This window comes from Leptodactylus fuscus, chromosome 3 (assembly GCF_031893055.1).
Source record: "Leptodactylus fuscus isolate aLepFus1 chromosome 3, aLepFus1.hap2, whole genome shotgun sequence".
NCBI classification, from domain to species: Eukaryota; Metazoa; Chordata; class Amphibia; order Anura; family Leptodactylidae; genus Leptodactylus; species Leptodactylus fuscus.
In genome coordinates, this window is record NC_134267.1 from 81,120,213 (window position 1) to 81,254,411 (window position 134,199).

General features: G+C 43.0%; 1 protein-coding gene and 1 non-coding gene across 4 annotated transcripts; both read left to right on the forward strand.

Moving 5' to 3' along the window:
- Positions 1-39,311: 39,311 nt before the first annotated feature.
- On the forward strand, positions 39,312-121,553 carry AGPAT4 (1-acylglycerol-3-phosphate O-acyltransferase 4). 3 transcript variants are annotated; one of them, XM_075267852.1, is made up of 10 exons: positions 39,312-39,403; positions 50,167-50,254; positions 70,415-70,652; positions 93,000-93,169; positions 101,250-101,411; positions 102,727-102,880; positions 116,172-116,274; positions 117,474-117,549; positions 118,914-119,112; positions 121,229-121,553. In XM_075267852.1, the coding sequence occupies exons 3-10, from the start codon at positions 70,475-70,477 to the stop codon at positions 121,318-121,320; spliced, it is 1,134 nt and encodes a 377-aa protein (XP_075123953.1). In that variant the 5' UTR covers positions 39,312-39,403; positions 50,167-50,254; positions 70,415-70,474; the 3' UTR covers positions 121,321-121,553. The 3 variants fall into 3 exon arrangements, with proteins under 3 accessions (XP_075123953.1, XP_075123955.1, XP_075123954.1); XM_075267854.1 differs by lacking the exon at positions 50,167-50,254 and having other exon boundaries at positions 39,330-39,403; XM_075267853.1 differs by lacking the exons at positions 39,312-39,403; positions 50,167-50,254 and adding an exon at positions 58,402-58,431.
- On the forward strand, positions 55,850-56,039 carry LOC142198706 (U2 spliceosomal RNA). Its single transcript, XR_012715379.1, has one exon. It is a non-coding gene; the product is annotated as a U2 spliceosomal RNA (small nuclear RNA).
- Positions 121,554-134,199: the final 12,646 nt, after the last annotated feature.

Genomic DNA, 134,199 nt, shown 5'->3' on the forward strand with positions numbered 1-134,199 from the left:
GGCACAAGCATCGGGCCAGCAGTCAGTCCATTGGATGTCATTCCCGATGCTGAATTGATGACTGTTGCTGTCCCGATGCTGGTGCTGATAAGCTCTGCTGGCCCGATAACGGAATAGAACCAAAAAAATTGCAGTGAATCTCAATGTATTTTTTTCCACAGTGTTTTTCATTGAGCTTTTGTCCCCAGCACCCATTTCTGGAAATCCTGTACCTAATTAGTCTCAGCGATCATATGAGGTACAGGACTGCCAGCAAGGAGGCGCTGGCACGAGACTAAATGGACACTGGCGGCGGACAACGGAGTAAGGTTAATGCACTTTTTATTTATTTACTTTTATTTTACACCTCCCGCCCAACACATGAGTTTCTCCAATTCCTGGACAAATCTTTAAACGATTTATCCATCTTTGTAATATTGATGGTCTGTCCTTAGGGTAGGCCATCAATATTATATCTGTGATGATACAACAGCCAGGACCTCTGCAGATCAGCTCTTCCAGGACAGTGTGGCTACAGGTAATGGTAACATTTCTAGGAGCTGCGCTGTTCACTTTCCATACAGTGTGTAGCACTAGGTTTAGGTAGTGCGTTGTTGCACATCGTATGGTGGGTGAGCAGCATGGCTCCCGACATGTTATTATCTTTATCCACCCTGTCTTGGTATCGCTGGTCTGCCGGGGTCCTGATGATGGGCCCCTAGAAACAATTCCACTCGTGGGCCCTAGACACCCCAGTCCGACACTGACTGTGCTCCTATATATTTATAGCCCACTCATAGCTACAGTCCAGCCATATCTCATTTATCCTCACTATGACATATTGCTCATATTATCAATTCCTCCATCTTCTTAGTGAGAATTCTGGCATTAGTACCGTATTTTCCGGACTATAAGCCGCACATAAAAACCTACAATTTCCTCAGAAATCGTAAGTGTGGCTTATAGTCCGGTGCGGCTTATATATGGATGGAAGCGGCGGCAAAGACTGCGTGCCGCTTCCATACATACATAAAAGGCACCGTAAGGGTGCATTCACACTACCGAACGCCGGCGTGTATCACAGCCGTACACGCCGGCGTTACAGCAGGGCTGCCGGACACTTCCTATTCATTTCTATGGGAGCCGGCATGCGAGCACTCCCTATAGAAATGAATGGAAAAAAGCAGTCCATTCATTTCTATGGGGAGCTCTCGCATGCCTGCTCCCATAGAAATGAATAGGAAGTGTCCGGCAGCCCTGCTGTCACGCTGAAACAGAACGTGAAACTTACCCAGCGGTGCAGGGCGGGCGGGCGGGCATTCAGGCCTCCTCTACCTCCGATGTTCCGTCCTTCTCCTCCGGCGCTCGCTGATAATGGCCTGGGCGCATGCGCAATATCATAATGCTTCTACTGCGCATGTACCCTGGCCATTATCAGCTTGCGAGCGCCGGAGGAGGACGGAACATCGGAGGAAGAGGAGGCCTGAATGCCCGCCCACCCTGCACCGCTCGGTAAGTTTCACATTCTGTTTCAGGCTTTTATTTTAAAATGGGGGGGGGGGGGGTAGTTTAATCTAACGTTTACGGTTGGGCTCTATCAGCATGATTTTGCTGATAGAGCCCCTCCTCGCCTGCCGAGCGCTTCCAATAGAAGCGGCTGGCACGCGGGGGGTTAAGCGGCCGCTGGCAAAGTCTGCCTGCCGCCGCTTTCAATAAGATATAATGCGCACCGGACTGCGGCTTATAGTCCGGTGCGCCTTATATATGAACCGAGACGGACTATAAGGCGCTCATGGGCAATGCGGCTTATAGTCCAGTGCGCCTTATAGTCCGTAAAATACGGTAAACATGTATTTGCAGCATCCCAGAGTGCTACTGCTTTAAAGGGGTTTTCTAGGCAATTTTTTTGTCTGTTAGTGCTATTAGTGAGTTAATAAATGCATCCATATACCTTTAGCAGTATTTGGAGTGATTTCTGGATGTCTCTAGGAGCTCCTGGTATCTTCAGCATTTGTGTATATGTTTCAGCCTCCTGATATTTAACTTCCACACTAAGGCTGGTCTTACACGAACGTATTGAATGTACAGTCCGCAAGTTGCTGATCAGCAACATTAGTTGCTGATCAGCAACATAGACTCCACAGAGTTCTATGGGCGAGTCCGTGCAGGGCTGCAATTCACGGCCATTATGGACATGTCCTATAAATTGCGGACCACGGTTGCGGCCCGGCCACACCACGAATAAAATATCCGGTGGTATAAAAGGCCACGTTGAATATAATGTGTCCGCAAATGGTCCGTAATTGAAAACCCTCAATTGCGGACCATTTGCGAACTTACATTACGGCCGTGTAAGACCAGCCTAACCCCTCTCACCTCACTCCCAACCCGTCCCTTCCCTCCTTCCCTGTCTCTCTAGCTATCCCGCCCACTAGCTCTTCCCAACCTACTCAGCCCCAACTCCATTCCTCTCCCTTCCCTCTCTTCCTTCCTTCCAGACTTTTTCCTGCGAGGACAGCCCATCCTTCTTTTGTGACTGATTTCCAAGCGCTGTTCTGTGCTCTGCAGCCGATGTTCCACCTCTACCATGCGTGGGAGCTGCACAGTAGAAGTGGATTATTGGCTGCAGAGCAGCACTGGAATAAGCGTTGACAATCAGAAAAGAAGGAGGAGCCGTCCCGCAAGAAGAAGCCTAGAAGGAAAGTATGATGGAATGGATGGGGTGGGGGAAGAGTAGTAGAGTGATGTTTTGTTTACAGAAATGGATTGTCTCTGGATAACCAGCAAATGTCCCTGAGGTGGTCACATGATCACTCCAGGTATATGGTTAACTATACATTTTTGATCAATTATGTTATTTAGAAAGTATGCAGGGGGAGGGTATTTAGATTAGTGTAGGTATTTCCAGTTATCCCGGGCAACCCCTTTAAGTGTTTGCCTTTTGTGCCTCTGGGTTGTGTTGGTAGGTTCTATCCTCTATGTTCTTTGTCACGTATATATATTGTTTTGCAGCTTTCCCTTGTTATTCCCCCCCCCCCCAGTGTTTCAAAACTTTCCCTTGGTTCAGCCCTGGCCAATCACAGGCCACTGGGCGGGGTTATAGGAGACCTAGGTCTCCAGGGCAGCCATTGAAAAGTCAGTTCAGTAGTAGCAGCGATCCTGCACAGTTCATGCTGGACGGTGCAGTGGGGAGAACAACAGCACTGAGAATGGACCTCATGGCTAACCCTAACGCCTGTAGGAGGAGAGAGTACTTGCCCCAGGCTCATTTAGAGATAGCCCTTAGAAGACAGTTCAGCTGTCTGGACTATTGGATTCCCATACCTCCCAACTTTTGAAGAACTGAGAGAGGGACAAAATATGTGTTGCGCGTAGCGCGCCGCGGCAAATTTAGCCCCGCCCACTTTTGTGTTGACTCCGCCCACTCATTCATTTTTCATGTGCCCGCACACAGTATAATCCTCCTACAGTCACCCGTAAATTATATGTCCCCCCTCTATCTCTCCCCCAGTTTCATATACACCCTTCATCTGCCCCCAGTTTCATGTCCCTCTTCCATCTCTGCCCCCAGATTCAAGTCCCTCCATCTCTGCCCCCAGATTCATGTCCTCTCCATCTCTGCCCCCAGATTCATGTCCCCACATCTCTGCCCCCAGATTCATGTCCCACATCTCTGCCCTCAGATTCATGTCCCTCCATCTCTGCCCCCAGATTCATGTCCCCCATCTCTGCCCCCCAGATTCATGTCCCCCATCTCTGCCCTCAGATTCATGTCCTCTCCATCTCTGCCCCCAGATTCATGTCCCCACATCTCTGCCCCCAGATTCATGTCCCTCCATCTCTGCCCCCAGATTCATGTCCTCTCCATCTCTGCCCCAGATTCATGTCCCCACATCTCTGCCCCCAGATTCATGTCCCACATCTCTGCCCCCAGATTCATGTCCCTCCATCTCTGCCCCCAGATTCATGTCCCTCCATATCTGCCCCCAGATTCATGTCCCCACATCTCTGCCCCCAGATTCATGTCCCACATCTCTGCCCCCAGATTTATGTCCTCGCCATCTCTGCCCCCAGTGTCATGCCGTCCTCTCCATCTCTGCCCCCAGTGTCATGCCGTCCTCTCCTTCATCTGCCCCCAGATTCACGTTCCACCTCCACATTAAACTTACCTTCTCCTCCGCTCCCTCGCCGCTCTCTGCCCGCCTCTCTCACTGACACATGCGGCTGAAGGAAGGAGCTGACACAGGTCAGCTCCTCGCTTCGCCGCTGCCCGCCTCTCTCCCTGACACATGCGGCTGAAGCTGCTCGCGTGCTCGCTTCGCCGCTGCGTCTCTCTCTCGCTGACACATGCGGCTGAAGCGAGGAGCTGACCTGTGCCAGCTCCTCGCTTCGCCGCTGCCGCAGCACAGCACCTGGCATGTAAACAATACTGAAAGCTGCATGCTGTCAAAAACATCTGATCGGGGCACATGGTGGCTCAGTGGTTAGCAAGGCAGCCTTGCAGCGCTGGAGTCCTGGTGTTCAAATCCCGCCAAGGGCAAAAAAACCATCTGCAAGGAGTTTGTATGTTCTCCCCGTGTCTGCATGGATTTCCATCCCATATTCCAAAGACATACTGATCGGGAACAATGTACATTGTGAGCTCTATGTGGGGCTCACAATCTACATTAAAAAAAAAAACAAACATCTGATCTGCAGGGTCCTAAGAGATTAAAAGGATCAATTGTTTGAAGGTACTGTGGTGCTTTTTCGAGCACTGTGACACCTTTACTGTTAACATTTCACAGTATCTGTTTTATAATCACCATGCAATGTTATTACAGCCTGTAATAATGGTGCACGGCTGCTATAAAACAGATGATGTGTGATGTGAATAGTGAAGGGCCCCCACACAGTTTTATATTCTTCACAGTGTCCCCCACACAATACCATATGCTCCACAGTGGCCACCACATGGTATCATAGGCTCCACACAGTATTGTATGCTCTACTTTAGCCACTACCCAGTATCGTATGCTCCCCACTGTGGCCCCCACCCAGTTTAATATGCTCCACAGTGGTCCCCACCCAGTATAAAATCCTCCCAATAGCACCCCTAGAGCTGCTTCAGGTGAATCCCACGTTGATATTTTACTCTGGGAGCTATAATAAGTAAAGGCCCAGGGAAAGTGATTAAAAATAGCAAACACTTATACTCACCTTGTGTCATATCTACTGGGCATCCTCGTTCTGCCTGTCTCTCTTCAGCATCTTCTTTGGTCCTCTTCTGACTGCGACTGAGGTGATGTGCCCCAGACATCACTGCTGGAGCCAATGATTGGGCTCCAGTGGTCACATTGGGCTCGCTGACCTCAGTCACAGGCTGGAAGAACCCAAGAGAGGATGTCAGGAATCATCTGAAGCCTAGGAGAGGGGAGTATAAGTATGTTATTTTTAGTTATTTCTTGGGGATGGCATCTATTGGAAAGGGCCCCTTTCCATTAACAATATGTATAGTAGTCAGGGAACCAGGCTTTCCCCGACCGCTATCATGGTGGTCCAGGACCCTAGCCATCTCCAGCTGGCGTCCCTATACCCCTCTGGGTCCGGACATTATGCCACTGTCTTGCCCTGCACTCCTATTTCCCTTCTTACTGAAACACATTCATCAGGCTATCAGTAGTAGTGTCTTTCTACAGCAGTTTATTAGTGGGGTATTGACCCTTATGAATGGCAGGTGGAAACGAAAGTGCAAATACAATTTGTCTATTGGAAAATAAACCTCATTTTCCCATTCATTAAAAAATAAAACAACTTTTACATAGTTCCTCATATAAGCAGTGTGTGTATTAAAGTAAGACATTATTCCAACTTTTTATTGATAGATATAGCAGGTGCAGTATTAGCTTCTGAATTATAAGTGACCACTAAAATATATGGTGGTTTCTATGACTATCACCTCACCTATTAAAGGGATCCTATCATTAAAACACAATTTTCTGGTTGACACGTAGGAATAGCCTTAAGAAAGGCTATTCGTCTCCTACCTTTACTGTGAAAGCGGCCATTTTTATTGTAGCCCCGGGCATGCGCAGTCGGCTCTGCCTGAGGCCTACAAGTTTAACCGCCTGTGCCAGAAGAAGATGCGAGAAAAGGACATTCCTGAAGAAGATGGAGGCGACACTGGAGAGTTCTCTCGCAGCATTGGAGACGCCCCCAGTGCTGTTTGAGCGCTGGGGCCCGCCCCCCAGTACTGCGAGAGAACTCAACGATAACTGGGATTTCTACTGAACGGCGGCACGGACAAGACATCTAAAGGTAGGAGACGAATAGCTTTTCTTAAGGCTATTCCTACGTGTCAACCAGAAAAAATGTGTTTTAATGATAGGATCCCTTGAATTTCACCATAACTATTCTACATTTGTGATCTATTATTTTATATGAATGTTTATTGTGCATATAGGTAGCTACTAATGCGATAAAGATTGTGACTTTGCCTGTACTGCTGTAAAGCATCTCCTATTTAAATGCTGCGTTTCTGAAAAGTGGGGCCTCAGCCTTAGGCCTTCTGCGCACAAATGGCATGGATGTGGTTTTAACTGACCTATATATTAATAATGAATTTACAGGGCCATAAATGCAGACAAAGATAGGGCAGGAATAGGACAGATCTAGGACCAGCTTCATAATTTGTAGCTCTTCATTTTGCCCCGGACACAGCCTCACGCAGTGGCGGGGCCCTGGGCAATTGACTTTGGCGGGGCCCTACGTGCAGCGCGCCGCAGCAAATTAGGCCCCGCCCACTTTTATGTTGACTCCGCCCATTCTCATTAATTTTTCATGTGATTCCACACAGTATAATCCTCCTACAATCACCCGTAAATTATATGTCCCCCCCTCCATCTCTCCCCATTTTCATATACACCCTTCATCTACCCCTAGTTTCATGTCCCCCCCCTCTATCTCTGTCCCCAGTTTCATGCCATTCTCCCCCTTTATCTGCCCACAGTTTCATGTCCCCCCCGTCTCTGCCCCAGTGTCATGCCGTTCTCCCCCCTTCATCTGCCCCAGTGTCATGCTGTTCTCCCCCCTCTATCTGCCCCAGTGTCATGCCGTTCTCCCTCCGTTCATCTGCCCCAGCGTCATACTGTTCTCACACACACTCACCTTCCCTCGTTCCCCCGCAGCTCTCTCCCTCATACACATATTGTAGGCACGATGTGACATCATCACATCGCGACTACAAATGCCAAAGCTCAGCGTTAAAACAGGAGCTGAGCTGTGACACCTCCTGCTTTAAACGCCTATGTATTCAGCTCATCGGCGTCCGGCATCGGCATTCCCCCCTCCCCTTCATTTGCCCCCCAGTTTCATTGGGCCCCCTCCATCTTTGTCCCCAGTTTCATGCCATTCTCTCCCCACCCCTTTCATCTTCCCCAGTGTCAAACCGTTCCCCCCTCCCCTTCATTTGCCCCCCAGTTTCATGGGCCCCCTTCATTATGTTCCACCTTAATATTTAATACAAAACAAACACTTACACTCACCTTCTATCACTCACCTTCCATCATTCCCCCGACGCTCCTCTCTCCTCTCTCCCACTCCAGTCATATACGCGATTAAAGCAGGAGCTGTGACCTCAGCTCCTGCTTAGCTACGGCCCGGCTTGCGTGTGTAGGCGCGATGTGATGACGTCATCGCGCCTACACATGCAAGCCGGGCCGGAGCTTTAAAGCAGGAGCTGAGGTCACAGCTCCTGCTTTAATCGCGTACAGTGGCGTAACTAGGAATGGCGGGGCCCCGTGGCGAACTTTTGACATGGGGCCCCCCCCTTCCTGACCGACACCGAAGATCTCGACCGACTACCCCCCCCCCCCCTCCCCACACGCCGCATTCCTGCACGCTCAATTATGTCCCATAGTGGCTCCTGCACACAGTATTATACCCCATTGTGGCCCCTGCACACAGTATTATACCCCATTGTGGCCCCTGCACACAATATTACACCCCATTGTGGCCCCTGCACACGGGATTATGCCCCATAATGAACACCCACGAACAATTATTATACTCTGGGGTATTTTCAGACCCCAGAGTATAATAATCGGAGACCGAGGGGAGATACACACATAAAAAAAAAAAGTTACTTACCTGTCTCTGGCTCCGCTGCAGTCTTTGGTGGTGTTGGCCATCTTTAATAACACACTGATGTCACATGACATTTCATACCCTCCCTCCATCTGCCCCCAGTTTCATGCACCCCTCATCTCTACCCACATTTTCATGTCCTCTCCTCCATCTCTGCCCCTAGGTTACTGTTGCTCCTCACCACACATACATACACACTCACACACAGACAGACACTCTCCATCCTGCATCTCCCTCCCCCTCCCCTTCATTACCTCGCAGCAGATCTCTCCTCTTTCCAGGACTGTACGGGCTATAGACACGCCCACCCAGTCATGTGACGGATGACGTCACACAAGGTCCTTTCAGCTTTCCCCCGCTCTTAGCACAGTTAAAACAGTTTGTCTGTGATAACAGCGGGGGTAGCAGGGGGAGCTGTCGCCGGGCTCCTTATGTCACGGTGACAGGCAAGTGCCGGGGGGCCCCCAGAGGCTCTGCCGAGCAGACCAGGTCCATATTGTTAGGGGCGGGCCGCGGGGCCCCGCTAAGCGCGGGGCCCCGGGCGGTTGCCCGGCTCGCCCGGCCCTGGATCCGCCCCTGGCCTCACGAACAACGTCTGTGTATGGGCTCATTGAAATATAATAGTCCACAATTTTATCCACAACTGCGGATAAAAAGTCTGGTCATGTGCATTACAGCTTAGCAACTCCATGTGCCTCATAGTAAGAGCAGTTAACCCCATCATGTCCCTCACATTAACCCCTGTGTACTTCACATAAAAGTTACTGATATGTGAGAGACATGGAGGTAATAATTAAGCATCTTCATTACTAAGGTTCATTATTAGTACTTCTATACCTCACACATGTTAGTAACACTTAGGGCTCAAGCACACAGAGTTTTCGTGCGTGGATTCTGATTCCGCATCAGAATCCGCACACAAAAACTCTGTGTGTATGAGCTCTTATATGAGTCACACTGGTTAATGTGAGGCACATGATGAGGTTAACTGCTATTAATGCGAGGCACATGGAGTTACTAAAACTAAAATTAATAACCCCAAGTGCCTGACATTAATAAGATTAGAAACCCCAGCATGTACCTGGTGTTTATTACTTTCACTTTGCTCGGAGCGCTCCTCTTTGCAGGATGTAGATGGCAGGAGCTCAGCACTGTAGCAAGCAGGGTCCTTGTGCTGTACAATGGTTTCTTCACCCCTCTCATTGGTGGGCAAATAAGGCAGCCAGAGAAGGGGGAGATTCCTATACATTAGCGGTAGCAGAGCACTGAAGGGACACTCCCTCTTCATTTAATACCTGCAGGTCCCACGCTGTGCCAGCTAAATGCCACTCTTGGGTGCCAACCACTGGTCTAGTAATTAGATGGGAATCGATTTATGCACAACCCTTTTCTCAAAGAGTTGTGTATAAATCGATTCCCATCTAATTACTAGACTGTTGTAATTAATATAATCTAGCGATTTATTTTGCTTACTTTGATAGCTCCATCATATTCATTATAACTAATATAATACTTATAATGGTATATGGAACAGATTAATGGTAAATATACAGTATTCATAAAAACACAGCAAAATAAAAACTCCAATTCAATCCACGAGGACTCAAACAAAACTCCTCATTCAAACCACCACGCTTAACTACATAACAATTTTTGATTCAAATTCCCTTTTCTGGGACAAAGTTTAATCTGACAAATTCCCCCCAATTACTCCCACGTCTCTATTGTGAACAAATCATACGTGTCTTAATAATGATATGATTACAGAGAGTCTCAATTGTTGAATAGTCTGGTCCACATATATTTTCGGACATGTACATTGGGCTGCATAAATTAAACCTCTGATTGTCAACTAACTAGTTTATCGATTGAAATACTCGTAACCATCGTATTATGGGGGATTTCAACTACCCAGATATAAATTGTGGGTTAAAAATATAAAAAGGACTGGCGCCCGTATGTTGAAAAAAAGATAATGATCTATCAGTTGCAGCTCCTCCCGGGCACCATCTTTTACATTGATATGCTTTTATCTTGTGTGTACCATACATTTGTCCCGTACTATACAGATTTATACATTTCTACTTTGTGAAATAGATGCCATAACAACACCATTATCCATTTGAAGTGTTCCATTATGAATTTTCTGTTACATATTATGCATTTCAATATTTATTAGTACTATTATTATTATGTGTTGTTATTATTATTATATTGTATTACTTTTACTGTTACTGTTTTTAGTGGCCTGAAGAAGACACTTGACTAGCGTCGAAACGCGTAGCCTATCATTTTATCTTCTGTCATTGGAACCAATAAAGTGACATTACCGATTAACCCTTGGACTCACTCTTCACTCAGTAGCGCTCCCTCTAATCCCGGTTTTTACCCCATTTGTATTCCAGATATAAATTGGGAACAGAAACCCGCAGATCTTTTAATAATGACACAGCTGCACTGATTAGATAATAAGTTTTAATTGATGATTCATAGACTGTATTCCCTTGCGGGCAGCACCCTCCATCCCACTGTATCAGTTGGTCACTGTTAGTATTGTATTTGTTTTGTATATTGTATGTAAACCCTCAAATGTCCAGCATCATGGAATTAATGGTTCTATATAAATAATAATATAAATCATGGTCATTCTGTACCTTACAATGTCACATTTGAACTTTTGAGAAATTATTTAGTATGATTATTATACTGTTTATTATTTTCATATGAATGCATATTTATGCCTTTCGGTATGTTACATATCAATTGAAAGAAATGATTAGCGAGCGCACAGGTATATAGCTCACACACAACGATTAAACACACACTTGAAAAAGGTTCACAATGAACCAAAATGTCACTGTTCATGAAATAAACTATCCATGACTTCCATTGCTATATTGGAGAATTACTCATATGCTCATATTTATATATTGTCTAAACATGCAGATTTTGACTAGTTGCAAAATATTGTATTTTCTTGCTCGATTTTTGGTATTTAACTGCCATCTAGTGGTAGAATATTTTACTAAACGACAAAACAAAACCTGCAGTGTATATTGCCTATATTTGCCTATATACTCTCAGACTAGGTTTACATTACAGTTTCTTTTACTGAAGAACTACATGGTGTTATAATTGTAGTTATGAGAAACACAGTTCTACTGTGCTATCAAATCAGAGGTTTTTAAAAAGGATTATCCAGTTTATAAAAGAATGGGCTAAGTATCAGGATGCTGATACAAAACACTTCCTAACATACACTGAGTGGCCAAAAGTCATGGGAAGGTACCGGATGCGCTGTTAATAGTGGTTCGTCCCTACGCGAGCCCTGATAAGTGCAGCAAGATGACGAGGCATGGACTCCACAGTCTGCATTGCAGCCCACAATTGGTCCTGAGTAGTTGGCGCTGAGTCCATGGAGCGGACACTGGTATCCACAGCATCCCATAAATGCTCTATAAGGTTCTATAAGGCTATATGCTCTATAAGGATCCATGGCTACATGGGACATACACCACACTCTCACACGCCCATCGACTCTGTACAATTGAAACCATGATTTATAGACCATGCCACATGCCGCCACTGTTCCATGGTCCAATGACGATGGTCGCGGGCCCATGCCAGTCTTCGAGCTCTGTGTTGCGGCATCAGCAAAGGGACACGGGTCAGGCGTTCCCTTTGTGGTGCAGTTCTCGGTGTACAGTCCTGGTGGAAATGGGGTCTTGGTGCCCCACATTCAAATCAGCAGCAATTTGACCTACAGTAGACCATTGAGAGCCCTGTACAACTCTGCAGAGGTGACGTGACGCCTGTTCATCGAACAATCGTGGTCAACTGGTGCACCAGTTTACGTGGCTGTCAACATTATTTCTGCGATACTGCAGGTTCACCCAAGACACTGTTGACATCCGAAAACCAAATTCCCGGGTAATCTCCAAAATGCTATGCCCCATGCGTCTTGCACCAATTATCATCCCACGTTCAAAGTCACTTAACTCGCAACGTGCTGCCATGTTCACGAGACACCTGTCTGCATCAGACTGCTCAGATATCCCGGCGACACTAGTGCCATAGGCCGCATCGCGTCACACTGTTTGAGCGTCCAACACAATCGGCACCTGGACACGCCTTCCCATGACTTTTGGTCACTGAGTGTATGTCCTGTTTAAACTCAGCACAATCTGTCTATTTTTTTCAGATAATTAACCTCTGCTGTGAGGTTTCATTTACAAGCTCACTACCTCACTTGCGAGCAGTTTAGCCAGCAAATAAAACATCACTGCAACATATGATCTCCTTGCCCCTTGAAGCCATTCGTAGGAGTGATTTATTGCCTGTTCAGATATGCAAATGAGGTGCATGGACTGAAGAAGTGACACAAGACACACTGACAAAATACACCCTGTAGCAAGGAGGAAATTCGCATACCGGAAAAAGTGGAGAAGGGAGCGGTACACAGAATAAGAGCAAGAAGATGAAGCATGAGAAGTGTTTGTCCACAAATTTGCTACATGTAAATAACAGCGATACAATGAGCAGTAAGTAAAATAAAGCCATGCAAAGACTGCACATGTCAATAGTGAGCCATCCAGGTTATTACAAGTAAGAGAGTGGGGACACTAAAGAAGAGGCTGTGAATGGAGAGATGGCACATGCATGCTTCTTTGTTCACTTCTATGAAAGTTCTGAATACAAATGAACTCAATTTAATTACACAGTAAATTACAGTATTTACACAAATATATACATAGTATACACTTACTGTACAGACACACACACAAAGATACAGTGTTGGCCAAAAGTATTGGCACCCCTGCAATTCTGTCAGATAATACTCATTTTCTTCCAGAAAATGATTGCAAGCACAAATTATTTGGTATTATTATCTTCATTTAAGTTGTCTTCAAATGGAAAACCACAAAAAGAATTGTCAAAAAGCCAAATTAGATATAATTCCACACCAAATATAAAAAAGAGGGTGGACAAAAGTATTGGCACTGTTCGAAAAAAATCATGTGATGCTTCTCTAATTTGTGTAATTAACAGCACCTGTTACTTACTTGAGGCACCTAACAGGTGGTGGCAATAACTAAATCACAATTGCAGCCAGTTGAAATGGATTAAAGTTGACTCAACCTCTGTCCTGTGTCCTTGTGTGTACCACATTGAGCATGGAGAAAGAAAGAAGACCACAGAACTGTCTGAGGACTTGAGAAGAAAATTGTGAGGAAGCATGAGCAATCTCAAGGCTACAAGTCCATCTCCAAAGACCTGAATGTTCCTGTGTTTACCGTGCGCAGTGTCATCAAGAAGTTTAAAGCCCATGGCACTGTGGCTAACCTCCCTAGATGTGGACAGAAAAGAAAAATTGACGAGAGATTTCAACACAAGATTGTGCGGATGGTGGATAAAGAACCTTGACTAACATCCAAACAAGTTCAAGCTGCCCTGCAGTCCGAGGGTACAACAATGTCAACCCATACTATCCGTTGGCGTCTGAATGAAAAGGGACTGTATGGTAGGATACCCAGGAAGACCCCACTTCTTACCCAGAGACATAAAAAAGCCAGGCTGGAGTTTGCCAAAACTTACCTGAGAAAGCCAAAAACGTTTTGGAAGAATGTTCTCTGGTCAGATGAGACAAAATTTCAGCTTTTTGGGAAAAGGCATCAACATAGAGTTTACAGGGGAAAAAAAGAGGCCATCAAAGAAAAGACCACTGTCCCTACAGTCAAACATGGCGGAGGTTCCCTGATGTTTTGGGGTTGCTTTGCTACCTCTGGCACTGGACTGCTTGACCATGTGCATGGCATTATGAAGTCTGAAGACTACCAACAAATTTTGCAGCATAATGTAGGGCCCAGTGTGAGAAAACTGGGTCTCCCTCAGAGGTCATGGGTCTTCCAGCAGGACAATGACCCAAAACACACTTCAAAAAGCACTAGAAAATGGTTTGAGAGAAAGCACTGGAGACTTTTAAAGTGGCCAGCAATGAGTCCAGACCTGAATCCCATAGAACACCTGTGGAGAGATCTCAAAATGGCAGTTTGGAGAAGGCCCCCTTCAAATCTCAGGGACCTGGAGCAGTTTGCCAAAGAAGAATGGTCTAAAATTCCAGCAGAGCATTGTAAGAAACTCATTGATGGTTACCGGAAGCGGTTGTTTGCAGTTATTTTGTCTAAAGGTTGTGCTACCAAGTATTAGGCTGGGGGTGCCAATACTTTTGTCCAGCCCATTTTTGGAGTTTTGTGTAAAATGATCAATGATTTGACTTTTTTCCATTCTCTTTTGTGTTTTTTCATTGCAAGCAAAATAAATGAAGATATTAATACCAAAGAGTTTGTGCTTGCAATCATTTTCTGGAAGAAAATGAGTATTATCTGACAGAATTTTCACGGGTGCCAATACTTTTGGCCAACATTGTAGATACAAGCAATATGATTCAATTCCCATTGCAATTTAGGCCCGGTTCATATCTGTGTTTGTACCATTCCGTGCCCCTCTTTGCATGGAAAATGCGCAGAGAAAAGTCCTGCAAGCAGCACTTTTCTCTCTACATTTTTCATGCGGAAACCACACAGACCCCATTATAGTCTATGGGGTCCGCGGGTTTCCTTAAAGAGGACCTTTCATCAGATCAGGCACAGGCAGTTCTATATACTGCTGGAAAGCTGACAGTGCGCTGAATTCAGCGCACTGTTGGCTTTCCCGATCTGTGCCCGGTGTAAAGCGCTATCGGTCCCGGTACCGTAGCGCTTTACAGTCAGAAGGGCGTTTCTGACACTTAGCCAGGGACGCCCTTCTGCCCAGCAGCGCCTATCGCGCTGTGCTCTAAGACTGGGGAGGAACACCCCCTCCCCTCCTGATAATACTCGTCTATGGACGAGCAGAGGGAGGGGGCGTTCCTCCCCGCTTACACTCTACAGCGCGATATTCGCTGCTGGGCAGAAGGGGCGTCCCTGGCTAACTGTCAGAAACGCCCTTCTGACTTCTACCGGGACCGATAGCGCTTTACCCAGGGCACAGATCGGGAAAGCCGACAGTGCGCTGAATTCAGCGCACTGTCAGCTTTCCAGCAGTATATAAAACTGCATGTGCCCGATCTGATGAAAGGTCCTCTTTAAGTAACCACTTTTTTATGTGGATTAGGTTTCTCGCAAAGTACAATGCGATACAAACATTGATATAATCAAAATGATGAAAACCAGCCACCGCAGGCCACAGGAAATGGCCTGTAAACGAAAGAAGACAAAGAGGAAGACGAAAAAGTAGAAAACAAAGAGCACAGACAAACACGGAAACAGCTAAAGACAAGGACAAGATGACAAATGGAAACAGAAAAGGCAAAACAAGGGGAAAAGGGGAGACCAGGGAGGAAAGATAGGGCACGATCAGAGACCAGAAAAGAGGGGGGGGGAGAAGAGATGTCCTCTGACCCCACCTCAAGAAAAGGAAGAGGAAAAATCAGAAGACTCTTGAAACAAGACCCAAGGCCGCCAGAGGCCTACAAACCTGGAGGAATCTGGGGAATCCTCCGCGACCAGGGCCTCCATTCTCCGGATAAGGAGAAGCTCCTGCAGGAATTCAAGCAAAGAAGGCAGGGCAGTGCTTCGCCAGTGCCTAGGAATGACAGCTCTGGCGGCCGTGAGAAAATGCCCCAACAGGTCCTTCTTAATTTCGGAGAGCTTACCAGGGAGAAGCAACAGCAGAGCCAGCTGGGGAGAGACAACAGCCGAGCGGTCACACACTCTAGAGTACAGGGAGAAAACCGCGTCCCAGAAAGGCCGAAGGACGTCGCACTCCCACCAAATGTGGAGCATAGTACCCCTCGCAGCACCACAGCGTAAAAACCAGTCAGAAACAGAAGGGAATATCCTATGGAGGAGGTTGGGACACCTATACCAACGGGTCAGAATTTTAAAACTCCTTTCCTGCGCACTGTAAGGCAAAGCCAGTTTATGTGATAGCAAAAAGGACTTATCCCAATCAGCAGGCGACAGAAGATCAGAGTTCCACGAGAACACATAAGGGGGAAGCCCAGGCGTGGCATCACTGAGAAGTAAGTCATATAGGATGGAAAGCGCTCACGGAGGAGGATCAGAAACCGCGAGAATGGATTCAAGGGCGGACAAGGGAGAGGAGAGAAGGGGCAAAAGGGAGAACTTCCACAGGAACGATGAAAGTTGACTATACTCCAGCCAGGATAGACGGAAGTCAGGATGAGAGAGACACAGTTGCTCGAATGGAAGGAGGGGAGGGTCACCAGCCACCTGTCAGAGGCAAACCTCGTCACCCCTGTGCCAGCAGAGGAATCTGTCAATCGAACATCCTGGGGGGAACATAGGGTTATCAAAGAGAGGGCTCAGAGGGCCTGGGACATGAGCCAATCTTCCAGAAGAGCACACCAGATCCCATACTTTAAGAAAATGTTGAGAAAGGAGAGAGTGACCGGAGGACCTCGGATGGAAATGTGGCGGGAGCCAGGGTAGGGAAGAGATCGAGGGGGAGACCAAGTCGCCCTCAATAGAGACCCACTGTTTGTCGCCACCCCGGTAGCACCAGTCGAAGAGGCGAAGCAACACGTCCTTAAGAATTTTATAAGTAAAGATCTGATCCGAAACATGAAAGATGGTTTGGAATACACGTTCTGTTTTTAATTATGATTTATTACATATTATGAGACAAATTCACTGAGAATCTGTGAATTTACAACTACTTTTTAAAGTGGTCCCAAGTGGTGTTTTTACATTACCTTTGCCACCTTTCTCTAAGTGACTGAGTTGGGGGGGATAAATGACAAATGATTAGCATAGATTTCTGCTAAAGTAGACATTGCTAAAAGTTTAAGGCTAAGGTGCTAGGTTGCAGAAACGCACCTTTTATCTGTTGCAAAGCCCTGGAGTTCCTGATCAACAGGTAGAATTTCTAGTAGTAAGGAATGTGCTGCTGTATTGAGAGGCCAAACAGCAGAATAGAGAAGTCAGAATACTGCTGCCTGTGTAGTTTAGGAAAGTAATTACCATATATATTCGAGATCAAAATATAAGCCAACGCCCCTAATTTTACAACAAAAAACTGGGAAAACTTATTGACTCGTGTATAAACTGCAGCTCTTCAATTTGGCCTGGACACATAGCCGCAAAAGCGACAGCAGCTATGTGTACAGGCCCATTGAAATATAATAGTCCATAATTTTATCCACCATTGCAGATAAAAAGTCTAGTCATGTGCATTACAGCTTAGTAACTCCATGTGCCTCATAGTAATAGCAGTTAACCCCATCATGTCCCTCACAATAACCCCCTGTGTTACTGTTATAAGAGTTACTGATATGTGAGACATATGGTAATAATTAGGTATCTTTATAATTAAGGTCCTTTATTAGTACCCCATGTGTCTCACATATTAGTAACTCTAATATGGGGCACTCAGGGGTTAATATGAGGGACCTGATGGGGTTAATTGCTATTAATATGAGGCACCTGGAGTTACTGAAACAAAATTAATAACCCCAAAAGCCTGACATTTCTAGGAATAGTAACCCCAGCAGGTACCTGTGTGTTTTACTTTCACTTTATCCTAGCTTCCTCATCTCGATGCAGGGCAGCAGCAGGGGCCTCCCGGGCTTTCATCTCTCTTGCTAGAGAAGGGGGAGTGTCCTATATCATTACTGTAGCACTAAAGGACCTCCCTCTTTGTTTAATTTATGCAGGTCCTTGCAGGACCCTAACTCGAATATAAGCCGAGTCAGGCTTATACTTTTTCAGCATAAAAACTGTGCTGAAAAAGTCGGCTAATACTCGAGTATATACGATATGAAGGCTTTGTGTTCTAACCATGGACTTCTTGGAGTTGAAATGTCAATTGGTCTTACCATGGACCAGTTCTATTGACCAAAGATGGAAGCAGAAATATAGACGGACACTGCAAATGATGTACATGGTGTGTCAAAGAAAGATTTTGATCACCAATAGCCCACTTAACCTAGTGTGCATTGATTTCCTCTCCACGGAATCTGTTGAGCGCGGTGACTGACCATTTCACACATTTTGCCCAAGCCTACTCCACCAAAGATCAAAGGCCAGTCTCTGTGACTAAAACATTGTGGGAGAAGTTCTTTGCACACTATAGGGTGCCAACATGCATCCATACTGAATTAGGGAGATACTTTGAGAGCCAGTTGAATAGTGAACTATGAAATCTGTGGAATCAAGGAAACTATAACTAAACCTTTTCATCCACAAGGGGATCCTTAAACACAGAGGTTCAACCAAACACTTCTCAACATGTTGGACACCTTGGAACCCAAGCAGAAAGGATACTGGAGTTGACACAAAAGTAAGTCGATCTATTTATACAACTGCACCAAAAATGAGTCAACTGGATTCCCCTCCCCTCCACACACTTTCTTATATTTTGTAGGGAAGCCTGGCTACCACTGGACATTAGCTTTGGAAAATAAACTGACCAGTCGTCTGTGCGGAACTACTTGAAATGTGTGTTGAAGTTAAAAGGAAGAACTGAAAGAGTCCAAGAGCAAACTAGGAGTTGGGGTTATCATTCAACAGCTGCACTGATATGGAAAGCATCCGTAATCTTATGTGGTGGTAGAAAAGTTGCCTGGTGTTTCATCCTACAACACGAAGCCTCAGAAGCCCCATCAAGATTTATCACTACCAACATCTGTTGCCAGTAGGATAAAATATCTGTTTGCAACCCCCACAAGATAATGGAGTTCATCAAGCCCCAAAGCCTCCTATAAGAAGCTGCCAGTATCAACAAGTGGTAAGCCCAGTGGTTATCCCTGAATAATGATATATGGGGACCAGGCTACAGATAGGTTGACAACCCTTGTCATATCATGAACAATAGAGATTGATTGTTTGCTTGATTGGAACAGTCAAGAAGAATCAAGTCCAGAATACAGTATACTCTGTCTTCAGTCAGGGGAGAACTCAGAAAAAGCTAAGTCATTCACTTACGAAGTGACCATCATGGAGCCTGAGCCTCAAAGTCACAGGTATCAAGGACAGAAGGCGCAAGGCCAGAGCTAGCAAGGACAAAAGACACTAGACCACAAGTAACTGGACACAAACCAAAGGCTACGGGTAGGAGAAACAGAAGGCAAAGGCCAGGAGTAGCAGATATAGAAGATGAAGGCCATGGGTAGCAGGAAAAGAAGGCACCAGGCCACAAGTAGCAGAGATAGAAGCAAAAAAACCACAGGGAGGAGGGACAGAAACCACAAAGCCACAGGTAACAGGGACAGATAACAAGCCACAGGAAACAGATAACAGAAGCTAGGACATAAAGCAGACAGGGTAGACAAACTTCAACATCAGAAACAAAAGCAAATCAAAACATGCATGCAACTTAAATGCAGACAAGCAAACAGTGAGTAGAAGGAGAAAAAGTTTAGTATGTGAAAACACACATTCTTAAAGAGAGGGAAGCACAAACATACTTAGCCAGACAGCTAGGTCCACTGGGAAGGCAGTATGCCAATGAGCAAAGAGCATTAGCGCTACATTTGGTGTGAGGACACTTTCCCCAATGCTAAATACCTTCTCTGACATTACACTGCAAACTTGGCCAGTTCCTGCTATTGGTCCAATATGCTGCACCTGAAGTCCAGGGCATCTTCCAAAGTAAGAACCATTTAGGTATGACTAAACCCTTGTTTTATCCTATTTGCTTGCCTGCATTAAGTGGGCACTGTTGAAAGATCAACTTTTTTTTTTTTTAACTGCTGCTTGCAGTAGTACTATTGGCATAGGGTGGTGGAGCAGTAACTATGCATGAAGTAGAGAGGTGCCTCTGTTTATGATATTTGGCTGGCAGGTGACTGTTCAGCAAAAGTTGTGGTGAGCTGGCTGTATAGAGCATTTCCTTGTAATAAGAAAATGTTGACTCCCTTTTAGAAGAAGGAAATACACCCTGATGCGTTTCCCCTGCCTGTCTCCTTCTAAGGGTAAGTTCAAATGGCGGAAACCTTTTCCACCGTGTGGCTTTTGGCGCAGCTACCCACAATGGGATGCTGATACACTGCATCGGCATTCAGTCGTGGCATACCGCTCCTGATTAAGCCGAGATGAATGGCCACCTGACATGTGCCATCGTACCCCAACCAGCATTACATCTCCAGCACCAGTCCGTAACGGAGGGGTAAATCTCAGGACAGAGGGAACACTGTACCATCTAGAGAGGATCCTATAATTTGTTTCCTGAGCCTTGCAGGATATGGAGAAGTTATGGCAGGCCTGGAAAGCTGAGGACCACACGTCTGGCAGGAACGAGGCCCCCAGCTCCCTTTCCCAACTATGCGTAAACGTGGGGAGATCATTAGCAGGATCCTCCATGAGCATACCATAAATGAGAGAGACCGTGTGAGAGGGAGCACTAGGCGTGAGGCATAAGTGCTCAAAAGGTAATAATGACCTGTGGAGATTATTGGATGTCTTAAGGGTAGCGTAGAAATGTGTGAGTTGAGCATACTGCCAGTGAGCAGTAGCAGAGTGAGGATGGGAGAGCTGGGCAAGCAGCTCCAGACGCAGACAAAGGGAGGAAGCTGAGAGGACCACCTAGAACTTAAGGGTGGGCTGGCCTGCGGAATGAGAGAGAAAAGAGGAGCGAAGTACGGTCTGAGTCATAGGGCCGTCATAGTTACATAGGTACATAGTTACATAGTTGATGAGGTTGGATAAAGACATTGGTCCATCAAGTCCAACCGTCAATACAGAACAGCTTCCACACTGCGCCATAGTGACAACAAGAGCCAAGGGTCTGTCGCACGACGTAGGGGAGTATATGAGTCGAACTGTACAACCATAGGCGTTTGTGTAGCCATGCGAGGGCAGTGAGAGGAAGGGGGCTCAAAGACTCCTCCAGGGCAACCCAGAGCTTAGAGCATGCACGATGATGCCAGTCAAGGATACGTGTCACGACCGACGCCAGGAAATACTTAGAGCAGTCTGGCGCTGCCCGCCCCCTCTCCGTTTAGGCCACTTTTAGCAATCCACGGGTCTTTCGACACCCAGAAAAACTTGGTGAAGGCCTGTTTGACTGCAGAGAAAAAATGAGTAGGCAAAATAATGGGGATAGTTGGAAAGAGATATAGTAGACGGGGAAGGACATTCATTTTCAGTAAATTAATACGGCTTAGCTAGGAAAAACTCTTGGTATCCCAACGAGCCAAATCAGCCTGGAGGTTGCATAAGATCAGGAGGAAATTAAGGGAGTATGTGTTGGCTAAATTAGTGGGGAGCTGTACCCCTAGATATCACTCGCTGGGACCATGTGAAGGGGTATGCAGATCAGAGGCTACTAAGTAAAGGGGCAGGCAACGACACATTGAGAGCAGTACTTTTGGATAAATTAATCTTATAGTTACTGAAATAGGCATAGGTACCAATTTCACGAAGGAGGGAGGAAAGAAAGTGGCTGAGTAATAAAGAGCAAAACATCATCTGCAAATGGCGAAATCTTCAAATATAAGTCACGAACACGTAGGTAGTAAATATCCAGGTTATTCCTAATGGCCACCAACAAGTGCTCTATCACAGAAGCATATAGGAGCAGAGAAAAGGGCCAGCCCTGTCGGGTGCCATTACGAATGGTAAGGGGGAGGGAAAGCGAGCCATTCACCCGAATTTGCGCACAGGGGGAGTTATAGTGCGAACAAATGCGGGTGAGCATATTAGGACCAAGACCTATCTGCAACAGAGTGACCTCCAAGAACCTCCAGTCTACTCCAGGCCTTCTTTGCGTCCAGCGAGAGCAGCATCATAGGAATCCGAGATTGCTGAGCGCGGTGGATTGTGCAGAAGGCATTTAACGTATTATTCCGACGATTAGCTATTAGCTTCGCATCGGTGTTGATCAATGAGATTGGTCTGTAACTGGGGCAGAGTAAGGGGTCCTTACCCTCCTTAGGAATAACTGTGATGTGCGCATATAAAAAAGATGGGGGGAAGGGGGAGTCAAGGGAGATGGAGTTGAAGGACTTCAGTAGAAGAGGCGTTAATTCAGGTTGCAGGACCTTATAGAACTAAGCCGTGAAGCTGTCTGGGCCAGGGCTCTTGCCTCCGGTAAGGTGGAGATGCCGTTTTTTAACTCTTGGACCAAGAACGATGCCTCAAGGAAAAAGATATCTTCAGATACAAGCGAGGGAAGGGCCGTGTTGAGAGATAGAGAGTTTAAGATCAGCCAAGCATTGAGCATCCAACAACAACGGCTCGTTCAGCCTCCAGGTGTTAGAGCGGGGGCCAGCAGTAAGGAGGAGAACAGAGCAGGAGACAGAGGAAACAGAGGAATGATCAGAAAGGAAGGCCATATCGATTCTAGTCATCGTGACCTGAGAGAGGAGCACATGAGAGAGGAAGATGTAGTCAATCCTACTATAAGAATTGTGAGGATGAGAGAAGAAAGTAAAGTCCCTGTCAGCTGGGTGCCCGGTGACAGCCGCTACCGCTGCGGTTTTTTTCAATAGGCAGTTACGGGCCCTATTCACTTGCCGATCCTGGCTGGGCCGGGATCGGCAAGTGACACCGCGGGCCCCACAGAGGCTATCATTATAATGATAATAACCGGCGGATCGGGAGAGGTAATAAACATAAAAAACTGTTACTTACCTCTCCGCGATCCTGCCAGGCCTCCGTCCTACTGCTGTCTGACGTCTCTGACGTCACATGAACCCGGCATGCTTCCCGGGTCATGTGACGTCCGACGTCATTAACGAAGGACGCGAGAGGAGGACAGTACAGCACAGGAGCCGGGGAACAGGTAAGAAGCAACAGTGGGGTTTTTTTTAAATGTTTTTATTCCCGATTTAGTCTCCGATTATTATACTCTGGGGTCTGAAAAGACCCCAGAGTATAATAATTGTTTATGGGTGTCCACAGAGGGACACTATTGGGGTTAACACTGTGTGCAGGGGACACTATAGGGGTTAACACTGTGTGTACAGGGGACACTATAGGGGTTAACACTGTGTGTGCAGGGGACACTATAGGGGTTAACACTGTGTGTGCAGGGGACACTATAGGGGTTAACACTGTGTGTGTAGGGGACACTATAGGGGTTAACACTGTGTGTGCATGGGACACTATAGGGGTTAACACTGCGTGTGTAGGGGACACTATAGGGGTTAACACTGCGTGTGCAGGGGACACTATAGGGGTTAACACTGTGTGTGCAGGGGACACTATAGGGGTTAACACTGCGTGTGCAGGGGACACTATAGGGGTTAACACTGTGTGTGCAGGGGACACTATAGGGGTTAACACTGTGTGTGCAGGGGACACTATAGGGGTTAACACTGTGTGTGCAGGGGACACTATAGGGGTTAACACTGTGTGTGCAGGGGACACTATAGGGGTTAACACTGTGTGTGCAGGGGACACTATAGGGGTTAACACTGTGTGTGCAGGGGACACTATAGGGGTTAACACTGTGTGTGCAGGGGACACTATAGGGGTTAACACTGTGTGTGCAGGGGACACTATTGGGGTTAACACTGTGTGTGCAGGGGACACTATAGGGGTTAACACTGTGTGTGCAGGGGACACTATTGGGGTTAACACTGTGTGTGCAGGGGACACTATTGGGGTTAACACTGTGTGTGCAGGGGACACTATTGGGGTTAATACTGTGTGTGCAGGGGACACTATTGGGGTTAATACTGTGTGCAGGGGCAAGTAAGTAAGGGACATAATAGAGTGCGGAGGAGGGGGTCAGTCGAGGTCTTCGGCGTCAGTTGGGATGGGGGGGGGCCATGTCAAAAGTTCGCCACGGGGCCCCGCCATTCCTAGTTACGCCACTGTTTACATACTTTATTCAGCGAACTATAGGGAATCAGGGATCTACTTGTCGAGGTGTCCAACAGAGGGAGGTTCATATGGAGGTTAAAGTCGCCACATAAGATGAGCACAGAAAACAGAAGAAGACACAAATAATAGAGAAACAGAAGAAGGTGAATAGGACACCCCTAGAGGGTCTACAGGGAGGCAGCACAAGTTTCCAAGCAGTCTCACACAGTAGGACTCAAGCTACGTGGGGACGAGAAGAGCAGAGCACAAGTGAAGCTGAACAAATGGAAGGGGAGAGGAAGAATAAGGTTACAGAGTCCTTCCGACCCCAATGAGTAGAGAAATACAGAAAGACAGAAATATGGCAGGGTGTACAACAATCAATGCAAACAAATAAAAATAAATTTGAATGGGCATAACTAGGTCAAGCACAAGCTAACATAGCGAGGAAAACTAGAAAGTCCAATAGAAAGAGGTCATCTGACAGAAGACCGTCATGCAGGAGGTTCTCAGTCAGGAGCATCTCGTCATCTGCAGTGGGGCCTTTGGGAGCGTGGGGGGCTGACATCACAGCATCCCGCAGCGGCCACCGGAAGCCGAGGAGGGCCCGAGCGATCAGGATCTGAGAGGAGCAGTTCCCACTCAGGAAGCTGGAGAGGCGGGAGGCCCAATGATTGAAGAAAGTCTGGTAGCTCCTCTGGGAAGGATAGTGATAACATACACTCCTTCATGCGCACCTGGAGTGCGAATGGGAAGCCCCAGCGATAAGGAATCTCACATTCCTGGAGCAAAGTAAGGAGTGGTTTCAAGATGGCCCTCTGATGAGGCCACCTGGAGAGATCTGGGAAAATAGATATAGAGGCACCATCAAAGTCTATGGTGTTGCGGTCTCTGTCCTTGAGCTTAATCTCTTTCTTGATAGTGTAAAAATGGATTCTACAAATAACATCTCGAGGTTTGGCCAGATCAGCACTGCGGGGGCGAAGGGCACGGTGCACGGTCCATTTCAATGCAAGTCTTTGGAGGACGGCTCAGCAGGGTATTGAAAATGCCAGTAAGAGTGGGCACCAAGTCAGCAGTCTGTGTAGCTTTGGTTCTCCATGTCGTCCATATGTGAGACAAGCCTACGATAGTGAGAAGTATGAGTCACGGACTCCTGATGTAGAGTAAGAAGCGAGGTTGTTGTCGTGGTCTGAAACTGTTCTAAGGAGGTTACTCTGTGCTGCAGATCAGAAATGTCTTGTGTCAGGCCACAAGAAAATGGCCGCTTACAATACTGTGTAAGCGGCCATTTTCTCGTGGCCTGTGGGCATGCGCAGTCTTCTCTGCCTAAGGCCCGCGGCCTAGAAGTTACAAGCCACTGCCGGAAGAAGAGGATGAAGAGGACACTGCTGACAAAGATGGAGGCGGTGCTGGAGAGAGTTCTCTCACAACATTGGGGATGCCCCCAGTGCTGCGAGAGAACTCATTTGCATACCGACAAGAACAGGGATTCCTATGGAACAGCGGCATGGAGAAGACAACGAAAGCTACGAGAAGCCTTTTGTTAAGGCTATTCCAACGTGTTGGTTAGAAAAAAAAGGGTTAGTATGATCCCTTTAACAAAAAAGTGTGAATCAACTGAAAATCTGTCTTATATTCTAGGTTCTTGTAAGTAGCCACCTTTTGCTTTTATTACTGCTTTGCACCCTCTTGATGAGCTTCAAGAGTTAGTCACCGGAAATGGTTTTCACTTCACAGATGTGCCCTGTCAGGTTTAATTTGGGATATGGGATTTCTTGCCTTATAAATGAGGTTGGGACCATCAGCTGAGTTGTGCAGAAGTCAGGTGGATACACAGCTGATAGTCCTACTGAATAGACTGATAGAATTTGTATTATGACAAGAAAAAAGCAGCTAAGTAAAGAAAAACGAGTGGCCATCATTACTTTAAGAAATTGAGGTCAGTCAGTCCCAAAAATTGAGAAAACTTTGAAAGTGTCCCCAATTGCAGTTGCAAAAACCATCAAGCGCTACAAAGAAACTGGCTCACATGAGGACCGCCCCAGGAAAGGAAGACCAAGAGTCACCTCTTCTGCGGAGGATAAGTTCTTCCGAGTCACCAGCCTCAGAAATCGCAGGTTAACAGCAGCTCAGATTAGAGATCAAGTCAATGCCACACAGAGTTCTAGCAACAAACACATTTCTACAACAACTGTTAAGAGGAGACTTTGTGCAGCAGGCCTTCATGGTAAAATAGCTGCTAGAAAACCACTGCTAAGAACAGGCAACAAGCAGAAGAGACTTGTTTGGGCTAAAGAACACAAGGAATGGACATTAGACCAGTGGAAATCTGTTCTTTGGCCTGAAGAGTCCAAATTTGAGATCTTTGGTTCCAACCACCGTGTCTTTGTGCGACGCAGAAAAGGTGAACGCATCGACTCTACATGCCTGGTTCCCAACATGAAGCATGGAGGAGGAGGTGTGATGGTGTTTTGCTGGTGACACTGTTGGGGATTTATTCAAAATTGAAGGCATACTGAACCAGCATGGCTACCACAGCATCTTGCAGCGGTATGCTATTCCATTTGGTTTGCGTTTAGTTGGACCATCATTTATTTTTCAACAGGACAATGATCCCAAACATACCTCCAGGCTGTGTAAGGGTTATTTGACAAAAGAAGGAGAGTGATGGGGTGCTACGTCAGATGACCTGGCCTCCACAGTCACCAGACCTGAACCCAATCAAGATGGTTTGAGGTGAGCTGGACCGCAGAATGAAGGCAAAAGACAAGTGCTAAGCATCTCTGAGAACTCCTTCAAGACTGTAAGAAGACCATTTCAGGTGACTACCTCTTGAAGCTCATTAAGAGAATGCTAAGAGTGTGTAAAGCAGTAATCAAAGCAAAAGGTGACTACTTTGAAGAACCTAGAATATAACACAGATTTTCAGTTGTTTCACACTTTTTTGTTAAGTATATAATTCCACATGTGTTAATTCATAGTTTTGATGCCTTCAGTGTGAATCTACAATTTTCATAGTCATGAAAATACAGAAAACTCTTTGAATGAGGAGTGTACAAAATTTTGGTCTGTGGTGTATATATATATATATATATATATATATATATATACAGTATATATATATATATATATATATATATACATATATATATATATATATATATATATATATGCACACACACACGAGGGGCCATCCAAAAGCAATGATAATCGGTTATTTCTAGTGCACACAAGAATAAAAATAAAATGTCCTCTACTCACTTAGGTACCCACTAGTTCAGGAAAAAAAATCACTTAAATAGGCCACAATTCCCGGGAGCTACATTCATTTGAATACGAACTGCCGAGGAGTGAACATCAAAATGGAAAAAAACGAAATCAGAGCTGTCATCAAATACCTCTGCTTGAAAAAAATGTGTACCAAAGACATACACAGCGACTTGGTGGAAACAATAGGGGACTCTTCTCCTCCATACTCTACAGTTGCACACTGGGCCAAGGAGTTTAAGCTGGGAAGAACATCGACGGAAGATGAACATCGTGAAGGACGCCCATCCATGTTCCTCACTGAAGATAACGTGAAAAGAGTTGAAGAGGTTGTATTGGCAGATCGAAGAGTGTGGCATGTAGCTGAGGTCACAGGGATCTCATATGGCAGTATTCAAAGAATCCTTGCGAACAAATTTCATATGAGAAAGGTCTCCACGTGTTGGGTGCCGAGAATGCTAACCGAAGAGCAAAAGAAGAAACGAGTCGACATTTCAAGAGCAAATCTCGAAAAGTTCCAAGCAGACCAGGAGAATTTTTTGTCACGTTTTGTGACCATGGACGAGACCTGGATCCACCACTTTGATCCCGAAGCTAAACAACAATCGATGACAAGAAAACGAGCCAACGAACCGACGCCAAAGAAATTCAAAGTGTCAAGCTCAGCACGGAAGGTTATGGCGTCCGTTTTTTGGGACGCTGAAGGAATTATTATGGTGGACTATTTGGAGAAGGGAGCCACTATTACAGGCTCCTACTAGGCAGAACAAATAAGAAGATTGTGGGAGGCTATCAAGGAGAAAAAGCGCGGCAAACTGCGGGCTGGAGTGCTGTTTCACCAAGACAACGCGCCGGGTCACAAAGCTGCAGTTGCCGTGGCTGCCGTCCAAGAAGCGGGCTTTGAACTGGTGGAACACCCCCCCTATTTGCCAGATCTAGCCCCAGTGACTTCTTTCTCTTTCCTCGGCTCAAGTAACACCTCCGGGGGAAGAAATTTGACGACGATAGCGACGTGATAACTGCTGTTGGGGATTTTTTTGAGGGTCAAGATCAAGAATTCTAAATATATATATATATATATATATATATATATATATATATATATATAATTTTTTTTATTTATTTCCTGGTTAGTATTGCAATATGCTGCTGTGAAATATATCTAGATGTTCTTAATAGCTGTGGATTCTTAATAATTGACTATAATTCTTGATGTTATTTATCCAGTTTTTAGCCATTGTGTGCCTTCAAGTATTTTCAGTGTGATGACACGATCCTTCCTTCTCAATGTCATATGTGGATGTTTATTCCATAGACTTTAAATATCCAAAAGTAATGATAATCAATAATAAACACAATGAATATAGTAAAAATAATACTATATAAACTCCATTAATATACATATTAATGGAGTGATAGCAACAGCTGAATTAGAAGCACTAGACCATTACTATAATGTTTAGAGTTTAAGCTGTGATATCTAAAATTAAAATTTTGATGGAGATTTTGTGTCACACAGGAGCAGGCAAGGGATGTGATTCTAAGCTCAGACACTGGCTGGCTGTGATGTGACAGATACACAGTAGGGTTGAGCCAATCTTGAGATTTCAGGATCGTTTTTAAAATCCGATTCCCGATCATTTTCCATCCGAACCAATCCTAATGCAAGTCAATGGGATTTTCTAATGATCGAAAATTGGATTTTAAAAATGAAGGCTTCAATTTTTGGACTCCAAGGTGTGTAGTAACTAAAAAATCCGCCGGTTACTTATTCCCCCTCTGCTGTCCGCTTACCTGGCTTACCCGCCTCCATAGTGAATCACTCACGTCTCCCCACCCACACTCTCCTAAGCCACAACAAGCCCCACCTACTCCCAGCATCAGTAACACTAGCCTAGAGAGGTGGGGGCGCACAAGACACTCTGCCAGCGAGTGAATGAGAGACAGAGAACAACAGCCAGAGTTCTGTGCAGGTAAGTTACAGTTAAGTTGCAGGAAAGGGTTGAGTGATCGGGATCGGAATTCCGTTCCTGATCTTTTTTAGGAGGGATTGGAACCCGATCGTGATCCTGAAATTTACTCGATCGTTGATCGGTATCCGATCCCGATCGCTCAACCCTAGTACACAGCTTTTCATCACATGACCATGAGCTATATGAAAAAGTACATTGGGAACATCCCCTTTAACCACTTCAGGCCTGAGCTATTTTACCTGGTTCAGGACCAGATATTTTATACATGTATGTTGAGTTGTCAGTGGTAAGGTTAGAACCTATTATATGGGTGTGATATTTGCTTACTTTCGTATATGTTTTATTTTCTATGTTGTGCCCCACCAAGTCAGAGGGGATCCACGTCATGGCAGGTCCCATAACTGCCTTCTCTAGATATGCTGTGTCTGTAGTTATAGTCAGATGTATAGTTCAACTCATGCAAGTAGATCTGGAACTAACTATGGGGATACTAGAAGGTCACCACCTCTCAGAGGGGACACAATATAAGTAGTAGTCCAAAGGTCTGTGGCAAGTGTTCAAGGTGGGGCAGCTCAGGTTCACCTGTATAATAAACTTTGACCTTTCAGACTTTTATTGGGTGCATCAGTCCAGAAAATGAATGGACATAAGAAATAATCAAGTCATGTGACAGAATTACTTTGACTGCAACAGTGACTAGCATCAGGAATATGGCCCCATGAACAGAAGTTCACACTGATTTCACTAAGACTTTTATGGCAAAAAAACATTTTCTGCAGGGGCCAGCAGCATATTAACCCCAACAGGAAAATAGCACCGCAGAAACTTTGACATTGCTGGAAGTTACAGCTGGGTTTCACAAATCCCAGACCATTAAAATTCTTTAAAACCCTTTGCAAGACAATTCTGAAACATTTCAAAGAACTAAAATTTTTCCAGTTGGCACGAGATTAAAAGGTGCAGCCAGGTATCCATGTCACAAGTTCTTCAATCCTGGATCAAGCAGAAGTCCTGAACAGAGAGAAAGTTCATCATTTTACAGAAAATTTGGAAAGCTTTATAACCCCCCCCCCCCCCTCCAAAAAAAACAACCCACACTCTTTAGGGATGATCCAACATTCTCACCATGCAGTTGGATGGCGAGCTGCCATTTTTCTACAGCTTATATTAGGCTGCATTTTTTGGTCAGGAATCTGCCTCAAAATCCTGACCATGTAGTCCTATGTAATTTTTTTTTTCTGCTAGCAGATTCTCCACTAGCAGAGAAAATCAACTAGTGTATTTTCCTCTAGCAGAAAAATCCGCTAGTGGAAAAAATAATGAATATGTTCATTCTTCAGACGGATTCCGCCTCAGGAAATCAATACAAGTCAATGGGAGGCGGAAAAACTAGCATTTTTGGGGGGGAGGGGGGGGGGGAACGCCAGGCGGATTTTCCATCTCCGATTGACTTGCATTGATTTTTTTCAGGCGGAAATGCCTGAAAAACGCCTCAATAAACGCCTCATGAATTTTCCTGAAGTTGATTTTTCCTGACCAAAAAACACCATGCAGGCTTACTCTACATTAGAACTAGACTCATTTCTATTATGGTATTATAGTGACAAAAACTAACACAATTTTTAGGGGACATGGGGCAAAGACTAGTTAAACCAGAACATTAGGGAGAAAAATGGCACTTTATTTGGTGCTGAATTTTCAGCGTTGAAAAAAAAATGTCTCCAATTGACTTCAATGGCTGCCACCAGCTTTTTTTTTTTTTTTTTTTTACACTAGCTGAACTTGGGAGGCTTTTTTCCAGTGTGGAAAATTCCGCTAGTGGGAAAAAAAAGCTAGCAGAAAGCCATTGAAGTTAATTATAGGCTTTTTTTTCAGTGCTGAAAATTCAGCGCCAAATAAAGCGCCATTTTCCTCTGTGTGAATGGACTCTTACTCTGTAGGTTTGGTGAAGAAATAAATGCAGTGCATCAATTCCAAGTTTGTTCTTTTTGTGTCTAGCTGAGGCCCCATGTTGCGGAAACGCAGCTTTTTTTTTTTTGCAGATTTTTAAGCCAAAGTCAGGAGTGGATTGAACAGAAGGTAGAAGTATAAGGCTCCGTTCCCACGGAGTAACGCGCTGCACATTCAGACACGTATACACGTGTCAGAGTGTGAGCACTCAAAACAGATCCCATTCACTTCAATGTGTGCCGACTCACGGGCGCTAAACATTGAAATCAATGGGTTAAAAAGCCTCCCATGGATTTCAATGTGTAGCGCCTGTAAGCCGGCACACATTGAAGTGAATGGGATCTGTTTTGCGCGCTCACACTCTGACACATGTATACGTGTCTGAATGCGTGGTGCGTTACTCCGTGGGAATGGAGCATAAGTATTTCCTAAATATTTCTCTTTCCTTTTGTAGCCATCCTTGGCTTTGGCTCTAAAAACCGCAACAAAATCTGCCACAAAAAAAAGCTGCGTTTCCGCAATGTGCGGCCTCAGCTTTAAATACACAACATTACAAAAATATCTACTCCAATATCAATGCAACAAGTCATGCTCCAGCAGCCTATACCTATCTAGCTTGGACTAGGGATGGGCCAATGGCCTCACCATGCAGTTGTATGATATGTATGCAGTTTAGGACTAGGCAGACACATTCTCAGAGAATTAACCTTTAAATACTATCATGGTGTCTATCATGCACATATCATTATGACAGACACCATGATAGTACTTAAAGGGGTTGTTCCATCACAAGGATCCTATCTATACTGCTTGTTAATGTGGATGTAAGACTTTTCCTAAATACACTGCTTCAGCAAAACTGCTTTGTTTGTCCACTATCTTACTTTATTCAATTCATTGTTGGTACAGCCCTTGACTTATCTGCTCGAAAGTCAAGTGATGTATCTGCCTGCTCTCAGGGGGGAGGGAGGAGGAGCTAAGTGCACGGGAGCAAGCCTGTGTTTCTAGCTATTCCTGTGTCTACACCACCTGACCTACCTCCCTGCTCTCAGATAGGGGAGAGGAGCTGCTTGCATTTCTGGACTTGTCTTCTGTTCTCCCATTTATCAGGTTAGCTAATTCAATTGTGTTCATTATGGCAGAGACAGGCAGTATTGTGCATATTGTGTTGTTTGAGGACGTTTGAGGACCTTTGATGACATCACAGTCCCTTCAGCCGCCCCATAGGATCACGATAGGGCGGAGCTACATGCTAATTTGGGGGTGGAGCTAAATGTATGAAACCCCGCCCACCAAATGATGCAAGAAACCAGGAAGAAAGAAGATTTTACAGCAGTGAAGACTGGTGAGTATGCGATGTGGGAATACCCCTTTAAGGGTTAAAACAATAAACCACCAAACTATCACAGTAAGGGCTCGTTCACATCTGCGTTGCCCTCTCAGTTGTGCAGGTTTCCGTTTCCTGCATAAAACAGGGCAGGAGACGGAAACCTGCAGGAGTCTCTCTCACCCATTCATTTCAATGGGTGAGAGAGATGTCCGGCCGTGAGCGGCGGTGAGCGTTTTGTGCTCTCCGCCGCGAAACCGAGTTTTATAATCCGGACACAGAGTCGGACATGCAGTACTCTGTGTCCGGATTTAAAAATCCGGTTTCGCGGCGGAGAGCGCAAAACGCTCACCGCCGCTCACGGCCGGACCCGGTCTGTGCTTTGCGTCTTCTGGCATGCAGAAGACGGAAAGCACAGAACGGAAAGAAGAACGCAGGTGTGAACCTAGCATAAGGGTGTGTTCACACATCAGTATGCCATCCGTCCGTTTGACACTTCAAAACGGACTGATACACATACTGAGTGCAAACTGACACCTTTTTATGCTGAAAGCAAACGTTCTCCGTCCCCTAGAGGACAGATAAGGGGATTAAAAGTAGCAATTGTAAACAAAGTAGAGATAAGCAGATATAATAAATGTCCTTATGTCCTCCTTATCTCTACTCTGTTTACAATTGCTACTTTTAATCCCCTTATATGTCCTCTAGGGGAGCTTTCAGCATAAAAAGGTGTCAGTTTGCACTCAGTATGTGCATCAGTCCGTTTTGAAGTGTCAAACTGAATTCAAACGGACTGATGGCATACTGATGTGTGAACATAGCATAACAAGGACAAAAACAGCCATGACTACCCGACTACAGTTTTTATTGGTCTAGGCATATTAATGCCATTAGGGCTAAAGAAAAGCAGTTTCCATCAGAGCACTCTCCAACAGGCAATGCAAAGTGTACTAAGAGCAAGTAAATGAGGGAAAACCTACCATAGAAATCCCGCCAGTCTCCAAACTTGCCACCATTCTCCGGCACACCTGTCCTCCATGTGCTACAATAGAAGTATTTAAGGATTCCAAATTAGTATCACAAATTAGTATCACAAAAATAGTGAAAATCACAGCCAACATAAGCAAAAAATATGAAAAAATAACATATATACCAAAAATGATACACAAGAACAACTTCCCAATCAGAAGCCTGATGAAGCGACTCGCAAGTAAAAAAGTTCCAGCACCAAAAAATTTTCTTGTCAGAAGAAATGCAGTATATTAAAACATAACTTTTAATTAGAAAATACATAAATAAATAATGAAAAACATCAAAAAAAATGCCAAATGGAAAGAAAAAAAAAAACCCAACCCACAAAAGTTGACAAAAAATATGCACAATAACATACTACATACTGGATCTAAATAGGCTATTTAGATCCAGTATGTAGTTTATTTTTGTGCATATTTTTTGTCAATTTGTATTTTTTTTTATTTCTTTCCCTTTTCAATTTTTTGGTGCTGGAACTTTTTTCTTGCAAGTTCTTCCAAATTAGTTGGTCACGTCCCCCTCTCCCCTCACAAATAACCTTTCAATGTTGAGTGCAAACATTGAAAAGAGTCATTAGGCTAAGCTATACGGCAACATTAAAAGCCATTCATATCAGGGCATTGGTGCGGTAATTAAACTGTGTGGGACATTGGGGAATAATATTAAAGAGGTTTATCCACCTTTGTAATATTGATGGCCTCTCCTTAGAATAGGCTATTAATATTATATCCCATTGAAGTCTATGGGACAGTGCTGCAGTATCTAAACCCGCCACTACCCATTATGTGGCAGGTAAGCAGCAAAGCTCTTGGCATATTAACCTGGAATCTGTAGTGCTCCTTGTTGTACCCCCAAGACCCCCCCCCCCCCCCGATTGTAATATGGATGGATTATCCTATGGATGATAGCCTTTCATTTTTTTAAGATGTCGGATGACTCACAAGTCTTACAGCCATTTTCCATTTTTTCAAAAAACTTCCAATACCAACAATTCTGAAGGGAATTTTATAGGCGTGTATATTAGAAACCCCCATAAACCACCACAAGCTGTGCCCCTCAAAGTATCCAAAACAGCAGTTAGGACGTTTGTTGAACTTTGAAATGTTTCACAGGAATTAAAGAAAAATTGAGGTTCAATAATAGGTGGATCATCTGCTAGTGATGTCTGGTCAGACCTGATGGATCGATCTGCAAAGAAGAGCAGGAGCCGTGCAGGGACCGAGGATGGGGAAGTGTTACTGGTTTAGTTTTTATCTATATGTCACAACTACAGTGCAAAACATTACTACTTGCCTGGAGGCCACTGTGGAGCTTGACAACTTGTCTGGGGGCCACTGGCAAAATTACTATTTGCCTGGGGGCTCTGGCACTATTTACTTGGGGTGCACTAGGGGGTGATATATACTATGGGAGGGAATAAAAAGAGGGCTATATACAGTGGGGGCATAAAAAGGGGGTCGTATACTGTGGAACGGTCATAGACTATGGGGGGGTCATATACTGTGTAGGAGTCAAAAAGGGAGACCATATACTATGTGGGGGCCAAAAAAATTGGAAAAACTGAGTGGGGGTCATAAAAAGGTAATAAAAAAGGGTCATGTACAGTGGGGGCCAAAATCAAGAGTCATATACTGTGAGTGATCACAAAAGTGGGTCATATACTATGGAGTCAATATATAGTGTGGGTGCCAAAAAAAGGGGGTCATATACTGTGTGGGAGTAAAAAAAAAAGGGTTTCACATACTGAAGGGGTAAGGGGGGGGGCAAAAATGGTGGTTAAATACTGTAGGGGCCATAAATAAGGGGTTATACACTGTAAGGGAGCAAAAAAAGAAAGACAATATACTGTTTGAGGGCCACAAAAAAAGGTATAATACGGGAGTCATATATTATGGGGGCAAAAAACAGGGGTCATACACTATGGGGGGGCAAAAAGGGGGTCATATACTGTTTAGGAGCCAGCAAAAGTGGGACCATATACTATGTGTGGCCAAATAATGAAATTATACTGTATACTGTGGAGGGCCAAAATGGGGGTCATATATGGGGCGAGTATAAAAAAGGGTTCGTATACTTTGGGAGGACATAAAAAAGGGGTCAACAACAAGACTTAGACGAGCCATAAATATTGGGGATCATATACACCAGGGGAGCCATATACTGAGTGGGACCAAAAAATGTAAACAGGCCGGACAACAGAAACAGGGGCCTGCTGAAAATACAAATAGGTGACGTGGCGGGGACTGACAAAACTGTGCTCTGAGTGCAGTGAGTATGTTTTTTGTTTTTCCCCATCCCCTCATATAAAAAAAAAAGAGTTATCCAGGAAATCCCCTTTAAACATAGAATCTGGAACAAGAAACGGTTAATACAGTTTGCTACACTCTGATCTACTCTGGTACACACCGGTCCGGTCCAGATAGCTTGCATCTCTTCTTGGATACTAGTTCATCAATGTTTGAGGGCAAGGCTCTGAGCTAAGAAAATCTTTAGGACTGATTAAAGGTGTTTATTAGTGAGATGACTCCTACGTGGTGTTCCCATCTTATAAATAGTAGCTCCCCCTTATAATAGCTGCCTAATATATAATAATCCACATTTAAAATAATTCCCCGTTATAAAAAATAGTGCCCCCTCATATTTAACAGTTTTTCAAACAAAGTATAATGATCCACCGTGGCCCCACACAGTATAATAGACTCCCCAGAGTCTCCTACAGAATATAATACTCCTTAGTGGTCTCACACAGTATAATATGCCCCACAAAGTATAAAAGACTTTCCTCTGTGCCTCCCCCAGTATAATGCTCCACAATGGCACCACACAGTATAATATGCTCCCTACAGTGCCACGCAGTATAATTCTCTGCAGTGGCCCCACAAAGTATTATATACTCCTGAGAAACTCTAAACAATATAATATGCTCCACAGTTGTCCCAAACAATATAATATGCTCCCCAGAACACCCCCTAGTCTAATGCCCTTCAATCCCCCCTCTCCCGTATAATGTTCCATAGTGGCCAACCCAATATAATATGCTCTTCAAAGGGCCCCCCCCCCAGTATAATCAAGTTCAATGCTATTATTATACTCTGGGGGCCTACCAAACAGCTTTGTGCTAATAGCCTACACCACTGTATACTCATCCCCTATAGTTCTGTGCATGCTCCAATAGCTCAACGGTAGCTTCATGTCCAGAATTGAAGCAGGACTCTTGAGCTCCCCACCCCACACAGAATAATGCTCCACATGGTATATAATGCTCCACATTGCCCTCCACAGTATATAAAATGCTCCCCTGAGCCACCTATAGAGGTATATAACGCTCCACACAGTATAATACGCTCCCCGGAGCCCCAATACAGTATTATGCTACACAGTGGCCCCACACAGTATAATATGCTCTACAGAGGGACCCCTAGTATAATACTCCACAATGGCCCCACACATTAATGCGGTTCACCCATTCATTTCAGTGCTATTATTATACCCTGGGGTTTCTTCAGACCCCAGAGTATAATAATCGGAGACCCAGCGGAGGTGAGGGAAAATAAACAGTTATACTCACCTTTCCTTACCTCTCCTAGGCATCTTCAAGTTGCTCTGCTGTCTCCTCTGGCTTCCTTCTCATGGTTGCATCTGACGTCACGCGTTCCATTCACAGGCCTCAGTGGTAACATGCAGTACCTGCAAAGTGGATGGGATTCTGGCTAATCCCATCCACACATTGCAGAAAAATGTCTGCAGTGGAAATGCTATAATTTCAAAAATTGTCACGTTTTTGGTAAATAGCATGTCAGTTATACCTATAGAAACGCTAGCAGTTTCCGTATAGATATAATAGGGACAGAAAGTCGCTGAGGAAAACCCTGCAGAGTTTCTGTGACAAACGCTGTGAAAAAACCATGATGCGTTTAAACCACAGTCTTTTCCGCAGCGTTTTTTGGCTGTGGCTTGCTACTCAGAGTCTTACCCTAAGGCAGGGGCCCCATGTTGCGAAAACACTGCGTTTTACAGTACCTGCAAAGTCAATAGGATTCTGGCTAATCCTATCCACACATTGCAGAATAAAAATCTCATCATGTCAATTATACCTGTGGAAACACTGGTGTTTTCAGTATAGGTATAATAGGGACAAAAAGTCAACAGAGGAAAACTGCAAACAAAAAAACAAAAAAAAACCCTTGATGCTTTTCCGTGTTTTTTTTCTGTTTCACTACGTGGGGCCTTAGCCTAAAAGCAGAATTTTGTTTCTTCCAGTTCTGGTGATTTTATTAAGATAACTGCATGCAGGTATAGGCCTTAGGGTGAGTTCACACTGAGTATACGCCAGCTTATTCTGAACGTAAAACACGTTCAGAATCAGCGGCGTATAAAGCAGTTCCCATTCATTTCTATGGAAGCCGGCATACGAGCGTTCCCCATAGAAATGAATGGGCTGCTTTTTTCACTACGAGCACTCCCATTGAAGTGAATGGGAAGTGCTCGGGTGTACGCTCCGGCATGAGCAGAGCTAGCTGTACACGCCAGCACATCCCATTCACTTCAATGGGAGTGCTCGTAGTGAAAAAAGCAGCCCATTCATTTCTATGGGGAGCGCTCGTATGCCGGCTCCCATAGAAATGAATGGGAACTGCTTTATACGCTGCTGATTCTAAACGTGTTTTACGTTCAGAATAAGCTGGCGTATACTCAGTGTGAACTCACCCTTAGGGGGCATTCACACTTGCGACTGGTGTCCGCCCTGTGCCTCGCTGCCGGGTTTCCATCCTCAGCCCAGAGAAACTGGACCGAGGATGGCTTCCTGGCAGTCAGCTTTAAAACCCATTCATTTGAATGGGTTTATAAAGGTGTCCACTTGCGGCCTCTCTTGCGGGAAACCGTTTGTTTCAGCCAGACACAAAGTCGTGCATTTCCGACTTTGAAACAAACAGTTTTCCCATGGAGAGGCTGCAGGTGGACACTGACGGTCACCTTTAAAAATGCATTTGAGTGAATGGGTTTTAAAGCTGACTGCCGGGAAGCCGTCCTTGGTCCAGTTTCTCTGGGCTGAGGACGGAAACCCGGAAAAGAGGCACAGAGCGGACACTAGGCGCAAGTGTGAACACCCCCTTAGTGATATGAATGAACTCTGCACATGTTGAACTTATTTTTAGGAGGTTTGGTTCATATCACTTATTTTTTGGTTTCCATTTTTAGCAGCTAATATCCATTTCCATTTTTTCTTTATAAAACACACTATAAATCAAAAATTGCATGAAGGTGCCTGTTTGTACAGAGTGGTGACATTTAGAAATGCTGTAGGCATTTCAGCAAATATATAGGTATGGGGGGAGGGGTCGTATGTTTTTTAATGTTGCAAATGAGATTTTATTTGTCCATTTCAAAACCCCTTGCAGCGAAAGGCTTTTATGACCTGTGGTTACAATGCAAACTAATGCAAGTTTGTTTTGGGGGAAAAATCTAGAATTTTTGCACGGTTATGTGTAAAATAATTGACCTAGAATGAAAGTCAGCTGACAGTGAGTACATGAAAAGCGATGTGTCTGTCACTTTGTATTGTACTGCAGGCTCATATAGAGTGACAGCTGAAGAATCTTACACTCCCTGCATGAGCAGTCACATAACTGGAAGATAGAACAGTATAGGAGGACTCAGATCAAGACGATGGGATATTACTTGAGAGGTGTTACAAGACACGTGTGATCAGAGAGAGACAAGACATAGCCAGGACTTGTAGCTTTAAAGGGAAGTGCCATGAGGTGGAGAGACACGTCAGATGGGGACCATTCTTGCTTTTTTTGCTAATACCACCCCATGGGCGGGCTTTGGCTTTCTTCCCTGACTGGCTTATAAGCAAGAGCCCATTGTAAAGTAGTTGTAGTAAGTGGGGTGTTTTGGTGCCGTCAGCGCTCATGTCCAGCTGTGGAATACACGAGGTATGTGCTCCTCCATCCTAGCCATGTCGTGTGCGGGGCTCAGGCTGCGGCCGCTCCTCCATCTGGTGACTGCTGCTCAGTGTGTGCCGGAGACAGTCACACCTCAGCCTGGCAGACATTGTAGGACACTGAGGGGATTACTGCCGTGCACGCCCTTCCCTCGCCTACTTTGAATGACTAGCGGGGAACTTTCCTGCCGTGCAGCTTAGTGAGGCTGGTCGCCCTGTCAGGCTGCTGTGAGGAGGCGCCTTGTGGCTGTGCCGCTCTCTCCAGCAAGTTGTTCTGCTGCTCTCCAGCAATCCAGGCCGCCTTTGTGGAGAGCATCATCACCCTCTCGTCCCATCATCTCCATGGTAACCAGGGAACTGTCCTGGGTATCTAGCCCTAGAATCCCATGTAATAGGGAGGGACAACATGGAGGACGCGGCAGACTGTTGCTCCTGTGCTCTTATTCTGTAGGGACGTGCTGCTGTTGTTCTAGTTCAGTGTGTGACATAATACAGTATATGGCGGGGGGGCCATGTCTATGTGGTAGTGAGGGGGACATGTAGTCACTCCACATGCAGGAGCAGGGCTGGCTCTGGCGCTCGCTGTGTAACGTCCATGTGTAATGACAAGGATTTGAATCCCCGTCCATGAGGATTTGGCGATACCTCTGGAGCTCCCTGATGTCTGTGCTCTCATGCGCCCCCTACTGTCAGTCCTCCTCAGTGTGGCTTCTATTTCCACGTGATACTTGGTTGTACATTTCATAGTTGAGCTCCTCTTTGCTTGTCATTGCTGGTAGCTAGATGTGGGCATTGGTGTTTGTAAGGCTTATATCACACATTGCAGAAACGCAGCAGAGAAGAACACTCCGCTTCACAGTCTTACCAAAGAGAATTGCTGTTGTACATGTGACATAATCCAAGATGTTATGTTTACATGCAAAAATGCCTTTTTTTTTCTCTAGATGTATTTGAGGAGAAAGAGAACTCCAAAACACAGCCATAAAGCAGTAAAAACACGCGGTTTTGGGATTGCAACTTTTTATTTAGCTTTGTCTTGCTTTCTCCTAAGGTTAAGTAAGGTCACTTGTTGCAGAAACGTATTGTTTTTTCTGCGTTTTTTGTGTCAAAGTCAGGAGTGGATTGAAAAGGAATAGAAGTATAAGGCTAAGTCCCCACGGCCGGAACTGCCGCGCTAAAGTGTGGACTGCGGCGTTAACGCATTGCGGTTCTTCCCGCAGCGATTTGAATAGAAAGTTCGCCGAGTTTTTTTTCCGCGGACTTTCTTTTACAATTATATCTACGGGAGAGCCGGCGGCGTTTCCGTAGATATAATTGACATGCTGCGATTTTCTTAAAAACACAACGGTTTGGAAAATCGCAGCATGTCCGCGCTGTGATTTTTTTTTTTCCCGCAAAGTGGGCATGGGATTCGCATGAATCCCATCCCCTTTGCAATTACTGTAAAACGCCACAATTTTTCCTGTGGCGTTTCCGCCTCTGCCAAATCGCGGTGTTTCTGGCCCGTTGGGCCCCGGCCGTTTCCCTTCTGTGAAATCCACTCTTGACTATGGCTCAATAAAGTCAGCAAAATCTGCAACAACCCTGAAGAGTTTGCCCAGCATAGTAGGATTAGTGATTTAGGGCTACTTCACACTGAGTTCAGTACGTACACTTTAGGATGTGGATGCCGCGACGCCATGCCAGTGCGGTGCATTGGCATCCCGTTGCGGCATTCCGTTCCGGATTGGGCCAAAATGAATGGGTCGGAGCCTCGTGGCAAGATAGGGTAGCTCACTTCTTTTTTCCGCTACTAGCGGTGGCTCAGTGGTTAGCACTGCAGCCTTGCAGCACTGGAGTCCTGGGTTCGAATCCCGTCAGGAACAACATCTGCAAGTAGTTTGTATGTTCTCCCCGTGTTTGCGTGGATTTCCTCCCATTCTATGAAGACATACTGATAGGAAAAAAAATGTACATTGTGATCCCTATATGGGGTTCATAATCTACGTTAAAAAAAAAATCCACTGCCAAAAGACTCCGTGTGAACTAGCCCTAACACCTTTGCAATATACATGTATTTACTATTTACGCTAGGTTCACACTAGCATTCGATCTCCATTCTGTGGTTTCCGTCTTATGCATGCAGAAGACAGAAACCTGTCAGACCGGGTCCAGCGGTGAGCATTTTATGCTCCCTGCCGCAAAACCGTTTTTTTTAAACCGGTCAGAGTACTGCATATCCGACTCTGTGTCCGATTTATAAAAACCGGTTTCGCGGCGGAGAGCATAAAATGCTCACCGGCGCTCATGGCCGGACATCTTTCAAACCCATTCAAATGAATGGGTATGAAAGAGTCCTGCAGGTTCCCGTCTCCTGCCCCTGTTTTGAGCAGGAAACGGAAACCTGCAGAATGGAGACCGGGCGCAGATGTGAACGAGCCCTTACTCTGGTTTCCAGTATAGTAATTTTTTAGTATATTTGCAGGTCATTTTTTCTTTGCTCTGTTGCCAATGGCTCTGTTTGGCTTTGGCAATATTCACACTATCGTTAAGAATATCTGATGCTGTCATCCATAATGGGAATACAACTATGAGCATTGACAGTAGGAGAGTAAAAGACACAGACAAAGCCCCCCCCATCTGTGTCCCTTCCCATTGACACAAATGTAAACAATATGACAGGCGCTGTCTTCTATCATGTTTGTTTAGTTCTGTAACAGAAGAATAAGTCCTGTATGCACAGCTTTTTCTGCGCTTAGAAAAGTGAAAAACACGGTGGGCAAAAGCTCCCGTCATGTTTTTTACATTGGGGTGAATGCAGACAGACACCTAAAGGAGGGTATTCGATCTGCATCTGTCATTTAATGTCCGTTGTTCTCATCCTGTGATAAATGAGAACGTCAAACACTAAACAACAGTAGTGTGAACCTACCCTTAGCTATGTGCTAAGTCAGTCACACTTGTGCAGTTGAATTGCAACTTCTTGCTCTGAAAGCAGGGGAAAGTGTGTAACATCAATTGGTGCATCTTCTCGGCATGTCGGACAGCACAGGAGAATTGTGGGACAGCAGGTGCATGTTGTATGACACAAGGACTACTCACCTAGATCTCAGAAGTGGGATTATTTCATGGGGAATATAAAGACACCTTAATTTGAGTTTTTTGGGAGGTGAAAAATGTTGCAATATGTAAAGCCCTCTAGCAGGTGTAGCTTCACCTGCAGTTCTCATATGGAATACAAGCTGAATTTCTCAGAAGCAAGACTACACTGTGATATCAGTAAGTCATGTGCAGTGTATGGGCTTGTTCACACGGGGAAAAAGGAGGCCTCAAAATCCGCCCCTCACAATAGAGGTCTATGTAGACCGCTAGCGTCCTTTTTTCTGTGAGCGGTTTGTTCCCGCTCACGGAAAAAAGAAGCAAGCTGCCCTTTCTTTAGGCGGATTCCGCGACTGATTTTGTTGCAGCGCCCGCCTCGTGACAGCACCCGCGGGACTAGGCCCATTCATTTGCATCTACTCCGGAGCAGGAAGTCGCGGCAAGCGCATTTTGGTCCTATTCTGATGCGGCTTCCCGCATCAAAATCAGGACAAAAATACGCGGTCACTAGCCCCGTGTGAACTAGCCCTAAGAGTAACCGCCCCTACTATGTAGGGGGTAGGGGAATTCAGGTTGTGAACCTCCAGAGCAGGGGAATGCAGACTTTGGCAGTATTAAAGGCATTATCTGCGGAATAAAAAGTACATGAAGTGTATTCACTGCAGCAGATTTCTGATGTTTAGACAAAATAATGAATTTATGGACTATGAGAGGGGCACATGGTTTCAAAGGGTGTAATTGTCTTCAGACAGGCTGTAAGCGTCTTTGAAAAGTGTAAAATGTGAAGCAGCTTCTAAGATCTAACCTCCGCTCTGAGGCAGTGCTGCCCCTCTAATAGCTTTCAGTAGTGATCCTAATTATACTCCCTTTCACTTACTACATTGACACATTTTTTCTTCATTAAACAGAAATCTCATTCACGCTTTGTTTTAAATTTGCACAATGCTTGAATGTAACAGTCATGAGACACAGAAGAGTGCATTTGTACATATTTTAAAGCCATGAATATGTAAGTCATTTAAAATAGTCTGGAATGGGTGATATATGTGGTCAAGGAGAATGTAAGGGTCACTGCATACTGCAGAATTACAAATCAGAAAAAGACAGTGATAGGTCTTAGAACATTCCAACTCCCTTCAGCATTTCCTTCTAGCTGTAGGCTGTCACCCTCCCCCAGCCAGCCTAACTAGACACTAAGGTCTTGGAGAGGTGATCATTCAGTTGTAGAGAGCAGATACAGACACATTCCTTACGCAGGAAGCAACATACAAAGGAAAAGGCAAATTTAACATGTCTAAATAGAGCAGCTAGGGCACAGCTACCAACGTCAGAGATCAGATAATAGATTTACTATAGCATGTACAATTTATTTTGCATATGGGGGAGATTTATCAAGACTATCATTTTACATATCAGTCTTAAAGGGGTTGTCCAAGATAACTGGAAATTCCTACAGTAATCTAAACTCTTATTTTCTAAATAACATTATTAATCAAAAATGTATAGTGACCGCTCCAGGGACATTTTCTGATTATCCGGCGACGATCCATTTCCTCATTTCCAGAAATAGATAGTCGCTACTATATCCTCCCCATTAAACTTACCTTCCACGCTTCTTCCGGTGAGACGGCTTCTCCCTCTGTACTGATTCGGCAGGGTGCACACTCTTCACCAAGCAGTGTGCACGTGCTGCGCAGTAGAGGTGGATCATTGCTGGAGAAGAGCACGCACAGACACAGGACACAGACACATTACAAGAAGAAATGTGGAGAGTAAGTATATGATATGGGTCGGGGGTGGGCTGAGTAGGTAGGGAAGGGCAGGATAGCTAGAGTGACAGGGAGGGGGTGTATAAGAGGGAGGAGTGAGGTGAGAGGGGTTGGTGAGGAAGTTACATAGCAGGAAACAGAACCCAGTAAACAAAAGCAGGAGATACCATTAGCTCCCAGAGACACCCAGAAATCACTCAAAACACAGCTAAAGGTGTATATGTTGTAAGCTGATGGCTGGTCAGGTAATGGAGGGTGTGTACATCTCATCCAGACTACTCAGGTGGGTGAGATAAGAAAACTCCAGGAATGTTTGTTCTCAGCAGACAACTTTCGTCTGCTGAGCATTTTGGTAAATGCTCAGTACTGGGCTGGATTTTCAGGAATGACCGGTAGGATTGGTAGTGGGACCTGTGATTCCACCCCCCTCCAGTCCACACTTTGGGGATGTTCCAGCAGCGACTCAGCTGTTGAGTCTCCTCGTCAAGGAGGCTTAAGAAGCCAGCTCCAGCAGCAACACTTTGGCAGAGTTTGCCTGGAGAGCCAACAGAAAGGTCATATTTTTGTGTCCTGAATGATTCTACTGGCTTTTTGGATTTCTGTTATTGTAGGTGAGGTAACCTATTCTATGTTTAGTTAGAACCTAGCCGGGCAGGTATTTATTTTTGTATTGTTTCCTTTGTTGCTGCACTACCTTTTTGAGTGAAAAGAAACTCTACCTTTGTTTTGGACTAAAAGAAACTGGAAATGTGTGTCTATGCCACCCCACCTAGCAACCCCAGACCCTGACGGTGTGCATTTATTAACCTATTAAGGCTGAGTTCATACAGAGTTTTTTGGAAAGGAAAAAATCTGCTTCAGGAATTAGGAAATGGTTTTTTGAAACATTTTTTTTTTTTTTTTTTTTTTACATGAGGCTTTTTTGGAGCGTTTTTGAGGAGTTTTTAGTTTTTTTTTTTTTTTTCTCCAGTATAGTGTATGGAACTTGAAAAAACCCCAATGGCTTTGGAAATTTCATCGTGTCCACTGCGCATATATTTTTGCAGTGTGTGGATGGGATTTGCTATGCAGAGCCTGTAAAGTCACGTCACGTAGGGCCCCAACCTCAAGTACAACCCCATTTTTCTGTACTAACATATCTCAATTTATGTGGTAATAACATGAAGAGATGCTTTAGCTTATCCAAGTAATTTTGAGAATGGTTTTTCATGACACATTGTACTTCATGTAAGTACTAAAAATTGATCAATATTTTTTGTATTGGAGGGTAGAGCACTATTTCGCTTTGGGAGGGCATATTGTGCAGGAATAGTTTTTGCATTCCATGACTCATTTTCAGAGCCCATAAAGTACAGTTACAATGGAAACCTTGAAAAAGTGACCACATTTTGGAAACTACACCCAGAATTTAGAGTACCGAGACACATGCAGAAAAAAGGGAAACTGAGCTCTCGTAGGGAAGTAATATCACAGAAACTGGCATTTACGCTATCCCATAAACCAATTGGCTGGTACTCTACTTAAATGGTGAGAGAAGCGAATAATTAATACCACTTTATAGTGGTAATTTAATACATACTTTATAGTGATGGTGCTTACAGCCAGGCGTCTAAATCCACCAGACGCATAGCCCAGATGTCTAGGTGGTATAGAGATGCCGAAATGGGGGTAAACCTAGAGGTGCTGAACCACCATGGTATACCACCATACCACGATATGAAGAAATGCCCCAAAATCCACTTCTTTGTACAATCAGCTAAAGTTTTATTATAGTCTCAAAAACAATGCATTTTTTGATACTCGTTACCTTTTTACAATGAGTCAGGACGATGACAGCAAAACCTAATTTACATTGTTTTCTATTGTGTTTTTTAAAGGGATCCTATCTTTCAAACACATTTTTTTTCTGAGTAACACGTCGGAATAGCCTTAAAGGGGCTCTATCAGCAAAATTAGGCTAATAGAGCCCCACATATGCATGAATAGCCTTTAAAAAGGCTATTCAGGCACCGTAAATGTTATATTAAATCCCGGTCCCGTTTTTAAATAAAAGCATTAAAACATATATGCTAATCTTACCTATCGTGCACCATGGGCGGGGATAAATGATGCGACTTCAGCTTCGGGCACGCCTGCCTCTTCTGTCTTCTTGTAGTAACGCCCTTTTGGGACTTAATTTATTCAATTTTTTTAAACACTTTTGAATTTTTTTAATTTTTACATTATTTTGTTCTCCCACTAGGGAACTTGACCCAAGAATCTTCTAAGAGTTGGTACACCGCATCAGATTTAAATGTCATAAAGATTTAATTTTTTATTTTTTCAATTATACTCATGGATAATATTGTGCCTCAGGGCACAATGAAACACCTGTTATAATTAGTTTGTTAAGTGAGCCCAATTAGAGGAGGCACTACTTGAGGATAAGGTCCCCGTTGTGGATATGCAGCATTTTTTGTTGCAGATTTTGCTGCTTTTTATTTTTTTCAGGAGTGGCTTGAAAAGATTTGAAAATATAAAGGAAGCATTTAGACGTTTCCCTTCTGTTAAAGGGATTCTACCATTAAAAACTGTTTTTTTGTAGATAAGATGTCGGAATAGCCTTTAGAAAGGCTATTCGTCTCTTACCTTTAGATAGGCTATTCGTCTCTTACCTTTAGATGTGATCTCCGCCGCGCCGTTCCTTAGAAATACCGGTTTTTACCGGTATGCAAATTGGTTCTCTTGCAGCGATGGGGGCGTCCCCACTGCTGCTCGAAAACAGGCTCCAGCGACGCCTCTATCTTCTGCTGGATCCTCCCCTTCTTTTTTCGGCATCACCTCTGACGCCTGCATAAAGATTTTATGCAGGCGTCTATTAACACTATTAACATGTTTCAAGCAATATGGGAAAGAAAAATGATCTCTCTGCAGACAACTGTGAAGAGATTTGTGGCAGAAAATTGTACAGATAAAGGCATAATAAAGAAGGTTTCTACCAGACAAATTCATCTGATGAAGAGAGCAGCTGCTAAAATACCAATACAAAGCAGCAAACAAGGTATTTAACGCTGCTGATGCCTCTGAAGTCCCATGAACCTCAAGGTGTAGGATTCTCCAGAGGCTTGCTTAAACATACTATTTGGCCACCACTACACATTGCTCACAAAAAGAAACAGTTGCAGCGGTTGCAAAAAGACTAATTTTAAAACAATCTTGTTTACTGATAATTGCTGAGCAACCCTGGATGGTCCAGATGGTTGGAGTAGTAGATAGTTGGTGGATGGCCACCATGTTGCAACAAGTCAGCAAGGAGATGGAGGAGTCATGTTTCAGGCCGGAATAATGGGGAGATAGTTAGTAGGCATCTTTAGGGTCCCTGAAGGTTTGAAAATGACCTGTACGAAGTATACAGACTGACCACTTTTTTCTATGGTGCAAAAGGAAGAACTGATCCTTCTGTAGCAAAACTATCTTCATGCATGGCAATGCACCATCTCATGCAGGAAAGAATACCTTTGAGTCATTGGTTGATTTGGACAAGGAGTGAAACCCATGGTGTGGTCGGTCACCTTATTCCCTGACCCCAACCCTTTTGAGAACCTTTTGAGTATCAAGCAAAAGATCTATGAGAGTGGGAGGCAGCTCACACCAAAACAGCAGCTCTGGTAGGCTATTCTGACATCCTGCAAAGACATGCAAGAATAAACTATCCAAAAACTCACAAGTTCAATGAATGCAAGAATTGTGAAGGTGATATCAAAGAAGTGGTCCTATGTTAACATGTAACTTGGCCTGTAAATATTTTTGGACTGAAATGGCTTTTGATTTCAGTAAATGTGACCTCATAATGCTGCAAATTCAACAAACCATTTCAGTTCTTTATCACCTATAAACTTTAGAAACTCTGTGCATAATCATTTGGAACAGTGTATTTTGATTTTTTTTTTTTTTTAAAGGGGCTCTATCAGCAAAATCATGCTGATAGAGCCCCACATATGCGTGCATAGCCTTTAAAAAGGCTATTCAGGCACTGTAAAAGTTAAATTAAACTACCCCGCCGTTTTAAAATAATAACTTAAAAAAGAATGTGATCTACTTACTGAAGGTGCACGCTGGGCGGGCATTCAGGGTGCGCCATCTTCTTCTTCCCCGCCTCTTCTTCCTCTGACGTCTTCGGGTCCCGTCCTCCTCCGGCGCTTGCTCGCGGACACTGATAAAAAAAAATAGCCCGGGCGCATGCGCAGTAGCCGTAGTAGAAGCCGCGTGCTACTGCGCATGCGCCCGGGCTATTTTTTTTTTGTCAGTGTCCGCGAGCGAGCGCCGGAGGAGGACGGGACCCGAAGACGTCAGAGGAAGAAGAGGCGGGGAAGAAGAAGACGGCGCACCCTGAATGCCCGCCCAGCGTGCACCTTCAGTAAGTAGATCACATTCTTTTTTAAGTTATTATTTTAAAACGGCGGGGTAGTTTAATTTAACTTTTACAGTGCCTGAATAGCCTTTTTAAAGGCTATGCACGCATATGTGGGGCTCTATCAGCATGATTTTGCTGATAGAGCCCCTTTAAGTTGTGTAAAAAAATGTTATTGTGATGTTTGACCAATACAATTAGATTTATACTCTAATGGTTGAAGATATATATAGAAAATATAATTTGTATAATAATTTGGAATGCGGTGTACACTGCAATCCTCCATACACAGCCTCTTAATGGGCACGATCAACCATGTGGCACAGACAGTCCTGGGTCACTGATGAGATTTGGTACTACTGAGCACACTGGTGGGGGGAAGAGGGGCAGATTGGGGACGATATAGCTGCAAATATGCCTAAGGGTGCATTCACACTACGTAACGGCAGCGTGTATCACAGCCGTACATGCCGGCGCTACAGCAGGGCTGCCGAACACTTCCCAATCATTTCTATGGGAGCCGGCATGCGAGCGCTCCTCATAGAAATGAATGGAAAAAAGCAGTCCATTCATTTCTATGGGGAGCGCTCGCATGCCGGCTCCCATAGAAATGAATGGGAAGTGTTCGGCAGCCCTGCTGTAGCGCTGGCGTGTACGGCTGTGATACGCGCTGCCGTTACGTAGTGTGAATGCACCCTTAGATGTCATACTTTGCATTAGCGCTTCAGCAGCAACATACCATTACTGCGTTATGTTACCTAAGAGTTAATGGTGATTGGCATACAGATTACATGCATATGTCTACTCCTACGTCTACGCCATGCAAACGTCTACTCCTTACTGCAATTTAAAATTACCCAAAGTTCTTCAATAAAAAAAAAAAAAAGGACCATATAAATCTAGCCTTAAATAGCACCATCTAAACCCAGTCTTACAGCATAACTAAACTTTCGGACAACTTCGGATTTTCTGGCAGTATTTGTGTAATAAATACATTTTGTAATATGCTTTATTAACAAATTTTGGATCATTTCTGTGAAAACCTGCAATTTTTTTTTTAACTATTTCCGTTGTTTCTGTGTTGAGAGCTTTTGCTGCCTCTCACTGAATGTTACTGTGTTCAGGAGTAGGGGACTGTGTAACATGTAGAGAAAATGTGGGTAGGGGAGGATCACTTCAAACAGTAACATTCAGTGAGAGACGAGAACAACTCTCTATACAGTATCAAGAGGAAGAGTGAAAAAGTGGAGAATTAACAGAATGAATACAAAATTTGTTACAAAATAAAGTACCGTATATTACAAAATTTACTAATGACACAAACACTGACAGAAAATCAAAAGTTGTCTGAAAGATTAGTTATGCTTTAAAGGGAAGGTTGCTATGTTCAGAGGGTTATTGTAAATGAATACAATCTCACTATTGTCATATTCCATAAATGATATTATAATGCATAGGTGTCTTTATACTGAGAAAAGAAAACACAAGTACATAAAGGTTTTTTGTTATGTTTTCTAGGTACAAGTCCACCCAGAGCTCTGGACACAATCCTTGTGGTGTACAGCAACCAAGAAGCCTAGCAGGAAGCCTAGAACTGTGTCTCTAGGTAAACTAAACCAGTAACATAATGGCACCCACAATGCCCCCTTACCCGGTGATGTCCGCATGTACAGCATGCAAATTCCCCGTGCCCAGGACAGACACCCAAACTTGGTGACTGGCACCAGCTTTATTTTAGAAACACAATGACGCTTTCATCAACGCTCATTCCTCAGTGCAGTTACTAGAAAGTGTTGATCTGCCTTCATCACTGACCCCTCTGCTCCCTACTTTCTCTGTTCTGGGTCCTGCTGTGACACCAGTACTCGGCGCCCGGAGCAGAAGGGTGAGTGATGAATGTAGTTCACCACTTGCTCTTGGGGCACAAGTAACTACAATGAGGAGTGAACGCCTCCATCAGTTTTGATGAAAATGCTTGTTGCGCTTCTAAAGTAATTATGGTGCCCATGGCCATGCGTGGGTGTCCCCAATATGAGGTGTCTCCAGTGTGGATGTTAACATAGTCTGAGTCATGCATGAAACACACCCCAAAGAAGTACAACTCTGAATGAAAACTGACACTACATTGATGTAAATTATCAGTTTTTCTCTGATCGCTCATTGAAGTTTTTTGCCTAAGACTACATTCACATGTGTGCCAGAGTGGTTGCTGTGTCAGAAGAATGATAGAGGCACCCGACCCATTATAGTCAATGGGGTGCACCGGGCTCTGTGTGTAACTGGTGCTTTTACAGTCCGCCTCTCTGTTGTTTGGAGTTCTCGAACAGACCCAAAGAATGGAGAGACAGGGCTAGTTTGAACCTAGTGTAAGACCACATTGACACAACCAAGTGTGGGGCCGATTTTGCAGTAGAATGCTATTGGATGATGCTCGGAGTGAAATCTGAATGTTATCCGAGTGCATTCCATGACGTCTATGGGGCCTTCCATTTCATTCTTATTACATGGATCAGGATAGAGCAGTTGCTATTCTGCTCCTTAGACATGAATGCATCATGGATTGCACTTGGATGTCACTTCAGGTGTCATCGACTGTATTCTGCTGTAAACTCTGATCCATATTAGACACACATTTGGTCATATGCATGGGATCTAAGAGTATGTTCACACATAGAAATTTTGAGTTGATTTTAAGGGGGGATTCTGAGTTTAAGACTAAAGATGAGCGAGTACTGTTCTGATCAGCCGATCCGAACAGCACGCTCCATAGAAATGAATGGATGCACCTGGTACTTCCGCTTTGACGGCGGCTGGCCGCTTAACCACCCACGTGCCGGCTACGTCCATTCATTTCTATGTGAGCGTGCTGTTTGTATCGGCTGATCCGAACAGTACTCGCTCATCTCTATTTAAGACACTTAGCCGCAGCAGAAAGCCAAAGCTCTAGTTTGGATTTTTGCCGCGGGGAACTGGAGGTCTGCCCTAATTCTTTCTTAATTTCCGAAATATAAAAGGCCCCTAAAGGTATATTCACACAGAGATTTTAACAAAGAGAGAAGTTAACAATTCAAAATTCCATTACTGTTACATGAGGTTTTTGTACTGCGATGAATGTTTTCATGCAGTTTTGATGAGGTTTTAGTAACGTTATTCAGCCTACCATTGACTTCTTTTGAATAGTACTGTGGATTTTGTGCTGATTCCTCGGTAATATTTGACATGCCCCTTTCTTTTTTTTCCTCGCCGTGGTTTTGAAAAACCTTATGAGCAAAAACATTTGCCTGTTGAACAGACAGCACCGTTTCCCAATGAATTGAGTAGGAGATTTCTTACAAGAATTTTCTATGTTGATTTTGGTGTGGAAACTCTCCAGATCCTTGTGGAAAGAACTCTGTAGGATCATACACTTAAAGTAAAAATCAGAGGAAATTTCTCACTGTGCAGGTCATTAATTAGGGTTAATTAGGGGTCTGATCAGCTGTGTCATCTTCAGCACTTACCAAGCACAGTGTCATATATTTGCACATTGGCTATTCTTGATATCGCACCTCGCGGTGAGCAGTGAAAGCACACGGACTCCATAGACTATAATGAGGTCCTTGCGTGTTCCACGCAGTGTCTGCAGGGAACATGTGGACAGAAAAGTACTTCATGAACTACTTTCCTCTCCGCATGGCTCATGCAGACTCCGCGCGGAAAGCACATGGACCCCATTATAGCCTATGGGGTCTGTGTGATTTAAAAAAATTTTTTCTAGGATAATCATAATTTGTTAAACTTTTTAATACAAAAAAAAATGTATCCTAAAGTAGTCACGCAAAAAACTGCAGTCTACAGGAAACAATTGCACAAGCATAAGACACACTTAGCAGACTTAACATTAAAAACAATTGTATAAATCATATTAAATTACTTGTAAAATCCTAAAATACATTGCCAACTCAAGTGAATAATTGCATGGCTGCAGGCTGCATCAAGAATGCAGAGCAGAGGTGTAGCTAGTGGGGAGCAGAGCGTGCGGTGGATCTGGCCCCACTCTTCTTTTAAGAAATTCTTTTTCATTTTGGATTTGGTCACCAAAGTTTGCTCAAAGACTGAAAAAATAGAGGAGGAGCTCTCTTCATAGGACAAGCTGAATGGATTTGAAGCCATCTTTGCATATGCAGAGAAGTCACTCGTTTCTGTTTATTTAAATACCATTCTGTTCTATGTCTGTGACGTTTTATTACGAAGGCACAAAACACATGGCTAGAATATGTGCATGGAATTTATCAACTTCTTGCACCTGATTAGTGAATTGTGACAGAAATTGAAAGGGAGCACAAAAGGTGCAACTGTGTGCATTTGATTAAATCCCAGTATATCTTCAAGGATCGTGCACTGGAAGGATGATGTCATCACAGGTCCTGAGAATTGCAGCAGCTGCTGCTGATAATTCTGGGGAAGGTAATTGGGCAACTTGACAGTGACACTAGGTTCACATGGTGCATTCTTCATCAAATGCAGACAAAAACTCTTGCATTTTCTTTTAAAAATCACCTGCAAGTGCTAGGGCAGAATTTGAGGTCACATGATCATACTCAATAGCATTTGCAGATAGTAAAGGCAGACCTCATGTTTGCACAGCAATCCATGTTAGAAAAAAAGAGGTCACATTGTGGTCATGTGACATATTGAAGAAGGGGAAAGCAGGAAAACTATAGATACTGTAACAGACAACTATTGCTATTGGGGGAATTTATCAACTCATCTGCAACAGTTTTCTGTGGTTGATGGGTGACTAATCTAATGGGTGCATTAATCTATGGCAGGTTCTTGATAATTCAGGCAAGCTTTGCACCGTTCGGGCCAAGTTCTTCTCTATCCGTTGGTGCCCCTCTGTTCTCTTTCTGTTGCAGTAAAGTGAAGTTATAACTGTTTAAACTCATAAAAAGTCATATGGAAATTAACCTAAATAGTCGTGGAGGGCAGCTTCAGCGTGCCACACTATCCTCTTACTAGTCACACCTCCCTTGTGATGTCAGGGAGTGTGAGGGCGATGTCAATCATGTACAAGGGGTGTGATTAGCAAGAGGACAGCATGACTAAACTGAAGCTGTCCCACCTCCCACCATGACTAATTAGGGTAATTGTCATATGACTTCTTAAGCTTGTAAACATTTAGGCTAGGGCTATACAGTGTCATTTGTCGTGTGATTAAATATTGCATTAAAATCATTTGACAAAAGGTCACGCAACATTAATCCTTTCCCATTTTTTTTTTTGTTTTTGACTCCCCATCTTCCTAAACACATAGCTCTTTTTATTTATTGGTTCACAGAGCCATATCAGGGCTTAATTTTTGCAGGACAAATTGTACTTTGTATTGGTACCATTTAATATTCCGTAAGATGTAGTGGGAAGCTGGAAAAAAATTCTGAATGGGGTGGAATTGGGGGAAAAACTATGTTTGTACTATTTTCTTACAGCCTTTGTTTTTATGGCGTTTACTGTGCAATGAAATGCAATGAAATATCGCCTGTATTCTATGGGTTGATATGATTAAGGCAATGCCAAATTTATATAGTGGGTTTTTTTTTTACGTTTAACCGCTTACATTTTTCCATGTATTCTAGGTATATAATTTCAGATAGCATCGGCCACGATATTTTATTTTCCTAATGTGTGTCCAAAGTTAACAGAAATTGCTGCACACTTTTTTGTTTTTTTTGTTTTTTTAAACTGTAAATTGTTATTGAACATTTTCATAAATTTTTTGTACAAACAAGGAAAAAATCAAACAGAAATAAAGCAGTAGACAAGGTAATCTGCAAATACTGCGGTCAAAGAAAACGAGAGGGGAGGAGAAAAGAGACCAGAGAGGAGGGGGGGGGGAGAGAGAGGGGAAGGGAGGAGTCATAGGCCACGTAGAGCACAGTATGCATCACAGGGCGACCATACGACCTGGAAAGAATCTAGCGTGTTGTTGAGGGAGGCAGTGAGATATTTCATTCCGGATGTCCTTAAGACGGGCAACAAGATCTGGACCTGTGGGGGGAGGGGGGGGGGAACACACTTTGTTTTTATGTCATTTTCTTCTATTGTCATTTTCTATTTAATTTTTAAAAAGCCGTACATACATTGTGCAATTTTGTGTAGCTGTTTTTTGTTTTTTTTTTGTAAATTTCCTCACTTATTTTTCCTGTTTTTTTTTTTTTTTCTTTGGGTCTGGAGTTTTCCTATAGATTTCTCTCTCTCCCTCTCACTATATATATAAAAAAAAGCTCCCACCAAATCCATGAAACAAGCTCACACGTAGTTTTTTGGTCAGAATTTTGAGGCCGTATCCTCCTCAAAATCCTGACCAAAAAGACGACTCCCATTGAAATCAATGGGAGCTACTCAGGAGTTTTTTTCCAGGAGCCATTTCTTCCGGCTCCCGGAAAAAAAGAAGATGCTCATTCTTCAGGCCGAGTCATTGAGCCTAATCCAGAGTGGAGTGTGCGGCTGGATGCCTTTGGAGTGCGCTGGCGTTCAGTTGCGGCTACCCAGCTTTTGGACTGTAACCTGAGGCGGCCTCTGCCTCAGGTTCCGGTCCAAAAAACCTGGTGTGAACTTACCCTCATACTGGGAGTAAATTGAAGTGTAGGTAGGGCTGGGACAGGGAAATCAGGAGTTGTCCAGCTATTCATTTAAATTTGAGTTCATATAATTTGAATTCACAGTCAGCTTATGTACTAAGGGCTAGTTATCAAGGGGCCAAAGGGGCGGATTTTGACAGAGGAATCCACGTCATAATCCACCCCTTTACAATGGTGGTCTATGGAGAAACGAGCTACCCTTTCTTCAGGTGGATTCCGCGGCTCGCTGAGCCACGGCTTCCGTCTGGCAGCCGCAACATCCGGCGGCGTCCCATTCATTTGAGCCGACTTCGGGGTGGGGGAAGCCGCGACATCGTGGCAGGTGGGTTTTGAGCATATTTTCACTTGGCTCCCCGAGTCAAAATATGGTCAAAATCCGCCCCCCTTGTCAACGAGCCCTAAGGGAGGGAGTGATCCAGGCATGAAATATCATGCCTGCATTGCTCCACAGCTATAGCAATGTATGTGTCAAAAACGAACACCACACGGATGATGTCTCTTTGATTTTATATACTTATTTTTTTCACAGATCCATAGATATGAATGGCTGAGACAAATATAGAACTGAAGAAAAATAGTGCATCGCTTCTGGCCCTCTGGCTGAGGTTGAATGTAGTATCTGTTCTTATCAGTTTAATATCTGATACGTCCCCAATCTGGGGACCATATATTAAATGGATTTTGGGAACAGGTAGATGGAAAAAGAGCTTGCTCTGTCCACTCCACGCATTGACCTGGTATTGCAGTGTTTCCGGGAGTAGTGCACCATTTTCTAAAAGATTGTTTTTTGTTTTTTTTTTTAGTTTCTCTACATCTCTAAAAAAATAACGTACGTGTGAAAGGCATAACAATAATGGCTGTGTGCTGTTTGATTTTTTTATTTTCATTTTCACAGAACAATTGTTAATGTCAAAGGGCCCTAAATGCTAGGTATATTTTATTCTGCTATAAATGATGATTTTAGAAAAACTGAAACTATGGAGGAAATCTGAAACTGAGTGTGATTAAGAGAAAACAATGCTGACATTGTGTGATTGTGTTAATAACCTGTAGTCACAGTCATTTGACACTTGGGACTTGAAAATGAATATTTCTAAGACATTCTTGCATTAGAGGGCAAGGCTGATGTGAACCAAATTTATTAAGGCCTGTGGGACAAAATTGTAACAAATGCGCAAATATTTTTATTTAATTTCCTGCCTGCTGAATTTGGTCTCAGCATACGTCGTATTAAGGCCTTATTTACATGTCAGTGTATTGATCAGTGATTGCATGTCAAAACCATGAACGGGTTAAAAAAACTGAATAATTGAAAATATTTTCTTTTATACCTTACTGTATAGTCTTCACTACTGGTTTTTGCTCATAGTTACTGATGCAAATTAATGACGTGAATTTTAGTGAAGGTGAAATTTATAATAAACTAGCAGGACGACGCGACTTTGCACAGCTATGTTTCATTTCTTGTTTGTGTAGTGGCCCCATAACAATTGCTCAGTTGCACTGGTGTATTTTGTATGTCGTCTGTGTGTGTGTACATAAGCGTCATGTGTATCTCAGTTTGGATATCAGTGAAAATCCTGCGATTGGTTGTTATGGATACCTGGAGTAAAGCTGTGTGCATATGACCTTGAGTAACAGTGTCATCTACAGCGCCCTGCCCCTTTAAATCTGTGAAGAAAAATGGCTGGGTAGTTATGGAAACCTGGAGTAAAGCTCTGATGTGTGATGAGCTGTGTATCTAATCCTCTAATGTGTGATAATGTATGCTGAGCTGTATATATAATCCCCTGATGTGTAATAGTGTGTGCTGAGCTGTGTATCTAATCCTCTGATGTGTAATAGTGTGTGCTGAGCTGTGTATCTAATCCTCTGATGTGTGATACTGTATGCTGAGCTGTATATATAATCCCCTGATGTGTGATGGTGTAAGCTGAGCTGTGTATCTAAACTTCTGATGTGTGCTGAGCTATGTATCTAATCCTCTGTTGTGTGTAGCTCAGTTTGGATATCAGTGTTGGATACACCTGGAGTAATGCTGTGTGCATGTGTAGCGACCATGTGTATAGCAGATGGAATATGAGTGAAAGAATTGCAGGTTTGTATTGGCTAATGCAGTTCATTGTTTTGGGAATACTGTATCTCAGGAACGGTACGTCTGAGAGAGTTGAGGCCCGGTCTGAAACCTTCCTGGACACCTGATGTATCTGTGAGCTAAATTTGGTGAAGATTGGTCCAGTTGTTTGGTCGCGCATAAAGGACAGACAGAAACTCAGAGAAATAGATAAGAGATATGGGGCCGAGGCGTCCTCATCTACCCACTCCACCAACATTCAAGAAAAAATGTGTGAGTGGGCTTCAGAACGGGGGAATATGGTTTTTTTTTTTTGCCTGAAGATAGGGGCAGGATACTTGTTGTCGCAGCTAGCTGAGAAAAAACTGCAATGAAAAAAGAATCTAGCTATCTCTCATTGAAAGTAATGGCAGTTTTCAGGCGTTTTTGGAGCTTTTTGAGGCACAAAAGTCTGAAAAGTAGCTCCAAATGAAGCAGTGTGAACATACTCTTAACAGTTTTAATGACAGATTTTTTTTTTTTTTTACTGCTTGTTTACTGTATAAAAAATAAAAACCCTAGATGTGGCCAGAAGAAGTGCCGCATCCCTTTGGAATCTAATTCGGACTTTGAGCAAAAACTGCCACAAAAAGTTAGCATGTGACACGAGCAGCCATTGCGCGCTTGTGGTTCATGTTGCTCGCCTCTTCCCACTAGAAGACCCGCAGCCGGGAGCCAGATTACCATAAGCACACAGGCGGGGATCTGCTGGGAAGTTATGACTCATACAGCTTCCTGGTATTACAGGGAATGCCCCGCTGCCCACCGAGCGAGCGCTAAATTTAAATGTTGAAGAGAAGGCATGACGGAAACAATGGGAAGCTGCAGTGTACGGCGTAATGCAATGGTGGCCAAATCCAGCTGGAAGGTCCGTTCTCCCATAGTAAAGGAGAACATGTGCTTACAAGAACCACGGGGTGGGGGCCATTCTTTTAGTTAATACCACCCCATGGGCGGGCTCTGGCTTTTTTCCTTGAATTGTAAAGTAGTTGTAGTAAGTGGGGTGTTTTGGTGCCGTCAGCGCTCATGTCCAGCTGTGGAATACACGAGGTATGTGCTCCTCCATCCTAGCCATGTCGTGTGCGGGGCTCAGGCTGCGGCCGCTCCTCCATCTGGTGACTGCTGCTCAGTGTGTGCCGGAGACAGTCACACCTCAGCCTGGCAGACATTGTAGGACACTGAGGGGATTACTGCCGTGCACGCCCTTCCCTCGCCTACTTTGAATGACTAGCGGGGAACTTTCCTGCCGTGCAGCTTAGTGAGGCTGGTCGCCCTGTCAGGCTGCTGTGAGGAGGCGCCTTGTGGCTGTGCCGCTCTCTCCAGCAAGTTGTTCTGCTGCTCTCCAGCAATCCAGGCCGCCTTTGTGGAGAGCATCATCACCCTCTCGTCCCATCATCTCCATGGTAACCAGGGAACTGTCCTGGGTATCTAGCCCTAGAATCCCATGTAATAGGGAGGGACAACATGGAGGACGCGGCAGACTGTTGCTCCTGTGCTCTTATTCTGTAGGGACGTGCTGCTGTTGTTCTAGTTCAGTGTGTGACATAATACAGTATATGGCGGGGGGGCCATGTCTATGTGGTAGTGAGGGGGACATGTAGTCACTCCACATGCAGGAGCAGGGCTGGCTCTGGCGCTTGCTGAATGGCGGGGCAGGGATTTAGTCTTGCGGCAGTATGGACGGGGTGGGGCGTAGTGTATAGTGAGGGAGTCACTGTGTGTGACATTGGAGGGACTCTCCGTACTCTGCGCTGTGTATGTCGGGAGTCAGTGTGGTGTGTCCGCCTCATGGATCAAGCCATTAGCTCAGAATCACGGGTTTACTTCACAATAATATGAGCTGTGCATTGCATGGAGATGAAGGGGATTGTTCTGTTAATAAGCTATATAAGCACTATTTTTGGTTTTGTTGTAGTTTTATTTAAAAACTACTGGAATAAATGTTGCCATAAAAGAAAATAAATACAGCAAAAAATAATTACATTCTGCAGTTCTCTGGTTGTGCTAGGATCACATGAGCAGCGGGCGCCATTTCTAAAATAGCAGACACTGACAGAGCCCGAGGGACCCAATTGGCTATAAGACTAAGGCCTGGTTCACATCCGCATTCTGGGAGTCCGCATGGGCCCCTTCCCCCCTGCACGAACGGGTTACTGAACGCACTGTGAAGCTGTGAGCTTATGAAAGAACACGGACTCCATAGACTATAATTGGGTCTGTGTGCTTTCCGCACGGTGTCCGCATGGAACATACAGACAGAAAAGTACTTCATTATCTACTTTCCTGTCCACATAACTCGTGCGGAAAGCACATCAACCCCGTTATAGTCTGAGTTCTTTATGCTTTCACTGCTCACTGCTTGTCAATGGATTATCGAACGCAGATGTGAACCAGACCTAAGGCCCCATGTAGCAGGCCGCAGCAAAAAAGCTCTGCTGAGAAAACTGTGGTGGAAAAGCATCATGTTGTTTCGCCACAGCATTTTTCACAGAAAGACTTTCTGCTTCCATTATACCTATAGGGAATCCGCCAGCATTTCTGTAAGTATAATTGGTATGTTGCGATTTCCAAATACATTACAGATTTGGAAATTCCAGAATTTCCTCTGCAGGGGCCGTTCACACGGAGTAAACGCGAGCTGATTTTGGCAAAATACACATGTAAAAATCAGACTCCCATTGACTTCATTGCTATTTTTTACATGCGTTTTTGCCATAATCTGCTTGCGTTTACTCTGTGTGAACGGCCCCTTATGGTGAATCCTATCCACTTTGCAGGAACTGTAAAATGCAGTGGACAAACCACTTCCTCTCTGCAGTAAAAATTCTGTCAGCTTTATTCTTCGGGTCAGTACAATCATGGTGATTCCAAATTTTTATAGTTTTAATAACTTTACAGAAATTCTAGATTTTTAAGAAAAAATATATCTTTGAGTCGCCATATTCTAACACCTGGAACTTTTACAAAGCTGTGTTAGGGTAAGTTCACACGGGGTATTTTGGTCAGGATTTTGAGGCCATATCCGCCTCAAAATCCTGACCAAAAAGACAGCTCCCATTGAAATCAATGGGAGCCGGTCAGTTCTTTTTTCCAGTAGCGGTTTGTTCCAGCTCCCGGAAAAAAGAACGGACATGCTCATTCTTCAGGCAGAGTCGCCTCGTGATTCTGCCTGGAAACACTCCCTCCTTACGACTAGGCCCATTCATTTGGGCCTAATCCTTAGTGGAGTGCACTGCACCGGCATCCAGTCGCGGCTACCTGTATTTTGGACCGGAACCTGAGGTGGCCTCTGCCTCAGATTCTGGTCCAAAATACCCCGTGTGAGCCCCGCCTAAGGCCACACGTTGCAAGTGGATTGAAATAGGAATGGCAAATAGAAAGGAAGCTCTTAAACTTTTCCCTTCTCTTAAATCCACTCCTGACTTTGGCTCAAAAAACTGCAGCAAAATCTGCAGCTAAAAATTCTGCCAAAATCCGCCACATGGGGCCTTAGGCAAAGAGTATGATTATGAGGTGCGATAATGATGCATTCATGGTGATGCCACAAAGCAGACAAAAATAGTCTGTTTTGCCAATTAGCAGAGTATTCAATTCATTTATTAAAACTGATTGTTTTTTTTGTTCCAAGTTAAAAGCATCTTGGTTTTGCAGGTCATTAAGCAGAAATATTCAGTTTGTAATGAATTAATGGACTTCAGTGGTAACTGGCATGATCAGCCACATCATCACTGGATCACAATCTTACCGTGTGATTGTATCTATAGTTTGTTTCTGATTAACTGCATGAGGTGGAGGTACTGCATTTATAATATGGGTGCAAAAAAAGCACCTGAAAGTGGCTAAATACTGATATTTTTTACATTGTTTTGTCAAATTGTTAATGGTGAGAGTCAGAAAAAAAACGTAATAGAGATTCAGTGTATAATCTGCAGCCACAGTCCACAAGATCTCAGTTGAGATCTTCCCTAAATAGTACGCTCAAAATACCCTCTGAAATGGTGGAAACAACATACGATTGCCGATCATATTTAAGTATAATTTTGTGGGAGAAGATTGAACATAATTATCATTTATTTGTCTGTTCTTCCTATGCTTAAGAGTAATGGAGTCCAGTGGGCAGTTCTAACAGTGAATGGCAGCCTCTCCTTTAAAGTGGTTGTCCCATCACAATGATCCTATCTATACTGCTTGTTAATGTGAGTGTAAGACTTTTCCTAAATACACTGCTTCAGCAAAACTGCTTTTTTTGTCCACTATCTTATTTTATTCATTTCTTTGTTGACACATCCCTTGACTTATCTGGTCAAAAGTCAAGTGATGTATCTGCCTGCTCTCAGGGGGGAGGGAGGAGGAGCTAAGTGCACGGGAGCGAGCCTGGGGGGGGGGGGGTAGTTTATACTTTGGGGGGGGGGGGGGCTGCCAATACAGACCCGGCGTCCGCTGTAATAGAGAGGCGGATGCTGGGGAGTGTAGACGCCGGCACAGGTGCCTGCAACATCGCTACGCTCCTGCCCTGCATGAAGCCAGCAGTGGCAAAAGCGATTCCGGAGGGGGGGGGACGGAGGAGCGGAATAGCAGCATCGCTCCTGCTGTTGCTGGCTTTATGCAGGGCAGGAGCATAGCGATGTTGCAGGCACCTGTGCCGGGGTCTACACTCCCCGGCATCCGCCTCTCTATTACAGCGGATGCCGGGTCTGTATTGCATTGTGAAGGCTGTACGTCCGATGCCTAGCTGCATCGGCAGCGCACATGCAGGGCCAGCGGCATAGAAGCGACGACTTCTGGCCGCTGGCTTTGCATATGTAACCCCGCCCACCAATGACGCAACAAAGCCGGAAGAAAGAAGAATTTACAGCAGCGAAGACTGGTGAGTATGCGATGTGGGAATACCCCTTTAAGACTGTGCATACAGAGACAGCTGTAAATCACTGTTAGGACCACCCACTGGACTTAATTACTCCTTTTAACCCTTTAAGGCTAAGGCCCCATGAACGCACTGTGGTTCTTTTTGCAGTGCTCTCAGCAGAAAGTTCGCAGAGTTTTCCTCCGTGGACTTTCTGTTACAATTATATCTATGGGAAAGCCACCGGCTGCGATTTGCAAAGCTGTAAAATCGTCTCCGCTGCGGGCAAATCGTGGTGTTTACGTCCCGTGGGGCCCCAGGCTAAAGTGGTTGTCCTGGATAAATTAAAAATTTATACCTAATCTAAACCCCCTCCCCCTGCCTAACTTCTAATACACACCTTTTTTAAAAAAAAAAAAAAAAAAAAAATGTATATGTACCCACGGCGGCTTTCCCATAGATATAATGGTAAAGACAATGGTCCGCAGAGGAAAACTCTGTGAACTTTCTCATAAAAGCGCTGCGGAAAGAACTGAAATGCAATCACGCAGCGGTTCTTTCTGCGGCACTTTAGCGGTGCTATTACTGCACATGGAGCCTTAGCCTAAAGTACGCAAGGTAGTTTGTATGTTAATGCTCAGTGACTATTTTCATATTTCTATTCCTCGCACTCCAAAATTCTTAACTTTTTTTTTTTTTTCCTGTCGAGGTCTCATTTTTTTGTACTTTCACTTTGTACTATTTTGAGGTACATATAATGTTTTGATTAACTTTTATTAATAGTTTTTGGGGGTCTGCAATCTATCAAGGGCAGGTACATTCAGCTTTTTTGGGTATCTGTGAAAAAAAAACAACAAAATTCAGCTTTTTTTTTTTCATTTTGTTTTTACGGATTTATATTGTTTTTATAGTTAAAAAAAAAAGTTGTTTTTTGATAATGAAGGATTTTCCTGGGGCCACCGCATTCTGACGTCTATAACTTTATTATTATTTTGTTAATGGAGATATGAAAGGGTTCTTTATTTGCGGGGTAAGTTTTACTTTTTATTGGTACCAGTGTGTGGTACATAACATTTTGATCACTGAGCTGTTTGTGGGGAGAGCAAGGTGACTAAAATGCATCAATTCGCGTATTGCGGTATATTTTTTTCCATGGCATTCACCGTATGGGATAAATAATGCTATTTTGTGATAGTGGGGACTTGTACGCACATGGGGAAACCTCACGTTTTGGGTTTTTTTGTTTTGTTTACGTTTTGTTTTTTTTTTTGTTTTTTTTGAACACATACTTTAAAAAGGGCATGGTGTCAAAAGAGGTATGACCTAAGTAATTTCCATTAATCCTCTGAAGAAACCCCAGAATATAATAATAGGGGTTTGGGTATGGACGTGTTTAATCCGAACAAAACTGCAGGTGGAATAATCTGTGACAGCAGCTATGGTTAATAATGTTTTCTGTAGTGTTAATATCGTCTACTGTAATATTGTTTTCCTGCACAGGTATGCAAAGAAAAAAAAACCCTACAGAGCTGGCAAGTGTCACTATATTATTAGGCTTAGTGGCCAAAGTTAAAAATGCTGAATTTAAGTTTTTTTTGTGACATGGAATAATTGGGACAGTGTGCTGACTATGAAAAACTTGGCTAGCACACTAAAAAGTGAAGATCTGTGTAAATATGCTCTTTATAACATGGTGTTTTTTCCCATTTCTTACACTGAAAGATATTGTGTGACTGTAGTATTGCAGTTATACAGTATATGGAAAACACTATAAATCCTAAAGTACTTGAAGAGCGTTTATAGACCTCACCTTTTTCCATTTGTTTTGTCTTGATTTATGTGCTGCCTGTTTTACTGCTAAAAATGTGATCCAGGTGGGATCGTGTCTTATGCAATTATCTGAAATTGCAGAACATCAGCAATATATTATTTCTATCACTTTTTGTCCTCAGCAGGAAGCTCAGTTGTTAGCATTTTTATTCTAGATGTAACAGTGTACAATTTCATTACTGATTTGGCTTTTTGGGGGGTAAAACGCATTAGAGAAATTATAAGTATATTGCAAAAAAAAAAAATCTCAAATCATTTTAAATGTTATACTTGTTGTATATAGAAATGTTTAAAGTTACATGTTGTGGAAACGCAGCAAAAAAATGCAGCGGAAAGAAATGTCAATTATACCTACAGAAACGCTGGCGATTTCCCTCTAGTTATAATGGAAGCAGAAAGTAAGCAGAGGAAACAGCTACGTGGAGCCTTAGCCTCCGACAACCATTTCTTCCTTAAAGGGGCTCTATCAGCAAAATGTTGCTGTATGAGCCCCACATATGCGTGAATAGCCTTTAAAAAGACTATTCAGGCACCGGTAATCTTATTTTAAACCCCCGTCCCATTTTAAAATAAAACTATAAAATAATATATGTAAATCATAACTGAACGTGCACAGTGGGTGGTTGTGCACGATCCGACATCATCTTCTGGCACGCCTACCTCTTCTTTCTTCTTGCAGCGACGCCCGCTGGTCCTGTCTCTTCCACGCCTTCAGCGTCCTCTTCTTCCGGCGTGATGGCTTAAAATCCCGCGCCTGCGTAGTAGTGCTTCCCTCCGGAGCGCTACTGCGTAGGCTTCGGTGCTCAGGATGCTCAGTTCCCCTTACAACTTCACGAGCGTACTGCGCATTCAGTATATCTCTTCTGGTGGTGATGCGTTTTTAGGAGGAGAAATTTGAGTCAGTTTGACCAAAAAACTGTGTGAACTCAGCCTTATCAAGTTTGCAGGTCTACTTGTATTATTCCCAGAGATTTTTTTTGGTTGAAAATCTAGTCAGGATTGGGATATTTATATCCAGCTGCACATAAATCTTGACTGTGTTTTCAACTAGTGATATCTCTGGAAGTAATATAGAACCAAATTTCTTCTTCATTGCCTATAGGGTAGGCAATTTTCTACACTCATACTCTGGAACAAACCCTGAGCTGTATGAGCAAATCTTCATGTAATGGCCTGATTTTATTTTATCAATTGGCTTGGCTCTCCACCAGTCAGGAAAAAAGGAATCACCCAGATTTCCACCAATCACAGAGCAGCACTGGGTAAAAATAAGTAGCCACCATTCTGCTCCTTGTGAACATGTCTCATAGAGAATGCAGCGGCATGAGAAGGACAAGCAGAGCATCCAGAGCTGGCTTGAAGTTTACAGTTGGTGTATTCATTGTTTTCTGAGGAAAGGGAATTATGGCAAACACTACAGAGCTAATGCTTCAGTATTCCTGGCTACTGTGATGGAGAATTTGATTAAAGATATCTGGTTCTTGGCAGGGTTTGAAGCCAAGGCCTGGAACTGTCACAAATCATACCTGCTACCTGCAGATTTTTAAATATCTCTCTCATAGACCCAAGGCCCTATTAATGGCCCCCCCAATATGTCAAAAAGTAGAATTGATAAATATCTTATCATAAACCTGCAAAGGTATGCTCACAGTGGTTCAGATATACTAAGAATTTGCGCCATTATTTTGGAGGGAAAAAGTCACAAATCGGTGGTGTGTGACTTTTTAAAAATCACTTGCAACTAAAATAGTCTACATTTTTTCCACTAGACTCGCCATTTTTCTAAAAGTGAGTGGGTCAGGGTGTGGGTAGAAAAAATGACCAATCTCAAATTCACTAACATTTACAACACTTTTCTTAACGTAAATGTTGATAGTAATCTGCATCAGCTATGAGCTGGTGTAGATTTCTTCAGAAGTTCAAGGCCTGTTTGAGGATGCAAATCTTCCATTGTCGCAGGTAATTAATGGTGTCACAGGTTAGTAATTGTATGTCTTCTATGCTGAAATGTATGTCATGGGTTTTTTTTCCCAAGTGTGGAAAAAAAAATTGTAAGAAAAAGAATTTCATTTTCATTCTTGCCATGTGTTGTCAGTATTGAAAATATGTCTCAAGAAGGTGGCAAAACCCAGGAGAGATTATGTACAGGTACAATGAGGAGTCTCAACATGAAGAACTAACAATTCGGGCCCACAGAAGGGCTAGGTTCACGTCTGCATCAGAGTCTCTATTTGGAGACTCTAGTGCAGAAACAATCAAAAATTGTCAGAGAGAAAAGTCCTTCATGGAGGGCTTGTCTCTCCGCTGGTTTTAGCATAAAAACAGCAGAAACTTGACTGGGAGCCCAACGCAAATGTGAACCTAGCCTAACATCCAAAATATCACACACAAACTATCAACATGTACGCAGATTCTAATTAAGTGCATATGTTGAAACACCCACAATGCTACATCAACACTAGCTATATGGAATTTGGGCTGTTCCTTATTGGCAATTGTCTGCTGCAGACCTCAGCAAATCCACTGTAGGATCTTAATGATTTTAACTCATACAGTGAAGAGATGGAATCTGCCATTAAGATGAACATGCTGTTAATATGAAAGTCTGGATGCTTGTTTTTCCCTGTGCAAAATTTCCACATGAAGTTGGCCTTTTCTAAACCCCATCCATGTGCACTGTACTATAATAAATTCTACTGTGCAGAATCTACAGCACAAGTCAGCCACAGTCGGGATGGGCACATTTACATGCAGCTCCTCCAAATCCTGACTATAACTTGTGATAACTCTGGAAATAAAGTGGTGGCCAAAAAAATGCACCACCAGTGAATTTTGTCAAATGTATGTGATGTGTATAAATTGAGTCCCTACAGATGATATGTATACCTCCTACTACGAAATCGACTGAAAAATGTCACGTGATATCATGTACAAAATTGCCAAATACTCGTCATCCAGGAGAGAAGAAGATAGAAATAAAAAAGACAAGAAATCATTTTAGCTACAATCATTACATTTTGTGAAATGGTGCAGTTTTTTTGGCCGCCACTGTAATATGCATAGAACTGCAATCTGGGAGTCATATCAAAGCTAAGAATCTCATCCTTGGTATATGCCACCGGGAGCACTATTTTAGGATTTGTGATGCCTGAGACATAACTGTTTGAAGTGACCACCCTCCAGTCTCATCTTCTCTGTATTCTACAGGATTTTGCACACTCTCCAGTGAAAAGCAATGTACAGTTTTCAGCTAGTAATAGAAGAAAAAATTAATGAGGAAGAGACGTGATGAATTTCACAGAAACTAGATAGAATTCATTATAAAGTATATTACAACATTTATTAATGACACAAAAGCCCGAAAGATCAAAAGTTGTTTGAATTTCCAGTTACTCTTTAAGGGGCTATGGCATTTCTGCCTAAGGATGGGCCATATCAAATGAAGAAAAATGGCAAAATGTGTGATATAGAATTAAATATACCGTAATATCCAACTTTATTGAATCTACATTAAAAGTACATATATAGTGATGACATCCTAGTGACTAGGGTGTCATCACTATATATGTGCTTTTGATGTAGATTCAATAAAGTTGGATTTTATATTTATTTCTATATCACGCATTTTGCTATTATTTGATTTAATTAGACCACACACTTTTGAGTTTAAGGATAGGCCATCAATGTTAGGTCTGTGTTGGGCCGACGCCTGGGACTCTGCAGGTCATTTGTACCAAAGCAGCGTGGCTCGTGGGATTGTTTACATGCATTCTGGAGTGCCTAAAAATTTGCTACAATACCTGGTGAAATCTATTGCCTTTATGATATTAAATTCTGCAATGTTCAAAATATGGCATAATTAATATGTCACCTTTATTCAGCCACTAGCCTCTGCCCGTGACTTCATTTGCGTGTTGTTGGAGTCGACGATCTGCCTATATTCCGCAAATTGCTGCCATCGATGTTTTCCCTGCTCCAGCGTTTCAGCAGCTCTTAAGCTGTCCTTTTGCTGAACTTGTTCCTCACACCGTGCCTGTGATTGTTCTCACAGGCACGGTGGGACACCATATAATGAACATGTTGTTGGCCTTGATGCCTGCTCTGGCGTTTCGGCAGCTGTCAAGCCGGGCTGCCGCTGAACTCATTCCTCGCACTGTGCCCTGATTGTTCCGGCATCTCAGCAGCTTGCTGGAAAGCCATATAATGATTGTGTTGTTGCCGTTGATAATCCGCCTGCTTCAGCGTTTTGGCAGCTTGCCGCTAAACCCGTTCCTCGTGCTGTGCCCATGATTTTTGCACAGATCAGATAATATGCAAATGAATGGACAGAATGGACTGAGGGTTAGCTGAGTGATTACATAGAAAGATAACAGATCTGGCTTTATCAGAACCTGAGATAAGCTGCTTCAAGAACAGTGTAATATAGTATGTGAACATAAATTCATAACAGTTGTGAAGCCATGTCATTTACCGGGATAAAAAGTCCATGTATTAATCGAGGTTACAAACTATCTATGTGCCAAATTTAATTCAAATTCGTTCATCCGTTTTTGCGTGATTGACGAACAAACATCCAAACACACACATATCTACAGTAAACACACAAACATTCAAACACACAAACTTTCACATTTATAATATTAGTAGGATTGTTATCTTGGCAATGGTTGTGAGCATTCCCTTAGATGATGTGATTGCTGCTGACTGAGCATCTAAGCAGTTAAATACATGGATCAGAGTAATCACAGATCTCTGGCATTGAAAAGGGCAGCAGCTGAACACTACAGCTAACAGTGCCGGCTCCACTTCTGATATGATGCATTGCAGAGCACTTATTAAAAAATTAACTTTTGACTATGACCTAATCTAAAGAGGTTTTATGGGACTTAAAGGGATATTCCCATGTACATAATAATATCTATATTTGTAGATAATTAAAAGTTAAACATTTTTGTAAATATAAGTAATTAAAAATTCTGCAAAATTCAAAGATTTTCTCTAACTTTCTTAGTGGTAACAGTCTGTTGTCTAGATGGGTTGCCACTGGTTACGACCACTAATGCAGAATCTTTCTATTGTCTGGGTCTTGTCAGGAACCCAGCTATGATTTTCTTATTGTAGCCGGGTTATCATGCAGGGACACTATATGTATCAGAAGATATCCCGGCCACAATAAAGAAATCATGACTGATTTTCTGACCTTAGAAAGTTCCTGCATTCATGGTTGTATCCACTGGCAACCGATCAAGACAACAGACTGTGACCACAAGATATTTAGAGAAAATCTTTAAAACTCTGCAAAATGTTTAATTACTTATATTTGGAAAAATGTTAACGTTTTAATTATAAACAAATTTAAAAATTATTATGTTCATGGGAATACCCCTTTAAGAAAGGCTATTCTTCTCATACCCTTATTATTCTGATCCCCGCCGCCGTTCCTGAGGAATTTCTTTTTTTTTCCATATGTAAATGAGTTTTCAGACAGCACTGTGGGTGTTCCCCTGTACTGTCTGTCTGAGACTGTCCAGTGAAGCCTTTGTCTTCTTCTCTGAACCGCCTCTTCTCTCACATGCTCATCGCGTTTTCATCCAAAAGCACCAGCTGCGCGTATCCATCGGCCATTTTATTGTGGCCAAACGGTAGATGCCACAGGAAAATGGCCAACGGATATGCGCAGTCAGCGCTTTTGGATGAAGACGCATCACTAGATCACAGCAAGCAAGAGACTTGAAATGGAGATCAGAGGAGAAAAGTCACCAGTATCACACTGGAGCAGAGAAACCATGTCATACACTATGCAATCTGCCACTGAGGTGCCCAGCATACATGCTAAAAGTCACAATTTTGCTAAGACAATCAGAAATGGATGGGTGTTATGTACACCCACACCAAATTAGGCAATTGGTGGGATTTAAAGTTCAGATTTTAGCCTATGAAATGTCTGCCAGTATTGGGAAGGTTAGCAATGCGGGGAGAAATGGAAAGCGGAATCATGAGGTACAGGAGTGGAAGATGTGCCATGCTAGCAACCATGAATAGAAGGGGGGTTCCATGCCTGCTTGCCCAGAATTCAATCTTTTTATGTTTTTTTTATATGAGCAGATATGGCTTTAGTCTTGTAAATGTTTTATGAATGTCGCCATGCAATGTAAAGTATATTTTCCAATTAACAGAAAGCTATATTATAACGATGGCATTAGTAACATTTCTCTTGTGCTGCTAATTTCACCCTATTAAAAGTAATGTAAACCAATGCATTTGGCGGCAATATAAAAACATACAGTATATGGTATTGTGGGATTTATCTGTTTTGCCTTGATGTTGATTTGTATATTTTAATCTTTTGCTATTAAACAGGTATTCTCCTGACAATCTGAATGGTTTTGAGAAGCTCCTGTCTCCTTTTCCTGGCAAAATATGGACATCATTGGATTTGTGAAATCTCAGTTCCTCTGCCATCTTTTTATCAGCTATGTGTTTATTGGAACTGGACTTATTATTAATTTAATTCAACTTTTTACTCTTTTACTATGGCCTTTTAACAAACAACTGTACCGCAAGATCAACTGCAGACTGGCATACTGCGTATCAAGCCGTAAGCCCTTTTCTTCCTTTTTCATTTATTTCTTTATTTTTTTGTATAGTTCAATTTATGTGTTGGGAAATGGCAGACCTTAGGTTGGGTTTTGATGACAGAATTTATCAGCCCAGCCATGTAGATAGGTTAGAGTCACCCTGAATAATTTCCCTTCTGAATCAATGCTTCCATTGCCGAGATATCGCTGTTTTTTAGCTCTTTGGAACAACGAGTGTGATTGTTCCAAAGAGGTAAATAGCAACGCACTTGTCACTCCAAAGCTTATTTTCATATTGACAAAAACAGCGATACCTTGGCAATAGAGACACCAAACAGAAAACAATGACAGAAAACAATGTTTGATTCAGGTGGCCCTAACTTCCCTATCTGCGGGGCTGGGTTGATATGTTGGATTGTTGTGGAAAATTCCTTATAATGTTTTCAGTAAGATTTTATTAGAAATTTTCTACACTATACTGGAATATTACTAAATATATAGGCTTTCTGAAAGCAACCACAGCTCTGTACTTTGTTTATCAACTGTTAACTTTGTTCCATTGACTTGAATGGGCTTCAATTTCAGTAATGAGGCGCAGCCACTACACAATATTCTGTACATGCCTGTGCCTGAGCCATAGTCCCTTAATTTTCTGATTGTAGCGAGTGCCAGGAATCAAGTCCCCACCAATCAGATTTTGATGTACTCATCCTAATATCAGTGTCCTGGAAAACACTTCTTTAAACGTTATTCATTTGCAACATTCTAGCACTTCAGCAACCTTCTTTTTAAAAACAACATAGACAAGATTACGGGTATTACAGCAGCAACTGACTTTATTTTTGGCCCTCAAAGGGAATGTTAGTTTAATGCAGAAAAGTCCTGTTAAGTATTGGTTTGGTCCTTTCTTTCATTTGTATGGGGAATTGTCTGACCTTACTCTGAAAAAGGGATTCTTAAATGGTCACTAAATTTTCAGACAACTTATTCTCATTCAATAGAACATGTAATTCTGGACCAAAATGTGATTGCACTTTAATTAAAAATGTTGATGTTTTTGGCCTGAAAATCCTCTCTAAAGTCTCCCTTCTAGCTAATTTGCAGTTCACTCCTGTTACTAGGGAAGTTTCATCTACAGAGATGCAAGATTGGTTCAAAGTGAGTGGAGGTGCTTGTTCTTTTCTCTTTTCACGCATTGAATGCATATGGGAGGGGCTGATTTTTCTCACAGCCTCCATACATGTCTGCAAACTGCTTTCTCTGTGCAAAGTACTAAACATTCTGTAAACCTTACAATGCAAGAAAGCTCTTCTATGCAATTGTATTTACTTCTGGCTGCTTGTTTGGGGATGTTATTCGCAGCCACCAAGCAGCTTTCCTGGCTGTGCTCATAGATTGATCTTTTCCTATGTCATACCTGCATGTATTTGCCCTGTATTTGCCGTTCACTGTTCCTGGGTCTCCTATATGATGGTCACTTAGTCTTTTCTCGGCTATTTGTTTTCTATTGTACAATTACTCCTAGCAGAATTACATGTAAACCAGTAGGAGAAGTGGCAGATTGCTCCTTTTGGTACATGCCCCCTCCGTAAGAGAAAATATAAAATGTGCTGCAGCCATGATGGGGATATTAGCAGCAGATAAACTAATAGGACACCTTGTAGGACCCAGGTGATATTTTAACTTTTCATGAAAACTCTGTTACCCTTTGACAATGGAGATGACTTGATCTGCCAAGTAAACCGATCCCAAAAAATAAATAAGATTGGTTAGAAATGAGTCATATGGTCTGTGATCCCAGAGAGCTTGAGAATACACAAGATCATACATTGACCCTTTTGCATGCCTATTTCTAAAGCTAGTGTTAAATTCAGTACACTTCTTTTGTGCAGTGAAAAGAAAAGGAAATTTGTGTAGGGATAAGTTTTTTAAGATCTGTATGCATTTCCTAGATCAATAGTTCTCAACCTGCGGTGACAGCCACGGTTTCCCATCCCCCACTAAGTATGAAAGTCGGCGGGCACCATCCCTACTTTAGAAGTGCAGTGAACACTTCCATTAGTACTGGAGGTGCTAAATGTAGTTGCAGAGGCCCTAGGAGAGAGAGCTCACCACTTTCTATCTGCACTGGGGTTTGTTGTGACGTCAGCACTTGATGCCCAGAACAGCGGAAGTGGGAAGCAGAGTAGAGAAACTGAACTCGGCTCACAACTTGCTCCGTGGGGCAGCTGTAACTGCAATGAGCTCCTCCATCAGTACTGATGGAAGGGTTAATTGCACTTGTAATGTAAGCATGGCGCCTGTTAAAGTTCAGAGAGTGCATGGCGCAGAGTGGTAAGTAATGAATATAGCTTACCACTCGTTACATAAGCATCAATGAGTATGGGGGCCATTATATTATTCTGAGCTATCATGTTATATATAGGGGCCATTCTACTATATACAGTATATGGGCATTTTATATGTGGAGGAAGTTTGGGAGCCATTATGCTATATTTGGGAGTTATTATATGAGGGGGCCATTATATATCCACACGCAGGTGGGTGGGGCTTACTGCCTGGCATGAGAGTGGCTGCTTTGTATGGAAGCATTCAGTCATCCGCAGTGTCTTTGATAGGTAGTACCGGGCTCACCACCGAAGTCTCCGAGAAATGCAGTTTTAATTGCAGGTTAGGTACTTAGATAGGGCCTGCAGTGTTATATCTGGACTCCTTAGGAGAAAGAGGGCTATTGCGCCATATTCAATAATTGCTCCTGACGAACGCTAACATTATAAACAGGGGAAAACGCGTAGAGATTTTTGTATGACCGACCACAAACTTTATACGATCATTATATGTTATAGATAGCGGGAGTCGATTTGCCTAATACACCTCCCAGTTAGAGAACTTTTTACTGCACTATAATGGGTATTTAGGGAGAGCGATATATACTACTTCAGGTATCAAGGAGTAATTGTCAGCAATGTTATTAGCCCAGACACCATCACTATAGTACATTTTTAACAGGATAGGAGCCAGGCTTTTTGTAGGGTAAATAAATAGTGTGGGTGAATGGTCTTGTGAATCCACTCCTAATCCCTATGCCTATGTGATTGTGGATAGGATAATGCCCCTAACCCTTCTCAGTTTAGAGACGTCTTGTGATTTTTTTCAGACAAATGTTTATTAAAAGTTATGTTTTATTGTTTTTTCACTCACTCACCATTATACTGTGAATTGGCCATTATATGTGGAAGCAATTTTGAGGCACTGTGAGGACCAGCACATTACATGTTAGGACACTGTGGGGTCGTTATACAATCATGACACACTTGAAATTTTTCCAGAAAATGAAGTATTTCTCCCAAAAAATTATTGCAATTAGACATTTTGTTGTTCCCGTTTATTTCCTTTTTGTGTATTGGAGCAACAAAAAGAACCTAAGAAAAAAAAGCCAAAAATGATATAATTTCATGCAAAACTCAAGACAATTATTGGCAGCCTTAACTTAATATTTAGTTGCACACTCTTTGGACAAAAATAACTATAACCATCAATAAGCTTCTTACACCTCTCAACTGGAATTTTGGACCAGTCTTCTTTTGTAAACTTCTCCAGTAGAGATGAGCGAACAGTGTTCTATCGAACTCAGGTTCGATCGGATATTAGGCTGTTCGGCATGTTCGAATCGAATCGAACACCGCGTGGTAAAGTGCGCCATTACTCGATTCCCCTCCCACCTTCCCTGGCGCCTTTTTTGCTCCAATAACAGCGCAGGGTAGGTGGGACAGGAACTACGACACCGGTGACGTTGAAAAAAGTAGGCAAAACCCATTGGCTGCCGAAAACATGTGACCTCTAATTTAAAAGAACAGCGACGCCCAGCTTCGCGTCATTCTGAGCTTGCAATTCACCGGGGACGGAGGTTTCCGTCCAGTTAGCTAGGGGTTAGATTCTGGGTAGGCAGGGACAGGCTAGGATAGGAAGGAGAAGACAACCAACAGCTCTTATAAGAGCTAAATTCCAGGGAGAAGCTTGTCAGTGTAACGTGGCACTGACGGGCTCAATCGCCGCAACCCAGCATTCCGCGGATCCTGAATGGAATACACTGACAGTGTATTCCCGTATACCCGATATATACCCCCGATACCCGTTCCAACGGTGTGCCCCCCCACCTTCACCCCAGAAATACCCTGCAAGTCCCCTAGCAATAGAATTGGGGCTATATACACCCACAATTTTTGCTACTGGTATATAGTGCCATTGTCTGACTGGGAATTCAAAGAATATATGGGGGTTACGTGCACCCACAATTTTTGCTACTGGTATATAGTGCCATTGTCTCACTGGGAATTCAAAGAATATATTGGGGTTACGTGCACCCACAATTTTTGCTACTGGTATATAGTGCCATTGTCTCACTGGGAATTCAAAGAATATATGGGGGTTACGTGCACCCACAATTTTTGCTACTGCTATACAGTGCCATTGTCTCACTGGGAATTCAAAGAATATATTGGGGTTACGTGCACCCACAATTTTTGCTACTGGTAGATAGTGCCATTGTCTCACTGGGAATTCAAAGAATATATTGGGGTTATGTGCACCCACAATTTTTGCTACTGCTATATAGTGCCAGTTTCTGACTGGTAATTCAAAGAATATATTGGGGTTACGTGCACCCACAATTTTTGTTACTGGTATATAGTGCCAGTTTCTGACTGGGAATTCAAAGAATATATGGGGGTTACGTGCACCCACAATTTTTGCTACTGCTATATAGTGCCAGTTTCTGACTGGTAATTCAAAGAATATATTGGGGTTACGTGCACCCACAATTTTTGTTACTGGTATATAGTGCCAGTTTCTGACTGGGAATTCAAAGAATATATGGGGGTTACATATAACTTCAATTCCAGGGAGAAGCTTGTCAGTGTAACGTGGCACTGACTGGCTCAATCGCCGCAACCCAGCTTTCCCAGGATCCTGAATGGAACACACTGACAGTGTATTCCCGTATACCCCATATATACACCCCAAATCCCCGTTCCAACGGTGTGCCCCCCCCACCTTCACCTCAGAAATACCCTGCAAGTCCCCTAGCAATAGAATTGAGGCTATATACACCCACAATTTTTGCTACTGGTATATAGTGCCATTGTCTGACTGGGAATTCAAAGAATATATTGGGGTTACGTGCACCCACAATTTTTGCTACTGGTATATAGTGCCATTGTCTCACTGGGAATTCAAAGAATATATGGGGGTTACGTGCACCCACAATTTTTGCTACTGCTATACAGTGCCATTGTCTCACTGGGAATTCAAAGAATATATTGGGGTTATGTGCACCCACAATTTTTGCTACTGGTATATAGTGCCAGTTTCTGACTGGTAATTCAAAGAATATATTGGGGTTACGTGCACCCACAATTTTTGCTACTGGTATATAGTGCCATTGTCTGACTGGGAATTCAAAGAATATATGGGGGTTACGTGCACCCACAATTTTTGCTACTGCTATACAGTGCCATTGTCTCACTGGGAATTCAAAGAATATATTGGGGTTACGTGCACCCACAATTTTTGCTACTGGTAGATAGTGCCATTGTCTCACTGGGAATTCAAAGAATATATTGGGGTTATGTGCACCCACAATTTTTGCTACTGCTATGTTGGCGTTCGGGCTTGTTGAAACTCCCGCCTTCCTGGACCTGATGGCAACTGCGGCACCTCGCTATGCCGTCCCTAGCCGTCACTACTTCTCCCGGTGTGCCGTCCCCGCCTTGCACCAGCACGTGTCACTCAACATCAGGCGGGCCCTTAGTTCCGTGCTTTGCACAAAGGTCCACTTGACCACCGACGCGTGGACAAGTGCATGCGGACAGGGACGCTACATTTCACTGACGGCACACTGGGTGAATGTAGTTGAGGCTGGGACTGCTTCCCAAACTGGCCCGGTGTACCTCGTCTCCCCGCCTAACATTCCTGGCAGGGACACGAGAAGAACACCCCCCTCCTCCTCCACCGCCTCCTCCTCCGCCACCGCCTCCTCCTCCGCTGTTAGATTGACCCCAGCTACGAGTTGGAAACGTTGCAGCACTGGCATTGGTAGACGTCAGCAGGCTGTGCTGAAGCTGATCAGCTTGGGGGACAGACAGCACACTGCCTCCGAGGTGAGGGATGCCCTCCTCGATGAGACGGCAATATGGTTTGAGCCGCTGCACCTGGGCCCAGGCATGGTCGTTTGTGATAACGGCCGGAACCTGGTAGCAGCTCTGGAGCTTGCCGGACTCCAACATGTTCCATGCCTGGCCCACGTCTTCAACCTAGTGGTGCAACGTTTCCTAAAGAGCTACCCCAATGTTCCAGAGCTACTGGTGAAAGTGCGGCGCATGTGCGCCCACTTTCGCAAGTCGACAGTAGCCGCTGCTAGCTTAAAATCTCTCCAGCAACGCCTGCATGTGCCACAACACCGGCTTTTGTGCGACGTCCCCACACGCTGGAACTCAACGTTTCAGATGTTGAATAGAGTGGTTGAGCAGCAGAGACCTTTGATGGAATACCAGCTACAAAACCCTAGGGTGCCACAAAGTCAGCTGCCTCAGTTTCACATCCATGAGTGGCCATGGATGAGAGACCTTTGTGACATCCTACGGGTCTTTGAGGAGTCCACAAGGAGGGTGAGCTCTGAGGATGCGATGGTGAGCCTTACAATCCCGCTCTTGTGTGTTCTGAGAGAATCCCTGATTGACATCAGGGATAACTCAGATCACACAGAGGAGTTAGGGATAGCATCCGATCCGTCACAGCTGGAGAGTAGGTCCACACATCTGTCCGCTTCATCGCGTTTAATGGAGGAGGAGGAGGAGGAAGAAGAGTTGTCCGATGATGTGATGGTGATACAGGAGGCTTCCGGGCAACTTCGAATCGTCCCATTGTTGCAGCGCGGATGGGTAGACATGGAGGATGAGGAGGAAATGGAGATTGAACTTTCCGGTGGGGCCAGAGGAGTCATGCCAACTAACACTGTGGCAGACATGGCTGAGTTCATGTTGGGGTGCTTTACAACCGACAAGCGTATTGTCAAAATCATGGAGGACAACCAGTACTGGATCTTTGCTATCCTTGACCCCCGGTATAAAAACAACATCTCGTCTTTTATTCCGGTAGAGGGGAGGGCCAATCGCATCAATGCTTGCCACAGGCAATTGGTGCAGAATATGATGGAGATGTTTCCAGCATGTGACGTTGGCGGCAGGGAGGGCAGTTCCTCCAGTAGGCAACCAAGTTCTCACCGGTCCACACAAACGAGGGGCACACTGTCTAAGGCCTGGGACACCTTGATGGCACCCCCTCGCCAAAGTGCCGCCACGGAGGGTCCTAGTGTCACCAGGCGTGAGAAGTATAGGCGCATGTTGCGGGAATACCTTTCCGACCACAGCCCTGTCCTCTCTGACCCCTCTGCGCCCTACACGTATTGGGTGTCGAAGTTGGACCTGTGGCTTGAACTTGCCCTATATGCCTTGGAGGTGCTGTCCTGTCCTGCCGCCAGCGCCCTATCTGAGAGGGTGTTCAGTGCAGCCGGTGGCATCATCACTGACAAGCGCACCCGTCTGTCAGCTGAGAGTGCCGACCGGCTCACTTTGATAAAAATGAACCACCACTGGATAGAGCCTTCATTTTTGTGCCCACCTGTGTAAAGCACCCCAACATGAAACTCCATGTCTGTACTCAACCTCTCCAATTCCTCCTCATACTCATCCACCATAAGCGTTGCACAATTCTGCTAATACTAGGCTCCCTCCACCCTGATTTCCACCAACTCTGCTGGTTAGAGGCTCCCTCCACCCTGCTTTCCCACAACTCTGCTGGTTAGAGGCTCCCTCCACCCTGCTTTCCCACAACTCTGCTGGTTAGAGGCTCCCTCCACCCTGCTTTCCCACAACTCTGCTGGTTAGAGGCTCCCTCCACCCTGATTTCCACCAACTCTGCTGGTTAGAGGCTCCCTCCACCATGAATTGGTCCAAACTGGGGTTTTTAGAGGCTCCCTCCACCATGAATTGGTCCAAACTGGGGTTTTTAGAGGCTCCCTCCACCATGAATTTGCCCAAACTGGGCTGTTTAGAGGCTCCCTCCATCATGAATTGGTCCAAACTGGGGTTTTAGAGGATCCCTCCACCATGAATTGGTCCAAACTGGGGGTTTTAGAGGCTCCCTCCACCATGAATTTGCCCAAACTGGGGTGTTTAGAGGCTCCCTCCACCATGAATTTGCCCAAACTCTGCTGGTTAGAGGCTCAATCCACCCTGATTTTCAAAACAAATGTTGGTGCCAACCTCAACTTACTACAAGGGCCAAATTCACTGCTGGTGACAAGCTCTCCTCACTGCAAGTGCCAAATACACATGTTTCAAGGTGTTTTCCTACTGTCAGAGAGGTGGTATTGAGTGTGTAAAGTGTGTAGTTGTTAGGCTGTGATGTTGGGGTAATAGAGGGTCTTTGGTGTGTTAGATGCCCCCAGACATGCTTCCCCTGCTGTCCCAGTGTCATTCCAGAGGTGTTGGCATCATTTCCTGGGGTGTCATAGTGGACTTGGTGATCCTCCAGACACGGATTTGGGTTTCCCCCTTAACGAGTATCTGTTCCCCAGCGACTATAATGGGGTTCGAAACCCGTTCGAACACACGAACATTGAGCGGCTGTTCGAATCGAATTTCGAACCTCGAACATTTTAGTGTTCGCTCATCTCTATTCTCCAGGTCTCTCATATTTAAAGGTGCCTTCTCCCAACAGCAATTTTAAGATTTATTCACAGGTGTCCAATGGGATTTAGATCCGGACTCGTTGCTGGCTACTTCATAACTCAAGTGCTTTGTTTCCATCCAATTCTGGGTTCTTTTTGAAGTATGTTTGAGGTCATTGTCCAGCTGGAAGACCCATGACCTAGGACACAAACCCAGATTACTGACACTGGGCCCTTCATTGTAACCCCAAATCATTTGATAATCTTCAGATTTCATGTTGCCTTGCGCACAGTCAGGGCACCCTGTGGTAGAGGCAGCAAAACAACCCCAAAACATCTTTGAACCTCCACAATATTTGACATTTTCAGTAAACGGCAGAATGATGTGCTTTACCAAAAGGCTCTCTTTTGGTCTCATCTGACCACAAGACTTTTTCCCAGATGAATTTTGGCTTACTCATGTACATTTTCGCAAACTGCAGTTTAGCTTTTTATGCCTCTGTGCCAGTAGTGGGGTCATCCTGGGTTGTTTGCCATGACGTTCCATTTCATTCAAATGTCGATGGATAGCTTGCATTGTCATTGATGCACCCTGAGCCTGCCGAACAGCTTGAATTCCTTTGGAAATTAATTGGGGCTGCTTATCCACCATCCAAACTATACTATGTTTCAAGCTTTCATCTATCGTTCTTTTCTATCCATGTCCAGGGAGATTAGCTACAGTGCCATGGGTTGTAAACTTCTTGATTATGTTGCATGCCGTGGACAAAGGAACATGAGATTGTTTGTTTATATTTTTCCACAATTTTGGTTCTAAAGTTCTCACAGTTCTCTTTTTCTGTTCTCCATGCTTAGTGTGGCACCCACAGACACACAAAGAATGAGTCAATTTCTTTAAATTTTATCTGGTTCCAGGTGTGATATTTATACTGCCCACACCTGATACTTGCCACAGGTGAGTTAGAACAAGCATCAATAAACATGTGTATAACAAAAAAATGTGTAATAGTTTTTGGGAGAAATGCTTAATTTTCTGTAAAAAATTCAGGGGTGCCAACACTTATGGCCATGACTGTATTACACATGGGGCACTCGAGGCCATTCTACTGAGATTGAGGGCCATTATACTACATGTGGGGGCCCTAAAGCCATCATATTACGTGTGGTAGCACTGAGGGGGTCATTACACAACTGTAATACAAAGAAAAAGAGCATGTCTGTGGCTCACCTGTATACAAAAATTGCATTTGCTAGATGGTGATTTCTTCAGGGTGCATGTTCAACTCCTGGACCGGAAAGGAGTGGCAGAACAGACCGAAACAAAAAAGGAAAAATCCGAAAGGTCTCTGAAGTGCATTAAAAAATAACTTTTAATAAATCAAAAATAGAATAACGTGACAAAAATACATTGGAAAAGGAAAATTAAAAAACAAAAAACTCCATAAAAAACGCTGACGTGTTTTGAGACTATAGTGTATCTTTGTCAAAGCAAGACCGCTTTGACAAAGCTAAAAGTTTTAAGACTGACTTAAGTTTTGATTTTCACAAAGTTTATTACTTCAGTGTTTTAAGACCTTTTAGTCAGATGTTTCTATGGTATACAGAAGTACAATTCTGAGCATTGCAAAAGTTTTTAAACGTTTGACATACACATCAGGTTTATGTAAAGACGCAATATTTATAGTGTCAATCCTTCTGTCGCCCTAGTATGCTGGAATTCAGCTCCTGGGCCAAATCCTGACGGATGGCAACCCATTCTTACCTAAACAGTGCTTGGAGTTTATCACAATGTGTGTTGGTCTACCGACTTTTTGAGGTTTGACCACAGATTGTCAATGGGATTGACATCTGGGAATTTCCTGGCCATGGACCCAAAATTTCAACGTTTTGTTGTTAAAGCCAGTTAATTATTACTTTTACCTTGTGACATGGTGCATCATCATGCTTGAAAGCATTCGCATTGTTCATCAACAAATTTTTCCTAGATGGTTGGGAGAGGTTGGTACTGGAGTATCTTTTAGATACCATTCTTTATTCGTAGCAGTGTTCTTAGGCAAAATTGTGAGTAAGGCCATTCACTTGGATGAAAAGCAACACCAAACATGAATGGTATCAGGATGTTCCACTGTTGGATTGCAGAAGACTCAATTTGGTGCTCACCTTTTCTTTTCTGGACTATTATTCTTCTAGAAGCCACTTGTCTCCAAAAAAAAACCAAAAAACAAACCAACACATCAAGAACAGACTGATGTTCTGCAGGAAGTACAGGAATATTTTCTTTGGTAAAGCTCCCTTCAAACTGTTTGGGATATCTGAAGTCCTCTGTCATCCCTACAGTAAAACAAGAATATTTCCTTCTACAGACTAAGCAGAGATCTTGAAAATGGTGAGGAATTGGGACACAAAGGGCTAGTTCACACGCACAGACCAAAAGTTTGGACATATCTTCTCATTCAATGAGTTTTCTGTATTTTCATGACTTTGAAAATTGTAGATTCACACTAAGGGAACAAAACTATGAATTAACACGTGGAATTATATACTTAACAAAAAATTGTGAAGCAACTAAAATATGTCTTATATTCTAGATTCTTCAAAGTAGCCACCTTTTGCTTTGATTCCTGCTTTGCACACTCTGGCATTCTCTTGATGAGCTTCAAGAGGTAGTCACTGGAAATGGTCTTTTTTTTTTTTTGTTAAACTGTAATTTTTATTGTTTTTTTCAATGAAGTTTTCCAACAAAACATATAGCATAAAGAACATCAATGACAGTAGAAATGCTCCAAAACATCTACAGCCGCCAGATCTTCCACCAGTCTTGCAGGAGTTCCCAGAGATGCTTAGCACTTGTTGGCCCTTTTTCCTTCACTCTGCGGTCCAGCTCACCCTAAACCATCTCAATTGGGTTCAGGTCTGGTGACTGTGGAGGCCAGGTCATCTGGCGTAGCACCTCATAACTCTTCTTGGTCAGATAGCCCTTACACAGCCTGGAGGTGTGTCTGGGGTCATAGTCCTGTTGAAAAATAAATGATGGTCCAACTAAACGCAAACTGGATGGAATAGCATGCCACTGCAAGATGCTGTGGTAGCCAGGCTGGTCTCTAATCTGAGCTGCTGTTAACCTGTGATTTCTGAGGCTGGTGACTCGGATGAACTTATCCTCCACAGAAGAGGTGACTCTTGGTCTTCCTATCCTGGGGCGGTTCTCATGTGAGCCAGTTTCTTTGTGGCGCTTGACGGTTTTTGCAAATGCACTTGGGGACACTTTCAAAGTTTTCCCAATTTTTTGGACTGACTCACCTTCGTTTCTTAAAGTAATGATGGCCACTCGTTTTTCTTAACTTAGCTGCTTTTTTCTTGCCATAATACAAATTCAACAGCCCACTGATGAAGCAGAGCGCGAAACAGGTGTCGGGGCTGTGAGGTTTTTTTTTTGTTTTTTTGTACTATTTTTGTATGTGGTGTCACTTTTATAGGTACTTTATCTCACACAGAAATGAGTCCTTTTTGAGGTGTTTATAGGTGGTAACTTGATGCAATATATACTCTTATAGTTCTAGAACATCTATTTACTCATAATGAAATTTTGGTAGTTTTGGGGACCCCATATTTATAAAGTGAAAAGAGATGACGGCTTGCAACACTCTTGTAAAATTCAATCTTTTAATTCATTCCATTAAAATATAGAAGAAATCACACAGAAAAAAGTGCAACGAAAAAACAGAAAAATGCCATAAAAACGCTAACGCGTTTCGGGGTGTACTGACCCCTTAATCATAGCGTGATTAAGGGGTCAGTACACCCCGAAACGCGTTAGCGTTTTTATGGCACTTTTCTGTTTTTTCGTTGCACTTTTTTCTGTGTGATTTCTTCTATATTTTAATGGAATGAATTAAAAGATTGAATTTTACAAGAGTGTTGCAAGCCGTCATCTCTTTTCACTTTGTTGGATCGTCTACCTCCTGGGTCCGGAGGTTTGGTTTGGCACCTCTGAAGTCTTTACATGTGGCGGTAAGCTTACAGCCCATTATTTTTTGTTTCTCTCACCCCATATTTATATTATACATATATAGGATTCCAGCTATTTTGGATTGATATTATATTACCTTACTAAGGACTATATTCTGAGCACTTGAAATACACTCCAACCATGTATTAACCCCTTGGATACCTAATCTATTTATTGTGAGACAACTTTAATTCACACCATAAGCTCTGGTACTAAAGGTATCTATATATATGTATTTAATGCATTCAATTGTTACTTCTTATCATCTAAACCAGGGGTCCTCAAACTACGACCCGTGGGCAGGGTTCTTCTGTCCGCTTGAGAAGTCGGACATCTTCACTTGCGGACAGGGAAGGACGGGCACGGAGTGCAAAAGAACGCACCCGATACCCATTGAAATGAATGACAGGTGTCACGGACACCGCTAGTGTCCGCTCCTAATGTACGTGACAGATTTTGAGCGGACACTACCTGTCGGACACCGACGGTAGTGTGAACGCTCACCAGAAAGGTGGGTCTGATTGATTAGAATTGTGTGCTTGTAAACTTAGCTTTTCTATATTAGAAATCATTCATAGAACCAGAAAACCCCGCTAATGTGGTAAGATATGACAATAATTAACAGATTACTCATTTCTTATTAGGCTTCACAGTTTGTCATTTATAGTCATTACCTTGAAGCAGATTTTCAGAATGAAGAGACTGAACACATGCTGGTTTTGTTTGTTCATCTGAAGTACCGCTATCAAGCAACCCTAAAAAACCTGGAATCGGTCATCTGCTGTGTGCCAACCTCCTTGGAAGGTGCATCTGTGAACATGTTGACAATAAATGAGTGCCTTGATGTCCTTTGGAATTAATGGTACTGAAATTATTACAGTTATTAGTATAAGAAAGCTGACCATTCTTTGATGTGAAGTTTAAGATCAGTTTGTTTAAAAACTAGCATTTCTGGATCAATTACATAGAATATACTTAAAGGGATCCTGTCATTAAAACTCATTTTTTTCTGCCTAACTCGTAGGAATAGCCTTAAGAAAGGCTATTCTTCTCCTACCTTTAGATGTCTTCTCCGTGCTGCCGTTCGGTATATAATCCGGTTTTCGTCAGTACGCAAATTAGCTGTCTCACAGCACTAGGGCTGGGCCCGAGCGCTCAAACAGCACTGGGGTCATCCCCAGTGCTGTGAGAGAACTCTCCAGCGCCACCTCCATCTTTTTCAGGAACGGGTCTTCTTTGCGTCTTCTTCCAGTGGTGGCTTCAAACTTCAAGGCCTTGGGCAGTCGACTGAGCATGCCTGCCGGCCACAAGATAATGATCGCTTACAATACTGTGTAAATGGCCATTTTCTTGTGACTGGCGGGCATACGCAGTCGGCTTTGCCCTAGGCCCGAGGCCTAGAAGTTTGAAGCCACCACCGGAAGAAGACGCGGAGAAGACCCGTTCCTGAAGAAGATGGAGGCGGCTGTGGAGAGTTCTCTTGCAGCATTGGGGACGCCCCAGTGCTTTTTGAGCGCTCGGGCCCGGCCCCAGTGCTGTGAGAGAACTAATTTGCATACCGTCGAAAACCGGATTATATACTGAATGGCGGAGCGGAGAAGACATCTAAAGGTAGGAGAAGAATACCCTTTCTTAAGGCTACCGTATTCCTATGTGTTAGGCCGAAAAAAAATTAGTTTTAATGATAGGATCCCTTTAATTATATACTGGCACAGAAAATGAAATGCTTTAGGGTAATATCTTTGCAATATTTTAAATTGATGTTAATGTAGGATAAAATATATTTTTATTAGGATGGAAGGCACATAGTTCTCTTGTGTTGAGTGAGAGGCCAAGAGAGATCACACACAAGGACTTAATATGGCATTAAAGTTAGGGCATATTAAAACATTTTAATAAAACTATAATAGAATTTAAAAACATCTCTAAGTTACTAGACTGGACTGTTTAGCTGAAACTTTTAATCTTCTATATAAGAAACAGGAAAAAACTTCTGAAACTATGCAATAAATGGTAGAATGTGGAAGTGTGTCAGAAAAAGTTTGCAGATAGGTAAATGATTCCTAAATTTCTTTAACTGATCATGAGGAGATGTTTTATCATGGAGATTTCTTACCCTTTGTAATGCTGGGTACACAATGGCTCATGTTTTCATTTTTCTCTTCTGTTTTAGGAATAGAAAAGTGAAATTAATGTCAGTGTTGGACCTGCCACATGACAGACACAAATGGCATCCAATGGACCCCATAGACTTTAATCTGGTCCATCTGGTTTTCATCACTGTGTCTATTGGTGTACTGGAAAAAGTAGTGCAGTATGCTGTGATATTTTTTCCTTTCGTTTTTTATAGTAAATAGCCTAGAGCATTGTTATTGTGTATTGTGGGGCTGTGTACATCTTCCCTTTTTTGTTGACAGTATGCATCAAAAAGATTTTTTTTCACATATAACTTCAACAGAAGTCTCTAATGTAAGCCTTGGTGACATACATCACCCATATGATACGGTTCTAAAAAACTTATATGGTATATTATATTGTACATATATATATATATATATATATATATATATATATATATATATATATAATTATATTTTTTATTTTTTATTTTTTTTTTTTTTTCTCGTTGGACCTCTGTATAGGAAGGTGCAGTCTCCATTGCTTACATATACAGTTGAAAAATTGTATGCCAACAGACGTCAACTGAGGGTTATAGGACACTTGGCCTCTGACAAATAAATGGAACAGATAAATTTGACTTAGACTAAGGCCCCACTTAGCGAACCGCAGCCAACAAGCAGGAAAAAAAACACAAAGCATTTCGGCAATGATCTATGCACACTTTTTGTGAAAAAGATCTGCGGATGAGTTTTCCTCTGCGAACCTTCTGTTCTTATTATACAGAAACCGCCAGCATTTACATAGGTATTATTGGCATGTTACGATTTACAAAAATGCATAGTTTTTTTTTAAATCGCAACATTTCTGCTGCGGATATTTTTCTGCAGTGTGTGGATGGGATATTTAGCCAGTATCCCATCCATTTTGCAGGTGCTGTAGAATTTCCACAGTGGCCAAATTTCTGCATTTCTGCAAGATGGGTCCCCAGCCATATACTGCAGGAATATTTACCTGCTTATACAGTACATTAAATGTATTGTACACAGTGTGCAAGCAGCAATTTTCTCTCTGCATGTTTCATGCGGAAACCACATGGACCCCATTATAGTCTATGGGGTCTGCAAGTTTCCTTAGGTAGGCTTTTTTATGTGTATAGGTTTCCGTTCGGGGGGTCCCCAAGCGGACTTCTCGAATGGAAACCCAAATGCAGTTGTGAACCGGGCCTAAGTGATATTAGTTTTGAGGGGGTTTTTTGTTTGTGTTTTTTTTTTAATATAGTTTCTGGTATACTAAAAATACTAAAATGGTTAACACTGAGAAGTTCACTTGAAAATTAAAGATTAGAGATGAGCGAACACTAAAATGTTCGAGGTTCGAAATTCGATTCGAACAGCCGCTCACTGTTCGAGTGTTCGAACGGGTTTCGAACCCCATTATAGTCTATAGGGAACATATACTCGTTAAGGGGGAAACCCAAATCCGTGTCTGGAGGGTCACCAAGTCCACTATGACACCCCAGGAAATGAAACCAACACCCTGGAATGACACTGGGACAGCAGGGGAAGCATGTCTGGGGGCATAAAAATCACTATTTCATGGAAATCCCTGTCAGCTTGTGATTTTCGCAAGCTAACTTTTTCCCATAGGAATGCATTGGACAGCGCTGATTGGCCAGAGTACGGAATTCGACCAATCAGCGCTGGCTCTGCTGGAGGAGGCGGAGTCTAAGATCGCTCCACATTCAGGTCCGATCTTAGACTCCGCCTCCTCCGGCAGAGCCAGCGCTGATTGGCCGAAGGCTGGCCAATGCATTCCTATGGGAATGCAGAGACTTAGCAGTGTTGAGCCAGTTCTGCTCAACTACACCGTGTGCCGGTCAGCCCATCAGATGTAGCAGAGCCGAGGGTGCACTAGAACCCTTATGCACACTCGGCTCTGCTACATCTGATGAAAAATCACAATTACACACCCGATAGAGCCACAAAAGTTATTTTTAATAACATTCCTACCTAAACAAAGGTTATCCCTAGCTATCCCTGCCTGTACAGCTATCCCTGTCTCATAGTCACAAAGTTCACATTCTCATATGACCGGATTTGAAATCCACTATTCGTCTAAAATGGAGGTCACCTGATTTCGGCAGCCAATGACTTTTTCCGATTTTTTTTTTTCAATGCCTCCAGTGTCGTAGTTCCTGTCCCACCTCCCTTAGCTGTTATTGGTGCAAAAAAAGCGCCAGGGAAGGTGGGAGGGGAATCAAATTTTTTTTGGAGTTTGCCACGTGATGTTCGATTCGAATCGAACACATCGAACAGCCTGATATCCGATCGAACATGTGTTCGATAGAACACTGTTCGCTCATCTCTATTAACCCCTTCCCGACATTCGCCGTAATAGTACGGCGCTGCTGGGAACTGTGTGCGCACCATGCACAGCGGGTGTCAGCCGTAATACACGGCTGACAATGCCCCGTAACACCCGCAGTCGGAACCGGGTCCGATCGCGGGTGTTAACCCCTGATATGCCGGCGATCAACATGACTGCCGGCACCTCCGGGGTTCCGTTCTAAAATGGTGCCGATCGGCACCCCCCGCGCCGGTTTCGGGGGGTGCCGGTGTTCGTAGGGGGCAGCCCGGGGTCTGATCAGTGACCCCGGGTCTGCCCCTTCACTTACCCCGTCCTCGCACCTGGCTGATCCTGCCGTAAATGAAGCTGTCAGCCTGTGCGTCTACACAGGCTGACCGCTTCCTATACAATGCAATACACGTGTAACACGTGTATTGCAGTGTATATGTAGTGAAGCGGTGATCAGCCGATCACTGCTTCAATCCCCCATGGGGACAGAAAAAAAAAAGTTAGAAAAAAGTAAAAATAAAAAAGTTAAAATAAGTTTAAAATAAAATAGAAATAAATAAAGCCCCAAAAATCCCATTTTCCCCATATAAAATGTTTTATTATGTAAAATAAAGAAAAATAGAAAAAAACATACCCATATTTGGTATCGCCGCGTCCGTAATAACCTGAACAATAAAGTTAAAACATTATTTAACCCGAACGGCGAGTGTCGTAAAAAAAAAAAAAACGTAGAAAACCGCACAAAATAATGATTATTGACCACCTTTCCCTTACAAAATGTTCAATAAAAAGTAATCAAATGGTCAGATGAAAACCAAAATGGTACCAATAAAAAGAAGAGGTCTTCCCGCAAAAAATAAGCCCTCAACCAGCTCTGTCTAGCGAAAAATAAAAACGTTATGCCTTTCAGAAGATGGCGATGCAAAAATAATTGATTTTTTTCCCTGAATTGAATTCTATTCTGCACAAATAGCAACGCATTAAAAAATCATATAAATGAGGTATCGCCGTAACCGTACCGACCCGCAGAATAAAGGTAACATGTTACTTATGCTGTACGCTGCACGGGAAAAAATAATACTAAATAATAATACAGCAGCGCTGATCCCCCAGAATGCCCCTCTTCCCCTGTCCGCGTCATAGGAGCTGGTGGGAAAATAGAATGGGATTTGGTGTACCCAATTTACTCCGCACAGCTTACACATTCACTTCGGGGTTACTAATGCTCGCTACATCACTTGATAAATTCTTTGAGGGGTGCGGTTTTCAAAACGGGGTCACTTTCTAGAGATTTCCACTGTTTTGACTCCTCAAGGGCTTTGTAAATGCGACATGGTTCCTGAAACTGATCCCAGCCAGATCTGCCCTCTAAAAGCTCTTTGGCGCGCCTTCCCTCCGGCGTCTCGCTGTGCGTCCATAGATTAGTTTACACCCGCAAGTGGGGTACTATGGTAGTCAGGAGAACTTGCATAACAAATTGTGGGACGCGTTTTCTCCTTTAACCCCTTGTGAATGTGCAAATTCTAGGGCTAAACGAAAATATTAGTAAAATAAATTCAAATTTGAAAATTTCACCTCCATTTTGTATTAATTCCTATTAAGCACTTATAGGGTTAAATTACTAGGTATATGTTGTTTTGGCTTATTTAAGGGGTGCAGTTTTGAAAATGGGGTGATTTATGGGGGGCTTTAGTACAAGGGTCTTTCAAAACCCCTTCATAACTGGATTAGTCCCTTAAAAAATGGGTTTTGGAAATTTCTTGAAAATTTTGAATATTGTTGTTTCACTTGTAAACCTTATAATGTCTGTAAAAATTAAAAGGGCTCCTAAAGTTTGATGCCGACATAAAGCAGAGATCTGGGACATGAGATTTATGATATAATTTTGGCGGTCTGACTATCTGTATGTAATGCACATCATTTCAAACTTTATAAAATGCATATTTTTCAAAATTTCCACCAAATTTCCAATTTTTTCATAATTAAACACAAAACATATCAACCAAAATTTACCACTAACATGAAGTACAATGTGTTACGAAAAAACATTCTTAAAATCACTTTGGTAAGTTAAAGCGTTCCAAAGTTATTGCCACATAAAGTGACACATGTCAGTTTTGAAAAATCGAGCTTGGTCAGGAAGTCAAAAAGTGCCATCGGCGGGAAGGGGTTAAAGATGTATGATTTTTATTTTTTACACAGCATCATGACAGTATGTGTTGAGATATTTTTATTCAATTTATAACTACATCAGATGTAGCAGAGCCGAGGGTGCACTGGAACCCCTGTGCACACTCAGCTCACGCTAATAGAATGCATTGGCCAGCGCTGATTGGCCAATGCATTCTATTAGCCTGATGAAGCAGTGCTGAATGTGTGTGCTTAGCTCAACTACTCCACCGGCGTAGTTGAGCTAAGCACACACATTCAGCTCTACTTCATAGGGCTAATAGAATGCATTGGCCAGAGTACGGAATTCGACCAATCAGCGCTGGCTCTGCTGGAGGAGGCGGAGTCTAAGATCGCTCCACACCAGTCTCCATTCAGGTCCGACCTTAGACTCCGCCTCTTCCGGCTGAGCCAGCGCTGATTGGCCGAAGGCTGGCCAATGCATTCCTATGGGAATGCAGAGACTTAGCAGTGTTGAGCCAGTTCTGCTCAACTACACTGTGTGCCGGTCAGCCCATCAGATGTAGCAGAGCCGAGGGTGCACTAGAACCCTTATGCACACTCGGCTCTGCTACATCTGATGAAAAATCACAATTACACACCCGATAGAGCCACAAAAAGTTATTTTTAATAACATTCCTACCTAAATAAAGGTTATCCCTAGGTATCCCTGCCTGTACAGCTATCCCTGTCTCATAGTCACAAAGTTCACATTCTCATATGACCCGGATTTGAAATCCACTATTCGTCTAAAATGGAGGTCACCTGATTTCTGCAGCCAATGACTTTTTCCGATTTTTTTTTCAATGCCTCCGGTGTCGTAGTTCCTGTCCCACCTCCCCTGCGCTGTTATTGGTGCAAAAAAAGCGCCAGGGAAGGTGGGAGGGGAATCAAATTTTTTGGGAGTTTGCCACGTGATGTTCGATTCGAATCGAACACATCGAACAGCCTGATATCCGATCGAACATGTGTTCGATAGAACACTGTTCGCTCATCTCTATTAAAGATGTATGATTTTTTTTTTTTTACACAGCATCATGACAGTATGTGTTGAGATATTTTTATTCAATTTATAACTAGCACAATTGACATGCGGCTTCTCTAGTCATGTTTATTATATAATATGTGTTATTTCAACCTGTGCCACTTTCAAGCTGAAATATGGAACATACAGTACTTGTAAATGTATATGTTATGCAAATGTGCATAATCCCCCTCTGCAATACATTGTAGTGACAAAGGGACAATATTCGCTGTAACCTGTGCTGTGGTTCCATTCTGTTGTCAGTTTTTCTGTTCTGTCGAAAAACTGCTAACGGCCAGGGCCGCATATTGTGAAATCACTGCAGCATTTTACATTACCTGCAAAGTGGATGGAATTCTGGCTAATCCTATCCACACATTTCAGATAAATATCGGAAGCGGAAATACTGCAATTTTAAAAAACATTGTATTTTTTTGTAAATCGCAGCAGGTCAGTTATACCTATAGAACGGCTGCCGTTTTCTGTACAGTTATACTAGTTTTTTTTTTTTTTTTTTTTTTTTTTTTTTAAAAAAGCTCTTCCTGTTCATTTTTTTATTTGAATTGATACTATATCAAAAAAGAGAACCCCCCCCCCCCCAAAAAAAAACAAACAAACTGAGAATCTCTATTGCAGTAAGGGTGTGGGTTGGTGGTATGTTAGGGTAGGATATAGGTAGTAACATTATATGTCATTTTTTTTAGTTTCTGTATTTAAATATGTGGTGTATTGTCAATCTGGCAGTGGATGAAATTATGTCCGTGTCGTGCATCCTTGTTCTAAGTGGAATAAGAGGTGATGTTCACATCACTGCACTGGAATCCTTTCTTTGCGCCAGTTCACACGGAGTTAACGTGCTCGCATTCTGGCACGTATACACGTTTCAGAATGTGAGCGCTCAAAACAGATCACATTCATTTCAATGGGTTGTTACGGGCGTATAACGCGCGTAATTTTGCGGCCGCAAAATTACGCGTGCAAAATGCGTGTTATACGCCTGTAACAACCCATTGAAATGAGTGTGATCTGTTTTGAGCGCTCACATTCTGAAACGTGTATACGTGCCAGAATGCGAGCGCGTTAACTCCATGTGAACTGGCCCTTTAAAGCTGATGCCCCACTTTGCAGAAACACAGTTTTTTTTGTTGTTGTTGTTGCAGAATAAAACCCATTATTGACTGATGTAGAAAGTCTATATGGCGGTCACTGACGGGTTAAAAGGCTTTTTTTTTTTCTCTAAATGATTTTTGCATGGGAGTTGCATTTGACTGAAAATTGTGAAAATATGATCTTAGAAATTTGATCAGGCAGAACAATTGGCATGGGATGTATGAGTATGAGATTGACGTAAGACAGTGGGGGACATGTTAGTCATGTCACACAGGTTTGATTTAGCAAAATGACAGCATGACCAGTTGAAGCTGCTGTTCGCCACCGTAATCGCATTTGTTGATCCAAGATTCTAAGCTTATAACTTGACTTTTCAGTAACTGAAAGCTTAGTTAATGGCAACATAGCAAATGCCATTTTGTGATGCTACACATGCTGGAGTAAATTTCGGGTAGAAAAAATACTTGACAGATTCCCCTTAGGAGAAGGTAACTAAAGAGTGAAAGCCAGTGTTATGTAAAGTTCTGTCATCAGATATGCAGATACAATTGGCACCAAACTAAATAGAAAAATGAAACGTTCACGTATTTGAATGTTTATTCTAAGGTTCAGTTGCTTCAAATGACTGGAAATGTTTTGGAATATTTCTGTTGTGTTTTGTTTTTTTTTTGATTCGTGTGTATAATAAAATCCTGTTGTTCTCATAATCCCAGTACATACAAAGTTCTCTATCAGTAAAAGGTATGAAACATTGTAGATTAGATTTTAGTATAAAATAACTGTATAAAAGAAATGCTTGACCTGTATATCATGTAATTAATTTAGTTTTTTGTTTTTTTAATCTTTTACAGAATTGGTGATGTTGCTGGAATGGTGGTCAGATACTGACTGCACACTATATACAGATACTACCAACTATTGCAAATATGGCAAAGAGAACGCTATAGTAATTCTCAACCATAACTTTGAAATTGACTTTCTTTGTGGTTGGAACTTTTGTGAGAGATTTGGTGTTCTTGGTGTAAGTATCCATAGTCCATTATATCTTAAAGTGGTCAGCAAACTCCAGTGTATACTTTAATATCTGTTTGCATCCATTTATATTCTGTCACAAGTTGTCCCTTACAGTATGCAGAAACATAAGAAAGGGAAAATGGGTCCATTTATTGTGGCGATGCTATTATATTGAGCCTTTCAGGCCTCACATAAAATATTACTAAAGCCTGCCAGTTTCTGCATGTCTCACATTACATAAAGATAATAGCCATTATGTGGTTTTTAAAAGATCATAGATTGCTTTTAGTTTGCTGGTGGAATATATTTTTTTCCAAGGAATATAGTCACATTTATAATGACTAAGTTTCAAGATCTTGTGAAGCAAAAAGGGATATGGGGCAGCTTATATGTTCTCTTTTTGAAGTGTCAAGTTTTGCTGTTCTTTGTATCTCCTCCTGCTAAGTGGATGCTTAGTTGCATTATCTTTTGAGCCTCTGGTGTTGCCGAGTGTAAGTATTTAAGGTACAATACAATGCATGCAGCATACGCTATTTCTGCTACTATGCATGTATATTTACCCCTCATACCTAGAATTATAGGTAGCGATTAAACTCGGTCTGTGCATGTCTTATTCACATCAATAAGAATATTTCTCCACAGAGTTTCACAAGCTTCAGACAACATTTACTTATTTCCAAAATAATGCTTAAATAAAATACATCAGACTATGATATTCATAGTAGTCATGTAGTTTTGAGTCCAGTGTATTCATAAGCAGAGATCCCTAAAACCTAATCTTGCCCTCTTTACAGTGGTTGGCTTGCTGCTATATTTGTGTGTGTGTGTAGGGGGGGGCACTCTTCTTATGAATATATTGCTTTGTTACGGATTTCTTGGCATTATAAAGGGTCAAAATTATGATGAAAATATTACTGCTTTGTCTCAACATGACCTGACTTTTCTAGATACGGCTGTGTCCTCGTCTTTTCCTTCTGCGAGGATGCACAACTTTTTGTAGTCTGAGGGCCACTTTGCTAGATTCCTAGGACTGTAGTAAAGCTTAAAGGTGTATTCTTATCTCAGATGTTTATGGCATAACAACAGTATAGAACCTAAAATCTGAGCTCCATTTGTAGTGAAGCCAGTAATTCAGCCCCCCTTCCCCACTGCGAATGACATTTTTGGATTTTTCTTTTAAGTTGCCCTAAAAAAGCTTCCTACCATGCCCTCCATTCACAGTGCCAGCCACCTACATATACATATACATTCTACATATTAAGAATGCATCATTTCACATATTCAAATTATCTTAACACAGACAGGCATGTCTGATGTAGACAAAAAGATCTCACAGGCTGCAGGTTGTGCACTTGCTTTAAAGTATTTTTGAAAATGGAGCATTCTCAGAGAATTAATATTAAAGGGATTTTGCACTATTAGGACTTCAATATGTCTACGTAAACCATTGTTATATCTTATACCAACACAAGAGGTGTACTACTTAGCCAAAGCGGTACACAATTATGATCTTTTGATGTGCATATTCAAAGCATGTGATCATTTTAAACATAACATTTGAATATTTTTGTTATATATGGATGCTTTCACTTCTTACTCAAGATATCCAGTTGGATGTAAATGCGCATTGTTTAGGGGGTAGTGATGCTAGTCGAATAAACTGTACACACGTTTTATTATAACAGACAATCGGAGATCTCTCCTCACTGCCGCTTAACCTATTGCAATGTTTGCTGTCAGTCATTTTGCATATCTAACAAAGTATTTTCTTGATTTATGCAAGAGAAAGGATTAAAGAATAGCTAATCTTTCAAGCCACTTTAGGTTCTTCTGGCAGAATTTGTGGCATTAATAGATATTGTAACCAGGGCCACGGAGCTGGAGTTGGGGTCTGTTTTGGGTCAAGTAAGAATACAAAAAAAGGTACAGACTCCGACTTCAAAATAAAATGATTAAATAATGCAATTATCAATATTATAATATGTATACCGTATTTTTCGGACTATAAGACGCACTGGACTATAAGACGGTTTTAGAGGAGGAAAATAGGGAAAAAAAAATATTTAATATATGGGAGTTGTAGTTTTGCAACAGCTGCAAGGCCACATTGACAGGTGACCCTGCAGCTGTACGGGGACACATAGAGTGTTTTTTTTTTTTTACGGGGCCAGATGTACTTTTTAGTTTACCATTTTGGGGAATATCTTATTGCTTAGATCACCTTGTATTGAAAAAAAACCCGGCGGTTTATGATATATGATTTTCTACTGTTATATATATTCTAGGGAAAGGAGGTGATTTAGAACTTTTATTTCATATTTTTATTATATATTTTTAAAGCTTTTTTTTTATTTTTTTTTTTACTATTTTATTCCCCCCCGGGGGCTTGAACCTGCGGTCACTTGATTGCAAGTCCCATAGACGGCAATACAACTGTATTGCCGTCTATGGGACATTCTGTATATTAGTATTACGGCTGGTCATAGACCCAGCCGCAATACTAATATAGCAGTGACAGGCCTGTTAGCCTTCATTAGACTCCCGGCTGTCACCCGAACAGGTCGGCTCTTGCGATATCGCTGCGCAGGAGCCGACCTGCAACTTCACAGGTACGGGACCGGCCCCGGGGGAGAAGGGGCCACCGATACTGACCCGGCATCCGCTGTACTAGAGAGGCAGATGCCAGCGAGGGATAGACGCTGGCACAGGTGCCGGGGCCTGAGACATCGCTGCGCTCCTCTGCCCTGCATGAAGCCAGCGGCGGGGGGACGGAGGAACGGAATAGCATCGCCCCTGCCGCTGCTGGCTTCATGCAGGGCAGAGGAGCGCAGCAATGTCTCAGGCCCCGGCACCTGCATCTATCCCTTGCCGGCATCCGTCTCTCTAGTACAGCGGATGCCAGGCGCCACATTCGGACTATAAGACGCACCCTTCTTTTGCCCCCAAATTTGGGGGGAAAAAAGTGCGTCTTATAGTCCGAAAAATACGGTAGTTCATTGCATATTTACTTTCTTCTGAATTTAGTCACTAGTTTTATCCTAAATTAGAGGAACTTTAGGGTCAGTTCACACGTGAACCGACCGCATGGGTTTTGACACACAGAGAGACGCGGCGAGCCGCGTCTCTCTCTGGTCAAAACCCGCCTGCCGCGACCATTGCTTCCGCCTGAAGATAGGACATGTCGCTTCTTTTATCCGCTTTATCAATAGTGGATCTCCGTACAAGATTTCACAAAAAGGGACCAAGACTTGTTAATAAAATATTTGGTGCTTTTACAGTATTAATGTCACAAATGCTGACAGGTTATCCAAAGTTGTTTGAAAGTTTACTTCTGCTCTGCCAAGTGTTGCTACCTTTAGGGTTTCTATCACGTTTATGGTTTGTATAAGAGGTAATCCTTCTTATCATATGCCATGTTTGAGATGGTCTGCTGCATGTCACAATTATTAACCTTGGACGATATATTTGCACCTAATTATTGTTCTGTTTTCAGCCTATGAACTGAGTACCCAATAAATTATAAAATATAACATTTGACTTTTTCCAGTTTTTTAAGCATATTAGCTTTACACTTAAAAAAAACAACTATTAGAGTTTACTGTATATATTACATACTATATTATGTTTGCAATTTTAATAATACATGAAACAGAAGGTTTTCACCTAGAATGATTGGTATGTTTCTTATTAAAATATGGCTGTTGCATACAGATTAGATATGGGACTTGGTCATATGCTTGCTTTTAACAGGCGGCACCAGATTTCCAATTTGTTGCTTCTTAAGGCACTTTTTATGTGCCTTAAGTTTCCTACCTGTCCTGTACATGTTTCTAAGATTTCCTGCTTCTGATATCTGAAATAATTACAAGAAAATGATTCATTGATCCATCAATAAGTCACACAATTAATAAGATAATCCTTTAATAGTCCCACAATGGGGAAATTTCAGTGATACAGTTTCATAGATGGTACAGTAGTATATAACAAGAGAGGAAAACACATACAAGCTCATGGCAGATAGAGAAATCCTAGGAATCATAGCAACTAAAAAAGAAAGAAACACAGACACACTGCAGGATCATTTAGTTCTCTGTGCGGAGTGATGTTAATAATACAGCCCGACCGTGGTTGGAGGACATGAGGAGGGGGGTCACAGCATGTAGCTATAACAGGCAGAAATGTTTTTTTGCAGAGGTGGGGGAAATATGCAGCTATCATGATAACATGTGGCAGTTCCTTTGGTAGGTGGTGCGATCTCCTGCTCACAGCTGATAGTTCGGTATCTTGCATCAGCGCTATTGTCCATTAACCACAAAAAAAATGCCCCAAATATCCTTCATCACAAGCCCTCCTCTTCCTTTCTTCTTACCACTGTGTTCCCCTGCCCAGAGAGGTCTGAAGCCATCCAGGTAGACAGGCTGCTGCTCTCTTTCCAAGCTTCCATAACTCCTGGGGTAGGTGGGTGATGGTAGGTTCCCAGGTTGTAACAGAGTCCCACGTGTCCACAGTAAAAGAAAGAAATACCAGTCAGCTGTAGGCATCTTCACACATAAGCAATAGACGCCAGAAATCATCTCCTTGAAAAGAAGAAGTCCACACTTCCATATAGGTTTCTCCTCCATGCCACATGGTGTCCATGCTGTCCATGTTAGCTCCTGGGGGGATGGTAACAGGCACATGTGCAGGTCTCCAGGTCTTGAGTCATTGTCCATGCTTTAACAATAGATACAAAAGGAAAAAAATACTCCACAGGGTCTTCCATTCGATTTATAGTTGCTAATTCATAGTGCTAGTTTGCTTAGTTACAGGATTCTTGAAGATACAGAGAAAAAGAGTGAAAAAGGAAAGATAAAGTTTGCTCCCAGCTTGGAGCTTCTGTATCAGGCAGCCAGCCACTCGGAGCGGCGCCTAAAAAAAAAAAAAAAATTTATATATAGCTATATGAATTTAGTTCTGTGTATGTCTGTATCTATTTATCTTAATTCTATTTTTTGAAGATCACTTCCTCAACCACTAACTTTAGATTCCCCCGCTGACACTATCAGCGCCTGGATTCCGATATAGGAACTGGTGTAGATTTCAGGTATAACTCGCTTCAGCTTTCTGGTGTGAGTTATAGTAATTCTGTCAAGCCAAGCATATCTCTGCTTTACCACTTTTGTAAAATTAGGGCACAGAAGAAACTATGTGGCGCATGTTTGGTGCATCAAAGATGTGCCACATTTACATTAATCTACACCAGAAAGTTGTTGCAAATGGGTTAGTAAATTTCCCATCATAGTGTCTATTTAGCATAATGGTAATTTTTGACGATCGCTTCTTCAACCATTAACTTTAAAAAGATTACTTAGTGTACTAATTTACTTTTTTTTGACAACCCTCTACTATTTTAACAAACAACATACCTTGTGATTTCACACTAAGATATGCGAATTACATAACGGTAACTAGAGGATTCTAGCTGTAAACATTAGTTCCCTACTTTGAAGTGCAAGAAAAGTCTGTAGTGTAAAGTGCGTGTGCCATGTTACAGTTTTTGCAAATTTTTAGGTATAATCTCCACAAGTTGATTCACATTATTAAAACCTTGTGTTGCTTGTCTTAACCAAGTTAAACAGCCTGTATTTATAGCACTGAGTTTTATGGTACATATAGTGTCCATCCCAAGGTAGCAGCAGGCACATGTGAACAAAGCCCCACCCAAATTCAGCTGCCAATGATGGCAAGATTATATGGTTCATCATTGAGGGCTCATGCAGGCATGGTTTGACTGCCTCTACATTGAAATGGACCCTTACCCGGCTCTAGTTTTGGGCTGATAATGCATTGCCCTGTGCTTTTTTGCATTGACCTATTACACATGATGTGGAGGAACAAGCTACTGGTCATTCTTCTCTCTTTCAATTCTATTGATTATCATTGGTATATGCTAGAGGCAAATGTGAGGCTAATACCCTTATTTTACTTATGAAGTATACATAAAGCAGTCAGCAATCTGATCAGGAGGATATTTAAAGGTGACAATTATTGGTAACAAGAGTTCCTATAAATGTTTGTTGATGATAACTGGCCCTCTAAAGGTGCATAAAGTGATAGCTAAATCACAATAGCTTAGTTGGGCTTCTGTAATGGCAAAACAGATGCTGAGCAATGGTGCATATCAGTTGTCAAGCCTTCATGGTTTTGAGATGCGGGTTGTAAGGACTGTCCCTTCACCCCAGGTGAGACGTAATAGAAAATTGAGTTTATGAAGACTCATCTCTTTTCTCAAGCATACCAATCCACTGAACTATTCACCACTAAATGAAACAAAAAGACAAGATACATAAATTACATATTCAGCCGACTCTCCCATTTTACAAAGGACTACTTAACACTTAAATGGCAGCAATTGGCACAGCATTAAAAGTAAATGTACAAAAGGGAGATATAATAGTAATAGACAAAATTTATATCTCCATCAAAATACAAATAAGTACATAAAATATAAATATGGATAATTATTTGGTTTGTTCTATAATTTCATTTAAACCAAAATGTTTGAAAAATTCAGAAAGAATCCCGCATCTGGAAAGGATTTCTCACATTTATTGGGATCTATTCTCAAATAGATAGTTGGAATTGTATTGGATCCTGATTGGGGCTGAAATTATGTCACTTTAATATTTTCTTATTAATGTTGTCCCTGTGTTTGAGTCTTAAATGCATTACCAGAATGGTACGTCCCATGCTACGGCATGTATTAGACCTGTGCCTGTATTGCACACTGTGAGGTGGGATGTCTCTTAGACCCCTACACTTTCTCACTTCTTCTACTCCAATAACACACCAGGAGCGCCCCTTCCATCTTTTGTTTCTCTGCTCCAGTCACATGGGGTAAAGAGACACTGCCTCCCCCGCTGCAATCCAGGTTGATGGTGCTTTCATTTAACATAGATTTATTGCTTACTGCCTGCATGCTAACCTGCAAAACACCACTGCCAGTAAGAAGTCACAGACAGTAGTTCATAAATCTTTAGCTATATTAAATTCAGGCAGGCGCTGCAGCATGTGTCTTTTCACTAGTAGTGAAAGTCAGGCATGATGTTCAAGGGAGCTGCTTCCAATAGAGGGCAGCATACGGAGGCAGTGTTTTCCTATTTACATCCTGGGAAACATATTTGCATATTCTTCCCATAATCCCCCACAGTGGGGCAAAAATTGCTTTATAAGACTCCACACACCTGACAATATCCCCATAATCTGGTCTAACAGTCTCTCACCTCTGCCAAATCAATTCTCCCTAGACTGTGCTGATGAGATCCAATCAGATTGAAACGTCGTCGTCCACAGTTGGGATGATACTGACTTGGCAAAATCCCGCATCATTGCAATTAAAGACTTGTTGGAAAGTCGGGCATGATGTTCAAGGGAGCTGCTTCCAATAGAGGGCAGCATACAGAGGCAGTGTTTCCCTATTTACATCCTGGGAAAAATATGCATATTCTTCCCACTTGTAATGAGTCACTGTCATTACTGTTCTTTGTTACCATTAGCGCAGTTTTCCAAGTTACTAGGCCCCAGAGGGCAACCAGCAGTGCAGTGTGTGACTTTACATTTACACTTTAAGTACTTAACATAAAGGGGATGTATCACAACAACACTTATTTCCTTTCCACAGTATAGGGGTTAAGTTTATGTTCAGTAAGGGTTCTGTGAGTCGGGACCACAAATCACAAGAAAGGAGGTCTTGAATCCCCCTGTTTCAATGGAGCGGCAGTTTATGGTACAATCCATTTCAGTTATATGTACATTATATAATTGGCACTCAGGTTAACAGAAGCTTTCTTGTAAACTATGTTATTGTGCTTGCATAGGACCTGTATTTTGTTTCAGATCAGACTACTTGATTTCTGTGTCCTAATCGATTAATGGCACAGTCTGTAAAATTTACTTTTATGAGGATTTCATGAATCATTTTACATAGCTCTCTATTGCCAAAATATTGCAATATCAAAAAATATTTAGCATGCTTTACAAATTTTGTTGGTCTTATAATAAATAGAAATATTCATGATCCTTCATGACTTGTTATTGTTTGTTGTCAGAGCTCAAAAGTGCTAGCAAAGAAGGAGCTATCGTATGTACCTGTAATCGGCTGGATGTGGTACTTCTTGGAGATTGTGTTCTGTAAACGAAAATGGGAAGAAGATCGAAAAACTGTTGTACAAGGTTTACGAAATTTAAGGGACTACCCAGAACATTTTTGGGTATGTTAAATGTTTTTACCAGTAGCTATTTATTTTGCTCCTCGGTATCCCTAACTTGTATCCATTTGCAATTAACATCATGTGATAAAACATTCTTCCGAGTACAGATTCAAATGTAACACTTTTTAATTTTACCAATACTTATAAAGATCTTTGGACCTAGAAAGTAAATAGTGTACCTTCACTTTAACCCCTTAGTGACTGCCAATGAGCCACTAGGGAGCTTTATTTTGCTGCACTAACTTTTTAAAGTGCTGCAGAACAATTCCTGCTTGTATGTCCCATAGCTGGTGCTTGCATGTTTAACTACTGAACACTTAACTTCTTAGGGGCATTCACACAGAGTTTCCGTGCGCTGATTCTGATGCTGAATTCGCCCGTAAATAAAGCCTCCCATTGACTTTAATTGGTTCCATTTTCCACACGGTACCCATTGAAATCAAGGCCTCTAATTGATTTAAATGGGATCCACACGGAAAACAGAACCCATTGAAGTCAATTCGAGGCTTTTTATTTCCCCGCGTGGATTCTGATGCGGATTCCGCTTCAGAATCCACGCCAAAATACTCCATATGAATGCCCCCTTAGGTGCCATGAATTATTTTAGTCACCTCACCTGGAACATGGGGAAAAAGTGGCCAAAAGTTGTTTGGACACCGCAATGGAAATGATAAAAAGTGCCATCCATCCCACAAAAAATGTACCCTCATCAGCTAGCTCCATGGAAAAAAAAAATCAAAAAATAATGACATTACAAAGCATAAGTTAATGAGTTTTCCACAAAAAATTGTCATCATTGTACATAATTTGAAAAACATAAAGTATAAATTCGGTATTGAACTAAACAACCTGACCCACAGAATAAAGTATCATGATATATACCATGTATAGTAAAGGTACAAAATTTAAAACATTGTTGGAATCTTCTTTTATTTCAACCTCCATCCAGAATGAGTGTATGAAATGTTATTAATACTTTATAGGAGCTTCATAATTATGCCATTGGAAATACAACTCAATCTGCACAAACAAGATTTCGAACAACTACATATAAAAACATAAAAATAAAGTTATGGTTTTTAGAATGTGACGTGCAAAAAGCTGACTACATCAATAAGGAGTTGACTACTCAATTGTCACTTATTTGCCAGTTCACTGATACATCCTTATGAGGTGTACGGATGAGGTCAGTGGTTGCTGTAGAGGTCACGTCTTGTTGACGGGGCTAAATATTATGCCACTGATTCAAAGCATAATCTAAAAAAAAAGTGGTTACATTTTGAAGATTGATCATTTGCCTTTGTTTTTTTCTCAGTTTCTAATACACTGTGAAGGCACACGTTTCACAGAGAAAAAGCATGAAATCAGTATGCAGGTTGCCGAAGCCAAAGGCCTCCCGAAGCTGAAATATCATCTACTACCCAGAACGAAAGGGTTCGCAGTCACTGTGCAAAGTTTGAGAAATGTAGGTAAGGAAAGCGACTGGCAAATTATTTGCTTTTGGGCCTGTTTTAACAAAACCGTCAAAAAGATAACTAACTGTATTACCCATAGCAGTCGCTCTGCAGCTTTAATTTTTCCAGAGAAGCTTAAAAAATATGAAAGCTGACCTCTGGTTGCCATGGGCAATTTGTATTTGGAGCAGAGAGACTACTAGCACAAAGGGCACCTTGTATCTTGTTTATTTGATCTGAACATAAAGATATTAAGGGCATTTGTTTCTATTGAATGGCATAACTAATGAAATCAGCCTAAACATTGGCACAACACACAAATACAAATCAAGATCAATATTTATACCGTATATAAACTATATAGCTCACATTATGTTTTTGACATGTTGTTCTTGGTTGTCTTTGTACTAGTTTTTGTATCTCATACAAGTACATTAATGATAAGCAGTGAATATGTTGCATTTTACTGTAAATCCCCACAATCACTGTTTAAGGCCTACATAATATTAGAAGAGTCTTCTGAACCCTACAGATTTTGATGGGATTTTTTTGTGTGTAGGGAGAGGGGGGTTCTGCTGACTGTTTGTTTTCCAAAAGATGATATTAGGGGAAGAAGGGATCCGGCATGTAGAATTTTAGCTAAACTGCCTCCAGAGGTTTCCAATAGTGACTGAGCCAACCTGACTGTGCGGGTGTATCAGGAAGTCTGGAATAATAGTTATTAGCAGAAAAGTATTTGTCTGAAAGCTATTGAAGGTGTAGAGGCACAGTAACTCAAGATTATAAGCCATCTGCATCTAACAAATGAGATCTCAGTGAATTGAATCGCTGGTTGCTTAAATTTTGTGAAACCAGGCTGAACAAGAGTAAAAGAAACAAGTCCAAGCTTTATATAAAGGGATACTGTGGTGATTTTTTTTTCTATACTTATTATATTGTTTGAAAGACCATCCCTTCATTATTTATATTTGTCTGCGGAAAAAAAAGCTAGCAGAACCCATTGAAATTAATGGGAGGCTTTTTTTTCAGCGTGGAAAATTCTGCACCAAATTCCTCACCATTTTCCTCTGTGTGAATGGACCCTTAAGGGCTAGTTCACACGTAAATTACGTGTGGCTTATTTTGGTCCTTATTTTGGTATATATAAACAATCTGGTCTGTCAGCAACTTGTATGGATGGAAAATGTCCTTTTATTGGAAAAAGCAGTACACCACGTATCGGTCCACACTGGGACCTTTCTCAAGTGCACCGATACGTGGTGTACTGCTTTTTCCAATAAAAGGACATTTTCCATCCATACAAGTTGCTGACAGACCTGATTGTTTTTTCTATTGCAAACTTCTTTGTCTGGAGAGGGGTTTCTGCCGTGCGTGCAATTTGTGGGATGATCCCCAGATTTGCTGGTGCTGCTGCAATTGTTTTTCTTTAAATATATATATATATATATATGTGAAATTTATATTTATTATGGGGAAGTTAGCTGGGTAGAAGCAGTGGTGCAGACCCAAACAGTCAAGACTAGAACACAAAATATGCAGCAACCTGGTTTATTCAGAGAAAAACAGGAAAATAAATAAACTTGGACTTCAGGCACAAAAAATAAAGCAAAATATAGCCATAACTTCGACAAAAACTTAATAAATACCTGCTCATCTGAGCCACTAGCTAACAGAACAGATTACCTAACTATACGTGTGGCTTACTTCCAGCCACACAAAAACAACAGGCGCATTATACTCACCAGTCTGTTACAGGACAGAACCATACACCTCCTTTCACCTCATGGAGCTGCCATGAACTGCAGGCAGACACCCACTAAAAGTTCTTAGAGTATGTTAGCCACCAACCAGTTTCACTTATAAGATCATAGATCAAAAACTATTGCTCACTTCAGCACAAACTATCTGCTATGGTTCAGAACTACCGTGTTAGACTACATTTTATTTCCCAGAATCTCTGCCTTGAACACAATGTTATCCGACCAGCTGTTGTAGTCACATGTAGGAGATAATTAACGTTCTGAAGGATTGGGCTCTAATCTGATATACTGAATTACCAGTTCAACATAATTGTTTAGATAATGAAAATAATTGAATAAAGGAATGGTTGATGATGAAATCCCCAACAATCCTATTAGAAGGCGAGATGGAGCCTGTTAGGATTATCCCAGCATGACTGTTATCTGCAATACAAAGTAGGCACACTGTCTAATCCCATACTGACCAAGGGTGTTAAAAGTGTTGGCACAATGTCTGGCTGGATCATGCAGCAAACTTATACTCAAAGTGTGTTTTTGTCTTTTTTAGTCGATGCTTCTAGCTTATAATCATGATAATGTCTCCTATGTTTACTTCCACACCACAAAATGTTAATAAAGTTCTATCTTTCCTTGTATTTTAAAAGAAACACTAAACAGAAAATGCATAGACATATATAAAGTCAGAAATTAATCTATTAAATTTTACACATATATATTCCCCAGGTGCTCGGCCATGTCACACCTCCTCCACCTCTCTGTCCTGAGAGTGGAAAAGTAGCCACCCTCTTCTATCTTGTCTACAGTAGGACAAGGGCTTGTAAAGCTCTGTTCTGTGTAGTATTCCTACAAGTCAGGCTTTATTGTGCATGGTGTCCACATTATTCACCAATGGCATATAGATCCACTCTGTTAGAGAATTTGTAGATGACAATTCCCCAGAATCTGCTGGAGGAAGAGGCACAAGGGACAGTGAGCCCTAAGCTGAAGCCCCCCACTGTCCCTTCCTATTGCCAGGCCCTATCCTACGTAATAGGCGGCAACTCGAAGACGATCCCTTCCTATATATGTGATACACAAAAACGCACACAAGACTAACAACAACAAAGGGAGGTCAGCTAGCCAGGGTTTGGTAACAGTCGAGCAATGCAGTGCCAAATCGAAGTCCAAAAGAATAGTCAGTAGGGAAGCCAGAGGTCATGGATAAGAATACAAGTAAATTAACAGCAAGAGAAGCCAGCAAGCACCAGGCAATAACAGGCACCAGTGTGAATGTGAGCCAAGACTAAATAGGGGAGAATGAACCCAACCTGGACCTGACAGGAAGGCAGGCTGTCAATCACAGGGCAAACCCAAATTTAACCACTTAATGGACAGAGGCAACAAGGGCAGAAGACAGGTGTGGTGCAAATTCAATTTCAGAACTAGAGCTGTGTTCACACAGTGCAACTAAAAACTCTAAACAAATTATCAAACTGCACACGCCTCCTGCGCCGCGAGCAGATGGTGGTGCAGAGACCCGAACAGGCAGAGATGTTACACATTCATTTCGGCGTATTAATTTTTTTTCCCACAAACCTTGTGTCCGTAAAAAATGTACATCTGTCCGTTTTTCCTTTTCCTGGATGCCTATGGGTGCCAAGCAAACTGGCATCACGAGCCACAAGTGGTTTACAATCCACGGTTGTGCACCCCTGTTTACACCTATTTCGGTACATTGTTAGCTACTTGGTGGCCACCTGTTGACTATATACATCCAAGTGGCCGTTGTTTATCTCTAAAAATCTGTATGTTCTTGCAGAGATAGCAGATGCACAAGTTCATGTAACTGCAGGAGCAGGGAGTTGGCTGTAAGTTACAGCTGTACTCCCCAGAGAGAAGGCAGAGGCTCAATGGGCGTTATTTATTACCTGCTCCTTTATTAGCCTTATTTTTCATAGGTGTGGCTTTTTTTTTTTTTTTACTAGTTTTATTGTGGTGTCTATTTATAATGTAAGCGCACCTCCTTGTTAAATGTTGTGCACATGTGTTACTTTAGATGCACCTTTATCCTTTATTACGCCCATGTACATTAGGAGTCTAAAGCTGGGAGTGGTACCTTAACTGTGGAAAACATCTTGTGTGGTACCAGTCCCAAAGAAACCCAACCCGATGGGCTACAATGACTACTGACCTGTAGCACTGGCATCCTACCTGATGAAGGTCCTAGAGAGACTGGGCCTGACACACCTACACCCCCTAATGAGCTCCGCTCTGGACTCCCTCCAGTTTGCCTATCGGCCGGGCATTGGGGTAGATGACGCCATCATCCACCTTCTTCACAGAGCTCTCTCTCACCTGGAGAAACCAGGGAACACTGTGAGAATAATGTTCTTTCATTTCTCCAGTGCGTTCAACACCATTCAGCCAGGGCTATTGAAGGAGAAGCTGAAACTTAGTAAACCTGCGTAAGTGCTTAATACCATCTGTAAAAGGAAAGTAAAATCAGCAAAAATGCAAAATGAAAGGCAGATGGCTATGGAAAACAAAACTAACTCCAAAAATTTCTTTAAATATATAAATGCAAAAAAACAAAGACAGAACAAGTAGGTCCTCTAAATAATGGTAATGGAGAGTTGGTCCCGGGGGGTTAAGAAGAAGCAGAACTACTAATTCTTTAGCTCTATGTATACAGAAGAACAGGGAGTAGTTGATGTGGGTGTTACCAATGCTGGTAATTAGGGTTGAGCCGATCCTGACTTTTCAGGATCGATTTTAAAATCCGATTTCCAATCATTTTTCGTTCGAACCCGATCCCAATTCCGATCCCAATGCAAGTCAATGGGATTTTTTTTTTATTAATCGGAGATCTGATTTTAAAAGCAATCCTATTCACTATACAGCGTGGAATCTAACAATTGTTAGAATCCACGCTGTGTAGTGAATCACTAAGTAGCCAGAGGATTTTTTTTTTTTAATCCTCTGGCTACTTAGTCCCCCTGGTGTCTACTTACCTCCAGAGATGGCTGCTCCACTGTTCTTTGCGTCGCTTCTGCTCCAGCTGCAGTCTTCTTCTCCCTTCGCTGCCCCCTCCCTGCCAGGTTAGGAGAGTGTGGGTGGGTTAGGAGAGTGTGGGCGGGTACTGGGAGGGGAGACGTCACGTCTCCCCGCCCTGTACCCGCCCACACTCTCCTAACCCGCCCATACTCTCCTAACCTGGCAGGGAGGGGGCAGCAAGGCGAAGAAGACTGCAGCTGAAGCAGCAGCGAGGTGAACAGCAGCGGAGCAGCCATCTCTGGAGGTAAGTAGCTACTAGAGATGCTACTTTAGTCTCCCATTAGAATGAATGGAGACAGCCGGTGCGCAGGGAGTTAAGGCTGTGTGCCGGCTGCTTCCATTCATTCCTATGGAACCGCAGCAGAGCCTTCACACTGAGTATACGCTATATACTCAGTGTGAAGGCATTGTGGGAAATACTACCGATCTCGATCCCACCTAAAAAGATCGTGTTCGAAATTCCGATTGCGATCATGAAATTTTCTCGATCACTGATCGGAATCCGATTTTTTCCAAACACGATCGCTCAACCCTACTGGTAATACATCAACCAATATACTAAACTGGATAAATATAGAAATGGTCCAAGCCAAGCTAAACAAAATAAATGTGAGTAAGGCCAGCGGAAAAATCGCAGCGTTTTATAGTCAGTGCAAAGTGGCTGATTTTAGCGAATCCCATGCCCAGTTTGCAGTAAAAACCACATCGTTACAGTTTTGGAAATCTCAGCCTGTCAATTATACAAAATGGAAATTTCAGTGGTTTTCCCATAGGTATAATTGAAACAGAAAGTCCGCAGAGGAAACTTCTGCAAACTTTGTCTGAAGTGCTGCGGGAAGAACCGCAATGCTTTGCTGCCTGCAGCGCTTTTTTGCTACAGCTCGCCCCATGGGCCTTAGCCTAAGGCTCCAAGTCCAAATGGATTACACCCATGATTACTTAAAGGGATTCTACCATTAAAACCTTTTTTTAGAAAAGGCTTTAGAAAGGCTATTCGTCTCTTACCTTTAGACGTGATCTCCACTGCGCTGTTCCTTAGAAATACCGTTTTTTACCGGTATGCAAATGAGTTCTTTTGCAGCGATGGGGGCGTCTCCACCGCTGCCAGAGAAGTGTCTCCAGCACCGCCTCCTTCTTCGTCCGCAGCTTCATCTTCAATGTCTTCTTCCGGCACAGGCTCATAACTTCTAGGCCTCAGGCCTTGGGCAGAGCAGACTGCGCAGGCACACAGGCCACGGGAAAATGGTCGCTTGCACATATTTTGAAAAAGGGCTCTAGGTAATTACAAATTGGTGAGTTTAACAACCTTTGTGGGGAAACTCTTAAGCGACTATATATAGGGACATGTGACTATACGTAATATTATAAGTGACAGACAGCATGGTTTTACTAAGGACACACGTTGTGAGACTAAAGGTAAGCTCACATGGCAGAAACCTTTTCCGCAGTGCAGCTTTTTTGCACGGCTACCCATGACAGGATGCCGCTCCTGATTAGGCCCCAATGAATGGGCCTAAGCAGGAGTGTGTCTCAAGCCACGGACGCCGCAGCTGACTCAGCCGCAGAATCCGCATGAAGAAAGGGCATGTTGCTTCTTTTTCCCCGCTAGCTGAAAAAAATCACTAGTGGGAAAAAACTGCTAGAGACTCCCATTGAAAAGAATGGGAGACTGTTTTGTTGGTGGATTTTGAGGTGGATTCCGTGACAAAATCCGCCTGCACAAAACTCCATGTGAACATATCCTAACCTGATTTGCTTTTATGAAGAGGTGAGTAAAAGTCTGGACAAAGGGGAAGCTGTGGATATAGTGTCCCTGTTGTCTTCGCAAAGGCTTTTGACACTGTCCCTCATAAAAATTTAATGGGTAATATAGTTTCAGGTCCATTGGCTTGGAAAATATAGTTTGTAATTGGATTGAAAACTGGTTAAAGGATCTTATCCAGAGAGTTATGATCAATGACTAGAGCTCAGACTTGTCCTCTGTTATACGTAGTGCACACCAGGATTCAGTCCTGGGTCCACTGTGATTTAACTTATTAATGATATAGAATAGGAGTAGGGAACGTACGGCTCTCCAGCTGTTGCAAAACTGCAAGTCCCAGCATGCATACTTGCTCTGCTGTTCTTGGAACTCCCATGGAAGTGAATGGAGCATGCTGGGAGTTGTAGTTTCACAGCAGCTGGAGAGCCGAAGGTTCCCTACCCCTGATATAGAAGATAGTATTAATAGCACTGTGTTATTTTTGCCGATAACACCAAGTTAGGTAGTACCGCACAGTCTATAGAGGATGTCTGTAGGTTACAAGCGGACTTAGAATAGACTGTGTTTGGGCATCCACATGGTAAATGAGTTTAAATGTGAATAAATGTAAAGATATGCATCTGGGTACTAATAATCCACATGCTACATTTGTCATAGGGGAAGTAAAGCTGAGAGGGTTACTGGTGAAGAAGGACCCTGGTGTAATTGTAAAACAGAGATTGGATAATAGCATTTAATGTCAATTAGCTGCTTCTAAGGCCAGTAGGATCTTGTCTTGTATCACAAGGGGTAAGGACTCGCAGGACAGGGGTGTAATATTACCACGTTATAAATCATTGGTGCAGCCCTACTTGAAATATGCAGATCAGTCTAGTACATAGAAAAAATGTCCTAGAGTTGGAAAAGGTTCAACGGAGGGCAACAAAACTGATAAGGGGAATGGAGGAAAGGAAAGGAACACTAAAGCCTGAAAACTAAGAAAAAAAAACTTCATGTCTGCAGGATTAGGGGCTGAGCTGCTTATCTGAGCAGTTTAGTAGAAATTGTGGAGACCTACAGTAGGTAAACAGCACATGTTTTCCCTACAGCTTCATCTTAAGTTACTGAATGGTTAGGTGCTTCAGTATGAGATCTCAGGGAGTTTGGAAGTAGGTGGAGCTTAGCCTCTATTCACTATAATGCTGCAATGAAGTGCCATTGACATTAATGGAAATAGTGCATCTCCATGGAGAATTACACCTGGGAGAGGTGAGGATTACATGTTTGTTGTTTTCACCTGCATTGTGAAAGTCAGCCAGCTTTCTCAGATTTCTTAAAGGCAAAACTAGCTAGCCGTGTCATAACTTGGAAACTCTGACTAGTAGGGTTTCTGTAGGTAGATTTTTGCATCTGCACTCTCTATTACAGCACTAACTGGTATGTTACCAAAATTTCCTGAGATTACAAAGTAAGGAAGTGGAATTATTTAGTTATATTTAGCTCTCTTCTGTCCCTATTATAGCAGTACATGGTGTAGCTAGTGTGTGTGTGTGTGTGGGGGGGGGTTGAGGGGGCCGCCATTAATACATATTTTACTTTTAACTAGATCAGTGTCTGCAGACACCGATCTAGTTAAAATCCATCCAGCAACTGTCTTGTAAACCACAAGTCAGGCCTGCAGTTTACAAGACACCAATACCAGACAGAAGACATCTGCTCTTGGCACAGGCAGGCGCTATGACGTCATAGCATCCTCCAGTGCTGAGACGCAGATGTCCTATGAGTGGACCCTGTGCATAGAGAAGAGGAGGTGGCGGTTCCATTCATCAAGGGATAGCAGGAGGGGAGTATAACTTTTTTTTTTTTTTTTTAAAGTATAGTTGTGATAGTAGTATACAGGGGAATTATAACTATAATGGAGGATTCATTAGAGCAAATTAGGAAGATGGGGGGTCATTTATATAAGGAGGCATTATAATTACGGGGGGGAGGAAATAAAGAATAAGGGGGAGGTTATTTATATTAGGGGGCATCATTTATATAAGGGGTCATTATTGTAGTTTTGGGAGAATTTAACATGTTAGACATAGACTGGCATGTTTATTATGCACTTGATGCACTTAAAGGAGCATCTCTGAAATGGCTAGTTACATCACCAACCAAAGGAGAAAACATCCTAGACTGGATCTGGTTTGCAAGTTAAGGTGGAAGAACATTTCAGTCCAAGCGTCCACCCATGTTTATGGTTTGACATAAAAACAGACAGAAAGCCATTCTAAAAATCCTACATAAATAATAGATTTTAGAAGGACAAATTTCAAGAAAGTGAGGGAATGTTTAAACAGAGAATTAAAGGGGGCATGACTTGTCATGATCCCGGCCAGCAGCTTCTAGAACAGGGTCCTACCGTATCTCCTCGCTTCTGACAACTCCATTGGACCTCCAAACCCCGTTGCGATCCTCTCTCCCTCCAAATGAACCAAGCATGGCCTGACCTGCAGGTGATTAAAACTGACATTGTGGACTAACAACTAGTGACTTCATTGGAGCAGTTTCATTCCTCAGCCTCAATTTCTCTTCAAACCCTGCATCGCTCCTCTTCTGTCCATACCTCCCCTTACTGTAAGATCATTTCACATATGGACGATATGGGAAAAAATAACCACCGAAATAATATTAGGATTCGAGGCCTACCTGAAACTTCACAGACTGCAGACTTTGTGCCCACTCCACTAGTATTTTTAATTCTGTCCTGGGAAGACCCCCTAAAGTCATATTGAAATTGACCATGCACATCCTGCTCTTGGGCTTCATAACTCTGACCCCGCAAAACCCCGGGATATCATTTGCAGGATCCATTTCTAGGCCTATAACTAGAAGATTATGCTCAAAGCCATAAATCTCAAGACTATTGACTGTTTCTATCATCCCAGATCTCTCTAGACATATGCTACGCCAGCGGGCAGCGCTGAAACCTCTACTTGCTCTCCTCCATGAACGTGCGATTTCCTACCGTTGAGGTTTTCTGTTTGCTCTTCAGGTCCACATGAAAGACAGAATCTTCTTCCCTCAACATTCCAGATGGCCTTCCTCCACTCTCCACCCTACCATCCATACACCTTCAGCTTGAGACTTACTGATCAATGACACTAATCACGCCGATGCCTTTCCACAATCACGGAACCTTGCAGAGGACCGTGACCTTAGCCCACCAAGATCCCAGAGGCCCTGCCATAGATGGAGACCAGATCCAGACCGAGATTGCCTGACTTGAACTGTCCTTAGCCAGGTGACTCTCCCCTACCTGACTTTTGCTTGTTACTGTTATACTGTAGTTGAACTTGCCCGTTTTTTTTTCTTGTTTTCATAGTTATGCATTTACTGCTGTTTACCTGTTCACATTTCTTTTCCTCTGCTTCTCTTTAATGGCCGGGTTAGTTTTCTTTTTCTTTGACTAGTTTTTCTTCTTCTTTTCCCTCAGTGGTCACATAGCAGTAGCACCCAAGGAAAGACTAAGGGGGTGGCTATCTTTTTCCATAAAAATCTACTAGTCAAGGCACTGGATTCTTAGGTATACCAGAATGCTAGATTCCTATTTCTCATTTGCAAAATCTATGGTGTGGTATATATACGACAGCTAATCTATATCCCCCTTCAAACATAACCAGATCTGCTTCCATATTTCCACTCTATCTGCTCTTCAATTTTTTGCCCAGGGTCACCTCATTTTAAGTGGTGACCTCAACCTCGCCTTTAATCCTCTTCTTGACACCTTAGCAGGCAGAACGCATGTACCTTATAGCGCTCTAAACTAGCTCCGGAAACTACTTCACTCTGTGTTATCTGACATATTTTCTATCCTGCCGATAAAGATTTTACCTTATACTCCCATCCCCACAATTCCTATAGTAGGATAGACTACATTTTCATTTCCCACACTCTCTTCAAGTGTCAGTAGCTAAGATAGGCACAGCCTTCCTCTCTGACCGCTCCCCCATCTCATGCTCACTGCTTCTCCTGGAGGTTGAACAAATCGCTCTTGCTTGATGCTTACTGTCTGGCAGATCTCAAACTTACTCGATCACTCTACTGATACCACTGCTCCCCCCTATACTGAGGGAGACTTTAAAATGTGTCCTCTTAGGGGTACTAGAATCAAGAGGAAAGCAGGTTTGAGGTTCAAATCTCTCTTCAAGACTTAGCTACTCTGGAGGCTCAGTACTAGCAAACCCTTCAGGAATCCACTCTAACTTCTGACTACTGAGCACAAGAAACAGGAACTCCGCCAACTGAGCCATCGTTCATTCTATGAATGGGTCAACAAGATGGGACGTCTACTGGCACATGCAGTTTGGGAGTGACAAGCACCCTCCCAGGTTATGGCTATCAAACGCTTCTCCTATAATACCTCCCATTCTACTGCAGACATAGCAGCAGCATTTATTGATTACTATGGGTCTCTATATGACCTCCCTCACCCACACAACTCTAATTCGAAACCTGATTGATTGCACTCAATTCCCCAGTATATAGCTAGCACAGCCCATCCCCCTCTTGAGCCAGATGACATTGCCCATTTGGGAGCATCCTTCTCTGCCCAGGAATTTGAACTTGGAATCTCATGGTTGTCGAAGGACAAGAGCCTGTCAGCTTTACGGCCCCTACAATCTGACCTCCCGCACCATGAACATATTTTTCAGACTCTTCTACCTCTTTCAAACAATCCCCATCATCTTGCCTAAAGTTTTGTGGGTTTTTTTTTTTTTTTTTTTTTTTTTACTATACTCCTGAAGATATTCACTAAATTTATCTGGGCCTTGAGGCCTCTATACCTTGTGAAGCTTACACTCTCCAGGCCTAAAGAGAGAGAAGGGAATTGGCTATGCCAGCCAGACTGTTGTGGTGGCTGTGACCACTGCACGTAGCCTCGATTGGCATCACTCTACCCACTCTAAACTCTGGGTTGCCCTGGAGAGGTCTCTGAGCCCTCTCATGGGTCTACCTCGGTTCCATAAGCGCCATTGGTCAGACAGTGCATCTCAATCTCTCTCTTATGTCACCCAATTGACCCAGTTCTACACTTCTATTAAAAAACCTCATGATCTACATAGGATGCTATTATCTATTAAGCTTCGTCACATACCATCTCACTAGTCTATAGCATGTTACTAGAGGATTCTGCCGCTCAATTGCCAGCTTATAAGGGAGTTACAATGGTAAAATAGAATAGATATAAAATCAGCTGCAAAAAGTAGTGGGTGGTTTGAAGCATAAAACAAATCAGGAGAGGCTTAAAGAACTTAAACGGGTTGTCCAGGCAAAAATGGACATTGAATTTATTGTTGGAATTGGGTGAGGGACGTTAAAAAATGTAAAAATAAAAATTCATACTCTCCTTTCCTGGGTACTCCAGTGCCTCCCAACGTGGTCCCGCTTTCTCGGTCCAGTGTTAATGTGTGGGGAAGTCTCAGCCACACAGGACTGCTGAGGCCAACCAGTGGCCTCAGTGAATGAAGGTGATGTCACTACCTATGACATCACGGGTCTCTTCCTGAGCCCTGCCAAGGCCGTTGAGAGTAGTTGAGGCTGTAACAAGCTTTCAGCAAATGTTCAATAAGTGAATTTAAGTATGCTTGGGATAGGCACATATCTTTCCTATGATAAAGTGAGAAAAAGAGCAGACTAGATTGACCATGTGTTTTTTTTTTGTTTTTTTTTCTTCCATCAATCTTTCATAGTTCTGCTCCTTAGTCTAAAAAGTAAATCTGGCAAGAAGTGGAGCAAGAGAGAGATTTATTTCTTATTCGGCAGTTCCCTATAATAGCATTATCTGGTTTGCTACCCAGCTTTCTATGGTCCTTGAAAAGCAAATCTGTCATGACGACATGCCATACCATTTAGTAAATATAGATAAAGTCAATAGTGAGGGTACTGCATACTTAGTCTGATATTCAGAATACCTATACATACCTATACATTGGTTGTTGCTACTGAAAGCTAAATCTGCCTAATACTGCAGGAATATAGGAAAGAGGAGAATTATCAAAGTATAACTACATGTATTGGGCTGTACTTTTGTCACTTTTAGGTACAACCGGCTGGTGTCACTGAGTGTACCGTTACTACTAACCCTGGTAGTATTGGTACCACTTCTGATACTGTTACTATATCTATTTTTTACTGTAAGTTACTTGGGCGATTCATTCCAACAAAATAGTCACAGTAACTGTATAGACAAAAAGTACACAAACGAGACCCAGCACTCTCCTCCTAACCATATAACAGCTGCTTGTGTGTCAGGGGGCAATGGTTTCCCATAAATCTAAGTTATTTTAGTATTACACTTTTATTTTAATAACTATAATAAAAGTTATGTTTTAATCTTTCAGTAAGGAGACCCACCAGTTAATTCAGAAAAGATCAGACAGGGTAGCCCTGGCTTCATCTTTAGGATTCTGCAGAGGTTAGTAGAGGATGCTTCTGATGTATAGGCAGTGGTCTTCAGATCTTGCGTAATGTGGATATAAGACTAGTAAGCCAACCTATAAAGTGGTGCGTTGCACATCCTGGATTATTCATTTAATGTAATGAACTAATATATGAAGCTAGTGAATTTATAATGTGATTTCTAGGCATATGTTCACACATATCTCACATGTACATTTCAAACACATAAAGAGTTTCTACAATTGTATTTAAATGAATAAAGCCATAGATACTGTTCAATTATACCTGAAATAATGACATCAATTCTCTCCCTCCTACTCCACAGTGTCTGCAGTGTATGACTCCACACTCAATTTTAGAAATAATGAAAATCCTACCCTACTTGGGGTATTAAATGGGAAAAAGTACCATGCAGATCTTTATGTGAGGTAAGAATGCAACGAGAACTTTGTAACACACATATTGCTATGGAGCTTATATTATCATTATAGGTGTACATATCTACATTGCATCTTCAACTTTCACAGTGTTTTTCTAAGCACAAAACTGGGTAAACGCATTGTAGGAAAAACAAAAGATAGTTTGGCACAGACAGGTAAAACATTAGAGCGGAATCCTGACCATATGAGTTTACAAACTTTAGCTTATAGTTTATTTTGTTGTTGATGCTGGCTAATGTCTAAGGATTTCTCCATGGGATGTTAAAACACTTACTGTGTTTCTAGTTGGGATGAACCTCGAGTTTCCAGGCTGGCCCTTTGTCATGTGATTGGATCCAGCACCTGAGCTGCTCTGCCTTTTCCTCTGCTGTGCTCACTCATATTTGCTTGTACTATGGGAGCTGACGTTACTATAATAATAATCTTCTTTGCCAGTCCCCATAGGAGTCCAAGCGGGTACTGGTTCTGATCATGTGACTGAGGTTTGTCCCAATTAGAACCACAGAGGAAGTGTTTACGCCCCCTCTGGAGAACCCCATTTATATATGGTAATTTTATTAATTGTTCTTGGTGGATAAAAGAATTCCTGCGAAAACAGCATTCCAAATATACATTTCAGTATATAACAAGCTGCACACATTAAAATTTCATGACTGCGGCATTAAAGCAGTATGGATGATAAGACTATCAATATCTGGTCAGTGGGCATCCAGCTCTTAGCACCCCTGACAATCTGCTGGTTGTTTGGGGGGGGGCAGCTTGGCATTATAGGCTTTTCATTGTTTAAGTTTGGGTGTCTGCCTGCATTCTGTCTATTTAGTAGCGGTACCAATGCAGGGTAATTCAGCTTTATTTCAATAGGATAAAAGTTCAGATTGTTGATTGGCAAGTTGTTGAAACTGTATTAAGTATGTATACAGATATGCCTGTGTCAAACTGTCCTTAGGCCACTTTGACAGTGAAGATTTGATCAGTATTCTGTATATGTTTTTTCCACACTTAGTGTATCCTAAACACAGAAGAAAAAAACGTTACTTTTTCTAAAATACTGACCAAATCTGTCAAAGTTGCCTAAGGGCAGTGTAGTCTGTGTGAAAATAGCACTAAATACTATAAACGGAATTGTGCTGTGTGTTCTGTCACTAGTGTTTGTTCAGAAAATCTGACCTGTTTTAATCTTTCTCCAGGCGGATTCCATTAGAAGAAATACCTGAAAATGAGCAGGAATGTGCCCAATGGTTGCACAAACTCTACCAGGAAAAAGTAAGACTATCCCTTACATTTTACGTTGCTGTGCATCATATTGTAAATGTAGGAGAGTTATGTCTAAGCTTATAAACTCCCCAGCTAGCTGGTAAAAAAACAATTGAAAGCCAGAGAGCACACTGGTATTCTGGAACAAGTGCACTTAGGATGCAAATACACCGCATCCTAAGGGATGAGCCACCAACCAATTCCAAACACTTTCAACTATGGCGACCCCAAAAGACCTCTTTCATTCACAAAGACTAGGAAAACCTTGCAATGTGTTTCCAACTATTTGAAAGTGAAATGGCACAAAAATCTATCCACATTTAATAAAGAGCATACTTTCATATGACAAATAAAATACACACACAAATATATAAAATAAAGGAGTGTTCTAATCTTAACAACAGATTAATGTGGGCTGAAACCTATTGAGAGAATCTGGATGACTTAATCCCTGTTTATCAGTTCTAGGCAGCCTCGGGTTAAGGCTAAAGCCCCACTTTGTGGAAATGCAGCATTTTCTGTTGCAGATTTTGCTGTGGTTTTTTTGAGCCAAAGTCAGGAGTTGGCTTGAAAAGGAAAAGAAAATATAAAGGAAGCTCTTAGACGTTTCCCTTCTGTTAATTCCACTCCTGGCTTTGGCTCAAAAACCACAGCAAAATCTGCAACAAAAATGCTGCATTTCCGCAACGTGGGATCTTAGGCTAAGGCCCCACGTTGCGGAAATGCAGCTTTTTTTGTTGCAGATTTTGCTGCGTTTTTTTGAGCGAAAGTCAGGAGTGGATTTAACAGAAAGGAAACATCTGAGATCTTTCTTTCTATCTTCCATTCCTTCTCAATCTATCCTAGACTTTGGTTAAAAAAAAATGCAGAAAAATCTCTAACAAAAGAAGCTGCGTTTCCGCAACGTGGGGCCTTAGCCTTAATGTGGAAATGCTGCCGTTTGTTGTGGCAAAAACACCGCAGGAAAAAATTGCAGCATTTTACAGTCACTGCAAGGTGGATGGGATTCTTGTGAAATACGAGCAGCAGACATGCTACAATTTTCAAAACAGTCACAAGTTTGGAAACCGCCGCATGTCAGTTATACCTACCTAATTAAAGCAGAAAGGTTTCCTTTGCAGACTTTTTATGAAAAGCGATGCAGGAAAAACTGCAATGCGTTGCTGCCACATTTTTTCCCACAACACTTTTTTGATGCAGCCCAGTACGTGGCGCCTTAGCCTTGATGAAGAACTGTCAGATTATCTTTGTGTTAGGAAAAGAAGTGAGCAATCTGCTTTTGAATAAAATGACTAGAATTGAGAGAGGTTGAACTTTTTTTATTATTTTTTTTATCTATAAAAAAGTATAGGTTTGTTACCATTTTTTTCTAGGATGCTTTTCAAGAAGAGTACTATAAGACAGGAACCTATCCTGGCACCGCAGTTGTACCTCCTCGCAGGCCATGGACTTTATTGAACTGGCTGTTTTGGGCCTCTTTGTTATCCTACCCTCTATGCAAAGTGCTTGCTAACATGATTAGCAGCGGATCATATCTTACATTGGCCTTGTTTGCACTGCTCATGGTTATAGGTAAGTGATGGAATCTTAGTCACATTACATATTGCATATATGTAATTATTTGGGTATTGTTCTACTTCTGTGCAATATGTGCTCACCATAAACTGATCACAGAAAGTAAAAAAAGGGAAATATTCTCAAATTGACAAACTGACTGAAGCCTTTATGAACAGATGTAAGTATACGATCTGATCACTTGCATGAGACATTTTATCTTGATTCTCAAAACTCTTACCACTATTATGGTATGGAGCTTATATTTTATATTAATTTTGTGTGTTCCAGGTAAGTACTGGAAACTATTTTAATGTGTGATTCTCAGTAATTGACTGGAACTCAATATAAATCATATATCTTACTGTATATGTGTAGGCTGAAAGTCAATGGGGCAGATTTATTAAACTGTCTAAAAGCAGAATTGTCTTAGTTGCCCTTAGCAGCCAATCACAGTGCAGCTTTCATTTTGTATTCTGCTACTGAAAGCTGCATTGCATTACGTTACTTTGGGCAATGAAGACTTTTGTTTTAATAAATTTGCCCTAATTTCTCTGTGCCAGTCTTATGGGAAAAGAGTTGGATTTAGCATTTCAATGCTCAGTTATGTCTGCCAAATTACTGCTAACGATAGGGGTCCCTACACACAATATAATGCCCCCATACTTGCTAGTCACATCAGCTATTAGGCCCTGGATCTGCCATCATTGAGTAGCTTTATTCACTGCTGCACTTTACTTCCAGACACTGGGGCCGGGTTCACATCTGCATTCGGTAAACCATTCAGGAAGTTCGCACGGGGACCCCCGAACGGACTACTGAACGCATTGGCAAGCCGTGAGCTTGTAAAAGTACACGGACCCCATAGAATATAATGGGGTCCATCTGCTTTCCACATAGTGTTTGCACTGAACATGCAGACAGAAAAGTACTTCACAATCTACTTTCCTGTCCGCATGACTTGTGCGGAGACTGCGCAGAAAGCACACGGACCCCATTATAGTGTATGGGGTCCGTATACTTTCACTGCTGACCGCTTGTCAATGCGTTTGATAGTCCGTTCAGGGGGTCCCCGTGCAGAATGGATTACCGTACTCAGATGTGAACCAGGCCTCAGAATGACTTGCTTGAGGGCACGTTGGGCTGAAGAAGATTAAGTGCAGCAAGTAGAGGTTACTTCTAATTGATATCTGTTGGCAACTATAAAATAATTCAGGGGGTAATGGCCATTTGGGGGGAAAAAAAATATTATATATATATATATATATATATATATATATATAATTTTCAGTATATGGTCAGCTAATAATCTCTAGCGCTCCAAACAGTTGCTTGGGTTGTGACACCGCCCATTCATAGGAAGGCATAGAAAAGCTGACTTTTCTGGTCCAAATGGAAGAACCTAGAATATTTGGAGAGTTCCACTTATTTGTTATAGTGGAGTGCTTCTTTACTAACCAGGCAATGTTAGGTTTTAAGGGGGTTAGCCACTTATTTATGTTCTGTACTGTGCTGCAAACCGCATTTAACAAACTTTTTATGACGTAAGATCCTCAGGTGCTTGCCCATTTGTACTCCATCTTGCTGTTCATGCAGGAACTCTGATGGTGTTTTCCAGACATAGCCCCCGATCCATCAGTGGCCAGTGAAAGGACACTTTCTTTCCCCACATATTTAACGGTTATTGAAATCAGCTCAGATGCAGCCCCATCTGCATTGTTAGTCAATGACAGTTAGTGATGGACATACTGGTTCAGGTATCCCCCGCACCCCCCTCAGCAGTCATGTCTGATGCAGAATGGAGTAAGACAGGAGGAGCTTTAGCACTATGATCCTTGGATGACAGGAGCACTGCATTTTCATGTTCTAATGCAATTGGCATAATTATTAGGATGTAATATCACAGTGCTGTGGTGTAAATTATAGGCGAAAACAGTTAAGACTATTGGGCATTGCAACGTAAACAGTCAGAGATTGTAGTTGTGGTATAAAGGAATGAGAGTGGCAGGAAATGGGTAGTGGCGCAAACGTCTTGGATTACAATTGTAGGCTTTTATGTGATCTATTGAATTGATATTGATTTCGAGACCCAGTAATTCTGTGACTTGTGTATTCATTGGAGTTTGTTTTTCAGTTTCTGTCGGAGTTCGTCGCATGATTGGGGTCACCGAAATAGACAGAGGTTCCACTTATGGTAACAATGAAAACAAGCAAAAGCAGACTTAACAGTATTTGCTCCTCTTCATACTACAAAGGGAAACATTTTAAAACCTGACCCAAGGCCTTTGGACTGGGAAGCCCTGCATTGTCTTATGGGTGCTTCTAACCCTCGTGTAGGTGGAAATCCAAATCATTTGTGGTGTCAGACAGGACTGAGGAAAAAAAATACCAAGGTATTTTATTTTTAAACTGTGACAGCTCCATTATGTGGAAACACTGGAAAACCATATATACATGGCGCTAGCCTAGGTCAAATAAAGAAATAAAATCTTGATGAATCTCTCATCTCTTCTTACTTTTTGTCATATTTTTTCCCTACATTATAAGGTTTTTTGTTTTTTTTTACATTTGCTTAAATCATTCTCACAGTAAACCGTCTACAATGCCCTGATGTAATAAGAGGTTAAGTATTTGAAGCACGTTAATGTACTATTATGTTGAGTGAGTGCCAATTGGAAAAAAAAACAGTCTGGCATTTAATCTCCTCTGTGCCCTCTTGTAACTATAAATGCCAGTCCCACTGACACGAAAGCTGAGGCTGACATCACTATGGAGATGATGTGGGACCAGATTCTGTTCCCCAGGGCTGTCTCTGCTTAAAGCTTACCAGTGATTTGTCCTAACACTGACTGTACATATGTCAATACACAGGTGTAATATACTGGTATAAATTAGTATTGTTTTTTTTTTTTTTGTTTTTTTTTTTTTTGGGGGGGGGGTTTCAATGAAAATATTTTATTTAAAAACAAACACTTATACCCTAGATATTTGCTGTCCCCGTAACTATTACTACATATTTTAAATTCAGTATTTCCTGTTTGTCCGTTGGCAGTACACATATGGGATATTATCCCCCTCAATACAATTAGAAGAGGTTAACAAGCAATAGTCATTAAACAATTAAGGCCCTCATATAAGAGGAACCCCACCCTTCTCAACCTCAGTATTTTTATTTCTCTTGATGTCTTAGAAGAGGCAGGACTCTTCTTTTTTTTTTTTTTTTTTGTTTCTTAGTCATATTCAGAAGTGTCTGTAAAAGAGGGGTGTCCTCTAATGCTGCCAATTGAGCATTATAGATTGCATTATGTAAAGGCGGGTTGCCCCCTAATGCTGCCAATAGAGCATTATAGATCACATTATGTAAAGGCAGGGTGCCCCCTAATGCTGCAAATAGAGCATTATAGATCACATTATGAATTAAGAATTTTTTTTGTACTTGATTTTTTCAGTCAGATAATCTGTTTGCTTTGCAGTTTATGGAGATACCAAGTTTACTAACCGGGTGTAGGCAGCGCCATAATGCCCATGTCATCTCCAGAAGGAAGCAGATTACTATAAAATCTGACCTATGGCGCACAGATCTCCATCACCTCCAGCAGGAGGGAGACTGAGCTTTTATCTTGTCCATATAGTTACAGGTTCCTCAAAGGAGATGTCTTCCACACTAAATAGAGATCACTCTCACGAGGCAAACGCAAAAAAAATTTGTATCCCCTCCCACCTTCCCTGGTGCTTTTTTTGCACCAATAACTGTGCAGGGGAGGTGGGACAGGAACTACGACAACAGAGGCATTGAAAAAAATTGAAAAAACCCACTGGCTGCCGAAAACATGTGACCTTCCATTTATAAGAATAGCCAGCGCACTCTTCGTGTCATTTATGGTGAGAAATAGGGAGAGAGAGAGATCTGCTGAGGGCTAGATAGCTTCTAGTAGGCAGGGAAAAACTGAAGAACAACAACAGCTCTTTTCAGAGCTATACACTGCAGGGAGAGGAGTCGAGATTTCAATGGGGTGTCTCCCCAAATCAGGGATACAGAGCGAATCAGTCCAGCCAGATACGCTGAACCCAGCTTTGCAGGCAGTGTCCCACCAAACACCAAACTGATACAGAGCAAATCAGTACAGCCATATAGGCTGAACCCAGCTTTCCAGGCAGTGTGTAACCCCAAAACAGTGATACAGACCAAATCAGTCCAGCCAGATACGCAGAACCCAGATTTGGAGGCAGTGTCCCCCCAAACGCCTAACAGGGATACAGAGCAAATCAGTCCAGCCAGATACGCTGAACCCAGCTTTGCAGGCAGTGTCCCCCCAAACGCCTAACAGGGATACAGAGCAAATCAGTCCAGCCAGATACGCTGAACCCAGCTTTGCAGGCAGTGTCCCCCCAAACACCTAACAGGGATACAGAGCAAATCAGTCCAGCCAGATACGCTGAACCCAGATTTGCAGGCAGTCTCCCCCCCAAACACCTAACAGGGATACAGAGCAAATCAGTCCAGCTAGATGCGCTGAACCCAGCTTTGGAGGCAGTGTCCCCCCAAACACCTAACAGGGATACAGACCAAATCAGTCCAGTCAGATTCGCTGAACCCAGCTTTAGAGGCAGTGTTCCCCCAAAAACCTAACAGGGATACAGAGCAAATCATTCAAGCCAGATATGCTGAACCAAGCTTTGGAGGCAGTGTCCCCACCAAACACCTAACAGGGATACAGAGCAAATCAGTCCAGCCAGATACGCTGAACCCAGCTTTGGAGGCAGTGTCCACCCAAAGGAGGTGGAGGTGGAGCAAGGTTGCGCTCAACCAACAGCGTCTACCATGCCTACTGCTCTGCGGCAGCAAGCATTGCACTTCCCCACAGTCCCTGGCTTGATGGCCACATTAAGTAGGGTGCAGGGTACAAGACTAACCAGGCCCGAGCAGGAAGAGGTGTTACAATGGCTGGCGGACAATGATTCCAGCACATTCTCCACCTGTCAGTCAGCTTCTACCTCAACTCCTCCTCCTATCCAACAGTCTGGTCCTCCTTCCTCACAACATGCCCAATCTTCCCAGCAAAGTAATCCCACCTCCCAGGAACTGTTTTCAGGTCCATTCACTGTCCCTCTCTCTGTCCCACCACGTCCTGAATCACTGGAGGTAACAGATGAGTTGCTTTGTCCTTATGCCCAAACACTGGAGCATCTGTTATCTCCTGTTGTTGTTGTTGACCAGAAATCGGCCCTCAGTGACGACGATGACGAGACAGTTGCCATCAGGGCAGCTGGTTGCCATCGTCGGTGTGCAAGAGGAGGAGGAGCCGTCAGAGGAATTGGAAGAGAACGTGGAAACGTACCCCAATTTACCCGAGCTACTGGCGAAAGTGCAGCGCTTGTGCGCCCACTTTCGCAAGTCTACAGTAGCCGCTGCTAGCCTCCGAAGCCTCCAGCAATTCCTCTATCTGCCAGAACACCGGCTGATGTGCGACGTCCCCACATGCTGGAACTCGACATAACACATGTTGAGCAGAGTGTGTGAGCAGCAGAGACCCTTGATGGAGTACCATCTCCAAAACCTAAGTGTCCCTCAGAGTCAGCTCCCGCAGTTTCTGCACCATGAGGATGGCAGACTTATTCCCCCAAACTCTGCTGGTTAGAGTCTCAATCCACCCTGATTCCCCCCCCCCCCCCAACTCTGCTGGTTAGAGTCTCAATCCACCCTGATTTCCCCCAACTCTGCTGGTTAGAGTCTCAATCCACCCTGTTTCCCCCTAACTCTGCTGGTTAGAGTCTCAATTCACCCTGATTCCCCCCAACTCTGCTGGTTAGAGTCTCAATTCACTCTGATTCCCCCCAACTCTGCAGGTTAGAGTCTCAATCCACCCCGATTCCCCCAAACTCTGCTGGTTAGAGGTTCAACTCACTCCAAGGGCCAAAAACACTGCCAGTGCAATGCTCTACTTATTCCAAGGGCCAAAAACACTGCCAGTGCAAGGCTCTACTCACTCCAAGGGCCAAAAACAATGCTTTTTAAAGGCTCTACTCACTCCAAGGGCCAAAAACACTGCCGGTGCAAGGCTCTACTCACGCCAAGGGCCAAAAACACTGCCAGTGCAAGGCTCTACTCACTCCAAGGGCCAAAAACACTGCCGGTGCAAGGCTCTACTCACTCCAAGGGCCACAGAGGGATTAATGGTCTGTGGGCAGGGCCATTTTAACCATAGTGTCAACGGTGCAGGTGCACCGATTGATAGCAGGGGACAGTCCTACATTTGCTGTCCTGCTGTCCAGAGCAGTGGATTCCTACTACACCAACTCATTGCCTCTGGAGGACACCAATGAGTTGAAGCCAGTGATGAAGTAGGGAGACCTCCACTCCCCGCTTCACCTCCCGCTTACTGTCTTTGCTCCCAGTGTCCTGGGAGAAGGAGGCACAATTAGTGGGATCACTTACATTGTGCCTGATACTCCTTAAAGACTGTGGGACCAGAGAGAAGTGAACAGCGGAGAGTATTAAGGCTTGTTTTTCTCTGAGTTATACAGTTGGGGGACATGAAATTGTTCTGGCAACCTGAGGGGTGGGGGAACATGACAGTGTGGGGGTAACATGACAGAGGGGTGGGGAGACAAGAATCTGGGGAGGGGGGGAACATGGCACTGAGGAAGCAACATGATGGGGACATGACACTGTGGGGGCATCCAGAGGGACGTCATGAATCTGGGGAGGGGTAACCTGGAAGGGAACATGAAAGTGTGGGGGGGCAACCTGAAAGGGGACATTTTGAGGGGTATTTTATTGTATGGGACCACTAGGGAGGCGTTCTACTGTGTGGGGGCCATTGAGGGGGCATTATAATTTGTGCAGGTCAAGTATTTCTAAGTGGTGGTCATGGGGGGCACCACTTATGAAACCTTTGCAATGTGTTAAAACGACTCTGTCTGTGGGTCTGTCTCATGTCATGAACTCTACTTTTTAGATACATAAAGGGGTTAAAAGGAACTTTACAATGAATAACTGAACCACTCGATCATTCCCAAGGTGGGACACAACAATTGGTCACAAAAAGTCGCTCCCTCTTGAAAAATGACCTCTCAGATGCCATTGTCACTAAGGGTTAATTGTCACTGACTGGAGTTGTGTTTGATGGTAAAACAAGCAGCATTCACTGGCTGTGGTGTTGGCTCAGCTTCAAAGATGGTGTCATGTATTTGTTATTATGTTTAGATAGGCCAAAAGTAAAAATGTAACTTGCTTTATATATACCTTTAATATACACTAAAATGTCATTGTTTTGCCTCTATATACACACACGTGACTTTCTAAATATGTTATTTAAAGTAAAGATGTAAAAAAAGAAAAAAGATAACACCGAAGTCCACAGTAATACAGTAGTTTGGACTTTGCATTTACTCTCACTGTCCACAAGGTGTAGCTGCTCAACAACAGTAAATGGCACAAAAGCAAATTCACTTTGCTTACTGACAATGTATTGCCTGTTATATTATATAGCACCAGCATAGTCTTGGTACATAGTATAGAGAATGCTTCATGTTTCAGGGCCACATGTTACTGGAAAAATCTGCTCTGATGCCATATTAATAAAGACCTAGAGTCACTTTTACAACATGTGCGTCTGTTTCACCAGGATTAATTTTTCGTAACAGAAGTGTGATCTACAATCTTCAACAGTAATGTACCATATTAGCCTTGGTTTGCACACTACACACATAATTCGATACAGCATTGCATTACATCCTTAGATTTCTCCTGTCTTCTTTTTTGTAGATCTGTTTCTACTTGTAACTGCATCACAACTGTATCATGTAAATGCACCCTCAAAGCTACACCATCAGGGGTGAGCCTGCTCCTTTCGCCGCCCGAGGCTAACTGCAGAAAGTGGCCTCCCCAAACCACCGCTCGGTGATAAGCCAGTCCAGGACAGCTTGTCCTGGACTGGCTTAGGTTAGCAAAAAATGCCACCTTCCCTGAGGCCCTGGCATAGCGCCACCTGAAGCGCTCGCTTCAGGTCGCCTCATGGGAGGTGCGGCACTGTACACTATCCTATACTTTCTACCCAGCACATACAAAAATCCCCATTTTACCATTACACAGTGGCGTAACTACCGCGTAGACAGCTGCCACAGGGTCCGGGACATTAGGGGGCCCGGTGACAGCCGCTACCTTTGCATTTTTTTTTTTTTTTTTTCTTAATAGGCCGTTTCTGGCTGGAGTCCAGCCGGTAACGGGCCGTATTCACTTACCAATCTTGGCTGGGCTCGGTAAGTAACACCGCGGGCCCCGCAAAGACTATTATTATACTCGGGGGTCTTTGCAGATCCCAGAGTATAATGATCGGAGACCCAGGAGAGGTAAGAAACATAAAAAACACTGTTACTTACCTCTCCAGGCTCCGGGCAGGCTTCGTCCTAGTTGTTTGACATCCCATGACCCCGGCTTGCTTCCCAGGTCATGTGACGTCTGACGTCATTGAAGAAGGACGACGGCGGAGGCCGACAGTGTAGGAGCCAGGGAACAGGTAAATAACAGTAGTTTTTTATGTTTTTATTCCCCCGGGTCTCCGATTATTATACTCTGGTGTCTGAAAAGACCCCAGAGTATAATAATTGTTTATGGGTGTCCACTATGGGCTATAATACTGTGTGCAGGGGCCACTGAGGGACATAATACTGTGTGCAGGGGCCACTGAGGGACATAATACTGTGTGCAGGGGCCACTGAGGGACATAATACTGTGTGCAGGGGCCAGTAAGGGACATAATACTGTGTGCAGGGGCCACTAAGGGACATAATACTGTGTGCAGGGGCCACTGAGGGACATCATAGAGCGCGCAGGACATATAATAATGCCCTCCAGTGGCCCCCAGACAAGCAGCAATGTCTCCTTGTAATCCTCATACAAGTAATAAGATCCCACCAGTGACTCCCAGACAACTAATAATGTCCCCGACTGTAGTTGTGCTATAAAAAAAAACAAAAAAAAAACCTTACCCATCCTCTGTTCCCAAAGCTCTGAGGTCCTCCTGCTTCTCCTCTACAGACCAGTGCCTCAGGTTTTCAGCAGGCATCATTAGCTGATGCCCGAGTGTTAGAGCTGGAAGCTAAAGCCTTCTTTGCTGTATCATTCTATTCAACCGCATCAGCATTCTATGGATGTCAATGTAGTTTAAAGTTAAAGGGGACGTGCAGCCATTCCCCCACCAGATTGTCGCAGCACCCCTGTGGGGGTCTGAAAGGCACTCCGATTGGGAATCTGGTGTATGGGCCAGTAAATCCTTCTCACATCCAAAATTCTGTAGTATAAAATCAGCCTTAGACTTAAAAATTTAACCCACGAAATATAAGATTCCATGCTGAGAAAGTGGCAGTTTGTCGTCAGTTCAGGAGCACCAAGGTAAATAAAATTTGAGCAGGTAATATTGGGTCATACAAAGCCTCCTGCGCATGACCATGCGCAATATATGGCTCAGTAAAAACAGCACAGATGACACATGGATTGATACCTGTATCTCATCCGTTGATTTCACTGACCAATCCATGAAATGAATGTACCGAGCTGCAAATACGGACAGGTATAGGACTTGCTCCATATTTCTTGACAGCCGCAAAAACTATGACTTTGTCTATGGGCCCATAGCAATTCATGTGTCTGTACTTCAATCCACGATCAAAAGTATAGTTGTGTGCAAGAGGCTTAAGTGCCTTTACAGAATACCTCCCAACTTTTAAAGGACAGAAAGAGGGACAAAGTGTCGGCGGGCCATGGCAAATTTAGCTCTACTCACTTCTAAATTGACTCTGCCCATTCCCATCCATTTCTCGTTGGGTAACCCTGAACCTCAAATTTCTCTCACCCTACACAGTACATCCTGCACCTCAAATCTCTCCCACCCTACACAGTATACCCTGCACCCCACATCTCCCCTCTCCACAGAAAATTACACCCCACATTTCTCCCATCTTCCTCCTCTGCATGGGATACTTTTCTTCTTGCAAGCAAAGACACGCCTAGTCACGTGACAGTCTGATGTCAGAAAGGTCCTTCTGAGTGCAGTATTTAGCCTTAACTGGGATAGGGGCATAGCGGGACAAGCGGTAAGCCGTCTGGGACAGCAGTCCAAAATCGGGACTGTCCTGTCGTATCCGGGACAGTTGGGAGCTATACTTTAGGGTGGGGTTCATGAGCTGGGATAAGCTGAGACTGTTGGCAAGTGTATTAACAAAAGAAATTGCAATAGCACTTCACTAGCGCCAAAAGCATTACTGTGGTTTATATTAATACATATAATTGAGACTCCTAGAGGACTTTATGATCAAATTGTGTGAGCTCATCTGCCAGCAAGAGGTGTATTAAGCGAGCAGCACAGTTTATGGTGGACTGGAGGGGGGCGAGAGTTTTTGCAGGGAGGCCATGGAGATGGGTGTTACAGATTCTTGAGTAGGAGGCAGCAGGAGGTGTTGGAGGTTTCTATATGCGATTTAAAGGATAGGTCAGAATCCAGGATTATCCCAAGGCAGCGAACCTGTGGGACAGGGGTAAGTGTGGTTCCATTAACTGTGATAGATGGATGAGGTAGAGGGGCTGTTCGAGGTGGGGCGAAGATGATGAACTCTGTTTTCTCCAAATAAACAAGAAAGTTCTCTTCAGCTCACCATATCCATGGAAAAAGCAATTAATCCATAGTCCTGGGAAGCAAAGGAAAGCTGTATGGACTTGTGCCAGCGATGGATGCGTACAAGGGGTAAAATCCAGCGTTAACTAGGAAGGATCCAAATCAATTCAAAGGTAAGTATAAAATATAGCTTTTATTTTCATGTAGGTAAAAAGTTACAGTGTAACTAGATGGAGTTGGTTACTTCATGTCGGAGCTGGCATGAAAAGAAACCAAGCACCAATGCTTATAAAACACACCTGAGTGATCTAACTCCACCCATAAAGGTTAACTCTATGTTGACGATCAAACTTATAAACTTATTTAAAACTGAAAATGTATAAATATATATTAAAACACAATAGTATGCGATACTTCCATCATACATGATGATCCTTTCAATAATCATATTAAAAATTGTTAGAGATTTAGTGATACACATAATTCTGTAATTATCATATGCCATGTTACACAGGGAGACCATTTTCTTCATCTTGAGTTTGAGAAAAACGGGAGGGGAGAAAGGAGGCTATGGCCGCTAGACACTTTGCAACTCTAGCCAGCAGAGATGTAACGTCTGGTCCAGAGAGTTATATTTCATTGTCATCAGCATAGCAATGCTATTGAAAACCATGAGACTCTAAGAGTTGGCTTAGGCCGAGCATGTAGACGGCGAACAGGAGGGGTCCTAGGATGGAGTCTTGGGGGACACCTACAGAAAGAGGGCGAGATGCGGAGATGATTGGCGATGTATGAGGAGATCCAAGTAAGTGCCAGGTCTGAGATGCCAAGGGATGAGAGAGTCTCTAGTAAGAGGGAGTGGTCGACTGTATCAAAGGCAGAGGAGCAGTCAAGGAGGAGGAGGACACAGTAGTGACCCTTGGCTTTGGCAGTAAGAAGGTTATTAGTGACTTTGGTTAGGGCAGTCTCTGTGGAGTGACGGTGTCTGAAGCCTGACTGTAGACTGTCAAACAGTAAGTTGGATGAAAGACAGAAGGATAGTTTTGGAGTGAACGTGTTGCTTAAGGAGTTTTGAGGTGTACGGAAGCAGTGAGCCACAATAATGACTTCAGAGAGTTTGGGGATGAAATGTGACAGGATTGGGTCAAGTACGCTGGAGGTGAGGTGGGATTTAGAGATTAGGGTGGTGAGCTTTTCAGGGTGGAGAAAGTTTAAAGATGAAGAGCAGCGAGCAATTGGATAGAGTGGTTGTAGGGTGAGACTGTCTCTGATGGTGTCAATTTTGCTTTTAAAATAAGAAGCAAAGTCATTCGCTGAGATAAGTGATGTCGGAGAGGGAACAGGAGGATGGAGAAGGGAGTTGAAGGTAATGAATAGCTGTTTGGGGTTGCAAGAAAGGGCAGATATGAGTGTGGTGAAGTAGACCTGCTTTGCAGAGGTGAATGCGTTCTTGAATGTGAGTACTTCCTCTTTATATCTGAGGAAGACCTGGGAGTGGATTTTCTTGCAGGGGCATTCTACAACCAACGAGGCACTTTGCAGTTTTTTTTGAAGGGGGCCACAGAGTGAAGGACTTAAGTAATGGTAGTATTATAGAAGGCAGCAGGAGCATCTGTGCCCTGGAGTGAGGATATGTCAGTGAGTGGTTGGAGAGAGTCTTAGAGCATGCAGATGTCAGTGTGGTTAAGGTTCCAGCGGGGGCATGTTGATTTAGAGGTTGGGGGGGTCTATTGCCGAGGAGAGGGCAGAGAATGTCAGCAGGTTGTGATCAGAGAGAGTGGATGCTGAGTTAGAGAGGCTGCATAGAGAGCAGAGGCTGGTGAATATGAGGTCCAGCGTGTTTTTGGAGGCTGATTTTGAGGTGGATTCAGCGTCAGAATCAGTGCCAAAAAACTGTGTGCACTGACCCTTAGGGTAAGTTCACACTACTGATACGCTGCCTGATTCTGAACGTTAAAACACGTTCAGAATCAGCGCGTATAAAGCAGTTCCCATTCATTTCAATGGGAGCCAGCCAGCATATGAGCGCTCCCCATTGAAATGAATGGGCTGCTTTTTTCACTACGAGCGCTCCCATTGAAGTGAATGGGAAGTGCTTGCGTGTACGGCTCAGCATGAGCAGAGCTAGCCGTACACACGAGCACTTACCATTCACTTCAATGGGAGCGCTCGTAGTGAAAAAAGCAGCCCATTCATTTCAATGGGGAGCGCTCATATGCCGGCTTCCCATTGAAATGAATGGGAACTGCTGTATATGCGCTGATTCTGAATGTGTTTTAACGTTCAGAATCAGGCAGCGTATCAGTAGTGTGAATTCACCCTTAGAGAGATCAGAGGAGGCAGTGAGGGACAGGAGACTGGAAGCGGAGGGGTGGTTTATGTTAGTGGGGATGTTGAAATCACCTATAATGATGGGGGGAGGGTGGTCTGTGGATAGGAAGTGTATTAGCCAGGTGGTGAGGTGGTCGATAAAGGCAGCAGTTGGTCCTGGTGGTCGATATATGACAGCCAGGAGCAGGTTGGATAGGTTTAAGATTTAGGTGCTTCCGTGCACTGATGTCGGTAGTGTGGAAAGAACAGACAGTAGGGATTTATTGGGGTGGTCCAGGAGTGGGAGATCTATCACCAGAAGTAAGGAATAGCAGGGAGAGGGACAGTAGGTGTAAGTAGGAGAGGGTGTGGGGAGGTTGTGTGTTTCTGGGGCAGAAAGCTTCAAGGTTTGTGAGTAGCTGTGCAGAGAAAGTCATATGGTGGTGTAGGATAGATGGAGAGATAAAGATTTCCTTACTGACAAGGCTGGTTTGTGGTGGAAAAGTGGTTTGTTTGTTTTTTACAAGTATGGGAACAACAGTGATTATAGTGAGAAGCATTTCTATTAGCCAATAGATTGGTTTTGCTTAGTGGATTTTTGTTACCTTCTAGTCTAATTCTGATCTGCACACTTAGGGGTCAGAATGACCTATGTACTTAGATTTATATAGCCTGGCAAGACATTTGTTAAATGTGCATCAGGTGTAAATAATAGAGATGAGCAAGTAGTAAAATATTCGAAAATTCTAAATTCAATTTGAGTAGACCTCAATATTCGACTATTCGATCGAATATTGAATCCCATTATAGTTTATGGGAAAAACATGCTCGTTTCAGGGAAACCAAAATTTGACCAATTGGACTCACCAAGTCCACAATGACATCTCAGGAAATGATTCCAACACCTCTGGAATGCAACTGGGACAGCAGGGGAAGCATGCCTGGAGGCATCTAACACACCCAAGTCCCAGTATTACCCCTGTGAGAGTCAAATCCTCTAATCTTGTATTTTGGCAGCCATCTTGTACTCTTTCACATATAAATTGTATAAGTATGTATTTTTCTGCTTAAGTCAAGGAGGCCCCTTGTTAGACTTTAAGGAATGTGATAATGAACGTTAATGCATAGGTTGCTAATCCTTATCTCTCAAGGGCCTCATTTTGAGAAGATGCAGCTGACTTTGTATATCTCTTATCTCCTTTACATGATGTATGGACACATAACCAACAAAAGTATTAATCTTATGGTATCTGGGCACTCTGTCATATTTTATGGTATATGAAGGTCACTTAGAGTGTGTATAGACACAGAGTTTATGTAGCTTATTGTTAATTAGGTTGGAGCATGTCATCTTATCTCTTTTGCCATGATATATACATATAGACATAGTCTGGGATGTTAGCTCACACATAAGTATTTTGAATCCTTCTTTGTTTCATGGGAAAGTCCATCCCAGTTTGGAAAGTTATAATGAGCCTCAGCCAATAGTAATGTGCCAGGCTTATCTTATATCTCTATAACTAATCATGTTATACTAATTAGAATAGCCAAGCCAGCTCTTTGTCTGTAATGTATTTAAACTACCTTTTTCTTACAATAAAATTAGAATTCACTTGGTACACCATCAGCTGTGCGTGTGACTTCTCCAGGCCTGCGATCTAATCTCTAATTAGGACCTCTACAACATACGGAGGGATCCATTGATGTCCCTATCACCCCACTATCACAGCTTATCAACTACACACTCCAAACTCAATATAACCACTATGGAAAGTGGGAAAAATACTTGAAAACTTTCTTTCCTCTACATTAGTATGGACAGAATGACAAATTTAAAGCTAAGAAACATTAGCATGAACCCCTTTCAATCAGGTTGCCCATGACAACCACAGATGGCATAGGCAAGGGGGAAATCAAACAGACCTCCAAAAATTACTTTTCAGGCCCTTGGGGTGAGGTAGCAGCAGAGTTTTAGCAGCAGAGTTTTAGGCCCTTGAGATGAGTTGAGCCTTGTAGCAGCAGAGATTGAGGCCCTTAAGGTGAATTGAGCCTTGTAGTAGCAGAGTATTAGGCTCTTGGGATAAATTAAGGATTGTAGGAGCATAAAATTATGCTCCTACGGGATGAATTGAGCCTTTTAGGAGCATAATATTATACTTTTGGTATGAATTGAACTTTGTAG

Excerpts from the sequence above, each read along its gene's own strand:
- AGPAT4 (XM_075267852.1), top strand. The coding sequence starts at position 70,475 with ATGGACATCATTGGATTTGTGAAATCTCAGTTCCTCTGCCATCTTTTT. Across the intron at positions 93,170-101,249 it reads AGAGATTTGGTGTTCTTGGT|AGCTCAAAAGTGCTAGCAAA; the intron begins GTAAGTATCCAT and ends GTTTGTTGTCAG. Across the intron at positions 117,550-118,913 it reads ACAAACTCTACCAGGAAAAA|GATGCTTTTCAAGAAGAGTA; the intron begins GTAAGACTATCC and ends ATTTTTTTCTAG.